The sequence below is a fragment of the Centroberyx gerrardi genome, chromosome 2 (genome assembly GCF_048128805.1).
Source record: "Centroberyx gerrardi isolate f3 chromosome 2, fCenGer3.hap1.cur.20231027, whole genome shotgun sequence".
NCBI classification, from domain to species: Eukaryota; Metazoa; Chordata; class Actinopteri; order Beryciformes; family Berycidae; genus Centroberyx; species Centroberyx gerrardi.
The window spans coordinates 21847521-21988675 of NC_135998.1; the positions used below are offsets into that span (position 1 = coordinate 21847521).

A 141155-nucleotide genomic window follows, 5' to 3' on the forward strand; every position below is an offset into this window, starting at 1 on the left:
AACTGTTGGCTGCAGAAATAGAGCATGTAAAAATATCCCACTAACAGAGCCAGCGTGTGTCTTCCTAATGACATCATTAGGTGCATATACAGTATGTGTACATGTGCATGTGTATGTGTGTATGTGTGTGTGACAATGCTTGGGAATGCATGCAATGAATGTAATGTGTGCCTGTGTGTGCATTCTCTGCAGGTTATGACGTTCAGTCAGCATCCACCCCTGATGGAGTGCTCTACATCACGGGCGCGCCGCGGTACAACCACACAGGACGGGTTGTCATCTATCGTCTGAAGGAAGATAATAACGTCAGTGTCTCGCAGATACTGAAAGGAGAACAGGTGAACCTTCTTCATTTCAGCATCCTCATAGAGACACACAGGATTAAGGAGTCTCTTTGGAGGATTCAGTATTTTATTGAATAAAAGTAGGAAATACAGCGGTCAGCAGCAGATGTGTCAAAATTGGATTGTATTTCAACATGTTTTTGAGTTGGGCTTGCACTATAATAGCTGTAGTCTTCAACTGCAAATTTTAGATTTATTTGTAATTATTATTATGGTGTTTTAGGCTTCCTAACTACTTATAAAAGTATATGAAAGGGCCAAGGTTAGAACGAGATATGTTTTAAAGAGAACATCATCCACATCTGGTCAGAAGAGATCAGAGTGTAAATGATAGCAAGAGCTGCTGGAGTTTGACATTTAGTTTGGTGTCTATTTTATATCTCTTCACTGTTTGGTCGACATTGACGGCTGATTTCTGTCTGACCCCTCTGTGCCCTGTGTAGATTGGCTCCTACTTTGGCAGCGTCCTGCAGACAGTTGACGTGGATGCGGACTCCTACACTGATCTCCTCTTGGTGGGCTCCCCTATGTACATGGGCACAGAAAGAGACGAACAGGGACAAGTCTATGTTTACAAACTCAACCAGGTACAAGCCGTTGTATATGACTGTGTGTGTGTGTGTGTGTGAGGAGTGTGAGCTGGAGTCATGTTCACACTGACATTCACACACTGAGGATTGCGAACATATGTCGTTGAGAAAGCTTATTTTGTCCTTTCCTCCTTTACCAGGACGGCCAGTTTGACCACCAGTTCACTCTCAAGCCTGTCAATCAATCCTGTTGCACTGCCCACTCCTCCAGCTGCAGCCATAAGAATGAACCATGCGGTGCCCGGTTTGGTACAGCCATTGCGGCAGTATCAGACCTGAACCTAGATGGGTTTAATGATGTGGCGATCGGTGCACCGTTTGAGAATGACCACAGGGGGGCCGTCTACATCTACCATGGAGAAGAGAGGTCACTGAAAAAGAAATTTGTACAGGTGAGGACAGATCGACTGCCTGTCAGATGAGACAGACAGGACACTCTGGAGATCCATAGTGAATTATGTAGATTCGTGTGGCCTGATGAGTTCTGTGGCGTGTCTTCAGCGTATCCCAGCAGGCGGGGATGGAGACAAGGTGAAGTTCTTTGGTCAGTCAATCCACGGCGTCATGGACCTAAACGGAGACGGAATCACTGATGTCACCATAGGAGGGCTGGGAGGGGCATCGTTGTTCTGGTGAGGCAACCCCAACACACATTCACACACACACACACACACACACACACACACACACACATACACCCCACCCTCCACCCACCCACATCCCCTTTCTTGGACATACACAAATTATACATTTCCACTTGAATCATTACTAGTAGAGTAGTGCTTGTATCCCCGAGACATCATCTCATATAGCTATGTTATCTTGTCCATCTTGCATTGTGTTAGCCCAGTTTACACAGCTGTGCATCTCCCTCTGGGCTTGTAGGCTTGAAACCAGCATCCTCCTAATGATCTCTCTGTTAAAGCCCCTGGTCTCCGCTGTTGGAGACCAGCCGACATCACAGCCCTTATCTGCCAGACTCCAACCCACAGTTTCAAGAGCTCAGCCCACACCATCATATAACTTCTCAGGCAGACTCCCACAGTTTCTGCTGGCACAGGCTCAGCTAAGCTGTGTGAAAAACTCCATTTCCCAAGTGGCTTAGTGTTTAAAAAGGATTTGGCAGCAGGCGGCTGTTCTTCCTGGACCGTGGTCTGTGGTTTGGAGAGCTGCATGTTGGATGGAGAGAGTTGAAGCCAACTTTCATGATCAAGATCCTTTCCTTGTTCCCTCCTTTGAGAAATTAGATGCACGCGTGTGCGCGCGCGTACACTCCCACAAATACACACACACAGATTGAGCTATTCACAAATAGAATTATCTTTTCTTTCTCACATACACTCATATAAGCATTCACACCTACAGGTATTGGTATGTTTGTGTTTGTTTCGTCTAACCAGGTCCAGAGATGTTGGGGAGCTTCGTGCCGTCATGACCTTTGACCCTATGAAAATCAACCTGCAGCAGTCCAACTACGAGCACAACGGACGCAAAACTGTGCGTGTGAAGACTGAGGTCTGTTTCAACTACAGCATCAAATCTGACAAGCAGGACTCCAACTCACAGGTCACAGGTAAGCTGAAGGCTGTACAAAATGTGTTATGGTTTCCTCTGTAACACACTGTATGTTGATGTCCTTCTTTCTGATGCACCCATCATTCACCTTTCCCCAACTTGCTGTCAGTTGTTGTGTGGCACTATCATAGCTTGATTGCATGTTGTCTTATCTGTTTTCTCCTGCAGAGATCCGCTATAATCTGACTCTGGATGCTCTTCGGGCCAAAGCCAGGGGTTCATTTCTTCTCTCGGATGATAAAAATGATCGTAGGATTTCCAAGCGAGTCTCCATCAGAGACAAACTATGTGTGACAGAGACCTTCGTGATGTCGGCAAGTACCCTTGTTGTTATGGCATAGACGTGGGGTCCATTAGCTTTCTATTCTGCAAGTTCATTTAAATTGCATTTGGATAATGGAATGAACCCAAAACCTAGATCTTTATCCAAAATGAAATACTATAAGAGAAGGGTGGTTTTCTGACCTTGGTTTGATCACCACCATCTCCCCAAAAATGTACACAGGACGTTTACAGCATATTCACATCAAATGGAGGCCTTATAATAATTTCCATTACATTCATTGATAAAAGTTATCTTCTGGCCTTGTTAGACGTATAGAATGGCATCTGAGGGCTGTGAGCCAGAGAGGAGGAGATAGAACAAAGTTGTGAGAAGAACTGTGCAGAGAAAAGACCTTGGCTTTAATGGGAAACAGAACTTTCTTGATCAAAGCATGCAGAGTACAACCCCGTGGTGGTCTGAGTGATAAATTATCTCTAGGCACTTAGAGAGTTGGAGGGATGGGGAGAGAGAAAGAGAGAGAGTGAAAAGAGAGCGAGAGAGGGAGAGAGAGTGAGAGAATGTTTAAGAAAGAATCTGAGAATGTGAAAAAGAGAGAGAGAGAGTGTGTGTGTGTGTGTGTGTGTGTGGGGTGGGGGGGGGGGGGGTGGGGGGGTGGGTGTGTGTGTGTGTGTGTGTGGGTGGGTGGGTGGCGTTTCAGTGGGGGCACCCTGGGACATTCCAGAGCTATGGAGACATCCACTAGTGGTCCAATAAGCAGATAAGAGACTGTCCATCACAGCTGAAACCTTGGAACATTAGAGCTCTACCACCTACTGTACACCTCAGTCCTCTCCAACAATGTGCCGTCGAGAGCCATGAGTATGCAGGTTTTCACTGAATTTCACTGATTAGTAAACCTTAAACCAGAAAGAGAGGCACTGATCAGTGAAGTCAGCTGCTGTAGTGTATGGCTGGAATGAAAACCTGCTCCATTCTGGTATGCCAGCTAATGGAGAGACTACATAGTCCAGGGTGTCTTCATGCCTAGAAGTATACATACCATACAGCAAATCAAACAGTTCATCAACACTGTAATAATTTGTCATATATATATGAATGCTATTACTGTAAGTGGTGTTTTTGCATTTCAATGATTTAAAGTGTATCTGTCCTTCCTCATCCCACTCCTGCTTTCTCTCTCATCCTCCCTCTCTTCCTCCAACTCCAATTCCTTTGCTTCTCCCTCCTCCTTCTTCTCCTCATCCTCCTTTTCTCGCTCCTCCTGTCTCTTCTCCTTGGCAGGCCAGGCTGGACTTCCGGGACCCTATCATGGTCTCTCTGGAGTTTGGCCTAGCTGAGGAGGACCAGGGCCCCGTCCTGGATGAAAACCTGCCCACCTCCATCAACATGACCGTAAGACCACTACTTACAACCTACAAGTTTCTCTCTCAATGCTTCCAACTCATTACAACTCGTGACCCCAAGAGAGTTTAGAGTAACAGACAGGAAGGGTTTGAACCTCAACTTAAACATCCTCCATCTGTTTTACCGTCCTTATAATCCAAGAGTGACAAGTGGGGTTTCCTTGTGTCAGACGGGGTCCGCTTATCGTGGGAGCATGGCTCCAAATCACCTCTGCTACACTGCATTAGCATCTGCAGCAGCTGACTGCCATCCTTCAGTGTTTCATCACAGCTACATTAGTGCTCCAACACTGCCAGTTAGCACAGTCTTCCCACACTCCCACACACATAGTTGTTCTAACAAGCGGGTTGCCAGATAATTGTTGCAATGAGCTGTGTATCCAGATAAAGAGAAAAAGATGTTCGTAGTCCAACATTGCTTTTGACAGTTTACATGAGAAGACAGCTTCAACACTTACCAGACAATACAATAAATGCCTCAGTGTGTGAAATGCACAGAAGTAGCACCCCGAGCTCAAGCCCCCGACCCCCAGCCCCTCCTCCGCCTCAACACAGGACCATATGCGATGTGTTTTTTTGCCTCGACACATGTTGGCCCTCCACACTGCACTTAAACTGATGAGGAAGCTTCGGTAGGACCTCTCCTGTTATTGTTATTGGAAGGAAGAGATGGGACATACACACACACACACACACACAGAAAGGGGAAGTCATCAAACGGAAGTTGCAGCATTTCTTTTGACATTGTGGTGCATATGATATCCTAGTCTCTCATCCATTCCCGGGAGAGTAGTCGCTGTTGATCTTGACAGCAGTCCAGGATTGAGAATGGGAACAAATAAGACTGTGACTCTCAAACACCCTGGGGGAAAAGGCAAAGCAAACTAAGGTCATTTGGATGCACCCTTTTAGTCAATAAAACAAACAAATGCACAGCACAGCTGATTTTGATTCTCATTTCTGCTCATTTCTGCAGTGAGTTATAGGTGCTTTCGAAGCTTACTGTATTGTCACTGTTGTTGCATAATGCATATATTTTAAAATTGGACTACTGTACTTCCTAAATAATGTGTGTCTCTCTTAGATCCCATTAGTGGACTGTGGGATTGATGAAAAGTGCATTGCTGACCTCTCCCTCAAAGCAAAGCCTAGTGTAAAAGAGTAAGTGAAACTACCATACAGCTTTTCTGATATAAATATTTATCTAACATTATATTTCTTCACTTGGATATATCATGTATGTCTCAAGTAGATTGTCACTGGTAGCACAATAGTTGGGCCTCACTAGACAGAGACTCTTACAGTGCATGACTGCACCCTTGTGGGGAAATGTATGAATCACACTCAAGCATGCAGTGGAAAATGCCTCCAACAATTCTTCTTCTGTTCTCCAGAATGGTGATCAAAGCAAACAAGGAGAAGATTGATGTGCACATTACCATCAGAAACAGCAAAGACAATGCATACAACACCAAGGTTACTGCAAGCTTCACACAGAACATCAACTATGTTAAAGTAGAGGTGAGATTTCTACCCACTTAATGTTCAACGCACCTCCCATGTCTGCATCATTTCAGTGCCTATACATTGCAGCAATGTGTGCCATGATGCATGTCTTATTTGCCTTGTCAGCCGGAGAAGGAGTGCAATCTCAATAACACCAAAGTAGAGTGTGCCGTTGGATATCCCTTCCTGGGAAGCAATGCCGAGGTATATACTGTATATATTAGTATATATTAGTCTCCAAATACATTACATTTACCTGTTCATGATCCAGACAACATATAACCTTTATAATGTATGATTTATTATTTTACATTTACAGCAGTCTAGTGATGTGTGTTTATCCAAATTTCACAGGAAAAATTCAAACTGAAATTTGAGGTGAATCCAAAACACATTGAGAAGGAGATTCAGATCAATGTGACAGCTACAAGGTGAGACAATGAGGTCTATTAATTGTTACATTCTCCTAATGTATGTGTACAGGATCAAGTTGGAAGCTGTGTGTTTCAGTACAAACTCACAATGATGTGTATTTTGGGATTTTGTTCCACAGTGATAGTGAGGAGCTGGACTCCACCCTGGATAACAATGTGGTGAGAATCTCCATCCCTGTGAAGTACGAGGCTGGACTCATATTCTCAGTGTGAGTAAATGTGGAAATGCTACCAAATTGCATCCTTAGAGAGGCTTTACTGTCGATCACTATTTTTAAATGTTGAGTGAAGAAGTTTTTAGCTTCATAGCATCCCATTTCCTAAGATGCCTATGCATATGAACCTATATCTGTCTGAGTCAAAAGTGAAAAATCTCATCTGATCTTTTGACATACGCATCTTCTAGGAGGCCTAAGGACGAACACATTGTAGTGAAAGAGGGCGAACAGTACCCCAGTGTGTTCAATCACACCAGTGTGATTGGAGAGGAAATCAACATTAACTACATGGTAAGATCTGCTGACAGAGATCAAATCTGCTGTATTTGCTAACAGACACGTACAGTAATCAGTTGTAATCAGTTCTCCTTCTCTATCACTCTGTGTCTCTTCGTCTCCCTTCTCTCCTCCAGGTGGAGAAGGCAGGAGAGATGGTGACTCCTCCCCTGAACCTTAGGGTGACCTATCCTCAGCTGTCTCCTATGGGAAACTACTTACTATACCTGACACAAGTCACGACCACCCCCGATGTACGCACACACAGACAACACGCACACAAAAACACATATGCACACATGCAAGTTTATGTAAGCTGAGAGGCCCTCCTTCACGTCCGTCTCTCTCCTTCTCTCCTTCTCTCCTTCTCTCTCTCTCTTTCTCTCACAGGTCAAATGTGATGCAGCTGCTCTGACCAACCCCCTTAAAATCGACCCGCAGAACGTCCATAAACCCGTTCAAAAGAAAGAATCGCTGAGTGTCTTCCTGGTGGTGAGTGATATGCACTTCCATGTTTGTTTACTCAGGAACGCTGACCTGTGTGTGGTCCTGTCTGACTGTGTGTGTGTGTGTGTGTGTGTGTGTGTGTGTGTGTGACTTGCAGGACTGTGAGAACCTCCCCTGTGCATCCTTCAACTGCTCCATCCCCGAGGCGAAGACCAGCCAGGTCAACGTCACATTCAGAGTGTGGAAACCCACCTTCATTACGGTAGGGAAGTGACACTTGTGTGCTTATTTTTACTATTTTTTATTTTTTTTGCTGCTGCTGCTGTTCCTTCTTTTCATTGCCTTTGCATGGATGGCGAGAAATGATAGATTTACAAAGGGAAGGAATGAGAGGCAAGAGAGACTGACGGATTCACAGGCAAGCAAACCTTTCAAGTTGATTTATTTTACAGGCCGAGATTTCCAGCCTGTACATGGTGGTCAATGGCACTCTGGAGTCCAAGAACACTGAGCTTTTTGTGCTGAACAACAATGACAATGTCAGAACTGTGAGTCACAAGGCTTTGGTATTGTATGCAGCTTATAATGATGTATTTAACTCTTATTTGCTTGTACTGTTTATGTGTGCGTGTGTGTGTGTAAACCTGTGTACATTTATATGTATGTGTGTGCTAATCAGGTGAAGGTCCAGGTGTCTAAGGAGTCCTTGGGAGGGATCCCTTGGTGGATCATCCTCATCAGCATCCTGATAGGACTGCTTATCCTAGCACTTGTCATCTTTGCTCTTTGGAAGGTAACCATTCCTGAGTCAGACTGCACAGTATTTTCACATTTCCAAATACCTTTTGACCATCTGTTTTTTTTTCTTGGCTTTCCTGTAATAATGGAGCTAATAGAATATCAAATACACTGTGGCTCGGGTCTGTAATACAGGACTTGAACATTCACATCCATACAGAGTAACTTTTACAGTATGTGGTTGTGTAACTGGGGTTTTCTGCTCATCCAGATGGGCTTCTTCAAGAGAAAATCCATGGAGGACAGGAAGGAGGACATGATGGACTGAGGTGTCCAGACAGCCAGCACCATGTAGCTCCGTGACCGACTTACAAACAGACAGTCGGACAGACAGTGGAAACGCCATAAGACCCACAGCCACCTCAGTGCTACGACAGTAACGACTGGGCAAACGCAACTAGCATTCGCTGTTTGATACGCAGCCCGGGGTCAAGAAGTATTTACAAATAATTCTCAACACTTGTCTTAACCTGCTTTGAGTGCCAGATTACTGGGGTTTACAACATCGGGGGAATTCAGATAGTATCAGGAGAGTTGTCAAATACAGAAAGTGCCACTAAATAGACTTTCAGATACTTTCTGGCACTCGTATGTAGTGGACTCAAACTATCTGGTTTCCCAAGCAAAACAGATGCTAAGAAATATTTGCAAATACTGTTTGACCCAGATGAGCTCCTCTGGCACAGACATCATCAACATCAGGTCAGGCCAGACAATTAGAGAAGAGGAGCAAGAGAAGGAGGAGAAGAGGAAGAACAAGTCATTTATCTGCCACCATTTTCCACGGCACACCCACAGGCTCGCCAACTCGACCAGACATCTGCTGGCAAAGTAGCACATAGCCGTTGTACAAACTCTCCTGCAACTTAAGAGGAAAAAAGTACTCAGGTTTTTCAGCATGAAGATCCAAAGTCACCTAAGCCACCTCACATACTTTCTGTCATTACAGCAGCAACATCCAAAGGTCTATCTGCTTCTGACACATACAGTATGTGAACTGTATGTGGGCTAGATCAGTTCTGTCCGATAGTTTAGGATCCTGTGTTAAAGGTTATTTGCTTGATTATTTTTATGAAACACTGTACATTTTAGCGTTTTATAGCATTTTGTTTTTGTTTGGCATTTTTTTTTTTGCCTACCTGCAATATAACATGACACATCTTTTAATTCATAAAGTTGGCTTAAGACACTGATCTGTTCACAAGTTTTATTTTGCTCAACAAAGGTGCAGCATGTATGCTTTTATTTGTTCTACCTTTTTATCTCAGTTGGTTGACTAAATCAAAAACAGAAGAATATTGGCCCTACTCTTATGTCAAATATGTCTGTAACTATCACCATGGTTACTGGGGGATACAGATAGCCGACAGACTGCACCTTTAAAATCCAAACCTTTGATTGTACTGTAAATGTAAGTAAATGCTCAAAAATGTAAAGCTTAAAAGTGTACATAGTTGTGTTTGCTATAATTCGTATAATTTAAGACAAAACTTAAGGTTTAGCATGTTATCCACAAAGTCTTTTTTGTCATCAATGGAGAGAGAACATGATTTTGCTCAGGTGATACAAGTGTCATGAATGACAACAAAATATTGACATTCGACATGTAAGAAAATTATCAGGCCTATCTCAGTGTTTCAAAACTGATGCAAATATGTAAATATTGTTATATTTTGATGAAAATTGAAAATATGATTATTCTGTACTGAAAATTTACATGAATATGAGGGTTTGTATCCACTACTTTCAGATCTGCTTTTATTCTTTGAGGTTACGTAATTGTAAAATGATTTCATTTGAGTGAAACCGATGTTCAAGCCTGACGTATGACGTATTTGTGTTTTGAAACGTCAAAGCTTTAAATTAATGAGATGTGATGTGACTGTTAACCTACTGAGGATGATTTGAATCTTTTTATTAGCAAAAAAGAGCGAACTCTTCCAGTATAGAAATGTATGCATCATCATTCACCAGCAGTTTTCTCCATTACACTCTACATGAAATTCACTGGTAGATGGTTTGTAGTGCAGATGAGCTACAACATGTGCTTCTGATACGCAGAACCTCAACACGGGTTCAAAATCACCCTATATGCGCTACACAGTACCTTATAAAGCTGTTCATTCAAAATGTTCTGCCGTGTTTTTGTTTCTATATTTTGCACAGCTACACAGTATGTTAAGACCTGCGAGATTATATTGTATATTGGGGATACTGGGTGTCTGTCTCTTTCTTGACTTCCCTTCCTCATCTACATACAGTAGAGCCGGGGGAAGGAGGCAAGAAGATGTGGCCACTTTTGAATATTTAAATCCATCTTTAAGACTCATCAGCTCTCACTCTCCACTGTTGAAATGAAGCACATGTGATGAAATGTATGTATAGAATGTGTAACTGTTAGTTATTTTAAGGGTGTACGGCTACATCAGGCTTAGATGCACCAGGGTGGAGTCACAAGTCTCTCTTTGTTCACTTGCATTGAAAGAGCTGGTCCGGGCTCATTTTCTCAGATCTCATCATTTCTCTTTTCTTCGTTGTCTTCTGGAAAAGAGTCAAGAAGAGAAGGAGGCACAAAGTGAGAGTTGTGAGATTCAGCCCAATCCTCTACACTGCTGTGAAGTAATTGTAATGCACTGGTTTGTCAGACTGTATGCGTCCTCATCAGCACAGAAATGAACTGAATCTTATGTAGAAAAAAATAAAGTCTTTTTATGAAGAAGTATTTGGTCGTGAATGTCTTCAAGCAGTAAAACAACAAAAGGCTGTATGGTTTTGTTTTGTTTAACGCAAGCAACTACAATTTCATATACACTTCTCACTCTCTCACACTCACATACGCACAAACAACATAATTACAACTCTCTTATAAAAAGAACAGCCTAATAAAGAGGTTGTGAAAACTGCAGGATAAAAGCAAATAAACCATAAAAGCTATCAGACAAAGGCTTGCTATTTACGAAAGGCTTATAAATGAACTAATGTTTACTAAGTGCAAATACTAATTAAGTGGGTTGTAGCCTATATGACAAAATAGGATATGTTACATTGGTGGTTCTGGTTCCTAAAGTGGGGTCCAGGGACACATAGAGGCCACAAATCAAAGAACTGAATAAAACAAATCCCACACTAACTAGTCCTCTTAAGGATTCTATCTATTAAATTAAACCAAAAAAGGCTATATACACTATCTACTAAACATAAATACAGAGGGGTGGCAATCACCTCTTGCCTAGTGTGCAAAAGGACTTGTGTACCTAGTCCTTTTGCACAAAACACAAAGGACAGTCTGACTACAAGGTATCAGCCTGAGAGGCACAGGTTAAACACAGGCACTGACTAACAAAGTGTACTGCAGCAAGTCGAAAGGAAAGAGAGAGAGAGAGTCACATAGGTGAACCGATGCAGCTTATATGGTTTAGAGGGAGCCAGGTGATTGGTTAGTGAGAGAGAGAGAGAGAGAGAGAGAGAGAGGGGGGGGGGGGGGGAGAGAGAGAGAGAGAGAGAGAGAAAGAAAGAGAGAGGGAGAGAAAGAGAGAGACGGAGACAGAGACAGAAAGAGAGAGGGACAAGGGAAGGGAAGACAAAACAAATCCAACAGAGTGCATGAAGACATGACACGCAACAAATTAGTTAATAAAAAAAAAAAGAAAACAGTCTTCTAGCCTTCAACTTACCAGTGTAAATAGACTATTTATCCAGTATCAAGTATCACTATGTTCACTATATTTTGTTTGTAAGAAAAGAAAGAATGCTGAGAAGAGAAGAGAAGAGATGAATGATGTCAAAAAAGGCAAATCTGCTAGGATGTGGTCAGTAGGATGTGGACAATAATAACAACAGATGAGTGTTTTGGTCTCTGGGCCAGGAAATACAAGGGTCTGTTTCCAATCTAAATCTTTTCTGCAGAAATTCACCGGCAGGATATATCCCTTTCAAGATTTTAAAATGTGTTTGACCACTTTGTGTAATCTAAATAAGCCTTTTTATTCTTATTATTCATTTATTTAAAAGGGACAATGCATATTAATCAACCTGAGGGTAAACGTGCCAGTGTTCTCTTGAATATCTACTTGGTAGTACCCATAAAGCTTATTCTTTATCAATTTATTCATGAATTTATTGTCACATTTTCTCTAATAAGATCTCCAATATTAGGTAAGCTTTCCTTCCTATTACAATAACTGTTTCTAATCAACAATACTAAGGGTTGTGAAATAGCCTTACATAGCTTTACATTACTATAATCTTGGTAAGAGTAGCTGATGTTAAGATTTTCTGGGGAAACACTGTATTTTAGAAAACATTCATTAAAGCAAAAACAATTTATCACACCATTCAGGGTTAAATATCTATTTCCTGTTAACTGCCATTACTCTATTGTTCCATAGGGTGGAGCCATGAGGAGAGAAATTGTGGGTAAATATCATCTTCCAGAAAAGTAACGTTTGTTATGTGGCAGTTTAACAGGAAGCTGAGCTTTGTTATAAACACACACAGTGTAACAAAAAGCTGAGTCCTCCAACCTTTTCAAATAATTTCCTAGGGATGTGCAGTGTTTCCCCTAGGATCTTTTCCAGCAGCAGTGTGTGCACAGGGATTTTCAGCTTGACGAGTCTGTGCACGCAAACTAGGTTCATGCTCTCAAAACAGTGACACAGCCATCCAAACAGACTCATTTTGCAAAACAGCCCAGTTCCATTTCAAAATGAAGGGCTGCTTCTTTCAGATGGGCTAGCATCTTTATAGAAACCAAATGCTGACATCAAAACTAGATACAAAATGCAAAATGCAAAAACAAACATTACATTCAAAACCATGTTGTCTTCTCAAAACTGAATTTTGCATTCAAGTCACACACACACACACACACACACACACGCACACACACACACACACACACACTGTCATATGAATATATGTTTCTAAGGTCTTTCTATGAACCAGTTGCACAGTCATGTGTTCAGTGAAAAACACTATATGAATACCTTGACTTTTCAGGCTTAAACCTTCTTCAATTTTGCTATGGTACACCTATAGGCCTTACGTATGTAGCTTCACTAGCCTGTTGTAAAAGATTATCAGAGATGGTGGATAGAAAAATATAAGTCTCTGGTAATACTTCCATGGTTGTTGCTATGGCAACAGTGCAGAGCTCCAATAGGCAGGCTGAGGCAGTGAGGAGCACTGGTTAAGGTTTTAGGTTAAACCAAAAATGCATATAAAAGTTGGAAGTAAGGCCATCAGGGCCAGGGGCTTTATCCAGAGGTAGCTGTTTAACGGCTATGGCAAGTTCTACAAGTTGGATATCTTAACTACAAAAGGCTTAAAAATTCTTCTAATTATTCTAATTTGAGAAATGTGATTGCTTATTTCTTCGAAAAACAAGTTGCAGTGATAACTTGAAAAAATATAAACTCTATGTAAAATTGGCAGATTTCAGGTGCTTTTGATTCATGATTATTGTTTTCAATATTATTTATAAAAAGAGACTTGATAGTATTGCTTTGGTACTGTTTTTTTTTTCTAGGCAAGGCAAGGCAAACTTCATTTATATAGCACATTTCATACACAAGGCAAATACAATGTGCTTCACATAAAACAGAAAAAATACAAACACATTCCACAACTATTTAAAATGACATTAAAAAAGAAAGAAAGAAAGATATTGAGCAGTCACTCTCACACTGGTGACACCTCTGGTCAGCCAGTATCAAATTAAGTTACCCCTGAGGATATTCAAAGATAATCACCACCTAAAAGACCTCCCGGAAACACCGGAGCTTCTCTGAGAGTGACTCCCTCAATCTTTCCTCTCAAAAGGAAATCAATTTAGATGAGAGCTTGTTCTAAACTATAAAAGTAGGAAGTACTCCTTTCACCCTCCTCTATCCATCTGGCTCTAGACCTAGACTGATCTAGACCTAGATCTAGATCAGTCTTCTTTTTTTCAAGAGGTCTGCATTAAATTTCCAGTAGCCCTTGTTAATGGTTTTAAAGCTCTTAGGTTTTAACAGTATACAGTAACAGCTGATTGATAGATATCCACCTAAAATTAATAGTAATCCACTCTATTATTAATAACTCATGTAAATCTAGAATTGATTTCTGGCTTGCCAAGCTTGTTTCTCGGTCACCCTCCCTGCACATGAACGCCCTCAACAGCCGACTTGGAAGTGCCGGATGTGGGAGCTTTTCACCGGCACGTGAATGCAACACACATTTGTGGATCGGAGGACCGCATCTCTGTTTGTGGACAGGAAAACACATTTGTGATCATCCTTGTTTATTTACGAGTCATGATACACACTTGTGGAACTTGTTTTGTGCATTTAACTGTTTTTGAGACAAATCTGACCACATAGAAGAGAGTGAGACTGAGAGAGGGGTGGAGGAGGAGCCATCTGGGTCCATGGTCCATTCTGGACCAACAGGTGTAGCTGTTAGTCACTAATATGGATATTGGATATTTCAAGAAGCAGGATTGCAGTTAGCCAGGTTGGAGAAGCCATTGTGTTTGGGTCAAATTTTCATCTTTACTTAGTCATAAATACTGTTTCTCTCATCTGATTATATGGCTTCATGGCATCCTCAACACTAGACATACAAACACACAAAAAATAGCGGCCATCCCCTTGTTTTGGTGGGAAATTGATGAGTGAGATTATAATAAACAGCAAATAATATCAAATCACAGTGTAGGCTAATCAGTGTATCAGTGTTGAAACAAAGTGTTGTTTTTTGTTTGTCCAGCAGATGGCAGCACACACACACACACGTGCGCACACACACACACACACACACACACATATAGTTGTAGCACTCTGTATCTATATCTATATCTATATATCTCTGTCTCTCCCTCTGTACCAGCCCTGGTGCACACAACCACAAACTGTGAACCTCTGTAATATGCCTATATGTAATACCTATGTAATCCCCCCCCTGGCATTTAGAGCTTTCTTTCTGTATGTTCCACATCTGTGTGCATTAAAACAAATAAGACAACCACAGTTTCATGAACCTGGTGCCCTCTCCACCCCAATAATAATGCTTTTCTGGCATGGAAGTTCAAAATCCACAGCACAGCCAAAGCAGACATTTCAAGTTCCTTTCACAAAGAAAAAGTGTGCATGAAGCAAACCTGAAACACATGTCAAGAAAGAGAGAGGCTTTCTCTCTCTTTCTCTGTCACACATGCATGTGTGCGCACACAAATATCTCTCCCTCCTTCCCCTACACGAACCACACCTCCCCATCAAAACGCTATTCCGATGTGTTATGGAAACTTTTTTTTCTCTCAGACAGCCACAATATGGTCCAGCACCACACAGCTTTCTCGCAGCACTGATCTCTATAAATAAAGCTTGTTTGGGGCCTTGCTCACATTTCATTCTGCAGCGACACCATGAGCAAATGATTTACTGTCTACGAGGCTCTTGATGACATTACTGATCATGGCGCTGGCGAGGGGTTGAGAGAGCAAGCAATTGAAATTGAAATTGAAGAGGAAATTGAAGAGGAAGTGTCTGAAATTGAGGACAATAGTCCAGAGCAGGAGGAATAGGGCCCTTCTGAGATGGAAATTCAAATGTTCCAGTCGAAGAATGGCAATTTATTACGGTCCTCAACGCCCTCTGAGAGGCGAGGCAGAGTACCACCCCAGAATATAATCAGGAGGGCCAACGACATATCTAGTATCATATGTTGACAGCATAAAATCTAGCTTTGAACTGCTCCTGCTGGAGCCAATTGAGAAAATGATACTTGATATGACAAACAAGTAGGGGAGAGGGGTGTTCGGTAGTTGGAAGGAGGCAGACAGAACAGACTCCCAGGCCTATATGGGCCTGCTGATGATTGAAAATGAGGCTGCCGCTAACTTGTGGAATGCAGAGTCTGGTCTAGCAATTTTCTGTGATATTATGTCACTCTAGACATTTCATATATTTTTGAGAGTTGTTCGTTTTGACAATCAGAATACAAGACCTGCACCGTGAAAGAGACAAACTCCTGTTAGAGATGTTTGGGACAAGTGGGTGGAGCGCCTGCCGCTCATCTACAATCCAGGCCCTGAAGTAACTGTGGATGAGCACCTTGTCCCTTTCAGAGGACGCTGTCCCTTCAAGCAATATGTGCCAAGTAAACCAGGGAAATATGGTATCAGATCTGTGCAGCATGTGATGCAAACACCAGCTACACTTGGAACATGCAGGTGTAGCCTACATGGGCAAACCTGTTGGTGAAGGGCCAGAAAAGAACAAAGGCACTTGTTGAGATGACAGCAGTTCTTCAAGGGCACAGTGCCACCTGTGTATGGTGCTGGTCCAGTTTTAATTTCTGCCCAGCTAGAAGCTTGTTCTGCAAGTCTGCAGCTGGGTGGTATTAGAGTAGTGTATTGGGGGAGGCTACTTGAGGACACCTTCACCCCCCCACCCCCAAATCTGCCCACTCGGTAAAACCTGAAACTGAAGACAATATACCCCCGGCAAGGTGATGGCAGACGGTTTAGATGGAAGATTGTTGTGCCAAAATTTGTATCCCGTAAAAAAATTGTTTTCATTTCTGGTTCATTCAGTGGCATGTGACCATATGAGGCAGCTATAGCCTAATTCAAAAACTATGATATTCTCCAAAAAAAAAAACCCTGAAGGGTAAGAATGATGCCAATGACATCATTCTTAACTTTCAGTCGACAAACTATGGTAAATTTTAGGCAAGATATTTGGTTGGTGGTGGGAGCATTAGACATTGTTAAGCATTTGTTACGATTTCCACATACCTTAACCTTAACATAGATACTTTGCTTATACTTAATTGTTTATAATTTTATAGCCTACTGCAACTTAAACCCGATGACAACAAAACCTTCATTTCTTCCATTATGGCCAATTGGCCGTGTTTCAGTGTAGGCCTAGCTATTTTAAAACAATCGGTTGAATCTGTGTTGTAATAAATCTATAGCCTAGTGCCCTCGATGACTGGTTGTCTTTTTAACATAGGCTAGGCCTATATATATTATTTTTTATAACATTTCTGCTATAGGACAGTACAGTGGAGACAGGAAAGTGGGGGATGACATGCGACATAGGTCCTGGGCCAGATTTGAACCCAGGACATCACAGTTAGCCTATACGCTCCTTAGACCTCTGAGCCACCAGGATGCCCGATAACCGGTCTCTTGATTGGGAAAAGCCCATATGGCTGTCGAAAATAAATAGAATGTCCTACATTAGGCTATGTGCAGTGATAAAAATGTGTAATTCTGTTAGAGGCAAATTATCCACTGATCGACAACACTTGAGGGAATATCCGAATATTTTAATAGGTATAGAAGATAGTATTATAGCATTAACAGGTCTGAAGTGTGCACTGTGTTCACTATTGAAAAATAAGCACATATGCAGTGGTTACTTTCCTTTACTTGTTAAGATTTTTTTGTATTTACATTGTGAAAGTTTTGTAGCTTGTTCTAAATTAAAACAATACTTAAAAATTTGATTTTATTTGACAAAAGGGCTTCCTTTCTTTAGGCTTCTATATTAGGCCTACATTCATTCTTGGGCTGTAAACTGAAAAGGCTATTATTTAAGGAACTAAAGAATAAACTTGTTTACTGATTAAAGCACGAACTCAAATTTACGTCAGATGTTTTTTTTTGTAGGATTCATGGCTGTGAATCTCCGACTGCCATTATCAACGTGCGATTTTCTCAGGGTATGAGACGAGAAACTTATTTTGAAGGTTATGGGGAGACAAAGCGGAAGTTAAGAGTTGCTAATCACCACTGAACAATGTCAACGAGTGATTTTCCGACTATTATTATTAGCCTACGTACAAGCAATGCAGCAAATTTGGATATGGTAGATAACTATTAATATTATTGGCCCAGTGTTGCCCGACGGCAATAATAAATATCAGGTATGCTTTTTGTTTTGTTTTTAGGCAGTGAGACGAGAGGCTTTTATTTTGAAGGTTGTGGGGACACAAAGCGGAGTTGCTAATGCTAACCGCTAAACGATGTTAACAGTGCGATTATTTACGGAATTAACTTGCGTCCTGTTAAGAACTATTGCAATTTTAGACCAACAATGTAATCTTCATCGAGTGTATAGTCCAATGACCAAGGAATAATGTATGATCGCTTGGCGAAACCTAAAAACTTCCGCTATAGCGGTCAAACAGGAAGTTATGGCCAAGACCATGGCATGGACCAATCATGGGCTTGCGGTTGGAAAAGTTTGAAAGACCAATGACGTGCAGGGGGAGCTGGAGGTGGGCGGGGTGAGTGAGGGCATGGTAAAATGACTAAAGAAACGAGGCCGGGTGATTTTATGGAGGAGCCCGCCCCCTAGTGTCCACCCTACAATATTTAAATGACACTCGGGGAGGGGAAGCAGAACAGACAAACTGTAAGCTGGGGATCCATCTTGCTCGAAAAAGAGGCGAAGGAGCACGCCTTTTAGTTTTGTCTCTCAAAAAGCTGCATCTTTCCCTGTTAACCGTGCTGGGGAGCCCGAGGAGGGGGCTGTGTCATTGTCTGTAGGATGTCCCGACATGAGGGTGAGTGTATAATAAACAGGTTCAGTGCGCCTTGGTGGCTACCTGGTTAGCTAGCTCCTTAGCTAGCCTGCTAAGTGGATATTCAAGTCAGGGGGTTGTGTGTATTGTAAATGCGCTTTTCACTGAGACCGCTGTGAATATTCAGGCTTATCCCAACCCGCCCTTCCCGGCTGTGGATGGCACTGGCATTAATTTATGTCGGGTCACTCAGATTTTAGCCAAGAAAGCTTTAACTTCAGCCAGTCTCGCAATGATAAGGCAAGATAACGGAGCTTAGCAGTTAGCCATTGCTAATCACTGCGTTACCTTACGTTAGCTAAACTAGCGAGCAAGCTAACGTGTGCTAACATCAGGAGTCGTTACTCGTCCTGCAAGTTAACGTTACTTCTGCCGGCGCTCATTACATTATTAGTTGTGTGTTGTGATATGCATGAATACATTATCATCTTTTGCATACACGTTGGGTCATGTGTCCATGAGTGCTTGTGGTTGCAACACCGCACAGTCCGTTTGGTCGCCTACTCTTGTTAGTGAATGCACTGTCATCAAGAAGACATAAAGTCTGAGGCCTCAGTCGTTGACCGTGAATCAACCACTAGCTGGTGAGCTACTAGCTAGGGAGCTAGTGTTAAGTTATGTTGACTTGCTAACCAGATGGGGGTCCGTGAAGGACTGGGAGTTTGGCCGTCTCTAGTTACCATGTAGTTATAATAGGCCAATCAGCTGGTTATCCTATTTAATCACCTCAAGAGTTGCTATGGTTTTCTTTTATGCAAACATAGGGCAACATCCGGTTAGTTGGCTTCAGGAGAACCAAAGGGAATACTTAACTTACCTGATGTTATGCTTCAGGTGGCTAGAACAGCAAGCTTATTTGCATTGTTTGTTAAATTTGCCTGAGTGAATAAACTAGTTCTTAACATGTTGGCACATTATGTCCTTCCAGCAAGACGATGTTCTTGGTGTAAGTGTGGTGAACGAGAATTTGAATAATAATTTTGAGTAGTCGGGAGATAATTAATATAGGTGGTTAAGTTTGGTTATTATAGGTAGTTAGATTAGCAGATGTATTAGTTGAGTCTACGCCTTTTAATGAACAAGGTGAAATGATGCCTTACTGTATGCTAAAACTATTTAGTGCATAAGGTCTGACCAGTCTTACCAGAGGAAATTCATCTCTGTACTTGAGGTGTAAATGTGAATCTGTCAGTGTCCCTGTTGATGTAGACCTAGTCTTACTTGACATTTCTCTCTTTAAGAGACATAGTACCATTTTACAGACAAAGCTTCACGATAAGCAGAAGTCCCAGTCTTCTACAGGTCAGTTGTTGAGTGTCTGCACCACTTGTCAGAGTGACGGGCAGTGTCAAACTGAGGTGATTACAATCCTTTTGTGGTAAGGAGTAGCACAGGTTTCGCCAATCACCTAAATGTTCAGTGAGGAAAAGCTATGAAAAAAGTTAACTCCAGGGCTATGACATGGCCTGGCATGTTTGGTCGGTGGTCAGTCTGTTGATTTAAATGGTACAAGCTGTTAGTTGCAGGTGGCCAAGGATCCGAGTGATGTGGATGGACTTAATCATTATTGATTAGATAGATAGCCCAGTTTACTTGTAATTTTATTGTTTGGTTGGAGAATAGTGTAGTTTGAGGTAGGGTTTAGGATTAAGATCTGATTTGACCTCGGGGTTTTGTGCTCAGTCTTGGCATAGCAGAGAATATGTAGTACTTAACAAGGAAGTGCTGTAAGAAGATTTTACCGTTCGGAAATCAGTTTATAAAAAATGCACTTGGACATTTTTAAATTGGGCGTGGAAATTAGATGAGAATCAGGAATTTGGCTCTACTGTATGTAGAATTGGGACCATATAGCCTAAGCTTTATTTTATTTGGAATGAGTGTGTCTTTGTTTTGACAGGTACTTGCCTATAGTCCATTTGCCAAATACATTTTTTTCCCCCTCATAGGATACATCAGTAAGACGGGAGCTGGCAGAGTATAATGATACCTGTCTCCTAGAAAATAACCATGTGTGTCTGTGCCGTAGTAGGCTAATGCTTGAGTAAGTCTTGAGTGCAAAAGCACAACAAAGAGTGGAATAGCAGAGTAATGCATATGTGTTAATGATGATTGGTAAATGGCAAAAAATATTCAGATAGAAGATAGATAAAGACTTTCGTTATGTCCTGTGCTTTGATTTGCTCCACTTTACTTTCTTTTGCTCTCTCTTACTTTGTTCGTGACTGTCCTGATTTACCTACAACTGGATTAATGCAAAATATGCTACTTGAAATGAACTTAACATTTCAAGTAGCATATTTCAAGTAGCATATTTTTGTAAACACCACTCAACTGTGCCATATTCATTAAGCTCAAACCTCTCAGCCTAGTCTTTGGCATTTCGTTTTTGAAACCTTGCTAGTGACGTTCATTGGAATGCCAGAATCCTTCACTGCTGGCACTTGTGGGTTGGTGCCACTGCAAAACACATGCTCATGTTAAGTTAGACCAGCCCAGAGGTTGAGACTGCTTTCTCACAGTTATACGGAATTCCTAACTTTATTGACAGATCCCCATGTTGACATTACGATCTCCTTGTCTTTTTGGCAGGTGTGAGCTGTGATGCATGTTTAAAAGGGAACTTTAGAGGGAGACGGTTCAAGTGTTTAATTTGCTACGACTACGACCTGTGTGCATCGTGCTACGAGAGTGGAGCCACAACAACAAGACACACCACAGAGCACCCCATGCAGTGTATATTAACCAGGGTAGACTATGGTAAGGACTTGGCTGACGGCCCAGACAGAAACCCTTGTGGCTTACTGGTCACAGACAAATTCAACATGCCAGTGTAATATGAAATGATTATGTTTTATTACTTGACTGTAGCCTACCTATAGTAATGAGCCTACCATGTGATTACAAATGGTCCATTACGACTGCAGTTTTGATTAATTTCACTGATTAAGCACAGTATTGTACTGAATGCACTATATTTATGTCAATCATCAACTTTATGTATATATTGGTTATATTGGTTGACAGAGACGATAACAGATGCTCTGTTGCTGTCCTCTCCCAGACTTGTATTATGGAGGAGACACTTTCTCAGTAGAGCAACCCCAGTCGTTCACCTGTCCCTACTGTGGCAAGATGGGTTACACAGAGACGTCCCTACAGGAGCATGTCACCTCAGAGCATGCGGAGACTTCCACAGAGGTGGTGAGTATATACAGCACACATGCAGCCACATCAACTGTGCAGCTTGGATTAAGGTCTATAAATGCAGCCCCATAGCATAGCAACACTTTTTTTTTTTGCATAGTCACCATGGCATTTAATTTCTTGGGCTTGTTTCACAGACAAGGATCAAATTTGATCTCAAACAAAATTATTGGTTTCATTTGAAGGATTTTAGAAGTAGGCTTAAACCGTTTTCTAGGAAATTCACAAATTGAGAACTGACAGGACTGGACAGTCCAAAAAGATCTAATGCACTTAAGATATGACTCGATCAGGTATAGGTTGCTGACATTCATGAACAAATGTTTCAGATCAGCCTGCTTTCACAATGTCTCTGTCACTATGTCAGGGGCGTTGTGGGTTAGGGTCGGTTTCACAGCACATTTGTACTGCTGTCGAGAGATTGTAAAGGCGGGGTTGTTTATGCAGGGAAATTGAACTTAGAAAAATAACAGTATCAATCATGCTATACATTTTCCGGTTCTGGTTCATTAGTGACAATGTAAAGGACCTATCAACAAAGTTTGTAACTTTTTTTTTTTAATGTTTTGATGCGTTTAAACTATTAGAAAATGATTGGCCTTCCAGGGTGCTATGGGGTCTAGAGAATTTAGGGGTCTAGAGGTTGGCCTTATATTCAGATATTCAAACTACACACAATATTATTGGCTGTTCATAGTGCTAAAACACTGAGTGGATAGGCAGAGGCTGCTGTCTCTTGCTCTCTCTCTCTCTCACACACACACACACACACATGCGTTGATCGCTCTGCGTGTTTTAGTTTTGGCCAACAGCCTTGGTTTGACAAGAGTGGGAATGCCATTACCAGAGCTGATCACACTATTTCTTTCCATTGTTGACTTTTTTTTTTGTGAGGACATTCTTTTGAGGCAAAGTAAAATAGCAGGCCCCTTTGTCCCTCACATATGAAATGATGTCATACTAAATGATTGTTACTCCAATCTTAAAAGGAATAGTTCACACACAAATGAAATGTGGTCATTATCTACTCAGCCTCATGTCAGTCGAAAGACTGAAGTTTTCATGTCCACACATAACACACAGCAACTTTGCTAGCGCTGCTCCATAAAGGACAAACTTAACCAGTGTTTCGACTGGCATGAGGGGGAGTAGATAATGACCAAATTTTGGTCGCTAGCTCGCTCTGTTCACCACTTTATGGGTCACATGTCCCGCAGGGAGTTAGACTGCAGACTCTCAAGCAGGAGACCAGAGTTTGATTCCCGGCAGTGACGCTTCCACAAAACTCAACGTCGCGGAGCTGTTAGACTCTTAGTCTTGTTTTCAAAAGGCAGCTACTGTTAACTCTAAAAGGCAACTGCATACTTTCCACCATATTTAAATACGTTTTCAATATAGATTTAATGTTTTCTTTACTGCATTGTCCTTTTGCTATGGATAGACCTCCTATTAAGTTGGCAAATAATCATTTAAGCTCATATGTTGGTCACTGTTATCCAAACATAGCTATTCCCCACACAGGCGCTTTATCTGGAACAACTGACTATTTCTTCAACTCTTTCACCAATAACATTTTATAAGTCAACTAATTGATTCTGGTCACTTACACACTTGCAATGACTTGATACAAAAAATTGGTTTTCAAGAATTTCACAAGGAATTTGATAACATGCTTACGGTTATAAAGCTGGCCAGTCACGTGCTACTGTGGTTCAACAAGTGATTTTCCCCATGTTAACCACCTGCCTAACTTCATTGTATTGTTGATTACAGACGACCTAGGTCAATTAGGCTTACTATTAGGCTTATTGTCTTATACAAAGCAAGGCTTTGTTTGCTTGCGAATGTTTCAACCTCTGTTGAAAAATATGCGCTTTTTATCATCCAACATATACATTTCCATGACACCTACTACCCATAAGCCTTGCCAACTCCCGACTCATCACACGATCAGAACAGCCTACACTATTACACTCGTTCCACTGTCACTCCTGTCTCTCCTCAGCGACGATTTAAAAAAATAAATAAATAAAAAAAAAATTGACACAGCAGCTAGCTCTGTGCTCCGCAACAGCCCATAGTATCCTAAAACAGTTACACTTACAAGTCTGATCCACCGTTCTTTCAAGCATTCACTCTTGGGGAATCTGTAAAATGCTGTACATTTTTTACATTCCGGCACAAAACCGGACAAAATTGTTGTCCTTTACCGAGCTACAGCTGTTATGTACACAGTCTTGTATCAATGTTTTTTGCTTGTTTTTCTCAAATTTCAAAATGGAGTTCCAATTTCGTTATCCATTACTTTTGCACTGCAAATTATCGGATTGATTGTGTGGAACCATATGGAACCAGCTATTTTGAAATCTGGGTACTACAAATGATTGGCCAAAACATATTTGGAGCCTTGATAATGTTGGGATTACTACTAGCCAGCTCTATTCCAAACAGGCTCCTTGCGCTGTTGAAAAATAGGCCAGCCTTAAGACCTGTATGCCACCGGTAATGACTTGGGCAGTCGCACAATAAAATGGTCTCGGTATTTTAAATGGAAAAATTTAATAGCTTGATCAGAGAAATAATGAGAAAGAAGTCTATCCTGCTGATATTTATAAATGGACCCCTATATTTGACAGTATAAAATGCAAACGTGCCTGAATCGGGCAACATAAAAATGCAACTACAAATGCACTGAAAAGTCTCTTGCAAAAGTCTTAAGTGTTATCCATGTAATAATAACACTTCAAAATACATTTGTATTGTAAATGTAGACTGTTGCTTCTGCACCATGGAGCAACACTCTGTAGAACTCTATTGTAGAACTATCTTGTAATGTATTTGCAGTTAACTCTTCTGGACAAATGTGAAAATGGTATTGTGAGACTCTCACTTACTCTCATTTCAGATCTGTCCAATATGTGCTGCCTTGCCAGGAGGGGACCCCAACCACGTCACAGATGACTTTACAGCTCACCTCACACTCGAACACAGAGCACCTAGAGATTTAATATCCTTTTGTGTATGCACGAGCATTAGTGCCTGCATTACCCAGACATGTTTACTTGCAATTGTTTATATGTGCAAAAAACATTGATCCTTTTGCACTTAGCTATTTGTGTATTTACCCTTAACGGTTCATGTTTATGATGAGTCCAGCAGTGTCCGGCATGTACGCAGGATGTTCCACCCTGGACGAGGACTGGGCGGTCCCAGAGCACGCCGGACAAATATGCACTTTACTAGCGGCTCCACGGGGGGACTCTCCTCCTCTTCGCAAAGCTCCACATACACCCCCAGTAACAGGGAAGCTATGGACCCCATCGCAGGTGAGGATCAGGGGTTTGCTGTTATACTCTGCACATGGTACACTTCATAGAGGTGGGTTGGAGAGTTGCATGACTTTATTGAAACCTGACTTGGCTAAGAGTCCGGTCCACTCATTGGTACTGAGGCTACCCATCCTGGGGTTGACATAAACCTTCTCAGCCACTTGAGGCACTAAATTTTCACTTGTGCTATAGATGAACTCGCATCCAAATTGGGAAAATGATTTCCATGTAAAAATAAATTGTATATCCATTGTGACAATTTTTGTAATTTAATTGGTCAACAAGACTTGTCAGCACTACATGTGTGTTGACACGTTTTTGTGAACACAGCAAGTCAAGAACAATACATGATAGAAGCTTCATACTCGCACCACAGGTAACTATAACTCCTTAATGCTTAAAGATATGGAGTTCATATCAATACCACCTATGTGTTATGTCGAGGCAATGGAGGATTGATCTCACATGTAATGCAAAATCTTTCTACTTGGTTAGCTACAAGTAATTCACTTTTTCTACAACACTTGTCTGCAATCTGACACACCGAGCAACATTGTTTCTTCATCGCCTCTCTTATTGATTCCTCTGTTCCACTTCGCTCCTCGTCTCTTGAATCTCTTTGGTTTTCTCTCACTTGTCTCCTAAGAGTTCAGCAGCTTGTCAAAGCTTGCGCTCAAAACTTTTCAACCAATCACGTCTTACCGGTGTAGTAGTGATGTCATGCCACCTACTGAAGAGCATACACTGATAACACTCAGTTGCACAGAGAGAGCATGCTTATTTCTTTGACCCATGCAGTTGTGATGTTTGTTTTCTATTTTTTTTATTTATTCATTTTACCTGTTAGTTTGGGTAAATGACGATGCCACTTGTTTTAGGTAATTCGGCTACCATTAATGTTCAACACTGCCATCCCAAATACAATTTATTTTTTTTTATTTTTTATTTTTTTATTTTTATTTTTTTTCACAAAACCAAGGTTGAATTGCATGCATTTGATCCGCCTTAAAAATACAGGCAGCATGAATGCATACAAAGTCGATGAGGCAAACGGAGCAAGATGGACACAACTTTGAATTTTGGGGAAGAGGCGTTATTTTTCAACTCTGTGAAAATCACCTGACGCAGTACAACGAAAGCCATCTGCACAAAAAGCTTAGAAAAGCTGGACTCCCCAAAGAAGACAGTTGTCATGCTGTTTAAGGCTGGTGCAAAAGGATTCAACTGCAAGCATGATGGAATAAAGGGAAAAAGAAAAGTTGGGTGCACAAAACTAAAAGGTGGACAAATTTAATACTGATAGATTTGATATTATACTTGGTCTTGGAGGCTTTTGTGTAATTTCCTGTTAAATATGTTTCCTTCATTATTGTTTGACACCAAAAATAAATAACCTGTATTGATTGGCCGGCCGATGACTGGAAATTAAATAAACGAAAGGGTGGTCTCTGACTCTCTGCACAGTACTGTATACCATACTACATCATACATATACATATTATGTGTGTGTGACTAGGTCATATACTTCATATACATTGTTTACTACACCATATACATATTACACGTCATATACTACGTCATGTACTACATCCTATACCATACTACACACAAACACACTCAGGCCTATGGGCAAATTGGGGTCTTCAAATCACTTGGCCTGCATGTCTTTGGACCTTCTGTTCTGTCAAGTGGAGTCATGTTGTCACATCAATTTTTTTTTGCTTATTTGTCAAGTCGAACAATCTAACTTGGAGTGAGGCGAACATTTCTGAACATATGGTAAAGCCGAAATGTTACAATATCTAAAGAAATGCCTCTGATCTTTCTAATATTATACAATTTGAGTGTCTGACAATAATTATATGAAAATATAGACACAGTTGTGTATATTCACTGTGCATCATGCTTATTAAAGTTACCATGTCTTGGAAAAGCTCTGAGACTAAACACCTTGAAGGGGCTTAGATTGCTTGAATGACAAACCCTGTAGACTACATTTTATTGAAGACTGAAAAGAGGACCTGAACTGGTTGCACTTGCAATGAAACACTATATGTGCAAAACTTCTTCTTCCCATGAGATTAGTTTTTCGGCTTTAATCCCTGGAAAAATGCAGACTAATGGAGTTGAATGTTCTGCTTTGCAGTCGTAGCCAACATGGATCCTATAGTTTTACATTTGGTGGCGACCCGTCTGTTCATGATGCAGTGGATATGTGTAGATCCTCGATTTCTTATTTTTCAGTGAGTCATTTTCTTGTTTTGATATTATTTGATATCAGTGCATGGGCTCCGTCTCTTCTGCATTTCGCCTTTACAGTTGGTTACTTGTATTACTGTGTTTAATGTCGTATCGTCGACGTTATAAACTTGGCCCTTTGTCTGACCTTCATTGACATTTCTTCTGGGAAGTATCTACAGTATGGTCTTTAAATCATGACTTATTTGGGAACAACTAACGATGAGGCTCATTTTTGTCTCTCCTACTGCAGAGTTGTTGTCTCAGCTGTCAGGTGTGCGGCGTGCAGCAGGGGGGCAAATAAACTCATCAGGGCCTTCAGCATCCCAGCTACAACAGCTCCAGATGCAACTGCAGTTGGAGCGCCAGCAGGCGCAGGCGGCGCGGCAGCAGCTGGAGACGGGCCGCCACGCAACGCGACGTAGCAACAACCCGGGCAACATTGGCTCCACCATCCCCCCACCCAACGCAGCATCTGCCAACACGGCCACCGTGGTTGAAAGCAATCCCTCCTCCTCGTCCCACAGCTCCCAGTTCCTACTAGCACGGTGAGTCTGGCCGGTCAGCGGAATTTCTTGATTTTTGTAAACAACACATTGCTTTTCTTTTTTTTTTAACATGGTTGCAAAATGTTGACCCAGACATGAATATAGTTGTAATGCAGTATCTTTGGGTCTGCACTGTCAATATGCTGAAGTGCATTTTGATTGTAATGATGTCTAATGTAATATTTTTTTATTAAAAGTTCAGTTGCAAAAATTGTTATTTAGTCAGGTAGATTATTGATAAAATCGTCAGATTAGTTCCTACTTAAAAGTCTGCTCAGCCCTGCGGATCTTCTCCAGAAACAATTGCATCTGTTGTTTTTTTTTCACATAATTCCATAGCAAGTCAAGCTCATATTGTCTTCCACAACATCGCAGTCTTATAATAAAAGTCATTAATCCGGCTAGTTGTATTCCTCCTTTGTGGTTCCCTTCACACTTCGTCAACAGCATGACCAAGATCTTCTGATTCGAGGAATCGCGTATCAACCAAATGCATTTGACCTAATAATTACCTTTTTCCGAAGGTTGAATGAACCCAAGATGTCGGAGGCAGAGCGGCAGCTGCTGGAAGGAGAGCGCGCCGACCGCAGCCTGTTTGTCCAGGAGCTTCTGTTGTCCACGCTGATGCACGAAGAGAGCTCCTCTTCGGACGAGGACGAGCGCCGAGACTTCGGCGACTTCGGAGCCATGGGTTGCGTGGATATCATGCCTTTAGATGTGGCATTGGAGAACCTTCAGCTTAGAGAGAGCAGCTCTACAAGGAAGGAGCCTCCACCGCCTCCTCTTTGATGTCCGAGCATCAAGCAGACTGTGTCCCCTCTGCTGCAACTGCCAGTGATGGGCAGCAAAAGGCAGTCGTCCCCCTTTTTCTTTTTTCTCACAGTTTGTTTTTTGGTGATTGTAATTTCAGGCCTGTCACCATTTTTGTTACATTGTGAACAAAAATAAATGAGAGCAAGTGGGGTTAAAGTGCAAGTGAGTGCGCAATAGCAACTGAGCGAGCGAGAGAAGAGAAATATATATAAATATATATGAAGTTGATAATCAATTCCACATAACTTTTTTGCTTTATCAGGTAAACGTTACAGGTAGCTGTGGCAGACCTTTGCTTCCTGTGACACGCAAACGGCTCTCCTTATAAATACTCCACATTCAAAACTGAAGAGGGCGTCGGCTCCTCTGATGAAGCTGCTGTGTGTATTTATGACTATTAATAAATAAAAAGTGCTTGGATGGTTTACCATAACTACTGCATGCAGTTATTTGCAGCGTGCATGATTTTTAATGACCTTGTCATTAAAATGGAAAAAAATATCCCAAAGCTTTCAACTGTTTTTAAAGGGTTATTTCAAACATGATGACAAATTTGAGTAGTTTACAAAACTGACATGCTGAAATTGAACTCTAACAATATATTTTGTTAGCTTTTTTTTTTGTTTGTTTGTTTTTTTGCTTTTTTAAATAGTAAAGACAAAACAATTGGATTTTGCAGTAGCTTCTGAAGAAATGCTGCAATGTGTCTGTCTCTCAGCTCCAGATTTGCCCTTTCTTTGTGACATTGCTGTCTGAATATATCGATCGCTGCGCTAACGGCAGCAGAACTACTAAAGAGAACTTTAACCAGTCTGTTTTCACATGGCAGATGAATACTAGGAACAGAAAAAAACTAGAGCTCGCCTCTGAATTTTTCCTAGATGTTGATGTTTTAGTGATAAGCTGTGTAAACACCTATATAGTTTCTAATTTATGAACAACTACAGAAGACCTACTCTGTCCATTGCTCCATCGCACTATTTTCTGTCATTCATTCTCTGCTTATGTATAGGCCCAGTCTCAGACCACCTGCTTTAGATAACTTTTAGGACTTTCTTTGCTGGGGAACAGGAGCTTGAGACTTTCCACATTGCAGAGATGTTTTTTAACTTTTAAAGAGAAGACATTCTTATTTTCTCCGCTAAGGATAGCACTTTCTATTTATTCGTTTATTATTTTCTGATTCTTTTGAGCCTTGATATGAATCATGCCACCTCCATGCCTATACTTTTACCCTCTATGTAAAATACAATGAGATGTATATTGAATTTGTGCGTTAACTTTCATAATGGTTCTAAGACATGGGCAGACTTTGTTTTTTTTAAATGTAAATTTAGAATACAATAAAAACAAACTGCGCACAGCTTTTGATGAAACCAAGAGCCCATCACATCTTGCACTTTGTGTTGTTTTGATTCCTCGGATGTATATTTGTGTGGGGTTGGCATGCTGACGTGTGGATCGCACACCCTGACGGTTCAAAATTGCTTTCATCATGAGTACTTCTTTAAACTTACTATTTACTGCAGGACAGCAACTGAACATAGCATTGTGCATCCTTGCATTATTAATGGCAGGTGAACACCCAGTCAGACTTGTAGCTTGTGTGTGTACCAGCCCGGGCTCAACCACGTCCCACAGACAGGACTTCACCACAGTCATGACGGAGCTGCAGCCTGCCACAAACACTGCAGTACACCAAGGTAGGCTACATACCAAGCACCTTAAAACACTTTCAATCTGTGAACTTGTGTAGGTGTGCATATGTGTCGATGGTGACACTACAACACACACAAGCACATACACCCCTACCTGCCCGCAATATCCTTCCCTAAGAACAGTCAAAGAACTGTTGGTATTGATCTGTCCAAGTGTGTGTGTGTGTGTGTGTGCATGAGGCCTTTTAGGGCAGCTGTCCTTGTCACTCCTCAGAGGTTATTGTTAGAAACAAATGGTGCCCTTGGGATACCTTTCACAGCCAGAGCTGCTGGTTCTTTTTAAAGTAGCCAACCACCATAAGCAGTGGTGAGAGACATATCAAATATCAATCGCACCATAAGAGAAGATCTTCCATTATGTGGTGTTCAGATTGCCCAACAGTCTTTGGAGGGGACGAGCTATTGGATGGACTAATAAAGGCAAACTCTCTCTAAAGACTTTCTATGGGACAATAACTATGACTGACACAAATAATATTTAGCTTACTGAATCTGTGAAGGTAACATATTGTAATTCAAAAGAAACATATAAACATATAGCCTCCTCATCCAACCTTCTTCTGGTTGGGTGCTCTGCTAAAACCTACAAACCAACTGAAATTGTAATTCGAAATTATGTGAACGGAGACATTAAGAATACAAAGCATATTGTAAGACATACCACCTTTATTAAATGCACAGTATCACAAGGAACATTTCCATTAATTGCGGATAAGCTACTCACATGATGCACAAAGCATTGAATTGATTGATAGAACTGACTGATTAAAGCAGGATTAAATCTGCCAGGAGAGTGCACACGCACACACTCTTGCGTACAGATGTGTGCACACACACACACACCTTCTCCGAGACATAACTCACACACGCAAACACATACACACTCTCTTTCTTTGTATTCACACAGTAAGTAAAACTTGTTATCTGCACAGGGATGAAAACTGTAATCCTTTTTATCATATATTTACAAAAGAATCATTGATTCCCCCCCCCCCCCTCCCCCAAAGATAGATTACATTCAAAAAAGGTCCCAACCCCTCTAGATTACATTCAAAATAATATACTATTCATGATGCAAAGTCACAGTTATTCATCTGAAAGAGGATCAAAATAGGCTACAGTCAGTCAGAGGTGAGTGGTGGTGTAGACCGGGAGGTTACCTTTGACCTCCTTGCCATCGGCCACATGTCTGCTGGGACACCTGTCAGCTAGGAGAGATCCTGACGTTTCTATCAGATCCAGAGTCTATGGTCCTCCCACGCAGACAGACAGCATCTCACACAACCTCTATGTAAACTCCCCATCACAGTGGAGAGGAAAGAGGAGAGAAGATTTTTTTTTCATAGAGAAAAACACATTGTTCAAAGAAAGTCCTCTGCAGATCAAAAGTTGCCAAAAAAGGATTGTATTCTCACTGTTATTATGAACGAGCACAAAGAAATTATACAATTTAGCACAAATAAAATTGTATTTACATATAGTATGTATTGCCAGTGGCCCATAACACATTATCTTCAATAGATGTCACACAGTTTTGACATGATACCTGTTTAAAACAGATTATACTATTAAACATAGCCTACTATTCATATAGACAAATATCAGAACTGTACAGAATGGACAGCAATTTATATACAGCAGACACGTGACTATATTGTACAGAACTGACAAGTGCTGTAATAAAAAAGAGATAAAGAAACAGACTGACATTTTCATCAAGGACATTGTGTCAAAGTAAGATTTGCCTCAGTCATGACCAACATAGCAAGGGTCAAATTCTGTTGTTGAGCAAAAAGGGCAGCACACTGGTTCGAGGCGGAGTGGTCAATTCTGAGCACGGGCGCTCAGATGTGCATTTGGGGGCCTCGTTAAATAACAGTACAAAGTGCACTTAACCTATTGTTTCAGTAATGAGCATTACTGCTCTATGCCTCCATATGGAAATACATCATGGTTATTATGAGCAGGAGTAGTTGTTGCCATTTTTGCAAAGATGAATACAGTAGTTGTAGATACTTAGCACACCACACTTGCAGAGCATAACTGCATTAATGTTTGGCCCTTATTGTATCTTTTTCATCTCAAGAAAAGAGGCCTTTTGAGGATAATTAGGAAAAAATAACTAGTAGAAAGCAATCTTAAAGCATTTTTTCAAGCATTAAGGTCCCCTGCCTTGACATATGTGCCTCACTACTGATGCTATTACTACCCAAGGTTAGCAGTAGTATCAGTCGTCACTTGCCTGATTGGGGCTTAGAGAGATGAAAGCTCCTCTGGGACACTTTATGGGCAATCAGACTCTTGATTATTTTACTTCTGTTCCTTAGCCTACAATATAGAGTTCAAGATCTACTGTATTAGATCACAGATCATCAAAAGTACAATCTTGCAATGTAAACAAATAAACAGCAACTTCAGTGCATACAAAACCAAAATGTTTAGAATAAGGGAATTCCACTAGTAAATCTCAGTATATTTAACCCAAAGTAAACAGCATCAGATACCCTGTCATTTCCCCTTAGAAATTAGGCAAAAATAAACATGACACCACAAAGTCCTTCATTTCTTCTTCTCTTGACAAATCATCAACAATCTCAGTCTCATCAACACCCACAACATTTGAAAATCTGTCTTTGAAATGTACACAAAACCACGTCATTTTACAGATATATGGGCCACCAAACAAGAAAGATTTGCTCAATGACATTGCTGGTGAATGCGCAAAAAACAGTAATTGTGACAGTATTGTGCTCATCTTTTAAGATGGGCACAGCTTAACACCACCCGGTCCTCATTCACTGTGCTTTAGATACATCAAATTAAGACTTGTGAAATGAGTAGTGCACTCCAACAACATTCAAAACACTGCTTTCTAAAGAGAGATGACCTTGAGTAGCTATAATAAAATATAATCAGATATTTACAAAAAAGATGACTGATGATGATGGTATTATTTAAAAAAAAAAAAAGAAAAAATGTGTCAAACAGAGTATATACTATGTGCCCATGTCTTTTAAAACCCAAACCTTGCTTTTACACTGAGAAGTCCATCGGTAGGCTTTAGTAGGCTATATCAGACTGAGGCGTCTATATGAAATATACTATGCTTCACGCAATTTTCTCTGTTTTTTTTTTATTATATGTATATAATATGCACATATCTATCTGAACACGCAGAAGGCTCAACAGAGTTGTGCTAATGAACGGCTCATACTTTTTGAGATGAACAGGAAAACCCCAAGAGCTCCGTGGAGTCAGTCCAAAAACTAGAGATTTAAATCTATAACTTGGTATGAAAACACAAAGTCAAGAGTCCCTGTCAACAAATAGATATTCCCTAAAATAATAAAATAGTCTGTGACACGTAAAAGCAGTAGCTTATGCCTTAACTTAATAACTTAAGTTTACCTCTCATGTCTCAACAGACTATGTTGCTCTGTACGACATTCTTCTTGAATGAGAAGACAAAGCTGTATCTATACAGTTGTGTCCACACACGGTCCATGATGGCGAGACACATAATTTTCCCTTTGTTCATCCCCAGCAAATACGGTATACAAGAGTATGATCATTTACTGCAATGAATGTAGATAGAAAACCTTTTCATAAAGCCAGACCAGTGACAAAAATAACCCGAGGTTACCTATTATTGGGTTTCATTTATTTGATGTGTTTAGCATATTTTGTAAGAGTTTAGGTGTGTTGATGGTTTGGATAGCTTCATAATCCTGTATGCATTTGGTTTCGATTGGTGAAACATGCCTCAGTAAAGTCTTCAAATGGATAAGGAAAGGAAAGGGAAAAAAAAAAAAAAACACTCAAAATTTAAGGCTTTTGTCGATGTAATGAAGACACAGACAATAGCATTTACAATAACATTTACAGCCAGGTACTGTACACAGACGCAGGCGCTCACACACTCACACGCTCACGCGCTCACACACGCGCTCCTTCATTTTCCTCTCTCCCTCTATCTCATACATGTGCAGAGATACGCACAAACACATCGCCACACACACACACACAAAGCCCCAGCTCACGCATACGCATGCTCGCGCACACACACACTCGCAAATCAGCCCAGTATGTCCAGGTAGACGGGCGAGGCCTTGGCGAGGCTCTGGAGCAGGCCGTGGATCTCCTTGATATTCAGCCTCATGTAGGGCTCTCTTTGCCAGCAGCCCAGCATCAGGTCGTACACCTCCTTGGGACAGGTGCGGGGCCGCTGCAGCACGCGCCCCTGGGTGATGCACTCGATCACCTGTGGGAGACAGGATGACAACAGGTTGTCTGCTGTTTGACTGTGATAGTAAAGCATAAATGAAAGTTGCCAGTTGTGTATATCCACTTTACAGATTTCAGAAGTGTCTCTGAGCTGTAAGAGTTTTGTTAGACCAAGCACCAGCGCTGACTGAAATAAACCAGAGTGGGACGAGAGCTCTTCTGACGCGCAGACTACATGTGGCTCTGACCTCATTGTTGGAGAGCTGGTACCAGGGCTGCTTGCCGTAGGTGAAGATCTCCCACAGCACCACGCCGAGGCTCCACACATCGCTCTCTGTGGTGAACCGCCGGTACATGATGCTCTCCGGGGGCATCCAGCGGATTGGCAGCATCGTATGACCACCCACCTGCAGAGAGAGGGAGAGAGAGAGAGAGAGAGAGAGAGAGAGAGAGAACAGTATCCATCAGTAACCAACACCACAAGGCCTGCTGGAGAGCGAGTGTGAAGGCTGCTGGATCGACGTGCCGGGAAGACAAAATATGGAAATTGCTGCATTCCTTTGTATGATGTACTGTTACTGCGCTGTCTTTATTGTGGGCCATTCCACTGCAAAAGCCTATGCCGCATTCAGTCAGGAAACTCAAGCAGGCTGCAGTCAATTGGTCCGCCCAGCAGTATATTCACTATAAACCCTCCAATCACACACCTTCGCCACGACAGGGCGGACTATTTAAATCGCGCTGGTACTCACCCAGTCTGTTGCTCACTGTGCGATCTGCTGTTTGTGATCTGTGTGTGCGGCATGCGATGAAAACTTTGCTGGTTTCGCTCACTCACCTCCACCTCCAGCTGCCACCTGCTTTGATCTGCTTTAATGTACTGTAGGAGGGATTTATGTGCTTCCTGATTGGTAGCTCATGCTCAATGCACAAAGGGAGCACATAAAAGCAGATCTATTCATCGCCAAAACCAAAGGTTGTAGGCTACAACCATGTCATCTTTTTAAAATAAACTGTTTAGTGCACTTCTGTAGGTTGTCCTGGCTGAAATCTTTTTTTTTTTTTTTTTTTGCAGGAATCCCCTTTGACTTGCAAAAGTCCAAGTAAAAACAGCTTCATAGCAGATGAGATTCAGACAGCATCATATTCTGAGCTGTGTTCATCCTCAGTATTTTCTTTTGCTTTCCATTTGATGACAATGGCTGATAAACAGTGTTGCTGAAAGGCCCTATTCATATGGCATTCTTATCTGATGCAAGCTGATGCATCTTGTAACCCTCTGTGTGTTTTGTATTATTTTCTTTTACTCCAGTCAGGAAGACTGGGCAGCAGAGGGCGCTGTGGGATCTGAGACACACAGGATGACCGAATCAAACACACTGTGTCTGTTACTCTATGTGACAAAATTGATATGTGTAGATTTTTGTTGGCTTTCTGTAGCTTCAGGTACTGCAAACATAAATGAGCATTAACTTTCACAGCAGTGTAGTCTTTTCCCTGTGTTAGAACTAAAGACCATCCATAGGTCGTACACTTTGGGACACGTTATAACACGCAAAACTCCTGTCCAGTTTTATATGGTGGGGTTCATGTAGAGTGAAGTGAAGCATTAACTCCTTGCTCAGGGAAAAAGAAAAACCGCCATGCATTTTTGCACTGTTGGCCCTTATTACCATGGAAACAGTAATTTTATGCAGATTATAGAATTTGCATTTAAATGGCATTAAAAATAGATAAAATACTTCTGGTTAAAATTGCCGTTTCTGTAGCTACACAGTTATTTCAGACCAAAACTAGAATAAAATTCTAATTACATATTTGAGACTGTGTGTGTGCATTTCCATATTTCTGTGTGTATTTCAGAAGAATGGGAGTGTCTGTGTGCATCCGTGTGTGTGTGTGTGTGTGTGTGAGAGAGAGAGAGAGAGAGAGAGAGAGAGAGAGAGTGAGAGAGAGAGAGAGAGAGAGAGAGAGAGAGACAGAGAGGGAGAAAGACACACTGGGGGAAAGACAAGGAGAAAAAAATTGAGAGGAAAACTATTGAAAATGAAAATACTTGTGACTCACTCTGTAGTAGTCTGTGCTGTAAACATCTCTGGACATGCCAAAGTCTCCTATCTTGACCAGCAGGTTCTCTCCTACCAGGCAGTTCCTGGTAGCCAAGTCTCTGTGGACAAAGTGCTGGGAGGCCAGGTAGACCATGCCAGCAGCAATCTGTTGGGCAATGTGCAGCATCTGGGACTGGGTGAGCTCCACCAGGATACTGTGCTGACCGTCCGCCATTAGCACCGCATCAGGACCGTGGGCCCTACACCCAGAAACACTCACTTAGAGCTTGCTCATTACAGTCGATTTACAGTCGATCTTTGCCATTGTACATTGGATATTTTAGAGGTTTTGGCACATGTGCTTGCTGTGTAACAAGAATTTACAAGTTTACCCTTAAAACTGGGCCAGTGCTCACAGAATCAAAAGTCAACGGGATCCTACCTGAGGAACTTGTTTAGGTCGCCGTGTTTCATATATTCAAAAACCATGATGAGGGGGTCGCTCTCTACACAAACTCCGTAGAAGGTGACGATGTGCTCGTGCTGCAGGTTGGTGAGAAGCTCCGCCTCTCTGTAGAAGTCTGCTCGGCCGCTCTCACTGGCTTCTTTCAGAGTCTGAGCAGAGGCAAGGATACAAAGACAAGGGGACGCACATGGACGCGGTGAGCGGCGTTATCTACAAGACTGTACAGTGAGTCAACAGTACTGACTAACTGAATGACAAGTGCATTGATTATTTGAGTGAGCGGCCTGCTGATCGGTACCTTGACTGCCACGAGGAGCTTCTCCTGGTCTGGTGTCAGGTTGTAGCACTCAGCTAGGAAGACCTTCCCGAAGGCCCCCTCTCCCAGCTCCCGCTTCAGCACAATGTTGTGTCTTTTGATATGTTGGACGACTGCAATGCAAAGGGAGACAAATCACTCTCAAGGACATATGTGCACCCTAATTCTAGTGTGAATATCTGTGTGTGTGTGTGTGTGTGTGTGTGATGAACATTCAGGTTCAGTCTGTCCAGTAAAGCTATCTGTAAACAGGGTGCATTTTTGAACATCATCCGTAGGCTAACTGTCCGGTTGCATTGCAGAGTAAGAGTCAGCCAAAGTCATCACTATCACAATGCAGCAGGATGCTGACAATGAATACGGCGTCCAGCAGTGGTTCCTGCATGGATTTATCAGAAAAGGTCCGGGTTACCAGACATTTGTCGAGCGAGGCGGTAACTCACACGTGTCAGATTTCAGCATGCTGCCAGAGTTACGGAAGTACTGTGGGTTCTCAATGACAGGAATCTTTGTCATCCCAATGATCACTGCGTCTGGACCCATCTCCGAGGACGACGGGGTGTTGTTGCCATTGGAGACATGATGAAGAGGGCTGGCAGAGTCATCGTCATTACTGATGACTGAGGAGGAGCCTGGGTAGCAACAGAAAAGCAGGAGGAGGAGGAAAGAGGAAGAGGAGGATGGAGAAAGTAAAAGGGGGCGGAGGATATGAGGAGGAGAGAAGAAAGGAGGAGGAGGACAAGGGAGTAGGTGTGTGAATACAAGGTGATGGAGGGAGGCAGGACAAATAAGAGCAGGGCAAATAGTGGAAAGGGCGGTGGTAGAGGAGGAGGAGGAGGAGCAAGAGGAGGGATGGAGGGAGAGAGAGAGCGATGGAAGGAGTTGTAAGTACAAATAAACATAATGACAGAAGATAGCAGAAGATCACAGGCAGGGAAGTCATCATTAATAAACATAAGATGACCTCAGCCTCAAAATAGGATTCACAAATTTCAGTATTAAATGTATTCATTATCAAATTGCAGAGGTGGGGACTCAAGTCACATGACTTGGACTCGAGGCTCAATTTGAATTGCTTGAGACTTGACTTGACTTGGGTTCTGGTGACATGGGACTCGACTTTGACTTGTACTTTGATAACTTGAGGTTTCTAAAGTCTTGACAATGACAAAAGATCTTCTCGTGTTTGTGTAAATGACTTAAATTGAAAGTGATGAGATTTGTTCCACCAGACAACTGAATTTAAATTCTGTTTTCTGAATTTGTATGGAATGATTCAATTTATTGAAGCTGAAACTGATTATAGAAATCAAACTCATGATGCTCTTACTAAGTTTTTATCCTATTAAAACCAAATTGCATTGAAAAGTCCTAGATATTTAGTTTTCTTTAAGATATTGAATTGATACTGGACTCTTGACTTGTTCTGACTTGGCTTTGTGTTCTACATTTAGACTTGGGACTTGACTTGAGACTTGTGCCTCAAGATTTGAGACTGACTTGGGACTCGAGTGAAGTTGCCTTGGCCACACCTCTGTCAAATTGAGATAGTCAAGTGGAAATCTCAATGAGCTTGGCGTCCGCTCCTATGATTTCAAAAACAAGTTTACCTTTAATGCCGAACTTGGAGTTTCTTCCATATTTCAGAATGATCACCATCAGAACGCATCCGGTCAAAGCAACACCTGCGATGCCCACCACTACATACACCTGGGCAGAAAGAACATATTTACTCTTGTTAGTAACATATCTGCCAACAATAATGTCTAGTGTCTCTTAAATGATACTGAGGGGGCAGGATCACTTACTGCAACACTGTCGTCCAATGGAGGGAGTGGTGAGTCTAAGAAAAGAAAATACATCACATTTAAAGCCAAGTGGTGATACTGTAAAGATGTAAATTCATTTTTTTGCACTCAGATAAGTTAAAAAGGCAGCTGTTTGGCTGAGAATAATTATGACTACTGAATATAATCTTTGGGACATAAGATTGATTCCCTGTGCAGGAGACAATAAAAAAGAGATTTTTGTAGTGCTGATTGCACAGCCACTGTTGGCATGTGTGTAAGTCATGTTGTGTAACACTGCGCACTGTGAAAGTTCAAACACCTACCAGTAGTGTCTGTGTGGAAGCAGCATGAAGGCACACGCCATAGGAAGAGAAACGGATGGACAACATGGAACAACGGGAACAGTCAAAATATTTACAACCTGTCACATCACAGTCTCACGTTAACTGTAACTTTATAACCATGTGATGATGTGATTCTATATCTTACACAACCATATACAGTATTATCAACATCTTAAAGTTGTCAGTCATGGCCATCGTTGCTTTTAGAAAGCTGGATTGAATATTTAAATCCATTACTTACAATAGTAGAAGGGCTCATCTGAAATAAAGAAAAGAATCTACACTTTAGTCAACTTGATAAACAACCTGAACGCCTCAGAAACTGTCCGGCTGCTTATCGAATGAACGACTGCAAGAAGAGAGCGTGCAGAGACCTGAGTGTCCGATGTTGGGCGGATCGATGAACTGGGCGGAGACCTTCTTCTCGTCCTGGCCATACTCGTTCTTGGCCACCAGCGTGTACTCGCCATTATGGATGTGTGTAGGGTTGACCAGCTGCAAGCAGCCGTGGTACTCGCTCACGGTGAACTCGTGGATTCGGGTGCGGATGTAGTCCTGTTCGTGGAGAAGCACGTCCTTATGGTACCACTGCAGCTCGGGCTTGGGGTTCCCCGTCACGCTGAAGGGGATGCACCAGTGGTGGTCCATCTCGGGGCCCAGCAGCTGCTGGATGGTGGGGGCAACTGACACAGGAGGCAACAGTACAGGAGAGGAAGAGTAATCACAGGATAATGGGAAATAAACACCAGGAAAAAAAGCCAGGCGGAAAAGCCAGGAGGAAAGCCAATAATGTTGGGCCATACTGGGAGAGGAGGTGCAGTTGGGGATGAAGAGCATGGCAGAGTAGGAAGAGAAGAGAGGAAGACTAATCGCAGAACACTCGAACACTGACATCAGGGAAATGGGGAAGAGAGGAATGAGGAGAAATGGGGCACTAAACAAGCAGAAGAGTATGGCCGGGCACTAGGAGCTTCACAAGAGGAAGAGTTATGGTGACAGGAAACATGTAGAGTCAATAAGATTTGCTGAGGGACAGTAATAATAACAAACTGGAGAACCTTGTGCTTTCATTGAACAAACAGAGAAAGACAGTGAGAAGATCATCACAGAGGACCAACAGTGGGCAAATATAACTTATAAACATGACTTATAAAGATTTAACACAGTGGTTTAAGTTTGGCAGTCAATGTTAAAAGCAGGGGTCCTTACAGAGGATATTGAGCTGAAGGGAAGCTTCGGTCTGACCGACCATGTTCTCAGCGCTGCAGACGATCACTTTGCCATTATCCTCAGGTGACAGGCCTGACAAGGTGAGGCTGCTCTCCAGATCCAAAGCATCTATCTGTAAACACACCATTATTATCTGCATTATAGCCATCATACGTACGACATCAGGCGTGTTATAAACTCTAGGGGAGAGAGGGAGGGCTGTTCCCTGAACCATCATCACCTTTATCCCATTGTAGATCACAGAATTGGGGAGAATTAACTCACTCGCTATGAAACTTCAGTGAAGCTCATCTGGTAAGTTACATTCTCTAACAAAAGCATCCAATTTTTTTTTCCCCCCATCTTTGCCGCTTGGAAAAACTCAAAGAGCAAAAAGTCAAAATGAGAAGCCCAAAGTGGTAGATATGTACCAAAGGTTCAAACGGGAAGCTGCGAGGTAGACCACCTCACCTCGTAGCTGGTACAGAGGATATCAAAGTTCCACAGGATCTCAGGGGGAGGGGAGCCGGAGGCGCTGCACACTGCTTTGACATCACTCCCCTCCATCTTGGTCACGATTGTGGGGGTGACCTCTACTTGGGGAACCTCTGCAAGACACAGGGGAACACTAAAATTAAACATCTGACAAGTCTGAGAACGCTTTACATAGATTTGTCCCCTGATTCAACAATTTCTTTCTTTCTCTCTGTCAAGCTATTTCTCTCTCTCTTTCTCTCCATCAAGCTATCTCCTCTCTGACTGTTGTGTGCAATGCCAAATACCCAATGTTGCTCACGATAACAGGGTTTCACATTACCACAGTCTGGTGGAGTGAGTTTAGCAAAGGCCTTCCTCACTCCTCTGTCATCTATGCATTTTAGCTCTTGACTCTCAATTTCATCTTGCAGCCTCAGTTTGATCCAAAAGTTCTCACACACACAGTCCAGAGGGTTACCGGACAGGAGGAGCCTGGAAAACAGACACACAGACCATAAGAAACTCATCAGCTATGCCTCCACACACACACACACACACACACACACACACAGACACAGAGAGAGAGGGAGATAAACTTCACATGGAGATGGTACTTACAAGTATGTTGTGTTTAAGTTTTGAAATGTTCTCCACGACAATGTTGATAGGTTATTGTCTCTGAGATTTCTAAAAGTTAGGAAAAAAATAAGTCAAACCGTATTAATATCATTATGCATGTGAACAGTGCACCTAAATCAAAATCAAAACAATGCTACTTTAATAAACTACTGAACAAAAGAGGGTTCTTAAAATGGCTTCTTACACATATTGAAGTCTTGTATTGTTGAAAAAGGCATCTGATGATACAGAAGTCAATCTAGTCTTTGTCACCGTTCTGTTGGAAGTGGGAATATATATAGTGTTTATTTGCATGTCAAATTCTTTGTATTGTATTCCATGTATAACAGTAAATATATGATACTCACAGATTTCTGAGATTTACGTAGTACTTCAAGCTGTTGTCATTGATGTCAAATAGTTTATATTGATTTGCAATGTATCTGTCAAAAAATATATAAGAAAAACCCCATTATGACCCAAGTTCGTACAGAAATCAAACCAAACCTTCATACAGCCATGTCATCTAATCTTGACTCTAGTGACTCTAGTTATCTTCACTTTGCAGACACAGTCATCAAACTGTTTGAATCTTACCTATGAGGAAAACAAGGGGATGAATAACAACACAATTCAATTCAGTAATGTCCACTTGCCTATCATGTTCTCTCAATGACTTCAGGTCTCCAAGACATCTGGTTCTCAACATAATACAATATACAACATAATGTAGAGTATACAGACCACCTGTATGTTGACTGACACAGATGTCTTTCACTCTTGAGGATATTGTTCCTAATACCTGTATTGACTGGATATATACAGGCTAACATCTTTGTGAAATAAAGATCAAAATGCTGTTTTATGGCCAAATACCCCAACAACTGCCATACCATGATAGAAGTTAGGAACTATTTCTTTGTAACATTACACCCGTTAGGGAGTCTGGGGCTACTTCTGTCACATGGGCAAGTTTTTATACAGGGGTACAAGTCTGAAGCTAAAAGGTTGAGGGGAAAAAAAGAACACTGATGCAAATATCTGCCCTGTTGGTAAGAGATTGCCTAGGATCAATTCACCCTGATATGGGGAACAAGTTTTTTTTTTTGTCATAAATATATGGTAAATTACAGAAAAGGTTGTATTATATCAGATATGAAGGCAGGGGTTAACTGTCATTTGACACTAAACACGGCAACTAGCATATTTAGGGCCAGCTTAAAACTCTGTGCTTATGGACAATTTCCCAAAATGTCTGGTTGGGGCAGGTTGTCACACTGAAAATGGGACATGCTCTCACATAGAGAAGCTACAAATTATACATCTGGAAATTATGTCTCTGGAACTTTTCAGATGTACTTTCTGGGGCATGATAGAACAAAGCAATCTTTTTGTCCTATTTAAACTAGCAAGTTTATCAAAGTCAGGTTAACATGTAAAACCACTGTGTATCATTTGGAATTCGGCTTCTTTAAAATTCTTACAACATTGTACAAAGTGTGACAAATCTTAGTCACAAGTTACATTAATTTAAACAATCTCTGTGTACATAAATAATCGTTGTCATATTATATTAGTGTCAACAAAATTGTCGAGAAATTTACAACGTCATTTAGAAGTGAAATAATCTCTTATTTGCAATAGGATTTTGATCTGTTAATGACTGTAGAAAGTGGATCTATAAAGATGGCCAATACTGAAAAATACACTCGTGAGTAGAAGATGTGCCAACCAGTCCCGGTCTCCGGTATGCGTTAGAAAACTCATCCAAGTCTCCCCTCCATTCTCCTTGGGTGCCAGCTCTACTAGTGCAGGGCTGTAGCAGGTATACTCCCATACAGGCCCATACACTGGCGCAGATAAGGCTATATATCTGTGGGTAGCCTAGATCGCCTCAGCTGTACACAACCGATGTGATCTTTTGTGTAATCTGGCGACAATGTGGTGATGTTGCAAAAATTGGTTTGATGTGTTAATCTGAGTTTCAGTATTTTATTAACAGGGGGCGCGTTTAAACATTTACTCAATCACTACCTTTGGACCTGTTTTGTAAAGGAAATACTCCTAATCCAAATAAGACTCAACGCGCACCCTCACCACCATTACGCATACACACACACACACCCGCACAGTTACTGGCACGCGCGAACCCCCCCCCCCCCCACCCACCCCCATCCGTTCCCCCTCCACCACCCCCCGCACACACACACACACACACACACACACACACACACACACACACAATATGATCTGACAAACCCATTCGTTATAATTATCAAAAATCACATATTTTGAGGTTTGACATTATGCGTGGAAGACAGCTCTTATTCATCTTAAATCCGCGAGGCAAAAAAAATATTAGGCCTATTATTCTTATTATTATCATTAGGATTCTTCTTCTTCTTAGTGTTATTATTATTGTCAGTTATCATCGGAGGTAGCCTAGTTTTTCAGGCATTATATCCCAATAAGTTCATAAGCTTTCTGCATGATCATTTTCGGACACTTACATCTCGGTGATGTTTTCCATGTCATCTAACGTGAGGACTGGGAAATCCTCGATCCCTGGTACAGAATCAATACAAGCAATCCTTGAGATGCTGCAAGTACAGGATGCAGGGCAAGCATCGCTAAATCTCCACAGCCCCATCAAAACCAAAAACAATCCAAGACGAGCCATGCCATATTCCCCCACGTTGGAGTCCATCGCAGGTCCAATGATATCCCACGAATCCCCCAACAGAATTTGGTCAAATTGAATTATTGTAAGATTTCCTCCGTCGTTGCCTTTATCTCGCCAAGTTAATCCTTTCAACTCCGCAGAAAAAGACTACGCCGTCGGTCAGGAATGCGCAGAGCCCACGGTTTTAATATCAAGATGCCATGGACTGGCCTTCCCGTCTCCGCAGAGCTGGTATCACACTACTGCATATCGATGCCGTGAAGCAAGGTGTCAAGTGGTCCGTCCTGGTGCTGCTGTCTCACTCGTCTATCTCGGGCACAGACTATTCGCCTCTGCCTTGTAAAACAAATATGAGGTGTTCCAGATGTTTAGTGATCAATAAGCTAGACCCCTGCGGGTGATTCTTCATATGTATGGTGATGGGGAGGAAAATAAGAGAGACTGCACAGTGGAGTAAGGATGCGTGGTGATGCTGCGTGTGTAGGGAGGCAGGCTACCTGCATCCGTCTATCGATTATCGCTGAGGACGAGCGCATCTCCCCCAGCCATCACTGGAATTGGGTTTATATGAGAGATGGTTGCGATGGTTGCCACAACGAGACACATTGCTGACAGGTTATAATGAGGAATTCGTTTGACCAATTAATATTTTGTTCATGCAACAAAAAGCCAAGCAACTGCAGTCGTGTTAGCCTATACCCAAATGGCCAATGTGGGTCACCTGCCTCATTTGTGGCGGGCATAACAACAATATCGATGTCAATTCATGTGTTGTTATTTATCTTAGTTACTCTGAATCTGAAGCCATGCGTTGGATGATAGCAGCGCTTTTTCAGCACCACCACTGTTGTACGGGTAGCCATTAGGCCTATAGTGTGACGTACGGTTGACGCACAAGACGGGATGCATCTATGAAAAATAATTACCTATACTATGTCTGCAAGCTTCAACTGGGTTTCACTCCAATCAGTGTACTATACAGGAGCTAGAGTTGGAAAAACACTTTACTATTAATTAAAAAAGTCATGTTAAATGGAATAAAAATGTCACAATAATAATAACTAAATATGGTCTATTTTATTTCTTTTTTTTTTTTTTAATCTTTCCATTATTTTCATATGTCTATTCTGTCTCAGGGAAATATTAGTAGTTATTCTGTCAGTGTTGCTAAAGACCATCTGTTTAAATTTACTTTGATTTAGGGAACTCATCCTATAACCTTGAAATTCAACAATCCATTGTAAGAATGTCTGATGGTTTTATTTATAGCACTGGGGTATTGGGGCGAACAGGCCATGGCAGCTTTTGATCCAAGTTTGTGACAGCTTAGGAAGTCTTATAAAATGCATTTGATTGAGTTGGGCTAAAGCATTTGACCAACAATATTTGGGTGCTGACTTGTGCTGCATTGTTGTTGTGTTGTTGTGTTCAGCCTCACCAATATAGGTAACAAGTTGGTCCTTGATCTTCTGACCAAATGCCAAGTCTAACTCTAAGAGTTCTTGTGCAGTAGCCACATGTTAGCTAAACATCAACACAACAACTGGTAATATGTTTCAAAATGATCAAATAAATCCTGTTTACCAGCGGATTCCTAAATTTCACTCATAATGAGGAGGCATACTCAGCTAGGGCACATGATCTATGACACAGCCTGGATGGTTAGTGTCGCTATGGTGACTTGCTTTTTACAAATAGCGCGGACAATGTCAAGTGTCGCTATGGATGCAGATGAAAATATGTACGCAGGCTTTTCTATGAGAAACATCAAGAACTGAATTATATCTGTCTCCATGGTAACCTCAGACTATAGGAGAGGGAAGAGAGCTCTTTATTTTGAAATAGATCCTTGGCTATATCTGAAGGAGCATGACAACACTGGGAGAAAAAGGGTTGTTTAAAATAGATCAAGTATGAACATCATTCAAGCTCCTGATTTCCAATAAATGGGGAGTGAGGTGGTGGCCATTACTGGCTATTGCTGGATTAGTGAGGGTTGTGCTGGGTAGGATTAATAAGTCTGATCTCATGGCCTTATTATTTTATCGCTGCAGAAACTAAAGGGGATCTGGCTGCACTGGGAGAAAAGTAGATTTGTGTGTTTGTGTCTGTGTGTGCACGTGGGTTCATGTATGTGTGTGTGTGTGTGTGTGTGTGAGCGTGTTATGCATGTGTCTGTGCATGCAGATGTGTGCACGTGTGTTTGTGTGTAGGGGTGGATGAGGCCTCGGTTAATTGCACTAACTCAAATGCAATAGAATACATAATTAAGTCAACTTTCTGCGATGAATGATGTTATTTCTTCCGAACAAGTCTTAAAAGGTCTTGATTTTTTTTTTCTGCTGTACCATGAATCCCAGCTGACATTCTCAGCTGGAGGCGTGGCTACTTCCCCGCTCTGAGGACAGCAGTAACCTGCGTTGCTGGCGGTGGGTTTGCCTTCACTGATGCCTTTGCAGCCTGTTACAGACTTACAGACTTCACCACCTGGTTGCAGCATCTCTCATCCCTCTTTTGGGCAGCAGCTGAGGATGTACTCCAGTGTCCCTCTCTTGAGGCACATGATACTGGCTCAGCCTTGCCCCAGCAGAGGAGGTACGACCAGGAGGACACTGTAGGCTGAATTACAAATTTTCTCACAGTCCATTTTCTGCTCCCATCTTGTCCATGTTTGCTGCTGCATCTCCGTCATCCAGCTGAAATGCAACTCATCCACCTCTGCTCCCACGTTCTTCCTGAACCAGTTGGTGGCAGACTTGTCTTGAGCCTTGCATGCGGTGATGCAGCCCCAGATGATCTACATCCTGTACTATCCACTTTCTCATTACCTAGACTGTGGCGCTTCTCTTGCATGGGTGACCGCATTCGTCTTAGGCAGGCACAACATAAACACTCCTGCACAGTGGCCCGGCACACGGGTTCTGCATGTTCTTTCGCCCATACAAAGCAATACCGCTCAGGCTGTGTGGTGAGTGAGCCACCTGTGAGGGCAGTGGCATCCTCCCAAAGCCCTCAACAGTAGACAGCAGGACTTCATAGACTGAGTAAGATGGTAAATCCAGGCCTTGAACTTGCCTGGAAGCACTAGAGCACTAATTTGTCCAATACTGCCAGCCACAATTCTAGCTCCCGACTGGTTTCCTAGATAGACGCAGTTAAAACTCTTGCACAGGTTTCTCTGTGATGGATGGAATCAGAGTGCCTCCTTGAGGGAATATGGCCACATGAAATCAGCTTAAATTATTTTTTCTCTTTTTGTGTTGCTTTGTTCTAACCAGGTTTGCTTGAGCCATAACCAAAGACTACAATAATGCTATGTCTCAGTGCCATTAATGTATGCTGGACTGCTTCTTTGGTGATCCATTTCTGCCCATTTGCTAAAGAAGCCAATGTTTTTCCTTATGGCTGTATATTTGGCTTGTTCCACTGCTTAATTTGCATTTTTTAATTCCTCCATCAGAATATTGGTAATTAAAGGATCCCCTTCCCCTACAGTGATATACTGCAAAGATAGTGTGGGACACAGCGTGGAGCTATTTCCTAACATACCAACTAATCATTCTCTCTAATCTTTCTACCTTTGTTGTGGGTCTCATACTCTGTCTGTGGCCACATTAACCATTTAGCCGGCCTGGAAACACTGACCTCTCGGCACACACTAAACGTCTTACCATGTCCTGTAGAAACTTCAAGAAACTTTAGTCAGACTTTTTCCCCTAAACAATAGAGATGCATCTTGATTTGAATGGTTTTACCTTCATCCTAGCCTATTTTAGATAATAATTTGTTCTAACCAGGTGGTTGTTGTAGTTATAGCTGTCATCTCATTCATATGGGGAGGTAAATCGCTCCCTGCCACCTTTCCCCACCTGTTTCTGTTCAAAACAGTTTGTACAATGATGCTGAATTCACTATAGGCAAATATCATTGATGATAGCTGCTTCAACAATTTGGATTCATCGTCCCATAGCAAGCCAATGTGGATTTTCTAGATGTACAGGCAAGCATGCACACGTGTGTGCGTGGCACATACACCTACACACACACATACACACACACACACACACACACACACACACACACACACACACACACCCCTAAAGCTACTCTGATCTCCATAAATGTTGCCATGATATGTAAATATATTGCAGTTTATCTATTTTGATAAAGTCAAACAAACAAAAAAACTCAAAATGTTTTACTAGTAAATTACCAAGTTTTTACTAGCTTCTTACTAGAATAGCCCTCACGGTTCACACAATATGTTTCACAGAAACATAGTCGGTGACTTAAATTAAAGGGCCCACAAATTAAATGGAGTTGTAATTTAGGAGCACTGGTGCGACCACAAAAAACTGTCTTGGTGTGGCGTAAGTGCCAGCAGTGGTTATCTGCCCTGCTTTAACCAATATGTGCAATAGTAGGAAAACTGCACTTGTAAATGCATTGTATTACTTTGGGATTGCTGACATTTTGCAAACGAAGTAGGGACTTTAACATTTGATGACTAAAAACAATTTAGAAACAAAAACAGGGGAGGCAGAAGAGCCTAGTGGTTAGTGAGGTCCTCCCCCATCCACAGCGGCCTGGATTCAATCCCCAGTGGCGATACCTGCCCAAGTATCCTTGAGACTTAGTTTATTAGTTTAAGAGACTTAAAGGATAATACTGGTGTTTTTTTTTTTTTTTAAGTTTGTGCCAATTATCTAGGTTGCCTCTTTGTTGTGTGCAGTACTCAATTAGGCTATGTGTTTGTTCATTATTCCTGGTGGTGTCAGCAGCTAATGTCAAGCTAGGTTTGACACTGTGAAGTAGTGTTTTTTAAAAACAATGAAAAAAAACGTGAAAAAATCTAATTACAAATAGCATGCATTGCAAAATAATAGGGGGAAATGTAAACTAGACGTAGACAGTAGTGAATGGGCCATAGCTCTAAATGACACTGGTATTCTCCTTTAAGCGCTACCTGCTCCATGAGCGCCACAGCCTGGCTGACCATGTGCCAGACCAGAGGGTGAAAAGAGAATTTTGCTCTTAGGAACTGGATGAATAAAATGAAACAGTCCATTTACACAGTAAAAAACACTTTCCACTCAAACCACTCTCTGGTTAACAAAGCTTCCTGCAATTGTTTAATGGGGTAATAGTGACAGCTACTAGGTTGACTCGGCCCTCAGGTGCCTTCAGAAAGTATTCAATCCCCTTGCCTTTTTCCGTATTTTGTGGTGTTGCAGCTGGAATGAAATCTGGATTAAAGTGAGACTTTTTGTCAACTATCTACACAAAATAGTCCCTACTGACAAAGTGAAAGCAGTTTTTAGAAAGATTTACAAATTTATTGAAAATGAAATACAGAAATTTCTCATTTAAATAAGTACGTAAGAGTCAAACTTTTTGGAAGCAGCTTTGGCAGTGATTCAAATCTTGGAAATGTTTGTATCAGCTTGGCACATCTGGATTTTGGGATTGTGGGACACTGCATCCCAGTGTTGATTTGGCTGTATATGTTTGGGGTCACTGATGTTTCAGAACATAAATTGGCACCCAACTGGAAAACAGCCAATCAGGAAAGGGGGAGGACTTAAATGACATCACCAATCAATAGGATACTCCCGAGTCCAATGAGCCATCACTCCTGTCAATGCAATTTTTCTATCAATAGATATAGACAATTAAAAAAATAGCAAATTAGGAAAAGGGCAGGGGCATACATTACATCTAATCAACGAAAAGCTCTGTCCAACAGCAATCACTTATGCCAATGCAACTGTAGGATCAAATGATTAAACATCTTAATGGGACTTGGGGATCAGTAGATATAGATGATGAAAAGCAGCATAAATTTGTTCAAATTTCTAGGACGATGAAAAACAGCCAATTTGGAAAGAGGGAGGGACTTAAATTACATCACTAATTGACAGGGAACTTTCTCTTGAGTCCGATGAGGTATCACACAGGTCAATGCCAGTTGGGGATCAACAAATTGTTATTTTTTTATGAACATTTTTTGACGAACGGACAGACCAACCCATGCTACCCTATTATGTGTGGCACTCCCACTGTGGTTATGCCCCACCAACAGAATAGACAGCTTTACAATTATGTACTTAGTCTACCTAAATGTGGCTCGGTGGGCTAATGCGGATCTATTTGGGGTCCTTAATATGAAATGGTTAGGGGACCCTGTTACAGAAGCACGTACTGTGAACCCCAAACGTCTCAATGAAATGCAAAATAAATCGTCACTGCTGGCTGGCTCTCTGCTCTTTTGGGAAGTGCTGATTGTAGTCCAGAGGCGATCTATCCAATAGCAGCCACAGTCTCGGTGCGTCCTCTCCAATCAGGGAAGGCGGACGGACGTTCTATATGGGTGAGTTAGATTAGTTGTTCTGTGTCCGCACACGGATACACTGACTCCATTCGGCGGTTTTGATTGGCTTTTATTGCCCCGACCGCCCGTGCTTACGTAAAACGGCATTAGAAACAATCTACCGGGGCGGTAAATCAAACTCACCCACTAGCTTCACTCCATGCTTCAAACGTGCTAACGTCTCTGGGCGAAGAAATCGTAGTGGACGGCACTGAACGCGGTTTTGCTGCAGGTTTGTTTTTGCAAGTATCGTCTTAGGTAGTTAGGAATATATCGTGGCATCATTGAGCCTGTACCTTCAGCTGTGTGCTGTATGAAACAGACTTCACCGCTGACAGACACGGAGTAACTGAATCGCCCAGCTCTAACGTTACATCGTCGCAACGTGTACACAGTAGACACGCCTCGTGAAGCAACCAAAAAGAATAGAGCGACTGGCTAGCTTAGCATATTAGGTAGCATAGCTAAATCATGTCAACTTAGTCAAACCTGCAAGCTAACCTCAGTTTACTGGCAGCCGAATCAGGTGACAAACAAGTTTCCCTTTTACGTGTGAGAACTGCATTGTGTTTATCGCACGGATCGGTCATTTTCCCCTGCATACACCATGTCCTCCGGTTGTTATTTTGGGTTTAGCAGAAGCTAAGTGAGTGGAGCTAGTGTGGAAAAGGCTCGATATGCAGTGCGTGATGAGCTGCATAACCACCATGGAGTTTTCCTACGAATAGCCTATTCTGGATCAAACTCATGCAAATGTGATTTTATATTTTGGGGAACGTTATCCAAGTATGCGGGGACTGTGGGTGTTGCTGAACAACTAGTTGGGTGCAGCTAATTTCGTAAGCAACGTAGGCATTGACAGCATCCCACACTACGGTAGCCAGGCCTCTTATGATTGATGCTTGCAGGGGAGCAGACATTTTTTGGAGTGAACTACAGTGGACAGTGCATGTAGGCTAGATACACTAAGGAGGCATGAGGCTCGAGTTACATCATTCCCTCTCAGGTTCTTAGATTAATACATCTGAGACAAAATTACCACTTGAAAATAACATGCTGTTAAAGTATTCTACTTATGATTTTATTGATTTTACTTCATAAGCCACACTTGTCAGTCAGCAGATATAATTCATCTGATGTGTCCTCACTTGTATGTGGCCATCCTGATTCATATTATTGCCTCTGCTTTTAGCAGATCCAGGGAGAGGAGCCTGTTTGCATTCCACCGCTGGTGCAAGACAATGGAGGCGGAAATCGAGCAGCAGGAAGAAGAGACCACATTCAGCAATACTGACACTAATGGTAAGATTATGCACAGCCTGTTTTGAGAAAGACACATAGTTATCATCAGTCTTCTTGAGAAGGGTGTGCCAACCAGTCAGGATCATAAAGGGACCTGCAAGAACTCCCAGAAAATTAACTAAGCCTATCTAATGTTGTCATGTGCAGCCTGAGCTACAGTATGTGGATATACTGGCTCATTAGTTCACTCTGGAAAAAAAGATCAAGAAATTTCTGGCTGGCACCACATGACATGTGGGCATGTCAGATGGTTGTGGGTTTCTCCTGTCCAAGACACCGCTGTTCTGGGGCCCCTGAGCAGATCTGCCCATGTTTTAATCCAGGAAGGGTACATGGTAGGGGCTGGACATCTGCCAGGATACAGTTGGCTCCTGAATAAAACTCATTCTGAGGGTGGAGCATACTGTAAACCTAACACTCACCCCCTCACATTTAGTTATCAGCCCTTCAGTGGCTATAGCTAGTATTATGATACCTTTCAGAGAGCCCCATTGGTTGCTTTTGCCCCTTCCATGCATTCTCTTCCAAACACTCTGGAGGAATCGACAAAAATTTTAAATCGGGTCTCCATTCCCAGTGAGGGCAGATACTAAGACTAGCAATTTTTTCACTTTTAAGATAAGATAAGATAAGATATACTTTTATTCTCCCAGTGGGGGAAATGTGTCTTGGACTCTGTATCACTTAATAAAAACATCAGTTCCATACATACAACATCGTTCACATCAGACAATTGTACGTACATACAGACATTGTCATCCAGAAAAAAACAATAACTTGTGTGTTAACTTACAACTTAACATACATATTCCTACATAACCAATAAAAAGAATGCAAAACAACCGATTGCACAACCCCATCGTATCATAACGTGCAATTAAGTTGTGCCTACCTCAGTTAAGTTTTTGAATAGTAGTGTATGTGTGTGTGTGTGTATATGTATATATATATATATATATATATATATATATATATATATATATATATATAGTTTCATCTAGTCATTTAAAAAAAATATTGCCTGTTGATGGTTCCTAATATAAGCGTCATGCCATCTTTGTCAAACTATCCTGTTATTTTTAGACTTTATCCAAATCCTTGCTCCCTCAGGTAAACGGCCAGCTGAGGACATGGATGAGGAGCAGGCCTTCAAACGTTCACGCAACACAGACGAGATGGTGGAGCTGCGTGTGCTGCTCCAGAGCAAAGTAAAGCGCCAGGCACACAGCGGGCCGCAGCAGCCTCCCATTCTGTCGTTTCTTTTCCATACATCCAAGTTATCTTATTTCTAAGGAAACCCCTCTGTTTCTCCACAGAATGCAGGTGCCGTCATTGGAAAGGGTGGCAAGAACATAAAAGCCCTACGCACAGATGTGAGTAAACTGATAAAGTGCTGCTGGTACTTCTGCAGCTGAGGAAAGAAATTGAGTTGGGTAATGCCCCCTCTGTTGCAGAATCCTCATAGGTCTTAAGGGACCCAACAGCTGCTCTATATGCTCATATTCCTGAGGGATAAAACTAAAACTCTAAAACTAATTTGTAATGAATTACCTAATACCTCAATTTGAACGCCCCCCTGCCCCGTTCATTGGATTCCCACGGAAACTGTCCCAGATTTGTTGCCAGTAATTGTGTTTTATTGTTTGACATCAGGAATTGACACTCGCCACAGCCACAGATCATTTCTCCATAATGACGTATCTATAGGTTGGCTCACGTGGACAGACATGGTTTAGATTCCTGTGGACAGAAATAGGGATGAAAGGAGGGGAGGGCTTGTTGGCCAGATCCTGGGGATTCTTTTGAGTCATGTCCTTTCGTGGTTTTCTAGTTGATTCCAGCACCCTTCATAGCGTTGAAGCTATGGCCTTGCAGATGTGACAACCAACCCCTCAGCCTCAAGCCTGAGCGTACCTATAGTCTGTTAAGCTTTGCACTGATGCGAATCTCTGTAGTGCTGCAGGCTGTTAAACGCTTGTCTTTGACCAGTTCAGACGTCCTGCTCTTATGCTCTCAACACAGTTTCAAGTCTCATTTTTTTTTCTTTTGGGACAAAGTATAGTGTTGGAGAATAGCGTGTATTCAATTAAAAATGTATTCCTTCTCCCCCTCTTCCCTTCTCCTTTACTTTTGTTATTTTTGGCCACCTTCCTCCGTTGCCCATGTACTGGATCGACATGCCCCTCCTGCGTTGCCCACCTTGACGTTGGCCCAACCTCCGCCCGCCCCTGAACGCCCGCCCACCTGACACTCCCGGTTGGCCCCGCCCATAAACCGTGCCCCTCCTTAAACGGGCACCTAACTTGACATCTTGTGATTGAATGCCCCTGCCCAATGCCAACCTCCTCCACCACAACCACCACAACCACCACCACCACCACCACCTCGGCCCATGCAGTACAATGCCAGTGTATCAGTCCCAGACAGCAGTGGCCCAGAGCGGTATGTCCCACCAGTTATTGCCTCACTGCCTGATTAGAACAGTGAAACACATGTCTTTGATAACCTGCCTTCTGTTTAATTTTAACATTTTTATATACATGATAGTATACTACCCCCGAACCCTCTCCCCCACTTCTAAGAGACGTGTATTGTTCCTTTTGATTTTTCTGTCTTCTTTACCCCACGTCCATTTTAAGCATCTCCATTAATTTAGTCTTTTTGTCATTCCAGTATAAGTCAAGTCGATTATCCCATACAGAGAATCATACAAAACCCACTACCAAGTATTTTTTTCCCCCGTATGGGTAGGAACACAGCTGTTGGATGTTGTCTTTCCTTGCTGTGATATTTAATTTTATCATGAAACTTGTGGAAAGCAGACATCTTTTTTTCTCGCTCTGTCCTTTGTGGCCCACCTGGCCCCCTACCTCCGACCCCCCCCACCCCCACCCCCACCCCAACCCCAATCCCCCCTCCCCACCCCACTGTTTTCAGCATCACTGTCCATGATCTCTGAAAGAGCACTGGCTCACGTCTGGAGGCTCCGCCCCCACTCTGTCACTCATTACTGTCGTCTCTTTATTTCATTGTGCTGCATCTCTTCTGTTAAATTTCTCTCAGGCCACATCAGATCAGAGCTGCCTGCCAAACCTCTCATAACCCCCCACCCCTGCTCCTGTCCTGCGCCACAGAGTAGTTGGTTACCACTCGCATCCCCCCCCCCCCCCCCCCCTCCCGTCCTCAACCCTCTGCTCTTTTACTCTTTTCTACTGCCCACCTCCCCTCCTTTTCACCCCCTGCCCCAAGCCCTCCCCCTCCCCCCCCCCCACCCCTCCTCCCCACCCCTTGTCACGAAGAGAAGGTGTGCTGGTGGCGCAATTGTCATGGCAAGTTATTGTTTCAGTTTGTTTCGTTCCTTTTCCCCAACTTGCTGGTGGTGGGATGGTTATAGAAGATCTCTCTCTCTCTCACACCCCCTCCCCCCCGCCTCCCCCAACTCTGTGTGGCCAGTCCCACGTTAATTTGAGCCCTTCTAAAGCTGCCCATTCTCCTCAGGCTTCTCTTTCTTTGTTGAAAATCAGATTAGAGTGAGTGCATGTCAGCTGCTCATTTTATCAGTCTAGTGTTGGGGAAAAGTCAAAGATGTGCGTAGTATGCAGCAGTCTAATTTTTCCTTGGTTTTTATTTTGAAACCTTTTCGTAAGTCTTTCTGTAACTGTTGGCTGGACTGCTTCTCACTGATCTTATATCAAGTTTTGTTCTGTGTTCTACTTTTTGTCCTCCTCCTTGTTATGCCTGACTTCCTTTTGGCCACAATGATTCCTGACAGGATCCTGAGTGTGAATGCCAACATTGACACTATTGGAGAGATTCTGCTGAAGATCATCCCTACTCTAGAGGAGGTAAGGCACCTTGTTAGTTAAATTTATGTTTACATGAACAGGGTTCAATCCAGCATCCAGTAATTCTGGAGGAGATCAATGACTTCTCAGAGGGTGTCAAGAGAAAACAATTATCCAAAGACTGCTTTACACACAGCAATGGACATGTCGGCTATTGAAATGTGTTACCTGTTGAAATTAATGAAATGAAATTTGAATTTGCAGCTCAGTTCAAAAGCACATGCTGGTTTGGCGTAAGTCACTGTTGAAGAGTTTTGGAGAATCTTTTTTTTTGTTTTGTTTTTTTTACCCAGGAGGGGTATTCTTGGAAAAAAAGAAGGCAGAGTTGGCCTGCCAGACAAAAGAGCTGAACAAAAATGAACACCCTGCTTCAGAACGTCCCATAAAGGTTCAAGGATGTTTAGGTCTGTTGATTAGGGAGGCAATGGAAGGCATTTGGCTTCATCCTGCGGTTTGTGAAACCACTCTTGAATTTGTTTAGCAGTGTGTATTGTGACATTGTCATCTTTGAATATGGGAGCATCATAAGGGAACAGAGTTACACCTGGTTCTGTAAAATGGCCTCATTCCTCCTTGGCCGTTATATGACCATGCAGAGCAATCAGCAGACCTAATGACTCCCATGAGATGGAGCATACCATTACAGATCCACCACCATATTTAACAGTTGGCAGACGTTCTGGGTTGAAGGAATGCTTCAATTTAAACTCATCTCAGATAAAGGGGAAAAAGCGAAAGATGACTCGTCGGAAAAAGTTACTTTTTTCCGTAGCTCAGGGCTCCTGCTTTTATGCTCCTTAGACCAGGTTATGCGTCTTACTGCTTTGACCTTGGTTACAAACAGTTACCGAATGGCAGCTGCGCCATAAATACCAGCTTTGTGAAGCTCATGATGTACAGCTTTTGTCAAACAAGTCACAGAGGTGGTGATTCAATCCTGTGGCAATTTTTGAGGCTGTAGTTTTGTGTTGTTTAGCAACTATTCTGTTAAGTCTCTGTCCTGTCGGTGAGCTTCGACTTGGCGACCACTCTTCCTCTTTGCTGATGCAGTTTGACATATGATATCGTGATTTTGTGATTGTCGTGATTTGTCGTGTTCTTGCCAACTTATAGGGCTGCCCTGATTGCCGTTTTACAGGCTTCGTTGGGATTTCTGAACGAACACTCGTTGTCAATAATAGGCCTACTTCTTCAAAATAATATTTAAAAAAAAAAAGTTTCTTAACTAGGCATTGCAACTGAATCCTCAAAGCCAGAAGCGCAGGTTAATTATTGCAGTTCAAAGTGCATCCAGTGAGTGGAGACTTTGTATCGATAATGTTGCAGGTGACAGACGACCCACATGAATGAATGTGCTGCCGCAGCACTCGTTTACAATCCTCTTTATTTTGATGTTGATTGAAAAGTTGAAATGACTGGTCCTGATTGATCAGTGGTCTAAGGCACACGCCATGTGGACGAGATGTCCTGGGTTAGAATCCAGCCCGGGACCTTTGTCTCGTTCCATCCCCTTTCTCTCCCAATCTTTCCTGTCTAACTCTATTTTGAACTATCAAATAAAGGTAAAAATGCCCCTCCCCCCAAAAATCTAAAAAGTATTTTTGAAACACTGCAATGAAAATGCAGCTTAGTTTTGAAACAATCATTTATTGACCAAACGCCTGTAGGCCTAGCCTAATGCCTAGCAGATTTTTCTTCACCAATACTTACAGATTTCAGATGTTTGATCAAACTTAATGTGCCCCCATGGTCCGCCATGGGGGCACTGAATTCAGAATTGTCGAATAGTTTGGGCCAGCCCTAATAATTTAGCAATTTTATGACTGATGCACCTGCAATCGGGGCATCAACTATTTGGCATCTTTGGAACATTGTTAATTGCCTCATGCTGCTTTGACAACTCATAAAAGTGTTGATTGTCAGACATTGTTTAAAGCTGGCACATACTGCTGATTTGCGTTCAACTTAATATGACTCGCCTCACCTTTGTAGTGATTTAGTTACTTTATGATTAAAGTCCTTTTTATGTGGTGTTTCTGTTATTTTGTCCACCCCCTGTATATTTTAGGGGTCGTTGGTGAAGTGCGGTGGCCTAGATAATCTCTGTATGAACATCCTCAACTGCAAACACAAACTTAACCCTGTGCGTGTAGTTGTTTATAATAGTGAAGGGAAGAGTTAAAGGCTCTATTGACCTGACTGATCTCCATCTTTCTTTTTCTTTAGTACCAGCATTACAATGGGATTGATTTTGACTGTGAGCTGCGCCTGCTGATCCATCAGAGCTTGGCAGGGGGCATCATCGGGGTGAAAGGTGCCAAGATAAAGGAGCTGAGAGAGGTAAGACGGGGTCCAGATTAGCAGGTGCCTCACCATGATGCTCTGGACTGTCAGTTGGCCTGTAGATGAATGATTAGGACAGTAATCCTTACAAGTATTTTGTGAATGTGAATTTTATAGAATAGAATAGAATTTTATAAATATGGTGTGAAACATTACAATATAGATTTTGTTTTTCTCAGATTGGACACATGGTACATTTTCCCACTATTGTTACTCTGTGCATCACTAGATCCTAAATATTCCATAATTGGGTCTGCATTTCACAATATTTTAGTTTTATTTTTGTACTGACCTTTTTAAAAAGAGGGTTTACATTACATACTGTGGAATTGAAAATTGTCGTTTCCCCTATTCTGGCAATGTATTCCTGTCTCTGTGCACTAGAACACCCAGACCACCATCAAGTTATTTCAGGAGTGCTGTCCCCACTCCACCGACAGAGTCGTCTTGGTGGGAGGCAAGCCAGAGCGTGTCATTGAGTGCATAAAAGTTATCCTGGAGCTGGTGTCAGAGGTAAGATTACAGCACTGAGATCTGTTGAAAGCCTTCACATACTTCAGACAGCGATCTGTTTTGTGTCTTGCAGATGTGATGATAGTTATGGCACTTGGATGTTAAGAGGATTAACATTTTGATGTGTCATTTGGCTCGGGTCAACAGTCTTTCACAGTCTCAGTTGAAAATTTTCTTTTTAAATCTGCAGGCCCCAATCAAAGGTCGTGCCCAGCCCTACGACCCTAATTTCTATGATGAGACGTACGACTACGGCGGCTTCACTATGATGTTTGAGGAGCGAGGCAGGCGGCCCATCGGTGGCTTCCCCATGCGTGGGCGCGGAGGCTTTGAGCGGATGCCTCCTGGCCGCGGCAGCAGACCCATGCCTCCCTCCAGGAGGGACTACGATGACATGAGTCCCCGTCGTGGTCCTCCGCCCCCCCCGCTGAGCCGAGGGGGGCGAGGGGGCAGTCGAGCACGTAACCTGCCTCTTCCCCCGCCGCCACCACCGAGAGGAGGGTGAGGGAGCGCTCACTTATTTATATGCGTGGTTCTCTTAGGCATAACATCTTTTGTGTTTTCCACATATTTCTGTCCCATGTTTACAGTAGCAGGTACATTGTATTTTTTTTTTCAACATTGTTTTCCCTGTCTGCCATTGTTTGCAGGGGAGACAGGTTCTCGCATGGCAGCTATCACGGCAGCATGGATGACAGACCAAAGTGAGTACAGAGTTTTACCAGTAGGATTGTAATTTGGTCTCTTTAAAAAGCAGAATGATAGATGCCAGTGAAACATTGCTCAGTAGCAATGTTGAAGCCCTGATTCAGAGTCTGGTCACTGGTCATCTGTTGAGTCCGCTTGTCCTTTCACACTCATCTCTCCAAATGGCAGCCTAACAGCACTGACATGCTTGAAGGGCAGATAGTGTTATTGAGGCTTCCTTTGCCAGGTCGCCATTGTAAATAAGAATTTGTTCTTAATGACTTGCCTGGTTAAATAAAGGTTAAATAAAAAAAAAAAACTTTGAGTAGGCAAACTAACTTAATGCATATTTTCTTCTGTCTACAGCGACAGACGAGGCCGACCAGGAGACCGTTACGATAGCATGGTGAGTGCCATCTGTATGTACAGGTGCTGCCATAATGCCAGGCAGCATGTTTGTAGCTGCTTAGTTGTGAGTTGTAGCTGTTTTGTTTGTGAATTGTGTGTATGTTTCAAAAGAAGTGATTGGAATTGTTTTTCTAGTGTAGTAGAAACACAGTGGCTTGGACACTGTGGCGCTTTTCACCGGGTATGCACACTGGCCTAGGCCTGTTGTTGCCTGGCAACAGTTGTCTCCTTGGTTACCATAGAGCAGCTGAGTACGTAGTCCAGAGATGCACCGGGCTAGCAAATGAACTTAAGTTGAAACCAAAGCAATTCCTGCACAGGTTCCTTTCAGGTCTTACCTGCAAGCAAATTGTTTCAATGAGGAACCAAGCAAAGAATACATTTGTGTAAATAAAAAATAACAGTAGTCAAATTCCTGATATTTAAAGGGTGATGAAGCAGAGAGAAAATGCCTATCTCCACCCACTCACCAAATTGAAAAATACAAAGTTGTGGGTGGCGATAGGATTGTGTGTGTGTGTGTGTGTGTGTGTGTGTGTGTGTGAGAGTGAGACGGTGTGGAGTCATGCCCCCTTATGCACTTGAGCTCATGCATGGCAGGAGAGGGGGAGCTAGGTTTGGTAACTTGATGACAGATGAATGTGGAATACCTACTAACACATCATTTCAAGAATATTTTTACTACTGCTAGTTGGTGTCAAAAAAACAAGATTTGCACATGAGATCCAGGAAGACAACATTATGTGATGTATTGTCAAGATTACAACAAAGATGGATGTATTGCATCATAAAATTGCCCTGAATATTGAGTAACAGCTGAAAAAAGTGAGTTTAGGTTTCATCCCCCTGTAAGGGCAAGCGTTCTGTGTTTGAGAAAGCCAGAAATGTCAGAAATACTTTCACTTCTAACCATGGACCTAACCATAACCAGTTCATAACTGCTTACACACTCACAGGTTTTCTTTTAGGTCAAGCTAATAGCAAATTTCCATATAACAGTGAGTTTACATCCACACCAATACTCTGATTACTGGAAGTAATTGGCTTAATGCAATATTTTGATTACATTTACATTGTTTGAAGTAACGTGATTTCTCTAATAAGCCAGTGTAAATGGGTTCATGTAATCGATTTGCTGTTGCTGTTTGCTTTGTAAATAAATCATCGGTGTTGCCTTGGTGAAATTAGGACTATTAACCATGATTATAGGAAAAAAAATCTCAGACCAACTGGTTTTCAGTCTTTTTGTTTGGAAAAATCTCAAACATAAAAATCTCAATCACTCAGAGTCAGCCACTTGTGACTACTTGCGAAATGGTTTAATAACCTATTTCTTAAGATGTCTCATCAGTCAATAATCCTCTTCGCAACCTTTCATCTTAACATTCGAAGTCAGGCTAAATACCAAAATCATCTTTTGCATTACTTATCTTCCATTAATTATGAATTTGCATTTGTGACTCTCAGAAACTTGGTTTCAGGAAAAATGTTCAACTCCCTAAAACAAAAATGATAAATGTCAGGTTTTGGTGTCTGTCTGGACTGTGAATCCAGTATGTATTTTGTCAATGTTTGCTTATCCCTCTCTGAAGAATAATCATACTAATGGCTTTCTCTCAGATATCATGAATGGGAAGCTAGCCTTCATTAATGAGGTTTGATCCATCTCCTGAGAGGGGGGTCATGGATATAATTGCCAGGATGAGAAATTCAGCAGCAGGTCATGATGAAATCAGTTGATGAAGGTGTGTCCTCCAATTATCAAGCCACTGACGTATATACTCTCAAAATCATTGGAAACTGAGGACATTCAAAGGGATCTTAAAGTTTTTTCCCTTTTTAAAGTAAAGTGGTCCCCTATTAAGTCAGGTGATCCAAGATCATTTAATATCCATCACCCTGTCTCTGTCTTTACTTGTTTTTAGATTCTAGAAAAGTTGGTGTTCAAATAAAGTGACAAAGAACTCAGCAAAAGTCGTGCAGAATTGCTTGGGCCTCCACGTTTCCCATCAATCTCATCTTCTTGTTCTTGGCTTAGGCTATAGTGGGCATGTGATCACCAAAATTAGACAATTGGAGAGTGGGAAAAATTTTTACCTGGTCTGGAGAATCAGGTTTTTTATTTGTTGACATGCTGATGGCACGGTCAGAATTTGGCTTAACAGCATGAATCCATGGATCCATCCTGCCTGGTGTCCATTGTCCAGGCTGGTGGTTCTGGTGTGGGGAATGTCTTCTTGGCACACATTGGGGCCCTTATTACCAGTACTAAACATTGTTGCTGACCATGTGCATCCCTTCATGGCCAATCTACCCCTTGTCAAACGGATACTTCCAGCAGGATAATGCATCATTTTCACAAAGTGCGCATCGTCCCAGGATGGTTACAGTAACATGACAATGAATTTATTTTACTACCCAGTTCCCAGATCTCAAACCAGTAGTGCAGTTTTGGGATGAGGTGGAATAGGATGTTTGCAACATGAATATGAAAACTGAAAAATACCTAGTACTACTAGTACCTTGTTGAATCTACACCTCAAAGAATTCAGGCTGTTCTGAAGGCAAACGGGTAACCAATACTAAATACTGAGAATATGTTTCATCACTGTGCAGATAACAAAAAAAAATTCTAATTGCATATTGTCAATATTGTGACATTACAAAAATGATTAGTTGTTGTGCTCAATGCATATTTTTACATCTGATCTTTTGTTTTCTTTTGTCATGGGTCCTGAAATGCAGAGTGGAGGAGGATATGGTGAGTGTTAATATTTAACTAATTTCTGCATGGATCTACAGTAAATATGTGTGTTTCCCAGAGCATTTGGGGGCAGAGTAACTTCTATGTCCAGGTGACTCTGGCCGTATTCTTCTCACCTGAGCATTGTCACGCTATCTCTTGTCAATCTCACTGTGGTGTGTCTTTATTCTTCACTTTCTTGTTTCCTCTCCAATGTGTTCAAAGACAACAATTCCTCCTGGGACCACTTTCAGTCCGGTGAGTGTGGATGGGTCATTATTGTCCCAGTGTCTCTTTCTTTAACTCAGTGTTTGTTTCATGTTGTTTTGTGAATTACATTCTTTTGTAAAAGGCAAATTCATGTTAAATGTGCCCCTTCTACCCCTCTCTCTCGTTCTCCTTCTCCTAGGTGGCAGAGGCTCTTACAGTGATATAGGAGGCCCGGTCATCACAACACAAGTCACCATCCCTAAAGATGTTAGTAAGACATCTATTTACACTCAAAATACATGACTTGAGCAGCAAAAGAGGGACAGAGAAAACAGATTTTTTACTTACTTTACTTACTAAATCCATTTGCCCCTCTGGCTGTTTTGCAGCTGGCTGGCTCCATCATCGGTAAGGGCGGCCAAAGGATCAAGCAGATCCGCCATGAGTCCGGGGCATCCATCAAGATCGACGAGCCACTAGAGGGCTCTGAGGACCGCATCATCACCATCACAGGAACACAGGACCAGATCCAGAACGCCCAGTACCTGCTGCAGAACAGGCATGTGCTCCCGTGATTTTACAAAAGCTGCTAATATTCATATTGGCGTAGTTTTCTCTTCTCTGCTGGCCTATTTGCACATCCAACACTAAGTGAAGTGGATACACACACACACACACACACACACACACACACACACACACACACACTTACATTTCCTAGTTGCTGAGTTGGAAAACGGTTCATGCAGAGAGTAGAACTCGCACAGTGTCTATTCTGGGCATTTTGTAACTTCGAAAGAATCATATGACACTGTTGGGAGTTCAAGGCTCCTTTTTTCTGATCTACTTTATTAAACACAATGATCAGAACAAGAGATCAGATATTGGAGATAAACTGAAGATATTGTTTTTACCCATTTCTTGGTAACAGAAACCAGTATTCTGTAATAGACTAACCTTTAAGGATGGTAGATTCCTATATTCTTCTATCTGAGTAACTATTTTTAACTTTATGTACATGTGTGTTGTGTTATTTGAATATGTCTCTTGTGTAACTTAATAGATGATTGCAAAATAATTTTCTGTGTAAGAAAACCTTGAAGCATTATTTCTATTGGCTAACTTACATGGCCACACCTATGGGTGTAGCCAAGAAGCTAAACACAAGAGAACACCTGAACCCGACTGATACTTTCTGTGAGCCTGACTCAGAGTCGGCGACAGCTTGAAGCATCGCTGTGTCCTGATAGAAAATAAATAATATATTTGGGAGCAATAGACAGCGCAAGTTCTGCTCTCTACATGAACTACTGGCACATCCAGCCAAAGCCTCAGAATTAATTTTTTACTTGGTAGCACTGGTGCTCCCAACCACAGGAAAATAGGAACATCAGCAAAAATTTAGGAGCAGCCACTAAAATGTATTGGCAGGGAAGGAAGCAAACTTTTCTGCCAGTAAAAGTGGGCTGGTGCACTAACCATCCAGGCACTTTAACTGTTTTACCAGCAAACTGGCTTTTTAAAATGGGACCTTCATATGAGGGTTTGGCCTAAGTCACTGATAGAGTAGACAAACCTACCAGCCACAGACAAACTTTTTTTTAATTTATTTTTTAATTTGTTTATTTGACAGGGACAATGCTCAATAAATATATTGTGCCAGATATAGCTGTAAGCTAATTTCCTTACTTTACCATTGTGTGGCTGGTGTTAATTTCCCATGCTGGCTGTAGGCCCAGCTCTTACATGATTTCATGTTATGCTTCATTCATAGTGCTAAATTGTTTAATCTCCATTATAATGGTGTAAGTTACCTAGTCTGTATGGACTACCCGAGTCCATACAGACAACATTCCATGACCCGCATGGAATGTTAAACAATCTCCACTTCCTATGTGAAATCTCTGCAGTTGTAAAGTAATCTAATGCATTCATAAGTGCTGTTGTGGCTGCAAGATAAGCTATATGTAAACTACAAGGCATAATGAAATGTGCATCAAAAATGCATAAAATCAACTTGACTTTTAGAAAACCTAGTAAAGCAATAGTTTCATTTTGTGATAAAATTTGCACTTACACTTAAGAATTGATGGTCTTGAAATTTAGCAAATCTTCCAAAGCTGACCAATTAGACCAAAACACACTTTAATTTTTTTATTGTTTTTGTTTTTATTGTTGTTTTGTTGTTGTATTTATTGTTGAATTCTACCTTGACAGCTGCTATCTGCTATAGGTAGTGAAAAGATGGCTTACAAAGGCAGTTTGATTTAAAATAAATAACAAAAAATAAATAAACACGGGCCTCCACGTTTCGTACCAGTCCCTTCATCTTGTTCAAGATCCAGTACTAATTCACAGCCCCAGACCAGATCATGGTCCATCGATATGTGAGAACAGTCCCAGCTTTGCCTCATTAGATCCCCACTTTCATTCTAAACCCAAGTCTCCTAACGTTTTCCTCTTTCTCGTGTTGTTTCAGTGTGAAGCAGTACTCCGGTCGGTTCTTCTAGAGAGGGAAGAAGAGTGAAGCCATGCTGCCATAACCGATTGCTCCTTCTATTCAGAGCCTACATTCCTCTGCTTTGAGTAGATGCCCCCGCCCCCCCAAACTACCACACAAACCATCATGATATATTACATATTTTATTTAGAGGAGTTTTAAAAAAGAAAAAGAATCTTAAGCTGTCAAACAAGGAGTCGATAACCTTTTTTTCTGTGCTGGTGTTCTTTTTATTATTTTTTTTTTTTTTCTGATTCTTGTACTGTAATTGAAGTAAACTCATCTGTGTGATAACTTTCGGTCTTGTGAGCCGCCCCCGACCCCCATCTCCCCCCCCTTTCAGTACAGCATGCAGAATGTAATCTTGTTTTGTAAGGAACATTATATTATTTTTAGTTTTTCTCAAAATGCTTTAGCACATTCTCCAAAACGAAGATGCATGGTCTCAAAACGGTAAAAATAAAAAGCCATTTAAGTGAACTTTAATTTTGCATAACATCCCAGTTCCACTGTAACATGAACTGCTTTTTTGAAAGCATGGGCTTTAGTTTGGAGAAATGTGCCAGTGTGATGTAGGAAAAACTAAGAATTTTTTTTAAGAATTTGTGTTTTTCATTGAAAGACAAGGAGCTGTATAAAAACGTTTATATGTGTGTGTATATATATACATATATATACAGTAATTTCAAGAGTGCTAAGATTGGCCCAGATTTATTCTAACTTGTTGGAAGGACACGGGCCAAAAGAGGTTTGGTAGTATTTTTTTTTTCTCTGTGTGTTTCTGATTTCCTTTCTGCCGCTCATCGGGACGGACTTGCTGTAATGCATCCTTAATAATTGATCTGTCGGATCCATTTATTCTTGCATAAGTGTTTTTAATTTTGTTCAGTCAGTTTGTAAGCATTTTTAACATTTTCAGTGGGATCTCTTTAAGATGCTGTTTGATGTGAGGGGCGTACAGCTTTGTGAGTCCATGAGTGGTATGTCCTGTCTGGTCATATCTATATCTCTATCTCTGATGTCTGTAGTACCTGCTGCAAGTGTTGAGTAAATAAAGTCTGTGCCACATTTCACTCGGCGTGTGCTGCACTTTATTAGAGGAAAAATATGAGGAATATTTTCTCTATTATGCCCATAGGAATATATTATGTTTTCCTTGGACTTAAGCAAACGCTTGGAAGACATCTTGCTGCACCAGTGTGTTAAGTGTAATGCATCTATATTATATTCTTCTTGTGTGTTTATGTTGCACATACTCAATTCAAATTACAGGCTAAAATCTCTCTTTTCCTGGTTTTCCTTTAACTATATTGCTACCCGAGCGACAATGTTCTCACATGTATCCGTCGTTTCTGTTTACCACCGGAAATTTGTTGCCATGTAATGTAATACTGGACGGACAAGCCCACATGAGCCTTTCCCATCAGAGCACTGCCCTCCGTCACATGGTCTGTTTTCACCCCGGACAGACAGACAGGCGGGCAGGGAGCGGGACAGGGTGTTGTTCACAGACGGGACAACGCAAACTGGACGCCGTGAGGGCGAACATTGAGCCGGGAAACACCTACAGCAGAAAGACGAAATAAGTGTCATGTGAAGCTTTTCATTCCCTCGGAGAATGACTTTTGCCTTTTTTTTTTTATTGTTTTGTAGTGCTATGAAGTAAAACTCCGCCATATTCAGCCCACCACGCCCGGAACTCAGCCACCAGGGTAAAGACTCGCTGCTTACAGTCTTACTTGTTGCACAAAGTTTATTTCAGGGAAGAACAAGGTAATACCTGTTGAGGATATAGACTTTAGCTCCTTCATTTGCGTTTGCCAAACCTTATTCCCAACATAATTATTGCTTGGCGTTACGTGCACATGTAGAAATGCGATTCTGGGGATAAATCAAAAATGCAGACCGGCCGATAGACAGGCCTATTTGTTTCTGATGTTTCCAACAGCGTGTATGTCTCTGCTTGGTAACACAGGCCCACCACCAAGTGTTCTCCTCTCCAGGACCAGGAGTCATGACTCTGGGCTCCGTGGGGGCCTGCTGCCTCAGCGAGGAGGCCAAGGAGGCTCGCAGGATCAACGATGAGATTGAGAGGCAGCTGCGCCGGGACAAGAAGGACTCCCGACGAGAATTCAAGCTCCTCTTGCTTGGTAAAAGGGAGAAAAACACTCTTGTATAAACTTTTTAATAGAAAAAAAAAACATATTCAGCCACAATAATGTATTCATAATGTTGTCATTCAAGGCCATGTAAGTAGCTTTCTTCGTTTATAATTTGGGAAAGTGAATAATTCATTTTCAGTTCAGTTGGATGTGAAGGCAATGGACATATAACTAAACCAATTAGACTATATTGTTTCTCAACCAAAAGAACTATTGTACTCCTATAATACATTTCATAAGGATACTAATATTAAGCTACAGGAAAAAAAATATATTTACTTGGTCAAACTATACCACAGAAAATCCTATAGTAATATCTAGGGGATAAAAAAAGTACCATAAACCATATGGTCACTATTGAGTTCCACTGACACACTCTAGTCCCTAGAGGCTATATTATTGGAATGTCAGGGAAAATGGGCACATATGGAGTTTCTGGGAAGCATCAACAATGCTACGACCAAAACAGCTTGAGTTCTTGCCTTGGGACACGGCTATTTTTCAGAAATGATTGACTCATGCTAAATGGATCACCACCCTGTTAGGTTCAAAAGTCAGATATCTAGTTTCGGTGACCACCAAGCAACCTAGACACACTTTAAACGAAAAACTAAAATGGATAGTGCACAAATCCTTTAAAACTGCCTTAGAACATACTCAAATGGCGTAGTTTTATTTTCACTTATCACACTTTCACTCTGTATACACAGGTAGCTTACTGTCGCCAATGAATGTTGTAATGTCATCAGTCCAGGTTTTGCAGGAAAGATGCAGGCAGCCGCTGGTGAGAGACAGATGATGACAAAAATATGTAAAAACAAAACCTGAACGAAAGAAAAGCAGTCTGAGAAATTTGAGACCCATGACCAAGACTAAGAAAAAACCTTGACAAATTAAGTCCAAAATTGGACAAGACTGAGACTACATGTTTTTAGTTTTGACACCAAAGTACTACACACACACACACACACACACACACACAGGTACAGTATACATTAAACGTGTGTGTCTGTCACGCGCCAGGGACTGGTGAGAGTGGGAAGAGCACTTTCATCAAGCAGATGAGGATCATCCACGGCTCCGGCTACACCGAGGAGGACAAGAGAGGCTTCACCAGGCTCGTCTACCAGAACATCTTCACAGCCATGCAGGCCATGATCCACGCCATGAACACGCTGCAGATCCCCTACAAGTTTGAACACAACAAGGTAACAGATTACCACACACCGACACACGCTCTGTGCACGAGGCTTACTGTCTCTGACGCTAAACGAAGCCTGTGCTGTGCATTTAGGGTGAAGTCCTTGTGTTAATTTGCACCAGTGTTTAGTTTTGCGTTGCCGCTGCCAGAGAGTTATGTCATGTCTTCTTAATGAGCGGTGTGTGCAGGCAGCCTTGTGAAAAGTATACATGATGTTACACTGTCGGCAAGTAAAGAAGGGAACTCCTGAGCCAAACACAAGTAAGAGACAGAAAGAGGAATAGAGAGAGGGGGGGGAGAGAGAATAACTTATTAATCATCCAGAAATCTATCCCCTTCATACCAACAGCAGGAGCATATTAATCAGACAAATGCACTGGCTCACACAAATGTGCTGACGCCGACTGAAATTCCAGGTAGGGCCGAGACTGAGGCGAACACAGTGGTTTGTGACAACGGGGAGACGCAGCTGATGGGAGGGGAAACGTCCCACTGGGGCCGTCATGGGCTCGGACCCTTCGGCAGCAGTGGACAAGGCTGACTCAGCATGTTGCTTACACCACCAAAAGCTGTGATTAGGCATAGATGAAGAAAAGCTCGAGTCAGAAGTGAAGGTGCAGCCCAGTGACAGCTCACAGGATATCAGCAGAATGGTCACTGAGGGGAAATTAGCAGTGAAACACAGGGTCTGGAGGGCAGAGAGGTCAGGCAGCGAAAAAAAAGAAAAGAAAAGATTAGTGAGTAGAAAGCTAGAAGTGAATTGGCAAAGGGCTACTGAAAAGAGGGAATTGAAATCGTTTGACTCTAATTTGAAAATAGGCCTAAAGTAACATGTGACAATAAATAAGATAAAATGGGGGATCTTATATTTGTGACAACAGAGCAGAGAGGTTTGGAGAAAAATGAGAGAAGGCAGCCTCAGAACCAAAGAAGTCCAGGTAACAGCAAGAAATTGGATGAATTTGTGCAGAAAGGGAAGGCAGCTCAAAAAGATGAGGAGGAAGGTATCAGCGTACTACAAGTAAACCTGAAGAGTTGTTCGCGCTGAGGAGGGCAGAGAATCTTAGGCAGAAAAGAAAAAAGGAAAAAGTGAGCTGGCACAGCATTTTACAGGGACCCCCTTTCAATTTGTCCCGTCATTTCACCGAAGAGAAGAGCGGGAGTACGAAAGCAGCAAAGCAGGTAGGGAAAGGCATCAGCAGGAATACTGAGCTTCCCACGGTGTTTAGAGCACACAAACATGATTTGGCACCAAATTCAGTCAGCCAAACAACAGAAGACAGATCTCCATTTTGTGTTTTCAGACTTGGATCTGGCTCAGTACCATGCAACTGTCTGTGGGTAGCTCAGTTTCTTAAGAGTACCAAATCTCATAATAAACTGGTTAAAGCCCATTTGCAAGATATACAAATTAGCTCCACAACATTGTAATTTACCACTGAATGGCAGCGCCTGGGAATCGGTATCATGGCAAGGTGACAGTCTCCCCTCTAGCATTGATTATGGTGATGGAGGTAATCATTAGGACATCACAGAGGGCTGCAGAAGGGAAAAAACGGCAGTGCCAGGTTCACCCTGTGCCCATTAGGGCATGTATGAACTAAACGACAACTATGTCTACAACAGGACCTTGTACCAAAAGGCTGCAGGCTAAGTTCATTGATGCAAAATTAGTCTTTCCAAAGGACGATACATGTGGCAGTATAAACAAGTCTTGAAGTCCCAGGCAGCAGCAATTGAGTAAATAGACTTACTCAACGTAATTACTCTCAAATTATTTCTTTACCATGTTAAGAGAGAAATAGAATAAATTTATTTGGCGAAGTATTATAAATGTTGAGGAATTTGTCTTGGTGACATTTGTATAGGTGGTGGACATATGGTGACATAAGTATGTACTGGCACACATAGTACAATGACAACAGGAGCTAACATTTAGTGCTGCAGGACATACAATAGACAAAGTGGACTAAACATCACTCTGCATGCATACAAAAAAGCGTTGTGTCACTAATGAGCATTTGTGTAGGATGGTGTGCAGCAGTATACAGTGTACAATATGAAGCTGAACTAGTCAGGAAATATGTATTATGGAACAGGCACAATTTAGGGCAGTTAGGGATTGGGAATTCCAAGCAAACATAATCCAGCAATTTATAGTCCCACCAGTGATCATCAGAACCAGACTTTACGACTTTACCTGGTATTGTGTTTGAAGACTCAGAGGTCTGTTTACTTTGTAGAGCTCACTGTGCCATGGGAAGGCATATGAAAGGAAAACGCCTAGATACATTTAATTAAGAGCTGAGGCTGAACAGCACGGCTGGAAAGCAGCGGTACTCTCTGTGGAAGTTGATTGCTGCTGATTGTAGCCACATCCACCACCAGTTTACAGGGGGAGATGGAGAGTTGTGGTCTGAGATTACAGCGGGCCAGCTCTTTTCCTGAAGCAGCTGAGACGAGCAGCCGATGGCTCTGGCTGAGGAGAAGAGACACCAGTTGGGGTCTTAATGATGAAATCTGTGTGATGACTAAGTCAGCAGTTATACATCATATGACAGCATAGTTATTGTAGCAGAAGTGGGTTGTCATACACCATCCTCAGCTCCTAGTGTACTTGTTTTACACTGTTAAGCGTACTTATTAGCTGCGACCAGCAGCTGGTATAAGTCACTCTGTCAGTCGTTCTGTTGGTCCCAAAACTTCAGAAAACCCCACTGTGCTTTTGTATTTGTATTTGTATTTTGTATTTGGTTTCACAGAGCCAAATAGGTTGCAGTTTATCATGAAGTGCGTGCTTGTTGCTGATACAGTTTGTTTTCTGAACAGTCCTTGAGCTGGCCCTTTCAAGCCAGTGTGTCAGCTGTCCTTTTAGCCTACGATTGTCGGTACAAATCGGTTTCTGAATTGCTGAGCAGGCTGTTTCAAGCCAGAGAGTCAGCCATTGTTGTTGAGATTGATGCTGAGGTCAGAAATTTTTGGATGTGATGTTGTGCATTAGGTGTAAGCCTAAGTGTTGGTGCAGTGCAAGGGTAGTATAGGTGTAGTGTAGATGAGTGTGGGTGTTATCAGTGTTGAAAGCAGGTGTGGAGGGAGGTGGTGCTGTGGCGGTTCTGGCCCGAACCTGCTGTAACCCAACTAAACACATGTGATGGGAGGTGCCCACTTGGGACGGCCAATACCCCCTGTCCCTTTCCTCTAACGTCCAAGCTAGGTTTCAACTATTGGTGCTCACCCTAGATAACACAGGGAATATTAACACCAGATCCCATGAATGTCATTCATAGTCTGTGACAGTGCTGCATGGATTTTTACATGAATTTTAAAGTAAGAATGTGAATCATAGTCTTTGGGCACGTCTCTGATCTCTGTGCGTCTTCCTCCTATTGCTCAGGCCCGTGCCAGTACTGTCAACGAGGTCGACGTGGAGAAAGTCACAACGTTAACCAACCCATATGTGGATGCCATCAAGAGTCTGTGGAACGACCCGGGGATTCAGGAATGTTACAATCGGAAGAGGGAATACCAGCTGTCAGACTCGGCCAAATAGTGAGTGTAAACAGAGACTAATAACTCATCAGACTTTGCCAAATAGTTTCCACTGTATCGAATGCCAGTTGCCTGTTTCGTCCAATCATGAGGATCAGGTGAGGATACAGCGTTTATTCCATTTGAGATTGTTGACACTGGAGTATAATAACACTAGCAAAGAAACATTATTTAAATTCTGTCCACGGCATTAATTATACTGAAGCGGCTAAAATGGAAACATCTGTGACTTTGATATTTCGCAATAAAGGTCTCTCTGTCCCTCCCCAGGTTCTACATTCATCCTTAATCTTGCTAGTGTTGTTCTTCATCTTGTTTCTTCTTCCTGTTTATAGCTATCTGAATGCCTTGGACCGCATTGCCGATGCTTCTTATGTGCCAACCCAGCAGGATGTCCTGAGGGTCAGGGTTCCCACAACAGGTATTATAGAGTACCCCTTTGACCTCCAGAATGTGGTCTTCAGGTGAGCTCATTCAGACACCTGTACTGTCCCATCTTAAACACTGATCACAATATGTGTGTAGCGGGCTAGGGGTTTGATTGAAGCTGAGGCCTTATACAGTGAAAAAGCACTTAAGAGTAGCTGAGCGGACTGTAACGCCTGTGAGAAGCCAAACCATTCGTCACAACTGCATTGTTTTCAACTGTATAGCACTCGTCTGTCTTATGTCTTCGTTATCCTCTTGACTGCCTTCTAACTGAGATAAATGTTTTTTGTAAATGTGTATGGCAGATTTTCTCTCTCTCTCTCTCTCTCTCTTCATAGATCTCAGTCTATGTGTCTAGGAAGTAGGGTGTCCGTGGGTCTGAAAACATCTTAAAAGAAATGATTGAAATTGAGGTCTTAAAAAGTATTAAAATAGTTTAAATCCAGTTATTGGAGGTTTTATTTTCTTGACCATGTAATAACAGGTTTCTTTGCGCTGCATGTCCGCTCTTAGATTAATCCAGAACAGGGTTAGTAGTACAGTGTGCATCATATCTGCTTTACTTAACACAATTGGACTTCATGTCCCTTAACGATTAATTTCCTGGTGTCCTTCTTCTTATTCTGGCCATTTATAGTTTCATTAGCTACGTGCAACCAGAAATAGGCCGGTTTTGCCAGCTTTGTTTCTTTATTGAGGTTTTTAAATTGGTCGTAAATTCAATTTCAGGTAGCAATAAAAACACTGCCTGGCAAGCACAAGAGATTAAAAAACGTAAAGCTCCAAAAACAAACTTGCTTGATGGCAAATATCGACAAGTGTTCATTGCATTTTAGTTGTCATGACAGTGTAATAAAAGTGTTAAATGTTTTCAACACTTACCACACATATGCAATGTAAGATAGCAATAATACAGACAATACAACTCTCTGTGGATGGGTAACATAATGATTTTCCTCACTAAAACGGTCCTGAATCTCTGGTTCCAGGATGGTGGATGTGGGCGGTCAGCGCTCAGAGCGGAGGAAGTGGATCCACTGCTTTGAGAAGGTCACCTCCATCATGTTCCTGGTGGCCCTCAGCGAGTACGACCAGGTCCTTGTGGAGTCTGTCAACGAGGTGAGATCGGGGCTGCTGTCCACAAAATATTTAATTTACAACCGTTGCCGCCCTTTCAACGGATTCAGTCCAGAATCATCTATTTTCCCCAGTGAATCGCCGCAGTTCCTCTGTGCACAGCAGACTGTGTTTGGGGAAGATGGGGGTTCAGTGAGGGATAATCAAATAGTCATTTGGAGGGACACAATGGGACATTGTTCCAGTGCTGCTCCTGTTGAATACGTCCAAACCTGTTATGTGGAGATGATGACCTAGATTTCTATAGAGCCCAGCACTAAGCCTGGATTCTCTCTCTCTCTCTCTCTCTGTCTGCCTCTTTTCGTGCTCCGTATGCCTCTCTCTACCCCTCTCTCTATCTATCTATGGGCTGATCTCTACTCGCATTGATAGGCTTGAACTTGACCCTGTTTTGTGGCAGTGTGTGTTGCTCATCTGCAGGGGGAGCTCTTTAGTCGCTGTATTCAGCAGTGTACACCTCTCTGTGAAGGTTGTTCACTTGATGAGATTGCAGCCCACTGGATTTGCATATACACACAATCACTGCTGAACTGCTGCTGTGTGTGATTTCATATTCCTACTCACACTGAGACTTTTGTGGTATGTGTTTCTTCCAAGAATCGAATGGAGGAAAGCAAAGCCTTGTTCCGGACAATAATAACCTACAAGTGGTTCAAAGACTCCTCAGTCATCTTGTTCCTGAACAAGATCGACTTACTGGAGGAGAAAATCATGTTTTCACATTTGGTCGACTACTTCCCTGAATATGATGGTGAGAGAGAACTTTTCTACTTGGACTACACAATCTTAGCAAAATAAACGCTTTGCAAATGATCAAAATGCAACTAAGTGCACGGTTATTTATATATATTTGTAATACAATTTGATAAGACTGTTCAAATTGATTAGATTTGCTCTGTGTCCCTGATGTTCTTGTTTCATAACACAACACTAGCCTTGAAGGAGATGAGGCTTTATACAGCGAGTGAACATACAGCGACTTTAATTTGCTCCTCTGCCCTCTGTCTTCTTCCTCCAGGTCCCCAGCGGGATGTCAAGGCAGGAAGAGAATTCATCCTGAAGATGTTCGTGGATCTGAATCCAGACACGGAAAAAATCATCTACTCCCACTTCACCTGTGCCACAGACACGGAGAACATTCGATTTGTCTTCCACGCTGTCAAAGACTACATCTTGCAGCTCAACCTGAAGGAGTACAACCTGGTGTAAAACTGTGGAGGAGCCACCGTAATGCATTCTACTTTATCCAGCTGGCTGTCAGGAGAGCCAGGGGGTAATCCTGCAGGACTCCAGCATGCCTCACACTGCTGTAGAACACTATAATCCACAACGGGAAATTGAGAAACGGCAGAGCCTGTCGCCAAACGACTGCACTTCGGATGTATTTCAAATTTTCTTTTTAGGCTGTTTGAAAATGGATGTCTTCGGCTATAATGAAGAAGTGTATCCTAATAACTAAAATTGTGCCTTGTCGAGGAGAGTCAATTACAGTATGCACTGTGACTGTTATGGAGCTCTTTGTGAACAATTTAGAGCAGTAACACAGTGTAAACAAACACTAGAGGGAAAAAGTATTTTAATGGCATCACATGTCTCTGAGGACTATCAATACACTAGGCCTCTCATAAAGGGAACCTGTGGAAGTTAATGTAGATAACTGCTATGCAGCACCTCACATCACTAACCTAAGTTGGTCATAGTTTATTTTTTTATGTTTAAAACAAGGGTTTAAAATGCGTATTTAAATGATTAGTTTGTATCTTGAGTTGATGGGGAAAGAGTCATAATTATCACTTAGGACACGTTCACTCGCATACAGATATTGATTTGCACATTGTACACTTTCGTTGTTGTTTTTTTTACCATTGGTATTCATGTTGCTATGTTAGTGTGTATCTCCCTCAGTCGGATGCTGATCAGTCACACAACCACATTCCAAATTTTACTTGACTTTGTACACTTCGCATTTGTCTGAGATGGCATTGTCCAGTGTTAAACCATTGTTTGTGAGCACAGCATAAATTATATAATTTTATGTAATTTAACATACAGTTCAATCTAAGGGAATGTTAATGTCACTTTCCTAGATTCTGCTTTTTTTTAATCATCACTTTTTCCTCAAGTCTTTATCTTCTTGGCTGTAAAAAATATTGCATATATTCAATTCAGGGACAATTTTTTTGATTGGATTATTAAGTCATTTTCTCGTCTAAAAATCATGTGTGAAAATGGCTGTAAATGTTGCCCCATTATATACCTCCTTGCACTTTTTAAATGTCAAATGGTACAGTAATTTCCTATGCTTTTTTTTCTTCCTATGCATCAAGGTCCTGTAAAATGAGTGTTGAAAGGCTAACTGTTGTGTCTAATGACTTCTGAGGCATTAAATTCTCGCACTCTAGATCCAGATTCCTGTTAAATATCTGTTCAAGAGTAAAATGAATGAATAGAGGCTAATCAGGATGTTCTCGGCACTAATGGTTACATGACCTTTGTCTTGTTTGTAAAAGTAATTACAGTCTAATTTTGATGTTTGAGTTATATTTCACATTTGTCGTTGTAATATGTTCATACAATCATCTAATGTTTTTTTTTTTTTTAGCATGATTGAATGAATAAATCATCATTTATTCATTGGTTGCTCAGGTTTTCATTATTTGTGTATCTGTACAAATCAGCTCCTCTCTGACATACTGGAACCTTTTTTTTTTTTGCCAATCAAGTATTTGTTGAGTGTTTTCTTGGCTGTTCCACCAGCTCATCTGGAATGGTTAGTACTGAAACCCTGTGATATATCCATCTGGCTGCAGCCAGCATGACTACAGGCGGCACTTAGACCATATTGTCAGTGTTGCACACGGGGATACATAGTGGAAAGTAACCTATATTGCAGAGAAAGAGAGAGAGAATGTAATGTGGTACTATAGTGATCTGTGTACAATAAAGGAATGGCATTTATTTCATATAGGCCTGCCTCTTGATCCTTAATCCTCTGCTTTGTGACTGACAAACATGTTGCAACAATTTACATATTAGTAGGTCATTTAAAATTCATGCCCATTAAAACAGATGGTGTTGATTTGTCTATTGAAGGTGGCTATATTTTTATATCTCCCTGCATGCTCTGTACCTCACGCTAGGAAAAGAGTTTCAAATTCAGTAGCCCATGGGAGTATGGACCTGTAAGCAGATACACAGGCCTGCGATTCAGATCCCCGTAAACTTGCATTGCCTCTCACTAACAGCCTGTCTGCCCGCCTCCCCTGCACAGAAGGAATGTGAAATGCACCTGAACTGGCTCCTATATGAGGAAGAATGACTGCTGAAAGTTGCCAACCCACCTGTTCCGGGACAGGAGTTTCCCTGCAAGGTCCGACAGAAATCATTATCCATCCATTTCACCAGCCTCTCCCAGCCGCGCCGTCGTTTTACTGAAAAAGTAGCCTGTAAAACTTGCGTGACGATGGGGGAATGCTGCATGTCCGCCGAGGAAGTGGAGAAACACAGAATACACTTGGAAATAGAGAGACAACTTCGTCGCGATAAAAGAGAATCACATCGAGAGTTGAAGTTGCTGCTTTTAGGTGAGTGTGCCTATCGACGCGGGAAATGCCCGTCTAGCTTTGATAATGATTAACTTCAACATGTTGACTGGGACTCTTAAAAAGTGACACTTAAACCCTCCAATTAAAACTGGAGATTTAAAAAAATTCCTTTACACCGACAAATTGAGGAACAAAGTAACTCAAATTCTTAAGCATTTCATTATGTTACCGTCATGTGAGTGTGGTCCTGTAAGCAGATTCAACACGGGTTACATTTTGACACCTTGATTTATCATGCCAGTGAAATCAGTGCGCTGATTGAACAAGAGGGCCAGCTGCATGTGTCTGGGTTAAATGCAAAAACACTAAAGCCATTATTAGCTTAGCTGATACCTTTAAAGGTAGAAAAATAAACAGTTAGCCCAACAGAACCAGGAAAAGATTTGCCTGTATTTAAAAACCAAATAAATTGTAGAAGGTGTAGCCCCTTACAACCATTTCCTGGTTGTCCTTCCTGACGTTTTTCAGGGGTAAAATAGTTAGCCTACAAGTCACCCATGTATTAGTCAAATATACCTGTTTAACCAGCTGCTTGATAGCCTGCAGCCTTCAGTTTACTTCCCCCAATTCAATCCATATTAGGCTACTGTATAATGTTCCTACATAGGACTACAACATATCAGGTAGACAGACTGGATGTTGTTCTCTTCTGTTTAGGTTTGGTCATGAAAGGTTCTGGTAAGGTTGTATGTGAGATATTGTATTTCTGATTTCATTGTCATGGTCATGGCCACCTGTATGCAGGCTGTGTGCAGCTTTGCTTGGTTACGCCTCCTGTCTATACACACTGGACATCAGAGTGTCCAGTGATAATGCTGACCTACAAGCCGGATGGGGTGCTGTTCAATCTAAGGGTCATAGGTCAGCACACTGCCTGAGGGTTTTTGTTGTTTTATTGTTCATCCATCCATCCATACATACTGTACATACATACCTACATACATATACATACATACATAAAACAAAGGATGGGTAAGCTAACAGAGCAGATCAGAGAAAATAAAACAGAACAAAGAACAAAAAACAAAAATAGAACATTTCACAGTGCCAGAGTGTCATGCTGTGCAATGCGACATTTTGACAACTGTGATGGGTAGCTACCAGTCCCATTAAATTTTGATAGCCTCACATGTGGCTTGTTTTTCCCCAGTGTGCTATCCAAACAGCCCATTTGACCACTTACTATAAAAGGTTGATTGTTGGTTATGCTGGAAACAACACATTAGACATGCAGGACTTTGCTTAAAGGTCAACACTACTTTAAACTTCAACTTGAGTTAGCAGCCTGTTTTGAGAACAATATCCTCCAGTAAAGGTCAGTCTAATGGTTAACATTTTTAGGCATTTAGCTGACACTCTTATCCAGAGTAACATACAACCAGCGAGCAGGTGGGAGTTCGGTGTTTTGCTCATGGACACTTCGGCAGCGCACATGGTTGTTCATTGAAACGTTGACTTGCAGGGATCAAACCTGCGACCTTTCCGTTACGGGACAGGCTCTGTAAGCATTTGGTCACCCTGCTGTACCTTAACAAGGCAAAGTATGCAACGCATGTTTGTAATTTGCATAAACACGTGGAAAAATACATAGTTAAATTCATAACATCCATGCATGAGCCTGTATATGTGTTTCGGGTGTGCATTATATTATAACTGAGTATTTACATATGCATTATTTCATAATTCACCTGAGTGTGTGTTTTAAAGAGACACATGCATGGTTGTAGACTTGGATACACGTAAACAAAACGCAACCCCCCTACACACAAACATCCTTGGCTTGTTAAAAACACTTTTAAACAGTGAAACATTTGCTTGTGAATATATTCTTGCTCTCGTAAGACTGCAGCCTTTTTTGTTGTGCTGAAAGCCTGTTTAGCTGCAACTGATTGATGTTCAGATGATTTTTTTTGTGCGTGTCACAGATGTCCTATTTCTGGCATTGCTTTGATCTCATTCCATTTTTCATCCCTCGTTCTCATTCATCTCATTTGCCCAGGGACTGGTGAAAGTGGGAAGAGCACTTTCATCAAACAGATGAGGATCATCCATGGTTCTGGATACAGTGAAGCTGACAGGAAAGGTTTCACTCGGCTGGTGTTTCAGAACATCGTCACGGCCATCCAGGCGCTGATCCACGCCATGAAGGCTCTGCACATCGACTACATAGATGACAAGAACATTGTGAGACACTGTACACACCATAAAAAAAACAATATTCATGTCATCATGTGGCATTTTGGTAAAGTTTGCATCATATCAATGTGTCATGAGTAGGTTATAAATGCGCAATCACTGTTACCACCTCTGAGATTTTTTGTTGATGTCCAAAAACCGTCGAGCTTCGGAGGGAATTGCATTGCAGCTCTAATATCCTCTAAGGTCTATTTATAAGTCAGAGAACGATTGAAAGATGGTCTTAGGAATCGCCCCCTGTGGATGTTTTGTGTGTCAGAGCCATTCAGACAAGCTGAACCGAGTGGAGGCAGACCAGGCGTCTATTTTGGAAAGCTGGCAGGTGGAGGCCATTAGGAGAGTGTGGAATGACCACGGTGTCCAAAGGTGCTACGACCGCAGGAGGGAATTCCAGTTGTCTGACTCAGCCAAATAGTGAGACTCTCGTACATCTCATATGAAAGAATTTACACAAAGCCAAGGCTTCTCTTACAAACCAAAGCCTTTGTGCTACTGATTTTGCACTCAGTAACTCAGCTGCCAAATTCAGTACTGATATTTTTACTCGTACTGATACTGATAGTTTTATCAGCATGAGTACGCACTCATACTGATAAAACTTTGATATAAATGTGCATTAAACAAGTGCAAATTTCGACAAACGTTCATATGTAGAGTGATATGTGTCAGGAGTCCAGTTTAATAACTGGATGCTTTGTTCTTTACGTTTCAGTTACCTGAATGACTTGGACAGAATCACAGCCCCATTTTACATCCCCACCCTGCAGGACATCTTGAGGGTCAGGATCCCCACCACGGGCATCATAGAGTACCCCTTTGACCTCACGAAAGTTGTCTTCAGGTAGGGCGCTGTGCCTCGCTACTTACAATACCAGGACATTTGAGGAATCTAGAGAAAATGGAAAAGAGCGATGGATTTTATGAATATAAACAACATATGGAGAACAACAGAAATTGTATCTCAAATAAGCAAGGAAACATTATTTCTTCATGTAGTAAACCTTATGAACCGTAATGACAGTATATGATGTTGGTGTATTGCTTCTGGTCGTTTTGTGCAGGATGGTGGATGTGGGCGGTCAACGTTCAGAGCGGAGGAAGTGGATCCACTGTTTTGAGAAGGTCACGTCCATCATCTTCCTGGTGGCCCTCAGCGAGTACGACCAGGTCCTTTATGAGTGTGAAAATGATGTAAGGCCAAAATTCCGTTTTCTTGTCCCTTAGATACAGTTGTTATCAATATTTATCCCTCAAGTTACTCTCAAACTTTAAAGACAACAGATATCTCCATACATTCAATCTTGACCGATGAGTTTAGACAATTTTGTTGTCTAAGATGGATTCTCCTCTCTCCCTCTGCAGAATCGCCTGGAAGAGAGCAAAGCCTTGTTCAGGACCATCGTCGCGTACCCTTGGTTCCAGGAGTCCTCCATCATCCTCTTCCTCAACAAAACAGACCTGCTAGAGGAGAAAATCACACATTCCCATTTGGCAGACTACTTCCCAGCCTTCACTGGTAAAACATACTGTCTCTTTATGCTCTGCGTGTGTTAGCACAGCATCCCTCATTTCTCCCAGTTTCTGATTTCAGACTGCTTTCGCTCCTGCAGGGCCTCGGAGAGATGCTGAAGCTGCAAAAGCGTTCATCTTAGAAATGTACAAGGAGCAGCATGTCGGGCGTCATAAAGCCCTGTACAAGCACTTCACCTGCGCCACCGACACAGAGAACATCCGAGTCGTCTTCAAAGCCGTCAAAGACACACTCTTTAGGGAGAACCTGGAAAAATTTAACCTGGAATAAGTGAGGTGTAAGACAAAGTGATGGTTTCACTTTTAAGAGTCAATCAAAGAAAGGCAATCATAGACAGCAGTGTCAGGTGAGATATCTCAGTGCATACCATACGTACCATTTTTTGCAACAATCATGCAACATTACATCCGAAATGCTAAATAAGCATGTTTCCCACTGCCACTGGAGAGAGACAGACAACCAAAATCTAAATTACTTGCTGCACTGAGTTCCTCCTTGTATCAGTACATCGTATCAAACTGGTTTGACAAACTCCGCTGTAGCAAGAATGCAGCACACCCCGCATTACATGGGACGAGGAAGTTAAAGCAGCACCATAGTTGCTCCTTAGTTTATGATTATGTGAATATAAGTTTTATACTGTGTGTGTCATAACAACCATGTACCATATTAAACAATTTACAGTTTTTCTTTTTTCATGAACTCTGATTAGCTTTAAAATATAAATAAATCAACAACTTTACAATACTCAAGTTTGTGTGTCTGAGATTTTGTGAGTTTATACATCTTGTTCTGTAAACAAACTGTCATATTGTTGAATGTTGCCTTAATCCATATCTTCATCATCACCTTGTGTCATTTTGACACAAAAAATAAAATAACATAAAACTGAGGCTCAAGTGCTAATGAAAAGGGCTAACGTTTTTATGACCCATCTCAAGATATATGACTGCGGCTGCATGGCACTGATTAACTAAAGGAGGTCTCTGCTGTGCTGGAGGCTCAGGCGTGGTCCGGCTGATTGGCATGCTGTGGCAACAACCTTTGTACCAAACAATGGTCAACAATGTGCAAGTCTGACAGGCTGGTCTCTATCTTCCTGTCCAACTGGTGGGGCTGAGATCACAGCAGTGGTAAGTGACTACCAAAACAAACATACAATAAGCTTACACCTGTGGAGAGAACAATGCCCGTTTCCGCACAGAAGGAAAGACTGTCTAGGTATTCTTGGTTTTATCTGGTTTGCAGCTATAGCTTGTTTGTTTAAGGGCTGAAAGGTTCAGTATGGTTCAGTGCTAATGCAAAACACACAGACACATTCTGAAAGTATTCTATGAGCAGAAATGGGAAGCATCAGATTTCTTTTTTGTATCAATCACTATTTTTCCACCAGCATCTGTGCATATTATCAGCACATGAAGCTGACAATGTTCCCTTTTCTGTTTGTTATTGCTCATTTTGCCCTAAGGGCTAATAAAAACCTGTGAATAGCAGCACAGCCAGGCTCACAAATCTACTCTCAGCCATTAATAACAGTCCCACGCTTCTCCTGGGTAGTAATAACACAATGGCACACACACACACACACACACACACACACACACACACACACACACACACACACACACACACACACACACAGAGTTTATCCCCTCTAGTCTGGATAATAATGACACACAAACACACACACACACATATATCCTCATTCAGTTGCATTGCCTAAGGGAGCTGCTGTGCAGAGCTGTTATAGCAGGTGATCGCCCTTATTTGGTAATAGCCCAGATCATGTGACCACAAAATGGTGGAAGCTGTGAGCTGTTTGTAAGCTGAGCATCTCTACCGAGAGGCTGGGAGCTAGAGACAGGCAGGGAAGTTGGAAGTACATCCATGCTCTGAGACACAGGAGGACTGAGATTCCCGTGCCCCAGCAGTGGTGAGTAGATGGCTTTAATTCCGTGGAAATAAAGAGGAGAGGGAGAGATATATGTTTTTTCCCCCCACAGCCGGGAGACAGGAAGCGAGAGCGAGGGAGGGGCTGCTGTCATCAGCACTGTGGTCCTGTGCTGCGCTGTGGAAGTGGATTTGAAGCAGCTCAGCATCCTCCATGGAGGATGCACATAACAGCTGATGCTGATCTTGTTATTCTACAATGTATGAGTGTGTGTCAGTGCATGCATCTGTACGTGTGTGGGTGTGTGTCTGTGTACATATGCGTTTCTGTGAATCATCAGCATGACATTCATCTCCGCTGTACCAGAATCAACCATTCAGCAGTTTTCTGTTGCAGTTGCTAATGCAATCAGATTTTCCTTGTTCCAGTCACACTCTGGAGAAAGGGAACAGGGATCTTTATTTTTCCTGTGAGCAAGCACACGTGACTCCCAGTGAATTTGCATCTTTGCCCAATCCGTGCTCAGGCGAGCGTGTAGCCATTTGATTTGCATCAGCAGTAGAAAGAGGCAGCGAGGAGGGGAATGGGCTTCTGGTGATGTAACAAGCCTTCTTTCTCTTTTCCGTCTTGCTTAGCCCTCCCCCTCCTCCACTTAGGATGGAAGGATTATTCACAGAAGAAGAAGGGAGATCAGATGACCCTTAACCTCAAAACCCTTCCCCTGTCTCTCCCCCATCCCTCCCCCTCCTGTCTCCCCCTACCACCCTGCCACTCTTGTCTCACATCTGTTGGTGTGTTGGTGTGTGTGTGTGTGTGTGTGTTTCTTGGACGATATGGATGAAATCAATATCAGGACAATCATAAGGATTTTTTAAATATCGATATATATATATATATCACGATATGGCTTATGTATGCAAAATCACGTAAAATAACCAAATTGATGCTCATCGCATTAAACTGAATGGCATTGTTAAGTGTGATGTCAAACAAATTTTCAAAAATATTCCTTAAAATATTTCATACCTTATTTTGTCAGAGGTTTTAAATAAAATGTGTGGTAACACTCTATTTGAATATGGCTGACATAACACTGTCATAACTATGTCATGACAACTGACATGAACATGAATTAGACGTTATGAATGTTTACAACTGTTGTCGTTAAGTGTCATTTGGTTGATAATGTCACTTTCAATGCAGAGACATCTAGAACAGTGTCAACTTTGCATTGAAAGTGACATTATCAACCGAATGACACTTAATGACAACAGTCGTAAACATTCATAACGTCTAATTCATGTTCATGTCAGTTGTCATGACATAGTTATGAGTGACAGTGTTATGTCAGCCTTATCCCCCCCCCCTCCCTTCAAATAAAGTGTTACCAAAATGTGCCTGTTATCATCAATTTAGACATCAGAATTGTGCATCACGATATCATGGCGCTTGCGAGCAGAGGAGATTAAAAACAGTGAAGTCCTCATGATCAAAACCATAATGTTTCTGTTTTGGCCAGCAGCATGGCCGCACAGTTGTGTGTGGATGTTAGTGGATCATGGAGGGTGTTATGATGGACACAATGTGGAGTGTAGGCACAGCCAGGATATGGATCACAGACATGCTGTAGCATCATGTGTGGGAAAGCTCAAACGGGAAAATAATCTGGTTACATTGATTGGCCAACAAAAGGTTTTATGTTAATAGCACCAGTGTTTAATGAGTAATACTCTCTATCAGCCAGACTATCTTACATTAGTATTTTATCCATTTTTCATGTAAAGCAACAGAAGAAATAAAGAACACAGTATCGTTGGACAGTTTTGTGGAATTTTAATTTAAACTGACAATACCTAGACTTGACATTTACCACTTGCGGAAAAGACCTTTCTCCGTTCAACAACTGGCCGACCTCTCTATAAAATCATTGGATCCGGAAGGACAGCAGTGGATGGATTACTGTGCTCTCCAGTTTTGTTATTGTGTGCTAAGAGTCCTTGTTTGTGTCTCTCTCTTCTGGCAGGTCCCCCTGGGTACTGAGGGGATGGACCTGGCGTCTGAGAGTAAGATGAACTCTGAGGGGGGCGAAGGCAGACCAGGTGAGCAGAGTCAACCGTGGCTCTGATTCAGAGCGCACAAATGGCTATTTATTGTTCAAGAGTCTCTAAGAAAATGTTCAGATATCTAAAAAAGACTATACTGATCCAAATAAATAACTTTTTTACGCTGGATTTTTCATTTTCCATCAATGGTCATTAAAATTGAATGTACTATTCCTGTAGCCCCTCCCACCTCTCTACCCCTGCAAGGAGGCCCCACCCAAAGAAAAAAGCTATCCGCCCCTCGTATCAGCCTGTCATTGGACCAGAGCGAGGATGACCTCGGGGAGACGCCTGATGACCTCGACATTAACGTTGACGACCTCGATACTCCGGATGAGGGAGATTACCTCGACTACACGGACCATGAGATGGACTGGGAAGGTGGGTCAATCTGGAAACAAACCCATAAACTCTCTTTTTCACTATCAGGATTTCTTTTTTTTATCACACAGAGAAACATCTTAAAAGCTGGTTTTATTGAGTATTTTCCTCTGAGAGGAAAGCATCAGTGCTGATTTCGGTCTCCTGCAAGATGCAATAACAATATATTGCATTTTTTGCCTTTTTTTTTTTTGTTCAAACCAGACCCCCCAGCAGCCAATAGGAGCGGGTCAAAGGAGCCTTGTGAACCAATCCCGACATGTAGCGCTGAGGAGGAGCGGCAGGATGGCAAGCTGTGGAGGACAGTCGTCATCGGGGAGCAGGAGCACCGCATCAACATGAAGAGCATCGAGCCCTACCAGAGAGTCATCTCCCATGGAGGTGACTACTAACATAACATACACCTCTTGGGGGGATGCTTCTGTCCAAAGCAACTCACCATAAGGGAGTAAATTCACATTATGGGTGGGCAGAGTGGAAATCAAACCCCTAACCCTAGCATTGTTAGCACCATGTTCTACCTGCTGAGCTCTGTACTACAGGCTGAAGAGAAACACTGTAACTCTCTCATGGAAATGTAGACATCTGTCACTGAACTGTCAACGGGATCAAGATCTCTGTCATTTAGATAAAAGACATTCTTTCTGAGTGACACCACATCTGAATGTTTTGATGAATAAAAGGAAATTGCATTAATCTGAAAAGCAGTAAGAGGAAAGAGGAGGGAGAGACAGAAGTAGAGCAGACTGGCAGACAAGTAGAACAGAAAGAGGCAGAAAATACTAGAGAGCAGTCAAATTCTGAGAACTATGTTAACGAAGGCTAAGCTCTCACCAACAGTGTTACAAGGTCAAGTTGACTTATTGCATTTATGTCTTTATGTCATCAAGGCTACTATGGCAACGGAGTTAACGCCATCATAGTGTTTGCCGCCTGTTTCCTGCCAGACAGTAACAGAGAGGACTACCATGAAGTAATGGAGAACCTCTTCCTGTGAGTGAGATGCCACACTCACTGATACACACTCTCAACCAGTCAGTCACTTTTTCACTCTGTCACTCACACACTAGCCCACTCACTCATATTCAGTCACTTACTCACCCAACTTCTTTATGAATGGAAGAGGCCCAGTATTGCCGATCTATTGTTCTTACAGTATTCATTTGTTTTTGCTGACACATCTTGGGTCCAAAAGCGTGCTGACATGACGCCTTCCTCCTTGGGTTTATAAAAAACAAATAGAAAGACAAGTCAGTCAAAACATTGATTTCATTCTCAAATGTATCTTAGCAAGTCTAAGATACTGCCTGATTTCTTAAATGAGGCAGTATCTTATCTCTCCTCCCGACGCATACGGTTGTGAAAAGATTATCTTGATTTGGAAAATTGATTTCTTAAATCAACCGTAGCCCTTCTGCGCAAACAGAGCTGGAAAGATCTAGAAATGTAGTAGTAGTTTAGTCTGCTGGCTGAGATACATCATGCTGATGTTTCTACAGCTGTGTTGGCACAGTTGCACATCATGCTTGGACAGTCTGGTTGGGATCCAACAGGCTATTCTGTGAAAGATATTGAGAGAGCTGGCACATCCAAGAGTTTTGGATACAAATGAAAGGAGGTATAGCGTAGTATCTGCAGCTTATAATGCCAGATGGGTTGAGGTCTGGTTCCTTGAGAGGAGGAGTAACTGTCTGGGTGGTGAACAGTATGCAGCTGGATGTGGGGGGGGTGGGGGGGGTGATGGTGTGAGAGCGGGATTGGGTCAGGAGGGTAGGAGGGTGAGACAAGAGTCAGTGGAGTTAGGAGAGCTGGTGAGGAAACGGGGGGAAGGGCTATAGATGGTACTTGGGAGAAAGCAGATTCAGAGTTGTCAACCTGCTTTTCAAAGTAGGGGACAAAACTCCCTGCGGAAACAGAATGAGGAGGAGTAGGTGGGGGGTGGGGGAGAGAAATGAGAATGGCTTCTGGGTGTTAGAAGCAGAGTATTGGATTTTAGAATGGTAGAGGGATGATTTAGCTGCTGAGATGGATGCAGAGAGGCAGAATAGGAGAAATTCACAGCAGGAGAGGTGATCCAAGAAGCCAGATTTGTGCCTCCTCCTCCCAGCTGACGTCAGAGAGGAGAGAATATTCTGAAGCGGCACATGTTTTTCAAATTCAGGGGATCATCCGTCCCTTATTTCCTCATATTTTTGACATTCAAACTTAAATCAAATGGATTCTGTATATCTGGCGCTTAAATTTCACAGTGTTGGTATATTTTCATAGTCTTAATTTTGGTAACACTGCTTTTTTGTATTTTGAACACATTCATATTTTGCTAAATTAATTTCATGACTGAGGATGCAATAATTAAATAGTAACAGTGTTTTTTGAGATGGCTCGTTGCTTTCCAGTTTGATGTATAATGAAATTTATACATTTTAGTTATTAGTTCATATTTGTCTTTTGGCCAATTATTATTATAAGAAGAAGAACTGCGACACAAGTTCTCCAAGTGGGTCTATACACTGGTTAATAGTGTTACATGGTTCGTTATTTGTAATTTGTGGTACTTAGTTTTGAAATCCGTTACCTGACAAAGCCAAATACCCTTTAAAGTTATAGAAAATAGAAACATTTTTTTTTTCATATAATTATTCAAATTTTGGTCGATAAGAATGTGGAGAGTAGATACAGTCAGATGTACAATTGTTGGGTAAAAGACAATTTGCTCACTCAATCACACTCATTTATTTTATTCTAGATTAATTCTCGTTTGTCATGAAATTAACAATCAAGGTCACAAAGCTATAAATTGTTTCACTTCTTTACAAAAGTGAGTATAATTGTGTGTGTGTGTGTGTGTGTGTGTGTGTGTGTGCACGCACCTGTGTCTGTCTTCAGCTATGTGATCAGCACACTGGAGCTGATGGTAGCAGAAGACTACATGATCGTCTATCTGAATGGAGCCACGCCCCACAGGAGAATGCCGGGCCTCGGTTGGCTAAAGAAATGCTATCAGATGATTGACAGAAGGTCGGTGCTGTTAAACCTACGCAGTTAGAATTATTTGATTAGCGACTGATGGCATTGAATTTACAGTACGACTCTAAAAACTGCTGTAGCTTTGAAAGTGTTCCAAATAGACTTTGTTTACAACAAACTCACCCTTACGACATGCTGAGCTACAGTGTGGACATAAATATAACATGGCCTATTATGTTGTATTATGTATTCAGGCTCAGGAAGAATTTGAAATCCTTCATTATCCTCCATCCATCGTGGTTTATCAGGACCATTCTAGCCATTACCAGGCCCTTCATCAGGTAACAATCACTGCTTCCTGTTTACACATGCTCATTAGCAAAGTTGTGTTTGAATAAATCACTTCTTCATGTGTGTTTAAAAGCAGAGAGTAGAGCTCCATTGCCAAATAATGGCCAAGTAGTGTACAGAACAGCAGGTACGCTACTGTGCTTGTGCTTCTCTGATATTAAGCAGGTTACTTTCGGTGTGTGTGTGTGTGTGTTGCTTTGTGTGTCTTGTCACAGCACCAAGTTCAGCAGTAAGATAAAGTATGTGAACAGCTTGGACGAGCTGCAAGAACTCATCCCCATGGAATACATCAATATCCCAGAGTGCATCATTAGGTGAGCCACATCTTCCTCGCCATTCCACCCCCTCTGAGCCCCAAACACTACCTCCACCCCCCCACCACCACCACCACCACCACCACCACCAAGCAAGCGTTGTCTTTTAAATGACTTTATATTTATCTTGTCATTTCTACTCTCACCCTCAGACTTGACGAGGAACTGAAGGAAGCGGCGGAGAGCTCCAAGTAAGCATCGACTCTTCCAGCTTCTCATTACTTCCCTCTGTGGAGGCGGTGGCTCCTGCCTCAGCTTCATCCTTGGCCGGAGCGCTCATTTATCAGATGGCTCACTTTTAGATCACAGGGACTCTTCTGTTGGACGGGGACCAATTGGATTCGGCTGTGGTCATAATTGCAGGAGGAAGACAGAAAAAAGTTGCTAAAGATGCTAAACGCATCATTTATCATTAATAGAAATGAACCACTCATTATTGCAAAGTGATAGTCTGGTGATGTATTACACTATGATAATGAGTGTAGGGTTGAATATGCAGAATTTTAACAAGTAACACTCTATTGTATGCTGCACGATATGCTCTGGCTGACAAAACTGCATACTGAATCATAAGCTGTATGTGGTCCACACATTCACAACATACCAGTGCATCACTACACCTCAGAACAATACATTCTTCCCTAACACTTTCCACTTTCTTTTCCCTTTAAGAATGAATAGTTTTCTGCTGGGACCGGAGCCAGCAGCGAGCAGAACAGAGTAAGTCCTCTAAGACACTTGTTGACGTTCACACATGGAAGAGAAATGGCCTTGTCTCAGTCGCCTGTCACCCGAATATAAACACACCCGTCTTTAATGTCTCTGTTTTGTTCTCTTCCCAGCAGACCAGACCAAGCCGGTGCCAGCAGCTCTTAAACCCAGAAGTCCTACAGCAACAGAGATGGATGGGTCGCCTCAATGTTCAATTTTGTTCCAGAATTCATTATTGTGTTGTAAGGGTAACGCTGGAAAGCAGAGGCGAAGGCATGTTAAGTAAGTGTGTGTGTGTCAATGTTTGTCACTTAGACACTGGAGTTTAATATGAAAACACAACTTAGTACCTGTTAACACTCAAGAGTTAGATCTCATACTTAATGACTGCTGCAGCATCTGCTGCGTATGCTACCTTACAACCGCAGATCATGTAGATGAAACTACAGTGACGCTTGACAACGCCTAGTGTACCATCCTTGTTCACAATAGGGTAGGAGACGCACTCACACACCTGACAGTGCACTGCGCAAAACCATCCTTAGAATCGAAGTTATAGTGTTGTAATTGTATGCATGAGAAGCAGTGAAGCAATAATATCACCCTTTATAGGTTACAGAGTCTCAGTATCTCAGATGAAGAGACCGCTGGTGTGTCAGCAAGCTACAATGAAAGCACAAGGTGTAGCCGGTAAAAAAACACAAAAACACAAAGACAAAAAAACAACCTTGTGCCATAGATGATGACCAACTGTTGCATTTCAGCAATCCAGTGTTTCTTCTTACTTGTTTTAAAACTGGAAACGATATTCCACCAAGTCCCCGCAAAGTAGATATTTTCACTTTAACGAGTCAATCTGAAAGGAAGGAGGAACAAGTGAAATGTGACATCAAGCTGTCAGTGCTTTTAGATGCATGTGAACGCGTTGTGTGTGTGTGTGTGTGAGAGAGTGTGCGAGTGTGTGTGTGTGTATGCGTGTGTGTCCTTTCAGTCTGTGTTCCTGTCAGATACGTAAACTGTTTAGGAATCTCATCTCTTCAGCTTCTCCTGGATCACCAGGGAATGACCTCAGAGGAAAATAAAGATGGGGAGGGTCTCTGTAAAGCACAATATCTTCTGAACATCTGTGCATTTGTGCGTGTCCGCGCGCATGTGCGTGTGTGTTTGTTGTGTGTTTGTGCGTCAGTGCATGTCCCCTCATAGATAATTGATGGTCCTCAAACCCACGAGTCTACTACAGTGTTTAGAGGAGGTGCAAAGGAATTATGGATCACTGTCTTGTAAATCAATAAAAAAAAAAACGATTGAACTCTGAACATTGTTGTGCCATTTTCAATCATGTCCTATTTGTTAGTTGCTTTCAAGAAGGAATTGAATTGCTTTGCAGGTAAATGATAATCAGCCAGTTTCCATCTTGTGAAGTCATGAATTACTCACTTCTCCAGTGCAATGTTATGAGACTTTATTTGAACTGAACAGCAACACATTTTCAAAATTTAAATTCAACGACAGCAAACACATGGAAATGTACTATAGAAAAGCAAAAGCAGTAACATGATTAAATCAAATTGAAAGTGCTACTTCAACACCACAACAATTGCAAAGATGAATAACATGATTGGTCAAATAGACAAAACAAGTAAATGCCCATGAAGAATACGTTGCATATGTGGGAAGTCATAAAACATACAGCAAAAAAACCTAGAAAATAAATTGTAATTATGTAAAAACGAGCGTTCCTTAAGAATGCAGAACAAACTGGAATCCTTCTGTAACATATTTAGTTTTGTGAATGGATCACAGTTGTGAAATGCAGCTCATTATAAATAGCTTCTCATGTCTCATTTGGTTCAGCTCAAATTCAGTGGAGGATAAATGAGGCTGTCCCTGAGGGCAGGAGAGATAAACAGCGCAGAGAAAGGAACGAGAGCGAGAGAGAGAGAGAGAGAGAGAGAGAGAGAGAGAGAGCAAGAGGAGGAATCCAGGAAAAGAAGGAGAAATCTTTCTTAAAGGGATTGTCACGCTTCACCGGAACGTGTAGCTCTCATCATCGTACTCCAGCTCGTCCTCGTTGTCCTCTCCCAGCTGTCCATAGCGGAACTTCCTGTACACGGTGCCATCCTGGCCCATGTACACGATGTCCTCATCTTCATCGTCATCGTCATCGTCCTTACTCCCTGAGCGGCGGTCGCTGATGTCAACTAGCTGCGCCTCCTGGAAGTGGCCGCCGGATGAACTGGCGCGGCCGCCGTAAGAGGTAGAGGAGGCAGAGGTGTAGCCGCCGTGTCTGCTGCCGGCTCCGTAGCCGCCGCCGCCGCCGCCGGAGCCCAGCTTCTCATAGCCGCGGGGGGCAATGTCCGGGGCGGGGCTCTTGGAGCGGGAGTGCTTGATGAGGAAGATGACAGCCCCGAGTCCCAGCACCAACAGGATGGAGGTGGTGATGAAGAGTGCCAGGTTGCCGCCGGCCTCCTCTTCCTCCTCGTTCCTGAAAGCAAAGTTGGTGCTGAGGACGCACTCCCCTAGGGAAAGAGATGAGGTTTAGAGACAGATGTGGCAGTCACTCCACATGCACAGATATGACTTTTTATCTGATTGGGGACCTTCGTGACGATGCATTATTCAACACAGAGAAGTGTAATCTGCACTTCATTCCTCTGTGCGGTCAGAAAGGATAATAAAAGTAAAGGGAATGCCACTGTTGTGCTTGATCAGTCTTTATCAGCTCTAGAAAGAAATGTAGCCACAACATTGAGGACTGAACCTCCAATGCCCATCGTTTGCTTCATTACTTTACCTCGATCTCTAGACATTGTTTAACAGGTCTGCAGCCTACCTCGGGTCTCAGTGCAATTACAGCAGTCCTGTTGCTGCGTTGAGGCCTCCTCCTCCTCCTCCTCCTCCTCTGAGCCCTGGTGGTGGCAGCATAGCAGACAGCGCCCTCCAGCTTCCAAGATGGCCTGAGCAGGACACATGGTGCAGTTGGCCGGGCCGGGCCCCCTGCACTCCAGACAGGAGCTGTCACAGTCCTCACAGCCGTGGCCTGAACCCTGATGAAGGAGACCAGGACAGATTGACAGTGAAATGGAAAAGCTGCATATAGGGCTGCCATACACTGTCTCTACTATCACTATGCATTTTTTTTTTTACTAAATTATCCTTATTGATTCTTAGTTTTTGTATGGAATATTTGTAAAAGGAACATTTCTAAAAGAACAGTGTGAGAGTTTCTTCTAAATAGTTAACATTTGTGAAATGAAAATGTAGAGCAGTGCTACTGGGTGCTGTTACCTTAAGCACGGGATACTGCCCCATGTTGCACATAGACTCACACATGCCATCTGAGAGCAGGTATCCCATGTGGCATGAGTCACAGGCCTGGGATTGTTTTCCTGCAGAGACATGACACCATACCTTTGGATTAGTTAATTAGCTGAATTGTTCACTTCATGGTATGTATCTGTTTGGGACTATATGTAGCATACTGGGTCAGTACACATCACTATTTGGAAAGTTAACTAAACCACATCTACATCTGCAGTCCCTGTGATAGAACAGCGGAATCAATATCCAATCACTTGCGAGTTGTTTGAGAGAGAGTGTCCATGTGAGTGTGTGTTCATGTTCAATGCTGCAGAGGGGACACTGTGTGTGTACCTGTGCATGTTTTGCAGCTGGGATGGCAGGGCTCGCAGGTCCTATGCACCGTGTCGTGGTGGTGGCCCTGCGGGCAGGTGGCGAGGCAACGGCCTTCTTTCCGCAAGTAGAGGAGGCCCAGAGTGCAGCTCAGACAGCTGTCCTCCCTGCCCCCGATACACTCACCGCAGCTCGGGTCACACCTCTCACACATCCTCGAGGCCACGTTTCCATAGTAACTACCAGGTAGACAGGGAAAAAAGTTGTGCTAGATTAGATTACATTAGATAAGAGCTTTACTTGTCGTGAAGGAGGAAATTCACTTCCACAGACAGTCAGAAACAGATACATGCATACGAGACCATTTATACTCGGACTCTTGACTTGACACAGACCAACACACCATGACAGAGGGAGTGCAGCCATAACAAGAAAACGTTTCACATAGTTTCTATGGAGAGTGCATGTGAGTGTGACACAGAATTTATAAATGATAAAGTTGATGTGCTATTATTTCGTGGTCTGCTATGTGCTGTAAGAGTATGCGTTGCTTGTGTGCGTGCGCGTACGTGCACGTGTCTGCATGTGTGCGTGTGTGTATTCTTGCGCGAAAGTTTGAAAGTATGGAGGGCGACACGTCACAGGAATAAATAGCCTTTGTGACAATCTGTATCCCTTATGTGGTCTCTCTGGGGTATTTAACTGCACATCAATTTAACGGCACATTAATTTAACTCTCTCAATCACTGCAGCGCAAATAAAATCAAGTCTAATTAGCATTTTACAGGGCACATGAAGGGCTATTTAAATCTCAAGCCAAATTAGCTTGTATCTCCACACTGAACCCCTGTCCATCTAACTAATGCAATGAAAAGACTCGGTGTCCATAATGTGAGCATGTGAGCAGGTACTTTTACGAAAGCGCAGCAACTCTTTTATTGAGGACAACATTATCTGAAAGCACATAATATGATGGATGATCAGCACAGCTGGATGGGGAGTAGGCTGAATTACCTGTGCTGGCAAGTCTCCACACACTCTTTGCCCTCTCTAAATAGGTGGGCTTTGCAGGTGAGACACTCGTGGCTGTGTTTTCCCATGCAGGACAGACAGGCAGGGTGGCAAGATTCACATTTCTGCCCTGTCTCATCCTGATAGTAGCCTGTAGGGCATTCATCCGTACAGGTGCCATCTGTACCAACAAACACAGATGATCATGAAGCTACAAAAACAGTCACACATGCACACACATTATGCTCATGTGGCAAACCCGACACAAAAAGCTTTCCAACACTCTTGGACTTCGGAGAATTCAGAAGCCCTATAAAGAGTCATCTCAACTCACTGAGCAGGAGATGTTTCTGGTTGCAGCTCAGGCAGTGGGTTTTGCCGGGACCTGAGCACTGGTGGCAGTATTTGTGACAGAGATGGCATTCCTCGTCCTGGTCTGCATAGTGGTGAGGTGAGCACTTGTTGGCCGGCGGCCCACAGTGGCCGTGGCCATCTAGCTTCTGACCCTCTCTGCAGCTGGTGCAGGAGCCAGCGTGGGGCCCATAGCAGGTCAGGCAAGATACATCGCAGTCTGGAAATACATGTTAAAATGATTCAGTCCCACTTCCAGTGACAGAAATGTGCTTTGTGCTATAAGAATAATGGAATCAAAAGATATTATCATACATACAGTGCAGCACATATGGAGATACTAATATTTTTAGCCAGATTAAATATTGAAAAACAAACTATATTAGGTCCAAGATTCTCATTCTTATCTTCTTAGCTATTGTGTGGTTGTAATTGTACCAATACAGAATACCTGGTAGTTTCTACACAGTTGATCAAGCAATACTGATCTCTCCATTTAATACTGTGGTTCTCTGGACGTGGAAAGGCAGAGATGAATTTATAAAAGTAAGTCTCTTCCAGGTTGAACTGTGTTGTGCTGCTGTAAAAACTAATTAGGCACCTCTACATTCCCCCGTCTCAGGGTCCCTATAGGTGTGGGAGGGGCAGTCTGCCAGACATGCCCCGTTGTGCAGAGTGGCCTCCGGGTCCGAGCAGGCATCACAGTCGTTGTCGTCCGGCCCATCGCACAACGCGCAGTCAAGGTGACAGCGCCAACACACCCTTTGCTCTTTGTCCTCAAAGAACGTCTCAGGACAGTCTAGCACACAGAGGTCCTCATGGAGAAAGTGGTACTCCTCACAGCCTGCACAGAGAACAGCCTTGAGTGGAAGAATGATTTAGCACAACAAAGTGAAACTACATCAAATACAGTAACATAGAAAGGGATGCAAGAGAAAGACAGGAGATGAACAGAAAAGCCCTCTCTGGATGGCACAGGTTTCACTTGGGGACATCACAGAAATGAGAAGGCAGTAATTTTAGATCCAAATGACTTTAATCTCACAAGAAGTGATCACAGATTTGACTTGTGATAGGTCTGTATGTAATGACAAGCACGCTCACACCTGTTGATTGTACCTGACTATTGACTATTGAAGTAAAACTGAAATGGTTATACTTTAAAATCTAAATAACTTCTACTGTTAATTTTGACATACTGTGTGTCTACAGCACTTTAAATTCCTAGCAAGCACTGGAATGACACTCAAATTAGATGAGGTAGCACACCAGATTGAAATGAAATCACCCAATGCGATCAGCCCAAATGGCATTATTTTTGGGGCATTTTTGCCTTTACTTGATAGTTGACAGTAGAGATAGACAGGAAAGTTTGGGAGAGAGAGAGGGGTATGAGCCTGAGCCCCCAGGACGCTTATCTTTCTTTATCTGGATATTTTTTTAAATAAAGAACAATAGGTATAGGGTTTTGACTGGAATCTGTTACAGAGCTAGAAAACCACTGACACAGTCATTCTAGACAGGATGAATATTGTGGATTTGGTGGATATGCTCAGGAAAAAAACAATAAGTACGAGAACTCCCCGGTAATATCACTGACATCCAGACAGCACTAAAAACTGAGAAGAGCAGAGGCTGGTTGAGACTGACTGAGCTAGGAGAGCTGGATTTGTCCTTCACATCTATTCCTTGCATTATGTTTCAGTACCTGTGCACTGTCCAAGTGGGGTGCACTCCTGACAGGCTGAGGGGCAGCGTCGGCACTCCCCGTCCCAGACCGTGTGCGCTGGAGGACAGGCCTCCACACACTCGTGCTTGTGTAGGAGGAGAGGTTCCTCACAGCTTAGGCAATGAGTAGCATTCCTCCCGCAGGACGCACAGCCTGCCGCACAGCTACGACACACCTGGCCCACAGGATAACCCCTGTGGAGGCAAAACAGAGACATTAACAGACACACACATGCACATACACACACTAGCCAATGCTCTGGCCTATGCATGTGTAAACAGACATACTCTGCATGGATAAAAAAGCAGAACCCTCCCACAGGTACATGCATCCTCTCCAAATACATCATGTTAAGTCTAAATTAAACATTAATTTGTTAAGACATCTGACACCATCCAATTTCCAAACTAGGAATGATCAATTTCCAGCTATAGTTGGAGCATAATACATGTTACATCATGTAAAAAGCAAGTTAATACATTTAAATTCAAATTAAAACAATTAAACAGTGATGGGATTAAGCCCTGACCTGACACACTGTTGGACACATTGTCCGTCCTGCAGGAATAAGGGAGCTTTACGAGTGGTCAGACAGCGGGTGCAGCGCTGAGCGTCCACACACTGCACACAGCCCTGCGGGCATGCCTCACACACGCCGCTCAGCCGGCTGGCAAAGAAGCCCGTCGGACACTTTGACACACACGTCTGCTGTGTGGTCAGGAACCGCCCTGGAGGAGACAGAGTAAACAATATAGCTGCAAGCAGCGCTTAGCGGGGTCCAAGCACCCATAAGTAGTTTGTATCATCAGAAGTTTGCTTAAGCATGGTAGCACCGCCCAAGAGCTCATTTCTCTCAAATTTTGCACACTGTTACAAGGTTCTCAGATGGACATACATGTTGATTTTGAAATTGATCAGCCATTGTAGACAAATAGAAACTAAAATTTGATTGGCTGACACGGATCATGTTTATTTGCTTGCGTTAGCCATAAACATTATGGACTGAAAAATGTTGAAATGTGAAGACTTTGTGCTGTAGGCCAACATCTGCCTTGGTCAGCATAGGAATGAATGGATGGATGTGAATTATACAAGCAATGATCACTGGGGGCGCTAGACTTCCTAAGGATGTGGTAAAACCTGTAGTATAATAGCCAGTACGTGTGTGTTTTTTCACTGATCGTAATGAAATTTAATGAAATGTTGACAATGTGTGAACATTTTCAAGATGATAGGCCAAAGTTTGACTGAACCAGCATCATCTGTATGCCATGTGTCAATTTGTTCCATATTTACACTGCTGTCATTCGGCTATCTTTTGACCGATCAACAAAAATGTCTTACAGTAGTTGGGGCCATGTATAAAGAACATAATTACCAAATCTCAAATCAATTGGATTTATGATTCACAAGATTTTTGGAAAAGTTAGAGTGGAGTGACGACATCGAAAGTATTAAGTTGCAATGTATGACATTTTCGGCATGAGCACAGAAATCATTTCATGCAACTTGGAGATGTCTATGACAAACTGATGATCCATGAGGGCCATTTGAATATGACAAAAGGAGGAAAAAAACACAAGTACAAAGACTACTTGTCTAACTACTGACCAAGCTTGAGGATGATCGGACATTTCATTGATGAGTTAGAGCTACTTGTGGTGACTTAATGGGTTGGACAACAAATTGGAGTCTAACAAGACACTATCTCTGTATGAGAGAAAGAAGGCAGCACTGAAAACAGCATGTGTGCTTAGTCAACTTTCCCTGGAGAAATAAAGGTTAAAAAAAAAACTACAGAGCACACACAAACATATGTGTTTGCATATACGCAGTCATGCAAATACACACTGTGCTTATCTCTCAGTCTCTCTCTTTCTCTCTCTCTCACAGACACGCAAGTGGTCTCACCAAGAAAATATTCGGAAACTGCTGTTCCAGGCAAAGAAGACAAAGCAACAATCTGGACTAACAGACTGACAGAGTGGCAGACAGACCTCTGATACACGTGTTACACTGGTTCTTCTCCTCTCCAGAACAGGACTCACAGGAGGGGTGGCATTCATCACACTCCCCATCATCTGGAGGAGGAAAACATGACACCAGGAATAACCATGACACAGCCGCAGTGAAATGAAAGGGGCCTCTCACTACAGCACATCATATACACAAAACAGAGGTTCAACATCAGCCAGATATGGACTTTGATTGCTGCGCCTTTCCCTCCTTCTTCCCTCCCTCTTCCTACCTTCCCTCCCTCTGCTGCACCTTCAGTTTTCTCTTCTCACTAAAGCATGAACTATAGGTCATATAAGGCAGTGTTGCTGCAAGTTCAATAAACACAACTAATATTATTACTGATAACCAGCTATTTCCAGTGTGAAGCGATTGGCAATGATGCAAGAGCCCAATTGGATCCTGCAACATTGTTTGGCTACCATTTCCAAAGGCTGTGTGGCTATAAATCTAACATTTTATAGTTGTCGAGATGCAAAGTTTAACAATAGCCTCACTTCTGTGTGTCCATTTTAAACCTTGGTGTTAACTGCTTTCTCAGTGTTATCCTCGTTAATTCAGATGTCTTGCCTCCCACTAATTACCATATGTTGTTTTAAGTTGTTTCCAACTAATCCTTCCATCTCCTGTGAGGAAAGGGAAGAAACTAAATGTTCAGCACATATAATCAATTATTTCAAAGTCTATATCTGGCTGATGTTGAATAGTCTCCCTCTGTTTTGAGCACCGAAGTTGGTACAGGGTTCAGGGGAGGTGGCACACAGACCAATTACCCTTGAAGATTTCTTTTCTGCCCCTGCGAAAGTACCCAAATCCCTTATTCATTATAGCCAGACAGTCGGATTAGCGGAATACAGAAGTATTAGTCTCACCACTGAGAAAGGTCTTAATAGGGCAGACCTCACGGTTAGACACACACTCTCCGTTCTCCAGCCTCCACCCCTCCTCACACGACACGCAGTCGCCATCCTCCGGGCCGTTACACGTCACACAGTCTAAGTGGCACTCCTCGCAGTCGTGGGTGTCTTCATCGCCATAGAAACCGTCGGGGCACATTGTAACACACCTTCCCTCTATAACAAAAAGAGGAGATTCCTTACTCTCTCCTCCTTCCTTACACACAGATTGCTTACACACATCTGCACACACACACCACATGTGCAGACACACACAAAGCAACCAATGATGCTTCATGGCTTCATGTCACGGTCAAGTGGGACAGTTTCACCTGATAAGAAGAGGTCGGTCTCACACCAGTAGCACTCATGTTCATCACAGCTCACACAGTTGTCATCACATGGAACGCAGGCCATCTCCTCTTCCACACTGTACGTCTTAGCCGGGCAGTTCTTGTAGCAGCCATCCTGAAAACTGATAACAAAGGCAAACAGTCAATACCTGCAGTGTTCCCTCACTCAAAAAAAAAAAACCCAAAACATCCTACTCTCACAGCAACAGTGGCCCATTCACTCTAATATGGCAGTGAACTGAAAGGCAGAGTGAGTGCAGAAAGGCAAGATCACACATGGGGAGAGGGAGGGCACACAGCCTTACTTGTAAAAGCCCTCAGTGCAGGACAGGCAATGCCTAGGGTTATCTGTTGGAAACAGACAACAAACTCAGCTCCTCTTTGAGACAACACTACCGCCAGCAGCCCTTGAACATGAGGGGCAACACACTCGGACAGGAGTTCGATCTAGGCGGGGCTCATTTAGGGAAAAACCTTATTGTGTTTACTGAGTTGTGACTTACACAAGACACACTTCTTACAGCCTTCCTCGCAGGCCATGCAGTCATCATAATCTGGATCTTCCACTTCGCCTGAGAGACAAAGAGGAAGAGAGAGAGAGAGAGAGAGAGAGAGAGAGTGTAGGAGAGAGATACAGCGAGAGAAACAATGAGAACAAAAGGGGGAGAAAGAGGGGAGGGTGGGGTGGACAGGTGTGAGACAATGCTTTCCAAGGTCACCTCTGATATTGTGGCACTGTGTAAGAAAATGGGCACATGAAAACTAGCCCATGAATAAAGGCGTGACCTTGCCCACCTTCTCCACACTCCAGCTTAGCACACACGCCATCAGAGAGGTAGTAGGAGGAGTTACACTTGAGGCAGTGGACCAAGCTGGTGCAGAGGCTGCATTGGTCAGAGCAAGGCTCACAGCTCCTCTCCTTGGTGTGGTAGAGGGCCTCGGGACAGGCATCGACACACTGGCCTTTATACAGGTAACGCTCCATCCTAAACTTATCTGGGGAAGAAAGAGCATTTAAAGGAATGCATTCATCGAAAAACTCGATTTACTCTTTACCTCTCTTTTACCTAATCAGCCTCTCTGTATCTCTTCTCTCTCTCTTTCTCTCTCTCTCACACATACACAATGTGATTTACTTATTTCTTCCTCACCAGTGTCACAGCTGGTACAGTTGGCAGCCCCTGCATCTACACAGGTGGCACAGGTGTGGTCGCACAGGTGGCACTGTCCACCTGATTGGTACTTCCCCTTGGCACACTCCACCATGCAGCGACCCTCATCTAGAGCCCTGGAGCAGACGACAACATCAAAAACAACATTACTTTTTGAACTGCAACACCACTAAATCAACAGTTATTAAATTTGTCAGTGTAAATGAGCTGACCTTATCTGTCAGATAGAAATGGGTCACAGGGAGAAGAAGAGAGGGAGGGGAGGGCAGGTTACGGCAGCTATATGGAACCCTTTCACACTCTATACCGCAGTGGGACGCCATATTTTTTACTCAGAGAAACACTGGGACTCTGCATGTCCCCTCTGACCCCGGTTCTGTAATGCCAAGCCCAACTCACCGTGAAGAAGCACAGCTGATGCAGTCCTCACTGTGCGGCCCTGTGCACTTCAGACACGTTGCATCACACGCGCGGCACTTCCCATTACTGTCCTGGTACTCTCCTGATAGACACATACCAAAAGAACAGCGCTGGCTCAGAACTCAATCCCCATCTGAGGCATAGAGGTAGACTTTAAAATGAGATGCCAATGAATGGATGGCAGATATAGATAGATTGATTCTGAATGAAGGGTGACAGAATAATACATATCTGATTACAAATGAATAGATATAAAATGTCCATATAACAGCCCTGCTACTCTCATGAAACATTATTCACTATTGTTAATGTATGATATTGAATGAGCTGAAAGAAATCATTTGACGGGTTTCATTCCTAAATCGATATATATGCTGGAAAAAATCTGCTACCTGGAATTCATCAGGCAATATTTGAAAAATATAAATGATTCTGTCCTCAAAAAATCAACTATTTTATAAGCAAATGCCTTCATATAACTGCTAACTTCAGTACTAGCCCATAATGTGCTTATGGTCCATGCCAGCAATCAATATGGGAGAGTGGGTGTCATTTTTTTAAATGGTGGATATCTCATTTTGGAACAAAACTCTTTTCTATTTTCTGCCATTAAAGCAGCCAGTTAGAAAAATAAGCAAAAACATAATTTATCCAGGTTGCATTATATTTATAGAGGCCTAGACTGCACCAGTGAGTTAACATGTAATAGAGAAAGAATTTGGATGACTGACCGTCTCCACACACAGTGCTAACCACACACACTCCCTCCTGGAGACTGTGGCCACTGGAACAGCTGCTGCAGTTTCCCCTACTCTGCCCCACACAGGTGAGACAGCTGGCGTCACACCTGAGGAGGAAAGCACAGAGACTGAACGAATGCACACACACACACACACACACACACACACACACACACACATACAAAGACTACACTCGTACATAGGCACACAACAACACAGAGAGTACAAACAAACACACACACACACAGAAGCCAACCACCAGAATAAGGCCTGCCATCAGCAGATAAACAAACCACCCACACCTGAACACACACCAGTGAGCTCACCTCCTACATATCCTGTGCCCATCAGCTATCTCTGGGTTTGGCTCCGTGGCATAGAACCCAGCACTGCAGGAGGACACACACCTCCACTCCTCCATCAAGTAGCCTTCTGCACAATGGTTACATGCCTCCATACCTGCACCTGATGCCACATAATAAGGAAACATACCCATTTTTTTTGTAGATGTAGGACTGGGTGATAAGCATAAGGATTTTTTTTCAATATTGATATTATCATGATATTGTTTACATATGCAAAATCACATGTTAAATAGACAAATTGACGTTCATCGCATTGAACTGCATGGTAATATTAAGTGTGATGTTAACAAAACTCTGAAATTTTCAAATAATATTCCTTAAATTGTTTCACACCTCATTTTGTCTGAGTTTTTAAATAAAATTTACTTATCATCAATTTAGACAGCAGAATTGTGTGTCACGATATCACAATATCATCATTTTATCACTTTATGATTCCACTGCAAGACGATAAATGATAATATTGAATTATTGCCCGGCCCTATGTAGATGGAGACATTTTGCAATGCTGCATGACACAAAAGAGTGCTACAACACAACAACAATCTCTGGTCAATGACATTTTAACACTAGGCAGGACGTTTCGGTACAGTTCAGGACCACTGACCCCTGACCCTTGACCTCTGACCTCACCTGCACAGGTAGCGCAGGCCTTATGGCAGGGTTTGCAGGTACTCTCCTGCTCGTCGTGGTAGAATCCTGGCGCACAGCTCCGCTGGCACCGATTCCCCTGCAGACTGAAGAGGGCGGAGAGAGCATGTGGCACCGTGACACACACAGCCAATCATGTGACACCATGAAGATGACTAATTTCCATTAGACTGCAGGCTCAGTTTTCCAACCCACAGCACACCATCACACGCACTTGGTGAACTGACTCAGTGAACATTGTATTCCGGAAACTTCCAACTCAACATTATGATGAATTCTGTCTCTTTTCTGTGATGGCATTGCAGAGTGGGAATCGATACAAAATTCTCTTTGTTAATAAAGTATTCTACTATTACTGTGATATGAATGCAGAGTTCAAATGACTGGAGCTTTTCCTAATTGTTATGAATGTGCAGAGGGAGAGTATGCAGAGGGGGAATCAGTACTCTCAGTGGCTGGAAGGGAAGGAGCAGTGTTTACCGAGCAGTTAATTCAAGCATCATCAGAGAATTTGTTTCACCTTGTGCCTGGTTTGCATTCTGTGCAGATGCTGTAGGAGGTGCACTTCAAGCAGTTTTCGCTGCACTTTCTGCACGTATTCGCATCTGTGGGGAAATCAAACAATACACACGGCATACACATCAGAGCGATTAATCAATCTCACTCACGCACACTTCAACTGCAGTTACATAAACAGACTATTCATTAGCAGGCCGATATTCAGCTGTCTTCAAACAGCCTCTCTGTAAGCATAGGCACGGATCCTTGAAGATTCACCTGAGAAAAGCACTTCTGAATCTAATTAATTAAGTGTGATCACAAACAATTTTGACAAAACAAACTTGTCGGAGAATGAGGTAATGTAGAAATGCATAAAGGCCAGAAATCTAACCATAGTCGAGGTAGTAGTTATCCCCGCAGCTAGCTGTGCAGGTATTGGTCTCCTCGGTCAGGTGACGACCAGGTTGACAGGAGGTGCACTGGTCGCTTCGACTACCAGTGCAGCTCTCACAGGAGGAATAGCACCTCTTACAGCGCCGGCGGTCACCCCAGAAGCCCGCTGGACAATCTGATACACACATCCTATTGGATAGAGAGAGACCAAAAAATATACGTGATAAGAGGTTAGCCTCTGTCTTGAGAGATAGTGGAGGAAATGAGGATCTGGGTCCACATTAATCAACTATCTTTGAGTGGTGATGTGAAACCTGTATGCCTCCATAATGAAGTGCATGGACTTCTTGTCTTATATTCTTCAAGCATGCAAGCCCTATGGAATCTTTATGAAGCATGTTTTGGCATGGAAAGGTGTTTAAACATGTGGACTAACTGATTCTTTTTAATTGCACATTTGTATGTGCCATGGGCTCTGTCGCTACAGTATTAACATCTAGAGTGTCCTCTAGATGTATTAAGAGTACTCTGCACTGTGTGTGATCACTCTAACCTTGTGTTGTTCTTGAACTTGAGAAAAAAATTTAAACACGTGACACACTGCTGGGGGCCGGGCCCCTCACAACCATCGTCACTGCATTCTGGGTCGCAGGGTCCTGCAAGGGCAAACACACTCAAAGTCAACACATCATCATGGCAACAACAAGGAAGCGATGCAGACTCCCTATTCGATTCCCCATTCAGATGGAAAAACACCTAAACAGACTGAACTCTACAAAGGAGTGCAGTTAGTAGCTGTGGGTGGGGTCTCAACTGGAACAAGGACCAGTTTAGAGTGGGTGACTCACCACTGTATTCTTCAGTGAGGTCACTATCCATCGGCATCTCAGCTGATCGGGCTTGCTCGCGATGCATGGGATACGGCTGCTCTGACGTGCCATAAACCACCAGGGACCACTCCTTCAGCGTCCCTATAAAATAACAGAGAAATAGAAAGAGAGCAACAGGAGAGGCTCGTCTCAGGAGGCCTGTACTGTATTTTAGCTGCTGTTCTAGTTGAGGTTTGATGTATTTTTCATAATACTGAGATGATACAAAGAGAAACAGCAGACCTAGTTCAGTGCCGTTTCTCTTCTGAGAGGGAGTATCCTGGATTTCCAAACTCCATTCCCCCGCTGCTGCCTCTCCCCAGCAGTGGGTTGTCATAAACTCCCAGTTCTTAAATCCCTCAGTGGAGTGGTCTAGAGGCCTGAACAAAAACAGCGGCTTTAATCATGACTACACTTGTTTTTTTGCAAGAACTACATATTATATATAGTCCTGAAAAAAAAAAGGCTTATCATGCTCATTCAATTGTTTTATATCACATTGCTCAACAAAAATGAAAGAATTGGGTCGATCTTGCCCAAGCTAGCTAATTTGTGGTATATTTTTAGCATGGCAGAGTTCGCCCCAAGTTAGCCAATGTTTGCCACTAGTGGCAAATTGACAGGAATGAAAAGACTGCCAGAAGCTTGCCCAGATACCAGTTCCCATGAATTAGCATATGAATATTTGTTTCTGCAAACTTGAGCACCATTGTTGCAAATTACCAGCTGTGTTTGCCAGAATCTACAATTTTTTTCTAATGGGGCGGGGTGCACAACAGATGAATTTATCACTGCTAGTTTATCAAGAGCAAGGAAGGGGTCCCCCGAAGAATTAATGGTTGCAGATTAGGTGGAAACTATGTTGTGAAGCTTTAATTTAAGGGAGTGTAGCAATGCCTATTTAGTTGAGTGTCCACACCTTATTTCCAAGAGGGTGCAGCGTTCTCTGTTACCTGTTAGCTAGCAGCTGAGACATGGTGCCTGAAGGTGATGTGAGCGTGATGGAAAGGTCGCCACGACGACTGTGAATGATGGTAACACGGACAATGACATGCTCCACATAAACAACATGCTGCAGGGGTTTACCAGAGCAGCCTGTGCTCTCATACACAGACCTCAGCACAGAGCCTGGACGAATAGGTCTGTCATAGGATGCAGAGAGAGAAAAAACAAAACGAGAGAGACACAGTGAGTGGCAAGAAAAGAGTCAGATAAAAAGAAGCACAAAAAAGAGTTACAGAAAAAGGAGCAATAAAAAAATTACACCCATTCGAGTGGGTGAGCATGAGTGTGAGAGAAAGCCACATGAGAGAGTAAGACAGAAATAGAGTAGGTGTGATAAAAGGAGAGGAATCAAGGGAAATCCTAATTCAAAGAGGAGATTTCTTCACAACTGTCAGGTGGCTGGCAGTACGGTTAGCGCAATACCTGCTCAGCTGGATGGGAGCCTCCTCCTCACACACACGCTGGGGAGGGACTTGTCTCCACTGCTCAGCCTCCTTCACCATGCTCTCCGCATCCAGAAGGCCAAAGCCATACAGGTGGCTCACTGACAGACAGACAGAATAACCAACAGACACCACCCAGCCCACCCCACCCAACCCCAAAAACAAACACACACGCATACAAATACACACACACACACACACACCATAAATACATTAGCTAGGACATAAAAGTCACTGTAGCTTATAAAATACTTCACAGACTCCTGGGACTTCGTGGGCGTTTATCACCGTTGTGCTCAGAATATCTCATTAGTTTGTACGCTTGCTGTTTTATAGCTTTCCTAAAAAGTGCTGAGAGAACATTTACCAAAATATGCTTTTATAGTCTATCTTATCTTAGCTCATCTTGACTATCATAAGGTTTGATCAGATTAAATCCAAAGGTTATCCTTATGTTGTTCTTTAAACTATTGGTAATTGTAAATATTGAAAGAAAAAACCTGTCATTTGTATAAAAGTAGCATCAATGCAAAAGCAATACCCTTGTATCCAGCCCCATTTAAGTGCCAGTCAGGAGCGTTAAGATGACGTGCTTGTGACGTTCGGACAATAATATGCTGCACATCCCTCCAAGTAAGCAAGGGGCTGAGGAAGGTTCAAACAGACAAAAACAAACTGACTGATCATACCTATTGATTGCAATTGTGTCTATGTATGAATTTTGTGTGTGGGAGAGCTGGTTACTTTGCATCCAAAGTGAGAGCGATGACCCCTGCAGCCATGGGGGACGAGACTGAGGTCCCTGAATGATCCTTGTTGCAGCCCTGCCTTAGAGCCAAGGTAACCTGTCAATGGAAGGACAGCAGATCTTCTTTTTATCTTTTCAATGTTTAATTGTATTGTTATGCTAATATTATAGTCTTGGGCTATATCTGCTCAGCTGAATGGCCTTAATGGAGTCACCAGCAAAACACTTACACTTATTCACACTATTTATTAGTGCACTTGCTTCAGCAAGAACACTTTCTTCTATACTATTATTCTTCTGCCCAGTTTTTTGGACTTCAACTGCTACTAGTAACTAACTACTACTAGTAACCGACTAGCAACACCCCAGCAACCAGTACTCACCTAGCAACCAGTGGTAATCACCTCGGAAACACTTAGAAACACCCTAGCAACCTCCATTAATCATCTATCAACCATCCAGTAACACCCTAGCAGCTGCTAGTAATCACCTAGTGACCACCTAGTAACACCCTAGCAACCACTACTAATCACCTAGCAACCACCTAGTCACACCCTAGAAACCACTGGTAATCACATATCAATCACTAGCAACCACTTAGTAACACCCTGGCAACCACAAGGAATCACCTAGCAACACCCTGCAACCACCTAATAACAATCTAGCAACCACTAGTAATCACCTACCAACTATCTAGTGAAACCCTTGCAACCACTGGTAAACACCTAGTAACTACCTAATAATCAGTATTAAACACCCGCCTGTTAACACCCTAGCCACCACTGGTAATCACCACACAACCACTACTACTAGTAACACCCTCGTAACCACTAGTAATCACTCAAGCATCCACCAATCCACCAAATGAGTGGTGTATGTCTAATAGTGCTGGATTTAAACCCGTAGTGGATGCATACGCAAATCATGATTTTTTTGTTCCCATGATAATGAGGCAAGGCTTAATTCAATGATATGTTAAAATATCGGATACTCAAAATTACTGCAGCAGAAAATAAGATCTTTTGAAAGGTTTGTTTGGCTATTTGGATTGGCTGCTATCATTACTGCAAGACATTATTGCCAGTAAGTCAGACAATAAAAGTAGGGGGTATTCCGTCCAAGAGTATCTCTCTTCCAGCTTTAAGAAGCTGAAATAATTTGGCCATACTGTCTATGGTGGCATGCAATATCTCCTGCTTCTTCAGTTTTCTTTCTGTTTTTTCTCTCCTTTGTATAGGCTACTCATTTAAATCATTTTCATGCAATCGATATTCAGCTCATGTGGCCAGCTTGAAAAGCACAATGGCAATGTGCTTTCTGTTTGAAGATAGGTTCAGTCAGACTCGTCAAAATCAGCTCACAAAATGCTGTTTGACAGTTTGTTTTAGCCAACACTAATTAGTTAGAACTGTCTAGAACTGTTGCTCACTAGAGTTAGCATGAGTTTGGCTCACAACTGGGTGGAAGATCTACTCACGCAGAAAGTGTTGTGAGAAAGTTTGGCTCTCGCCTTGCCGTCTGCAAACTATTGTACAGACAGTAGCAACAAGCTGTTCCAGAATAATTATCATAACACACGACACATGAAATGATCAGGAGAAGCAGGAGCAGAGAGTGTTGCAGTGAATCTCAACATCATTTTGTCTGATAAGTCAATGGACCCTTGCCAATTGTTGAGTGACATTAAATCTAACATTGACCTGCCATGCCTTAATGGATTAGTCTTAAAGAGTGTGCTTGCAATTGGTAATTGAGTGGGGCTCTTCAGGTAAGCAGTGATTTAGATAAAGTTTGTAGTGAATAAGATGGAAATTCAGCACTATTATCTTGCACAACTGATGACAATGTGCACAATTTGTCCATACAAAGCAATCTTAGTAAATCAAGGCCTTTGTATATCTTATGGTACCAGTGCTATACTGTAGATTTCTAATGTTACTCTCACAGCATCTGTATCCACCAGCCTTTACTCACCATCCTGGAGCTCTCTATCCCTCCACCACTGTAAGCTGTTGCCAGGGTGGAGGAGCACTGCTCCAGGTAATCTGGCTTGCTTCCACCCTGGGTGCTGCTGCTGATAGAGATAGTGTAGATACTGTTGGTGTAACCATCACAGGAGCAATGGTCGCCTCTGCGCCCTCCATTCCCAGACGCCCAGACAAAAACAGAGCCCCTCCCATGCCTGCCCTGAGATTAATAAGGGGAAGCAGACAGGAGGGATTCATTTATTAATGATATTTACATATTGATAAGGAGATAAAGATAAGCCCTTGAAGTAAATATACAGCCGCAGGTGAGAGACACAATCAGAAACAAACATTAAACACACATATACTCACACATACTCATGCACACACACACTCACAGACACTCACACACACGCACGCATGCACGCACGCACGCACACACACACACACACACACACACACACACACACACACACACACACACACAATCTCTCATACTTTCAATCCCTCACGCATACATACACAAACACACACAGCAAGGAAGCCCTTCATTCTTTCATTCTCTTTCTTTCTTTCTTTCTTTCTTTCTTTCCTTCTTTCTTACATGCACACAAATTCTTCCACTTTTCCTCTCTCACTCTTTCCCTCACTGTTTGAATGCCATTCTGTAAAGCCAGACAAGCCAGAGGCCCAGGACCCTCCAAAGTGGTCCCATCATCCTCTGGCCCCCAGCTCGCTAAGTAGATATCTATATGCTGCGGTCTGAAGCTCAGCGATTGGGCCTCCACCATGTCTGTCACATCTCCATCCAGCATACGGATGCCTACAGATACAGGGGGAGACGGAAATATAATAACCTTAGTATCCATCATTTACGTTACACATCTCTGACCTCCAGGAGCCCTTCAGCCTGAAAGCTTCAAGCCGTCACACGGACTCACCGCCTATCCTGGCATGGAAAGAGACTCCGACTGTGCACTGAGAGTTATTTGCAGCTGCAGCAACCATCCCTGCACATTCAGTCCCATGGCTTCCAAGAAAGGAGGAGAAGAACAGAGCATGAGGTTAGATGCATATGCATGAGGAGAAGACAGGATATTTGCGTTACATCAAACCAGTGAGAAGACAGAATTCAGGCTGGTGTGTATGCATATTCATATATGCATGCAATTACCGAAAATGGAAAGGAAAAGCATGCATTAATTAAAGTTACAATATAAAATGATGACAGGAAAAGGGATACTGCGAAACAGGTGCGAAGAGCAATCAGTGTTCTAGGAATAAGAAGTACTGACTAGTTAGCATTATTGGAATCATATGGAGAAGGATCTTGGTCTTTTCCATTCACATCATAGCTGGCAAGAGGGTCCTGAAACAGATGGATAGTCAGTAAGAGCACATAAAGAAAATGCCAGTGGCCATCTATTTCTATTTCATCAGACAAATCGCAGAGAGCATTATTCACCAGTCAACTAGACAGTAAAGTGGATGAGACATTTAATGTCCATTCCAATTCTCTTAGCCGACCTTTCCAAACCTCTGGCCCAAAAGCTCTGCCTGCAATATCTGTCTCCACTACGCACTCTTACTCTGAGAGCTCTGCCAAATTGCTTATGATTAATGTCCCCTTCCCGAGGAGAGCGTCCCATCCCAGGGCACTTACATAATTTGGCTTGAGATCCGGATGCTCTCTCTCAATGCCATCATCTAGGACAGACACCACCACACCCTTCCCAGTATACCCTCTCCTCCAGGCCGCCTCGATGTTCATGTGAGACTGGCAGCCTTTGGAGTCATCACTGCAGTGCTGTGGAGCAAATAGTGGAACATCTATTTACCCCTTGGGAATAAAGAATAAATCAGGCTCTATTTTGGGCTCTGTCTGTCTGGGTTTATGTTTCCGTGTTTTTGACTTGAATTTAGCAAAGAAAAAAAAATCTGACTCACAATGTACCACAGGCTGTTCCACTGTGGGTCATTGAAGTACAGCGTCTGGGTGTGGTTGGACTGAAGATGGGTGGTGGGAGTGTGTTTGGTCTTGATGTCAATGGAGTAGATGTGACTGGCTCTGGAGTTCCTCTTGGCTCTTCTCAGGACCACCTGCTGCTGGAGCCACTCCACCTCAAGAGCAACACACAGGGTATTTATATAGATGTACAGGCATTTGTATGGTGTGTTGGGCAGATACATGTTGGCTGATTTAAAGCACCATACCAGTGTTTTTTCATGTTTTAGCCCATTTACTACACTGCACACATGCCATACATTACTACCGACCATTTTTCAAAGCATACCATACTTTTCTAGATTGTTAACTCGATTTCCCTATTTTTTTTTAAATTCAACCGTTCAGGTGATAAACCTACCTTCAAATTCTCTGTTGCTCCGACTAACATTTGTGCCGCGTTTAGAAGTCATAGATGTTTGAAATTAGTTTGTAAAACAATCCTTTCTTCAGGGACTATTTTCTGGCAGACTTGTACATTCTGTTGTGTGGGTTTCTGAGTGCGACAGAGAGGAATGGTCCATTCATGTGCTATCAATAAATCAGAAAAACAAATTTCATTCTTGGTGCTTAGCCAGACTATCATAACTTTTTTAAGGCAAGAAGAAGCCAAATCCACATCATCCTTATCATCGTTTGTCTTCTGGGTTTGATTTTCCGACCAAACAGCACATGAATGCAATGCTGTTTGGCAGCCGACTTTGAAGTCCTGGATGTTGCAGCTTCCCACCAGCATGTGAACGCACCAGAAGACGTGTAGACTTTTCAAATCAATGTGGGCATTAAACTAAATTACCACGGAACGATAAAGTAACTTTGACAAAAAATAAACCCAGGCAGGATGTTCACTGTGATGGATTACCTATCTCAAGCAAGTCTATGCAAGTTGATTTTCGTACTGAAGTGAATGGAAATGAATGGCCGCCTGGGTAGTTTGGAAAAACACTTTCAGACATCTAAACAAGTATGGAATGTTTTGGAAAATGGTCGGTAGTAATGTCAAGTATACGTGAATTGTATTAAATGGGCTAAAACATGCAAAAACACCGGTATGGTCCTTTAAATGCAACCGCTGCATAAAGGGCATTGTGTTGCACTATGAAAATGAAGTCTTGGCATCTGTGCGTTTGTGGGTGTGTTCATGTGTAGAGTCAGGGGGTACATGGGTGTGTTTGGGTGTGTGGGAGGGGTCAATGCATGTATGTGCGTGTGCTTATGTGTTTGTATTTGGGGGAAGTGGGGGGTTGTACTAGCTGTCATGCAGCTGATTAATAATCTAGGAGAGTCTTCCAATACACCTCCAGTTGTATCCCGTTACCGTACCTTGGTCTCCTTGGCGATGCGGACAGTAACCTCTTTGTTGGACACAGTGGACCGTTTCACCGTCTCGCTGTGGCGAAAACTATAACAGTTCTTCAGGTCTCCAATCTGACAAAAACAAATGTCAAATCCTATAAAATTCCTTTGTTTTCAGGTGAAGGTGTGCTGCTCATGCCACTGTGTCACTGTACTAAATAGCTGTTAAATTATGAAGCTAGCGTTGGTATCTTTCATTAAGGAGGCTACCTTACACCAGTGATAGTTTTTCAGGCAAGGGCAACCTGAGCCACAAGACTCCAGTCAGACTTCTGGTGCTCTGTGCGTGTGTGTGTGTGTGTGCGTGCGTGCACATATGTGTGTGTGTGTGTGTTCACCCTGGTTTACCATAATGCCATGACGTTAGCAAGACCTCAGCAAGATTATTTATAACATTTAAGAGAAGCACTAACTACTGTAGTTCATGGTCAATAAAAAAAGTCATAGGTTGACGGTTTGCAGTGGATGATGATTATGACATTATGGTCACATCACAATTTATTCCCAGATGGTTTTGTTTAAAGTTGCTCTTTTTGATTTTTGACCTCAGCACTACAGCAAATTAGCCTTTTCAAATGCAAAGGGTCTTTTTGGCCTGTATCAGTCTCAATGAAACCCGGACCCAAGACCCCTCAGTTTACAGCACCTATCCTAACAAGGCAGTACGTGAGTTGAATTTTATAGGCCTTGGCTCTACAAATCACTAGCTCTTAATTTTATTTTATTGATTTTACTGATCGTTTTTATTCTGACCCTTGACACTTTTTCCACTTCTGTAGGTCTATTAACTAGCCTTGTCTGATTGATTTATGTATTTATTGCTGTCATTGGTAATGGGTATATGCATATATGTGTACACATAAATTCTTGGCAACATTGACTGAAATTACAATGAACTATTGAATCTTGAATCTACAAGGTCAACTACTTGGCTAATATTATATCGGGCTGGGGGGAGCAAATGAAGGCGAGAGGTGAGGGAACAGATGAGATATTTGGCCGGGACAGCCTTGAGTCATTCTCTCACGCTGACTAACGTCCGGACAGGCTTGTAATGTAGATGGCGAGCTGCTGACTTGTGATATAAAAAGTGCTGCAGGAGGCCACAGAAGAAGGGACTTTCCATAATATCAGTGTTGGGGAGTAGTTTCACTACATGTTATTAAACTATAGTTCAACTACATTTTGCAGTAGCTTAGTGGTAACTCAAATTTGGATTTGCTTCGTTTTAATGTTCTTACTTTTTGTAATTTTGAGACAGTTAACAACTGTAACTACCAACTATTTTGGGCTATTAAATATTAGCAAGTTAGATGTGACTAGACCCTTTTACTTATTTATTTTGCCTACAACAGAAAGTTAATATTCCTTCCTCTTTTTTCTGCTACCCACCCACAACCCAAATACAGTATGATTGTTTGGTTTGGGTTTAGTGGCAGACTGTCTCTGGCAGACAGATGTCTGAGTGAAACTGTAGCAGAGATGGACTTTACTCACAGAAGAGAGTTAACATTCCTTGCCCTTCTTCATGAGACGAATTTAGATAGGCTTATTTGGTTTCTGGTAGGCAGCTGGCAGACTGGGCTTTATAAACACAGTGAACATCCCTTGCACTTTAATTGAAAATAAAATACAATGTGTTACCATCCTAACAAGTGTCGGTTTTTTGGAGCCTATTATATGACATTGCAGATGTAGATATTTTTTTTACTACTACCACTAACTTTAGTTAAAAATTCACTGAATGTATAAAATATTAGGGAGACTTAATCTTTTCATTAAGTAGCCTACACTGATGAGGTGACTCCAGGTAAAAGGCATTATCCCTTATTTATTTTCTTCTTAAATCTATCCCAATCGCAAAGGAGGAGATGCAGACAAAGAGAAGCAGACGAGTAACAGAAGGAGTTTTAAGCTTTGAGACAACTGAGATGTGGATTGAGCAAAAGGGGCTGCAACTCAATATCAGGAAGATCTCCCTAATATTTAGTGTATTCACTGTATATTTCTCTTGAGGGCGGTTTTGCTGTAGCTCGGCTTCTTAAGATGTGAAGTTGTAAAACTACACTTTCAGACTAGCTTCCCCCACACTACATGAAATATAGACGGTGAAAGAGACTGGGAGCTGATAACAATTTGACAGAAAATGAGATCAGGAGTGCAAATGCTTAGTGGGTGCTAGTCTGTCCCTGAAGGTTTGTCTGGGGCTTCTTTACTGTGTATCATCACACTCACCTGGCCCATGTTTGTAAATCCATATTTCTCTGCTATCCTGTTTGCAGACTCGTGGTCCCCGGTTATTTTCACCGCCCAGTCGTTGGTGTATATCGTTGCATGACAAAACTGGAAGAGAGTTCCCATCCACAGCGCGAAAAAGCACAACATTACTGCCGAGTTGGATACGTTCCCTCTCGTGTTGAATCTACCCGGGTGTTTCATATGTTTTTCCTGGAGTCTGTTCTTCTTTTTGAGTTATTTCTCATAGCGGGGAATAGTCCAGTCTTACAAAGATTTGGGTTGTAAGTAAAGGCGTTTTGTGCTCTGCAGAAACGGCATTTGCCGGGTGCAGCGGTCAAGACTCACCTGGGAACGGGTGGCTATCAAATTACTACTTCAACATGGGTCCCAGGGCTCAGCTATAGTATCCTTTACGACCTGTTGTGTTGCAGCCAATAATTTCCTTTTATTTGTGGTGGCTGAAGCAATAATCTAAAGTAGACTACGTGTTGCAATTGACACCAGTTGTGCCAATATGGTATTCCTTTTTCTAAACATAATTCTTTTTTAAATGGTATGCAAACATCACGCTAAATATGCAATATCCCAAGACTCCCTGAAGAATATTATAGTAATGGACCTACTATAGGAGATTAAAAAAAAAAAACATATCAACAAAAAGGTCACTTTATATCCACTACCCTACCACAGACACACAATAAATTCCTATAGGCCTATTATAGGAATATTATAGTCATCTTTATTAGGCTTCCATTAATTAGGCCAACTATGCATCTCTCAACCTGACAACATGAGAAGCTAACATATGGCAAATGCTCACAGAGATATTGATGCAGCCTGTATTGACAAAGAAGGAAGAGAAGGATGACGAGGACCTGGCGAGGCACTAGCCAGATGGTTACCAAAGTGTGTGACGCGCGCGGCCTGCAGGCAGACAGTGTATCCGCCCTTACTGAAAAGAAGTCACCCTATAATAAAATTTAGAAGGATGCTATGCAAATATCACAGCAAAACTATTAGTCTCCCCAGGAATATTAGAGTGAGTGAAAAAACTCTAGGAGTCTAGGAGAGTGAGAGAGATCCTTGAGCAGGTATCCTCTCCCTAATTGCGTGACTTGTTGGCAACAGTGCCCGTGTCTGGCAGCAATTAACGATAGCAACCAATCAGAACAGCCGCTATGACCACTGCCAAAGACTTCGGAATTTACGCCAACTTTCAAAAGATCTTATTTGCGCTAAAAAAAAAAATTGGGGGAGCTCATTTTACCAGGTAGCCTAACTGGGTGCTATATCTAATTAAACAGCATCATTCACTATTATGTATGCGTTTAGGCACATGCAAGAACGGCACAGGCGTTTAGTAGTGCTATCAAGTAGACGCTGTCCGCCTAATAGGCCTAGGAAAAGTCTGCAGTTTTGTAGGCTGTAAAGTTAGCATTTCCGCCAATTGGTATGTAGTCCAAATGCAAGAAATGCCAAAAATAAAGTCTGTGCTACACAGAGGCTTACTACATATACTTTGCTTTGTGTCATGAAATAAAATAGGCTACATCAACTAACACCCATGTGAAGTTTTGCATTGTCATTCAAGTTGAGTCTTTGCCCCAGGTCTTCTTCAAGGATCTCTCTGTATTTGGCTCCATTCATGGTTCCCTCAACCCTGTCCAGTCTCCCAGTCCCTGGCGCTGAGAAGCATCCCTATAACATGATGCTCCCACCACCATGCTTCACCATAGGATGGTATTAGTCTGGTGATGAGTGGTAAATTTTTGTCTCATCAGAACAGAGAATCTTCTTCCTCGCACTCTCAGAGTCCTTTAAGTGCTGTTTGGCAAACTTCATGCGGGCTTTCATATGCCTTTTACTCAGGAGTGGCTTCCATCTAGCCACTCTACCATAAAGACATGACTGATGGAGTGCTGCAGAGATGGCTGTCCTCAGTAGTCGATTTGTACACAAATTTCAAGGGGGATGGTGGGGTCTTAAGGAGACAAACAATTTGATAGTAGCGAAGACAGCATGGAGGGTAGGGGACTAGCTGTTTACCCTTTTGTTTATATTGTAACAGCACAAAGGTAATTCTATATTCAAAAGACATGCAAGTTAGGGATGTTAGGTATCAGACACTCCTGCCAATGCCCTTAACCAAGGCACTGTTCTCAGAATTGGAGCTGGTCCCTAGGCGCTGCACTGTGGCTGCCCATTGCTTTTAAGTAGTTAGGATGGGTCAAATACAGAGGACAAATTTCCCCACAGGGATCAATAAAGTGTAACTTAACATAACTTAATACTCATGGCACTTTTATCTTATCCAAACTTTACATTTATAGTTATCAAACCTCTAATCATGCTCGCTTTGTCATCCTCTCCTGCTCCAGTGTGGAAAAAGTGAAGGTGTCTGAATACTTTCCGAAACCACTGTTTTTAAATTGTAGTAGCAATATGACTACAGATGTGGACCAACTTGGAATATTGATATCATTGGCGCTTTACAAATTAAGATCATTTTTTGTAAAGGAACTGCAGGTAAATAGTAGTCAATTGCTGCATATTTGACTGGGCTAAACTGATACACAGTATTTCAACATCCACTTACACACTGATATTGGTTATGTCAACCCATATCTGTATCCTCTTGTATTGGTGGCCATCACTGATTATAACAAACTGTAATAACAATTTATTTGGATGGTTATCCAGAGAGATCTTATTGTGTGTTACGTTGTGTAAAGAAATCAAATTCATCTAGGTACCATACTTCTAATAATACATCTCTAATTTTGCCTTTATTTGGTATCACATACCATCCTGACAGCTCCTGAGGAGTGATTCTCATTCACCAAACACCTCCCTAGTGCCATGGATGTGACTAGGATTGCATAACATCTGGGCCAGAGGCAGTGATAGGGCATCCTATCCTGTGAGAATTTTTTTCAGTTTAGTGCATCTGGTGCAATCTGGACTACATCACCTTGAAATTTTGTGGGGAAAAAGCAAAAAAGTGAAATGAATAAAATTACTTTTATGAAAAGGTCATGCTGTTTCAAGTGGAATCAAAGATGCTCTTTAGAATATCATAGATTGATGATCTTTAGCATAGAGTCTACAGTCAAATGAACATACTGATATTTGTCTTTATACTGATATTTGTATTTATTTGATATTTTAAGTGACAGTCCGACAAACTTTGAAGATGGACGCTATCCGCCTCAGCGGTTCCCCAACACCTTTTTAGCGTCTTATGTCCTTGTCAAGAGTCAAACCGCTGCTGCAACAAAAGCCGCACTCCAATCCTCTCAGTGCAGTGACAGAGGCTCTGTCAGAGCAACAATGTCAGAGGAAGTAGATGGATGCTAAGCACGGATTGGTGGATTGCTATGTCAATCATTATTTCACAAACAGTCAATTATCCAGATTATTCCATTGGTCAATTTCTACTCAATAAACAGTTCTCTCTCTACCTCCCTCTCTCCGATGCCTGTATTGACAACCACTATGGGATACACTGACAGCTACTTTTTGTTTTGTTTTGTCCTTGCATATGGCATGGATTACCAGAGGAGAAATTGGTTGAAAAGAATGTTCAAATCACAGGGTTGTGTTGAACATTTCAGCTCACAGTGTAAGTTCTTACCTCTCCACTCTCATCTCTTGTTTGGGTTCTCTTTAAGCCTTTGTCTCTCTCTGTCTGTATTAACAAGAAGACTATGTGAAAATGAAGGACGCTCCATTTTTGCCATACACGGTACATGGAAATGACTGAAATGCTGTTTTGCTGCAACATTGCAACACTATAACCTCAACTGTCATGTGTTGTCTAGCAGTATGTAGCCTAAGAGGCAAGTAAACAACCTGATCACTGAAAAATATAAAACGAACACGACAAATTACTTGTTGGTGGCACGTAAAGTGTTAAAATTACGTATTCCCAGCACAAAACGGTTGCACGAAGGAGACACGACTATAAACAGGAAGTAGTGTCACATTGAAATAATACGTGTCCACAGATTCGATGTCCACAAATCGCCCTTTCAGAGTTCATGTTCACATATTTGTGAGATCATGTTGCAAGTAAACGACTAAGGCTATATTACAGTAAGCTATGTAAGCCAATTTAGCAACTTACATTCACCAATTAAAAGACATGAGGTTTTCTTCAAATGTGATCCATCCGAAAGGAGAAACTGCAGGAGATCAAATTAAATGTAACAAGCTAGCTCTGGAAACTGAGAAAGTTATCTTAAATCATTCATGCTCCTCAAATTTGGCCAACATAATATTTTAATCTTGGACATGTTAAATGTGGAAATGCTAGCTGGCTAGGTCAAAAGTAGAAGCACAAATTAACTTCTCATCGGTGAGCTTAGTTTTGTTAACGTTACATTAGCTAGCCAACACAAACAACAAACAAAAACCTTTAATGAGTGCTAGACTGGTGGCAAGGCTATTGCAATTCCTATGTCTGTGTCCGCTAGTCACCTATGCACCTACGTGCCTGCCTCTGTCTTTTCTCTAGGGTTGACTACCACATGAGCCTAGCGAACAGTTGATGTAACCGTCTGTTAACCCTGGATTAACCCTTTGTGGAGCAGAGCTGATTAAACGAGTGGCAAGGAGGTAATCAAAAAAGTTCCTAACCACGCCCATGATTTAGCATAGCTTTTCCCAAAACTATTGCTTATGGGGCTAAAAGCTCTGGTGCTTTAGCCACTAGCCAGGCCTCTGCTGCAGGGAGAGAGCAGCACAGACACACCACCATTTTGGCTTATCCACTATTAAACACAGAAGAAACTGGAAACTGAACTCTAATAGCAATGATGAGCTCAGAAACTGCAAATATGCACTGTACCAATTCTTCGAGAACTTTTTGATAGCAAATTCAGTACTCTAATTCTTTGAGAATTTGCCCTGCAAAATTGAGACTTGAGCTGTGAATAATACATTATTCTGTGAATAATGACATTATTCACAATACATTTTGTATTTTGCACCAAATCCAAAACAGAGATGTGATGGTGATTAGCCTACATGGGCCCTGCAGTGATTCCTGGACTATGGCACATATGCCGCTGCTGTTGTCATTATTCCATACTGATCCTCCTGGAAACATCATTATTTGCTGCTTTTCCTACACTGGTGGTTCTTCCATTTGGCTCATCACTTTGTCAACAGTGTCTACAGTTGAAAAACAACATTGACATTAGCAGATAAGGATAGCAGCGCAAAAGTGTGTAACTATTTTTTTGTGAAATGTACCTAAAATCTATCTCATTGTATCTCAGCTATCTCAATGTAAATTGTAAGTCCAAAAGTCTAGTTCAGTTCTCTATGGGCCAAGTACACACTGCAGTCACTGCTCAGTGGAGTGCTTCATTCTGTTCAAGTTCACGCAGAGTTCGCTTATGGATGAGAGTGACAACCGCATTCTACAACTGCACACACTGCCAGAAAGATTCAGGTATTGACTCCCGAATTTGAGTGCGGATTCGGTTGGTCTGTGTGATATGTACTAGAACCGGACTGGACAGCTGGTTAAGTGAGGGAAGGTGCAACACTTGTTACATTATGTAACATTATCATTGTTCATGTGAAAAGCAGCAAAGTAGCAAGCAAATTTCGGGAGATCAGGTTCTTATAAATGTACACATTTACTTATATTGTTGTTGTGTATTTTTACATACCTTAGTACTGTCGTCCATCACATGCCTCCATTTCTTTCTTCTGGTCATCACCGATGGTGACAGTGAGATGCATTGTGCTTAAAAATAATTAGTAATTATAAAAATAATAATCATTGCTGCCTGAGGAAGAGGGTTTACTTGAAATGCATTGCATCAGTGGACTGCATACAAAAGCCTTTTGACACCACATCTTTAATGGCAGCTCATCAATCATTGGACTTAATTGCTGAGGTGTTGCCACTTCCTGAATGGAGAGAAGGTGTTTGTCAGGTGGGACCTGTGGATTGTCACACAGAAAAGTCAAGTCACATAAATACGTTTCACCCTCAATCTCAGTAGCATCCTTTCCCTTGCTGGCCGTGAAACTGGCAATTTTCTCATGCATATTGTACAATCTGTGCAATACTTTTCCTTGGCTTAGCCAGCATACCTCTGTGAAATGGTACATCTTTAAATTCAAATAGGTCTCATGGCAAGTGAGACACACTGGCTTTTCTTTGCATTCAGCACAGAAGTATCAGCTTTCCCTTTTTAGCTATTTATCTAGTTTGCTTGCTAGGTACCAGTGAGCACACTTAGGCTGTGTTTGATGGTATTTTGGAGGAGTGAGGGCTGTGTCTGTTTAGCACGTATCATGCAACACTGCACTCTGTGTGGCAACTGGGTCAGAATGAATTGTCAACCTACATTCATACGCAGGCCTGATCAAACTTTGAGTTTGACTCACTGAGGCTTAGTGGATTAGTTTTAAGAGCAAATGCCCAGTGTACCTGGTGATAAAGTCGGGCTATTTGGGTGCACAGTACTATTTACTTGGGGATATGAACTTTATTTGCATATATTTCTTAGTGAAGTTGTCAATTGCAAAAATGAACGAGGAGATTAATGAAATGATTCCCTGATTTACAAAAGAAGAAAACACTAATTTCTTAATGGATTGCAGGCTAAAAAGCAGGTCTTAATCTCTCATCCTAGCTTACTATTGCATGATCCATGTGCTACAACATTGTACTGGAGAGATACCAGTGGCTGAAGACAAGGTGTTAGGGAGGAGGAGGATAAAGAGAACAATATATGATAAATAGGGCAACATGTCCAAGAATGGAAATTTCAGTAGAAATTTTGTGCATTATGTAAGTAGAAACATTGCCTATTGTAACTTATTCTAGAGTCCTGCTGTATTTTTTTTTAATTAAATGTGACAGATGTTACCTCAATACATGAAACCAGGCACATCCCATCTACTTTCATCATTTTAACAAATATCATTACATAAGTCATGATGAATAAACCTTGTAATTATTGTTCAGATGAAAATAGTCCTCAGTTAAACAGAATAAAACAAAACATCTGTAGACCTCACAAAAAGCACCAGATAGCACCAAAATTATGCATGACAGGTATTGATAGATTGAGCACAGAATCAGCTGCCAGTTCATATTTTCACCCAGTAAAGGTTGCCCTTCCTCTTCATGGATCTGGCCCATTGTATAGTTTACAATATGTTATGGTACTTACAATGTGTTTACTTTGACTGAATGGCTCCCAACATATAGGAGCTGCTTCTATAATATCCATTGACATTGTTCATGAGGCACAGTAACTCCAATTAATGCTACAGCACTAGTGATATAATTATGTCACTAGAGACCTATTATGAGTATGACTGTTACATGAGGTTCATAATAATGTGATGCATATTGCATGATGTTAGAGGAGCCCCTACTAATTAACTGGAATTATAGGTATCAATCTCTCTTTTTCACTGAACCTCTGTCAGCAGCTGATTTGATGCTGTGGGAAATAAAGTCAGCTCAACATTTGATCACTTCTGAGATAAGGCAGCGTAATGCATATATATATTATATATGCATTATGTATTATATATATATTATATATTATAAAATAACCACCAAAACTAATATAGACCCAAGAAAAATATATGTAAATTTCCATTGGTATAAATATCAAATCTTTAAATGGATTTACATCCCAGCTGGCCAGGTGGACTCAGCCCAATTGTGGCTATAGGGTTTGGCACACTCCATGTTGACTCCATCTGACTCGGGTGATGTCACCAAGGCCAAATCTGGGCCGGACCCAGTACAATTGGTTGTGGCAGGAGAATTTGTAGCCACAGTTGGGCGGGCTGTGGCATGATATATCTGGCCCAGCAGTATGTTTCATGACTCAGGCTAGAACTGGCATTTATCTGGCAAGTGATGGTGTTAATAAAATCGTCAGCTTACGCACAGCAACACAGTAACACTTGCTGGACAACACAAGAGGTGTTGGCTTATCTAGTTAAATTACTAATTAAACTATATCTACACATTTACAACCAAACAAGTCACATAGACCTATGGACTTACAGTTCCAAAGCGATGGTGTTTTCACATGATTGTCCATGTCACAGTCTGCGTTTAATGCAGGCTTTTCAAACTTGGATGTTTTTACCTATGTGTATTTGCCTCTCTGATGGCACTGTGTCTATTGATTTCTGTAACCGTTTTCAAGTCGAAGCAGTAGTTGCATCACCTGCTGGCCTCGGGCTTCTACTCTGAGTCTGTGTGTTGCTTAGTAAGTTGTAGGCTACCCTTCCAAACTCTGAGCATTTCACTGCAATCTACAACTCCGCTAGTCTATGTCAGTTTCGTTGGCTGATAGGCTATATCGACTTTTTTTAAGGATGATCAAAAAAGTATTGAGAGGGGGGAAAACCTCTACAATTCTGGTCATGTCGAGCAGTGCAGCACAGTCAGTGTCAATTTAGCAACTCCCAATTTAACTCTGGGAACCTGCTCAGTGTGCTGCTTGGATGTTGAGAGAGAGAGAGAGAGAGAGAGAGAGAGAGAGAGAGAGAGAGAGAGAGAGTCCCGCCACCCAGCCACCCAAGTGTTTAGCTTGCTGTTAGCAAAATTACTGCTTCAACTTGAAAACAATTACAGAAATCAATGAACTCAGTGCCATTAGATAGAGAAATATACACGTATAGGTAAAAACATCTGTGTTAAATGCAGACTGTGTCCATATTTTATAACTTCATATTTGGGCAAGGCTGACGTCAGACTTATGAGGGCTATTTCATAATTAAATTTGTTTTGGAGTTGGTAATGCTAAAACCAATTTCATCACATGAGCTAAAGGCTAATAAGGGAACCCACCACTCCTGTCGCACAGACAGGAGAAAAAATGGATAAGACTAACTTGCATATTATGCACATTCCAGATGCCATTCCATGGCAGTTAGCTAACGCTGCCATAAAATGCAACATGACTCGTAGTTTAACCACACTCCGTCAAATCAGCAATGTTAATGCTATTTCGCCTGGACTAGGTCAAAGCGGGCTTATTTTTGTAGAGCATGCTGCACGCAAAGTGTGCGCTTTGGTGAACTTGATGCCTACGTGATTTGGCCATTACAAGCAATAGGCCCTTTTCACATTGTCATGGTAACAGCTTCCATGTTGAGAAACTGGTGCAGAACAACTTCCTGCGGCAACTTTCTTTTTGCAACTTAACAATCCAACAAAGACAACAAAAATAACAACACTGTAATGTTTACTAGCAATAGATACATAATCTAATAACATTATGCAAATTAGGGGATGACTGACATGGATCATACACAAGTGTGATGTAAAATGTAAGGCACCCTTGAGCAAAATGGTGTGAAAATAGAGTTGTGTTCCTCCAAATTTCTGGTTTTCACACAGCAGTTTTTTTTTTTTTTAAACTAAACAGTTTTAACAGTTTTAATGTAGGCTAAGAAAATGAATGAAAATCTTATCTAAATTATTAAAAATATTTTTTGCACTGACTATTTTGAATCAACATTCAAAGTGCTGCCATTTGGCCCAGCATGCATATTCAAGATTGAGTTTCTGGAGAGTTCAACAAGTTTCATAGTGATAGTTTCAACCCAACTTGAGTTATAAGTCATTATGCAACTATCATGTCATAGGCCATGCCCACGTTGTCCAATCACAAGCAAACTTCCTAATATTGCTATAACTTGGTCCTAGCCTTTGGTCCACCCACTACGCAGGGAAAGTTGAAACATCACATCTGTCAAAAAATCACTTTGTGGTATCACTCGTTAGCATTGAGAATAGCACTTTTCAATGAAAACATGAAGAAGCATCCAGTCGTAGTGAAAGAGGCGTAGTATTTAGCTCAATCAGGCTCCATGTCAGGAATGTGCAGATAGAACTTCATATTTACACTCTGGTCAGTTAATAATAAAACTGAGTTTTTTACAGAAATCACAGCAAACGGGAAAGACGTATGTCCTCCAGTTAAAAGCATTGATCTGGTAAGAATTTTAACGTTACCTGTGTCAATGTAAAGTGGAATAGTTTGTCTGTCTTAAGCCTGTTTGTACAACATTGCTGTATCAAGGCGTCTTTGGATGAGTAGCAAATTTGGTACTGATGGGTCAAAAAATTAAAAAGCCTTACAGAAAAAAATTGCAAAAAATCGAATATGGCAGACTTTGGAGGTCCTTGCGGCAAATTTGTAGAGCAAGGATAGATGTGTATCAAGTGTGTATTAAGTTTTGTGTCAATAGGACTTACAGTAGGAGTTATGGCCTTTCAAAGTTTTAAAATTGTGTGGCGTCAGTGGCTCAGTGGTCAGGTGCATACCATGTAACCGTGACGTCCGGTTCGAATCCAGCCTGGGACCTTTGTCACATGTCATCCCCCTCTCTCTCACCCAAGCTTAAAAAAAACAAACAAATAAAGGTAAAAAAAAAAAAAAAAAAAGGCCTTTAATTATAGTGCCCCTATCAGGCCAACTGGGTTCATATTTATTGGGAAGCATTTGCACACCATTATCTACCATTCTGCCAAATTTCGTGTCTCCATCATGTACCATCTCACAGTGATTTGAGAAACAAATGAAGAAGAGGAAGAAGAAACCAGCACAAAAACGAAAGGGTTTCAGCCCTATGGCCTTGAACCGCTAAAACTGTTTCAGTTTCTCACAAAATGTCAGAATATTTGGTGTTTAAAGGCACATTCAATGTCCACTATGTCCTTTGAATTGTAAATTATAAAGGACAGGTTCATGATGCAATATGCACACAGTCTTTATCGTCTACTCAACTATGGAGTAGAAAACAAACGGGTTGAAAGCTGAAAAAACAAAGAAAAAGCACCTCTCGGCAAAGCCGTCACAGGACTTTGAAGTTATCTAACATGTCCTCAGAGAGACTGACTTTGATGTTCAAAAAATTCCTCTCAAACAGTGACAAATTCCCCTGAAAATAATTGTCAAACTGTGTTTCTGAGCACCTTGACTGCCCTGCGGGTAGCACAGGCATGAACCCTCACATTATTTTATTTTGTTCAAATGTTCTTACCATTTTATAAACTGTCATTGTACACTGTTGCAGTTGTCATGCGTTTTGCCGCATTCCCAGGATATGATGACTGAAGTTCACATTTTGAAGATCTGAATATTCTAGTCCTCAGTTTGGATTTTAGAATTTTGTGGATATGTAATTCTAACCACTTGTAAACAGAGTCAGATCTGCTGCTTGTTTACTGTGCGCTTGAGTACGCCAGCGCTTTCTAGGTGCTGGGGTGGAGCGGTGGGATGGGGGGTAATGCATGATAGCAGTGAGTGAAACTACGTTGACTTTAAAAACTCCACCTGTTACCGCCAAAGTGCTGTGGCAGCACAGTGTTGCTGGAACTAAGAGAACTGCTGAACAAAATATTTAATTCATGCGTTGACTCAGCCACTACAGAAAAATCACCGAGCTGCTTCGCGGTATGTGGATGTACAGCGCACCAGCCTCGAGTTGACGATTGCTGGTTGATGCTTGTTTGACTTGTACCGTACTGCCTGGTGTATGAGCGCACACTGTATTTCACTTAGGCTCGTGGGGCTCTGCCTGGTCTGAACGGTGCATACTTATATCTAGTCTTCAACAGTACAATATTGGAGCCTTTTGACGAATTCAACACACCTGTACAGTTAACTACTATATAACTAATCATGTCAGGGAACTCAATTAAATTGCTTTTCACGTTGTGTTATGAATATCTAAGCAAATTCCCCTCCTGAGCTGGAGAACAGTGTCGCAGCCAGGATGTATTTACATTGCCTGATTATTGCCATGGCCTTTTTTGTGCATCGGCGACAGCGGTGGCAGGGGAGAATTTAGCTCATATTTTATGTAAACCAATCTGTGGCTGAGTTGACTCAGAAACCCGGCAGGTCGTCTTGAAATTGGTACTTTTTAATTCATTATTTACCATTTCCCAGTGACACAGACACTGGCACTGACACAGACACTGCAGCAGCGCTACACATGTAGATGTGACTGGGATGTGTGCGACGGCTTTGCCTTTGAAATCTCACTGACTGTTTGCCAAGACAGCTAAGCCAGAAGATGTGCCCAGGCATTGTATTAGTCTCCAGTTCCAGGGAAGTTAACTAACTTTATTGTCTGTATGTGTGTAGTTTGTGTGTGTGTGTGTGTGTGAGTGTGAGCGCGCGTGGGTGCCTTTTTACTCCGAATTCCCAGGTCCACATTCAATCCATATTTTTCTCTAATTTGGTCACTAATGAGGCTCCTATCTCTGCTCAAAGAAAAAAATTCTTTCAAGTATCATTGCAAAGTTGGGGTTTGTTTATCAGTGTCATTATTAAGTCATTGAGGAAAGACACAGCTAATCTTGCATCATTTATTGCATTAGTCTTCAAATAATAATTTGCGCTGCTGGTTTTCTGGGCTGGTGTCTCTACACACACTACAGCACCGGGCTCGTCTCCAGCACCTCTGACTTCTCTGTGTGATTGACTGTAAAATGACCTCTTTTGTTGTAATGTGGTAAAGTGAAGCATAATATCTCTATAGCAGCATAAGCTCAATGAGTCATGCAGTATTAGCTGTGCTGTTTCCTCTCAGCATGCAGGGGCAGTTGTAGTTGTTTTCACATGCCCATTATGCATGCTTGTTGATGCCTCAAGACATAGTTATTTTTTCTCGTTCATTTTCAGCGGAGCCTGTTAGTGATGTTGCATTGAATTGCGTGAGCCAACTTTGACCCTTGATGTTTCTTTGAAGAAGCTTGAAAATAGGCTTGGTCTCCCTCTGTATCCCTCCATGTTCCCGAGCCACTCTCCAGCCCTGTAATGACCGGTCTGGACCAGAGCCTGTCTACCTGGTGTGTCTTACTGTGACACACAGGCAGCCTGCGTTCCTCTCCATGTAAAGCTTTTCTCTCTTTTGTGTGTGCCAGCATTCTTGAATAGTGCTGCAGCGCTGCTGACAAAATAGTTACCTACCTCACCCGAGAATCCCCCCCCCCCATCCCCACACACACACGCACACACTTTCTCTTTACGGATTCAAAGCCAGTCTTCTCTGGCTCCTTTGTTCCTCACTCCAGGCTGGGCTCAGATCCTCTCTGCTCTCTGTAAGCCCGCTCCGCTCTGTCATCAGGATTACAGGCTGTGCTGTAGCAGATTAATGACTGACAACTCTACACTCCTCTCAGCGTAGCACTGCACACACAGAGCTAGGAGGGAATATGTGCCCGGTTGTGTGGGAGAGGAACAACTGCGGGGGAGATAATGCATTGTATTGGTCTGAGAACAATATGTTAGCTGTGATTGTGTGTGTGAAGTGTAAATGTGTGGCTCCATTTGTGAGTCTGTGTGTGCTCACACAAATGTGTCTGCGACAGTGTTTGCGTGTACATGTGTGCTTGTTTTGAAGCTGTGGTACTTGCACAGCAAAGGCTTTCCAACTTGTACACATCACTGGAGCACAGCAGGATGCAGAGTTTAGCTGGAGAACATGGGGCCTCTGCTGAACTGAATTAGACAGGTTGATGCAAGGTGTGTGTGTGTGTGTGTGTGTGTGTCCATGTGTACATATGCGTGCTTGTATACCCATATCTTGAGCGCCCAACAAGAAAACTTGGCAGTTAAAGCCCCCCTAAATGTTCAGCCAAGTACACTGTGAATCGACACTCAGGGGCATGTTGCTGAAACCTGTTCAAAGTGCACACCCTGGAACATTTGGGAGTGTGGGCTTCTGCCTTATGAGGCTGCCTGAAACATCAGTTCTCTGCAACGGCTCCAATAACTGTTCCAAACAAAGGCGAAACAGATTCTGCTTCCTTCTGCTTTGTTTGTGGCAAGTGGAAACTGGCACTAGTTGTACAAATGCAAACAAGCAGGCAAACAAACTGAGAGCTAACACTTTCCAAACTTTAGAACAAATTAGGCCAGAATCTCATACAACCTCAGATCCTCATAGAAGCAGCTTATGTGTGTCATGAATTACTAAGTAGTAATATTTGGGGCTTCTCACAGCCATCAAACAGCTGAGGCTTAATTTCCTGAGACTTGCCCTGGAGTGTCCAGGAAAGTGGGCTGTCTGAGCCGCCATCTGAGGACTATGATGCACTGCTTCCCTTCCTTGCATTGGGTTGCGTTATCTTAGAAACACACAACATGTTTGGTCTGTATTGCTAGAGGTCAACAGGCATTTGAGTATTACTGTTCCTGCTTGGCTAAGTCCTAACCCAATTAAAGCCTACAGTCACATTTCATACAAGTAACTGATCATTCACTTTTAATCATGGCTCTTCTATCTTTCAAAATTGTTGAACCCAGAATGACAACACACCAACCAGTTGTGGTAAAATACTTTTATAGAGCAGTAATCCATATCTGAAATATAGCATCCAAGCAGAATAGCTCTGATGTGTACAGAACTCTACTCGCTCATGTTCTCCATTTTTATACGCTTTTTGTGTGAATGTCTCAGCTCCTTTGTTTATGTGTGTGTGTTTCTGTGTGTGTACTGTAATGTGCATGTCGACGCATGTGTAGCATTTTTATCATCAATTATATTAAAAGTTTTTAAATACAGGTCATAATAATTGTTTTTTAAATGTCTCTGGATATAAAAGCTGGTGTTCTGACCCTCATTAGTCCATAAGTGAAGATGAATCCTGCCGCTGCGCTTCTGTCTCTCTAACTCTCTTTCCCTCTCACTCCCCATCCGCTCGTTGTTCGTTTCATCTTTTATATCTATGCTGTTTCCTCTCTGCAGCCTCTCGTACTGTGCCCCTTGCCCCGTTCCAGCCGGTATATATTCTCTTTATCTCTTCTAATTGCTTTCTAACTGTGAGTCATATTGTGGACTAAACTTCTGCTTTTATTCGGCTTCAGCACTTTTACCTCCCTGCACCAGTATCAAACCTGTAAGTGCTGAAGAGGCATTTTAAGAGCTGTAACAACACGTGTGCCCCAGTCAAACCATCCTCATCAAGTCCAACAGCAATGGCTATATTCATAACGTTTGGATCCTAGGCGTCTGTCACCTCCCACAGTTTCATGCTTGCTCGCCAATCCTCCACTTCTTTTCACACCTTTGATTCAGATCTCCACAGCTAGTCAATTGTTGTTGTTTTTTGTTTTGTTTTTGTTCTAGGGAGGATATGCAGTGCATTACAGTACAGTATCAAAATGTCTCTCCGCTCCGTCCTCTCTCCTCCAGCACTCAGAGGAACCAGAAGCATTTCTTCCTGTTCTTCTTGGCGGTGGCAGGCGGTCGCACCGGCTGAGGGGAGTCTTCGCGGTGAGGTGTGGCGGGCGGGGGAGTGGCGGTCTGCGGCGAGCCCTCCGGAGGGTCGCCCACCTTCCATGTGCGTACCACCTGCCCCTCCTGCAGACGGAAGTCATGCTCCACACTAGAGAGAGAGACAGAGAGAGAGAGACAGAGATAGAGAGGGTAAGACTCAGTAGTGGTCTATTTGGACAAGTGTGAAAAGCATCAAGGAGAAGCATGAAAGACGCCCACAACTGCCACACAGTAGTGAAGCTGTTGACAAAGTGAATTAAATGCTTCAATGCTGCGTTACAGAGAAATGTTGCAGCAGCAGGAGGGATCCCAGGACTGCAGCTGACACACAGCGAAGGAAACGTCAGCGAGGTGCATTGTCAGTCACGTGACATTATAGCTCCAGGGCCTCACTAGTGAAACGAGATGTGAACTCTGATGCACCCCTGCGACTCAGGTAAGCATTAATAGATGAATACATCTTCAATAAAGAAATACCCTATAAGGACAATATTTACTTGCTGAATTACTTTTGTCAGCAGTTGCATGTTGGGTATGCTTCCCCCCCCCCCCCCCCCCCCTGTGAACTGTTTCTTTTTTTTCCTCTCTATTTTTTTTGTTTTACTTTGCTGCTATTCTTGCTTATTATGCAGTGGCCTAGTTAGGTGGTGTTTCTCATCACAGCACAGATGCTGGAAATAAAGAGGACTCCCTTGGTTGAGGATAGGAGGAGAGAAGTGCTGCATAGGGAGTAAAGGAGGAGTGAACTCAGCAGCAGGGCCCGGAGTTTTCAGGCAAGAACAATGAGATGTGTGAAGAGAAAGAGGGAGCCTCGCGTTCACATCCATCTGGCTTCCATACTCCCACTCCCTCAGTCACTCACTCTGTCCAGCCACTTCAGTCTGCATGCCTGCCTCTCGCTGTTATTCTAATGCACAAAAAAGCAAATGGAAAACATCAAACTCCAGACAGGAGCAGCGAAAGCAACTGATATGGACAGAGTAAACAGTAAAAAGTGAGTGGGTACAAAAAGCAGTGGAGAGGATTTCTTCCCTCCGCAATATTTACAGCAGGTAGGGAAAAAAGCCACTTCAACTAAACCTCTTTGTGGCAGCTGGGACTGCTTCACAGCTTGAAACAAACCTCCACAGCTGCGTAAACAGAGGTGCTAGTCGGTAGGAAAGTAAGTGATGGAGTCTGTCTCTGCCATTCTAGCACTCTGAGATGAATAGAGTAAATAAAGTACTCCATTCCCTCATCTTCACAGCCTCCTCGTTCGTGCCACCATCCAGCGCAGCTCCCTACAGATATCCCCAGCGAGACTCTTGTCTTGTGCCTGCTCTGTTCCCTCTTTGTGAAAATGAATAGCCCCAGTCTATAGCGCTGCGTGATCAAGGCACATAGGCGCTGTAGGGAGCTGTCCACCCTCAACCCTAATTATCTGCACACTGAGCCCACAAACTGTGGCAGGCGGGAATCTGTGAACCTAACACAGCTCTTCCCACTGCTCCTCTCCTATCTCTGCTCACCTCTCCTCTCCTTTTGGCTAGCCCGTATCCCTCCCCATGTCCTCCCTGTGAGCAAATTAGATCTGCTGCACAGAAGACGCAGGGCATATTTCAGTCATGGAGTGTCAGCGCTGTGGTTGAGATGCAAATGATTTTGTATAGAGAGAGAAACAGAGGTGTGGGAGAGAACCGTCACGTTAGCGTGATGTCCTGACTCCGCAGCTTACTGGGAGAGCTTTGGAGAGGTGGCAGTGCAGTGCAGCAGAGTCTGGCAAGTTATCACTTAGCTTTATAGTGTTCTTAAAGTTGTAAAAATATGTTTTTGACACTCATCCCTGTGAAGATGAGGAGCAGGAGGAATTTACTCTAGTGGCTCTGATTCTAATCCAAATCATATGGCCTAATGCTAACTTTTAATATATTTTAATGTTAAGTGTTCCTACCCTAAAATTGTCTAATTGTCTGGTACACCTATGTCTTGGTGGTAGGCCGAATCTGCCTTACTTAGACGTACCTCAGAGACTCAGTGGGAGGATCAAATGGAAATGTTAAAATTGCTGCTGTAAATGCTTGTGCCAGTATGCCATCCATTCCCACTGTGTGACCTTACTTTGCAAACTTTATTCCATCCTTAGAGATTTACTTTTCAAATCTCTCTTTTTTTTTAACCATTCCTCCACAGCAGGTTACATGCTGAAACAATTCAGGTGTGGGTTTGGGAGGGAGTGACCTTGCCCAAGAGCACTGCCCCGGTGCATCCCATGAGAGGATTGAATCAGCGAATTTTTAGTCACCACGCCACTTGTCCTGAATTCAAGGTTATTCACGACTGCTGCCTGAAACAATTAGAGAAAATATCAGCAATAACAATAGGAATATTTTCTTGGGTTATCTCTGCCATGGCAATGGGATTCTCCTATGACTCTAACAGTTTTTACAGCAGTCAGATGAATTATCTTAATAGTCTGGTTTGCTGTTCAGGACAGTCAAAGAAAAGAGTGCGCTACTTGCACTTTATTGCACACACACTGCAAATGAGAATGCACAGAACACTCGTAACATATTGGATATAGTCTAATGCGGCAAACAGAAAAAGATTTCTGTTCTAAGTATTATGGCTGAGCAGGGCTATATCTGTTTTTCATCCTCTCATCTATTGGAGATTCATACACCAGTACGAGCAGCAGGAGATGATCATTTCTCCCCCGTCTCTCCTCCTCTGTACTTTTGCTGAGTGGTGGAGGAGAGACCTTCAGTAGAAATACAGCAGTGCAAAGGCAATCAGCTCAAAACATCTTTACCATTTTCTCTAAGGATCCTCGGCTGAATATGCTTGAAGAAAGAACATTTTGTTTCAGCAGGAATTATATGAGCAGTCAATCTTTGTAGACAGCAGCGTTGTGCCTGTGCTACCTTGCTCAGGTTCTCCACAATGAAGTGGCACACTCATTCACACACAGATGCATGAGTATCCCAACGCAAATTAACACGGATGCATGCGCGCACACACACACACACATATACACACACTCACAAATAAACATTGACATCTTCCTATTAATACTTAGGAGAACAGAACAGGATGTACCCCAAAGTATTACATGCTCCTCGGCCTATTTAGATTCTGAGACAGTCCCATCAGCTCCTTGACTGTCAGAGAGTGTCCCAAACTGTGGTCTGGCTTTGAAGATCCTTCTTTGATACCTGCAAACACATTCAGATTGCACTGATTTCGAGGTGTGCTGTAAACAGACTTGTGTGCTGTGAAAAGAGTGCCACAGAGTCCACTCCAGCATTGTTTAGATCTAATGTAAAACATCTGGTTCTCCCACAACATAGTAATTTATCCAGCTGGGAGTGATTTTGTGTCAGCTCACCCGTTTCATTAAACTCTGCAGCAGTATGTTACCGAACGCTTTTGCACAGAGAGTATGAAAAATAAAGTACTGACTCATGCACCGCTTCAGTTTTGTTTGTGTTTGCATGCTTGCCTGTGTGTTACCAAGTACTGTATGTGTGAACCAATCTGCATTCTGTTAATGAGCTGCAGGTGTAGCCGTAGTGCCAGTCTCACTTTTTGCTGCTCTCGGGGCTGGCAGAGAGTAACATAATTCAGAATGCCTTAAAATGCATGAAGGGGAGAAGAGGCGCTTGATAGAAGGAGTGCACAACATTGATCAGGACTCCTTGAGAAGTCAGTCAAGTCAGTCAGGTGAAGTCGGTGACAGGCAGCAAACTGCAGCTCGCAGGATAACAGTATCTTCCTCCTTTGATCGTCACTTGCACATAGGAATACCGTACTGCAAGTGCAGCAGAGTTGTGGAGGCCTTCGCGCCCACAGAAAACACCCACAGAAAAGATGAAATTGGTAGTAGAGCAATTACATCACCGAAGTGAAATCACAAGACATGGCAAAGCAGTTTCTCAGACTAAACAGTGACTGGGGATGAACTGGGAAAGTCTAGAGAGGAAGAAGCCTCACTGGAAAGAATTGGGTAATATCGGGGTATCTAAAATAATAACTATTATTAGAGCAACCCATGATATACTGCCATCACCCAAAGGCCTCAGCCAGTGACTAGGTGAAAACCTTGCATGTCCTCTTTGTAAGACAGACAATACTCAGATATGTCCTTCCAGGATGCAAGTTAGCCTTTTTCAAGGTCAGTTATTTGGCTGCATAACCAAGTACTGTAGAGCTTGGCAGCAATTGGGAGTGAACACAGGGAAACCAATTCTTTACCCATTAGGAAAAAATCCTAAGCATCAAATTGCTTTGTAAATGAAGAACAAGTCATGCAAGATTTATCACTGAGTAAGCACAAGTTAGGACAGCTAGAGACTGAGAAATACAAGCAGATGTGGGCCACAGTCCCATCAGAGACAGACAGCACCAGTGTCGGACTTGACCTGGTATTTCGGTCCAACTCTTAGTGCTTTTACTTTGTAGAGCTCACTGTACCACGGGAAGATGCAGCACAAAAGGCGTATGAAAGGGAAAGTTTACATACTCTGAACTTGCAGTCAAGGCTGAATAGCTAGGCTTGCAGGATACGCTGTGTGGAAGGAAGTTGCCATATAGCCACAGCTTCATTACTAGGTAACTGTGCATTCACGCTGCTATCACCCACACTGCCTCTGCCAGTGGCTGATTTGAGCAACCTGATTGGTGTCTGTAGGGATGTATGGCAACACTAATAATACGTCATTAATACGCCAACTTTTCTGTGCCGACAAACAAGGAAAAACGATGACCATCGTCAACATCAGCCAATATTTCTCTGGTCTTAGATGAGTAAATGAATGAATGAATGAATGAATGAATGCATGAATTAACAAATAAACTTCCGGTGACCGGTTTCTTAAGTTGCTGTTGGCTGCTAGTGACTGTGGCTCAAAAGAAAGTACACAACATGGAGCCCAATAAATGGAATTCTGTCCCATCTCTGAGACGGGATAATTGTCCACAGCTCTTACTGTAATCCTTTTAGTCTGTTTGCCAGTACAGTGTTGTTTCTGAACTGCTGAGCAGGACATTCTGAGCCAGCATGGTCAACTGTCCCTTTAGTTTAAGGTTAATATACAATGTGGGTTCTGAGCTGCTGAGCAAGCCGTTTCACTCCAGAAGGATCAGCTGTTCATTTGGTATATTGCTTTGTCTGAACTGCTGAGCAGGCTGTTTCAAGCCAGTCTAAGTGTAAGCCTAAGTGTGAATGTGGTCTCAGTGTAGTGTAGTACAGGTGAGTGTAGGCCTGATTAGAGCTGAGCCCTGGTTTAGAGGAAAGTAGCTCTGGCAGACCAAATTTTTTTTTTCAGCCTTCTGGGGCTGTTGTGGGACAAATTTAGTGCAACATGTGGTGGGGCGTGCCCACCCTCTGTCCCAACATTCAAGCCAGGTTTCTTCCTAAGCACCCACTCTCGTTTAATAGCACAATGGATATGTATCTGATTCTAAGCATTGGTAAATATGAGATTGCAGCACTGCCCCTTCCTTATTGGAGAATTTTTGTAATTCAAAATGTGTTGTCAGTCCATAGTAGCAAATGTTCTAATAACCAGTCACTTCACTGATTGAAGTGCCTAATCATTTCTACAGTATGTGCAATCAACAATAATGCAGGATATTCACATGATGAAGGAATTGTATGACTGTTTGCTCTACAGCTGCCTGAGTCTCTCACTGTGCAAGTCAGATAAAGTGGATTAAAAGGCAAGATAGCATGCTGGCCGGCTGGATGCAGAACCCGTTTGTCCTCAGCCTAACAGCACCACTGAGGTATTGAGTGATAGCTGCTGGAGCGGAAGGGTCTGATGGATGAGTGGCTATAGAGGAGATCTCAGGGAGAGAGGTGTGACAGCAGAGTGGCAGTTTGCCACCTGAAAAAAAAGTAACTAGCAGTTCGGATCTATCCATCTTTATTATTGTCTCACCTGTTCACCCAAACGTATCCACACACGCTACTGTATTAAGGCTTTCTTCAGCATTTTCTTTTTTGGGGAGGGGTATGGGGGGGTGGGGAGGGGTATGGGGGGGGGTGGGGAGGGGTATGGGGTGGGGTGGGGTGGGGGTGGGGGCGTTGTTTATTTTAATTCACCTCTGTAACATTAAGACAATCCCTGGGGATGATGTACATAGAGCTAGGGAGAGCTATTTATTTACATAAGTGGGCATTTTTTTGGATAACTAATGAGGTCAGAAACATATGACATGCATATTTAACAGAATAATACTGTTTTGCTTGTTTGTTTTCCTGAAGAAGGGACAGGATGAAATAGCAGTGCCAAATTTAACGGTGCAGTCTGTGGGGTGCATGTTCAGGTTAGCAGAGCCACAGATCACAACACAGAACACTAAAATGAAATGACACCATTTCTGCTGGGGCAGTATTTTCAAAATAGTATTGGGAGGAATGCCAGGAGATAATCCTTTTCCTAATGCAGCCAGTTGTGTATACTACACAAAGGGTTTATAGATTATTAATAGTGAGTTGGCACTGTGAAAGAATAGAGGTAGTTAATGAATCAGTAATGAAACGTTCATAGGCTTTGGGGATAGTGTGATTATCCCATAGATCTGTATGCATACCTACACAACAAATGCAATGTAAACAAATAGAGTGTAATTGTATTCATTTCTTGTAGCACATAAATACTAATAGAGACGAGTAGTAAGTCCCACAAAAACATTTGTCATGTTAGCGTTCGACGTAACCAATTAATATCCCGTTCATCTGCTTATCTGCTGATGATCTCTCATAAATACATTAGTGCAGCGCTAAAGCAGAGGGAAGATTGAGGGTTGGTGCTAGTGTAAGAGCTTTAGGGGTCTAATTTAGCTGTGGGTGTGATACCAGTGTGATTAGTATTTATATGACACATCATCCACATTAGGCAGTGCTTCCCTGTTCCGCATGCCACTCTTGATCTTCCTCTCTCTTCCCTGTTTCAAAGACATGGCATAACGGTGATGGGTACCATCTGGCGCTCGCTATTGGCATGAGTTAGAATCTGTGATTATTGCCAAACAGCATGAACAAGGGTTCTCTCTCTCCTTCTCTTGGTCTCTCCCTCTCTCTCTCTCTCTCTCTCTCTCTCTCTCTCTCTCTCTCTTCCTCTGTCTCACACCCAGCCCTATATCTGTCGTTCTTTCACACAAACAAACTCACATGAGTGCATACACGTTTGTAAGGACACATAACAATTTTACAATTTCACATCTCAGAGGAATAATGTGAAAAGAAATCCCTGGATGGATCTTCGGTTTGCATGTCGTGACACATGACGCATTTTCTGCATGCGTGTGTCTCTGAGGAAGTGTGTATGTGTGAAAGAGAGAGAGAGAATATAGGGTACAAATGATGTTCTTTATCTCTATCTTGTGTTTTCTTGCTGTGAAAACCTCGTGTTCATGCTGGCTGCATATTTCCCCCTGTTTTGCTTCATGTGAATGAGAGTGATGCCTACAGTGTATTTTCCTCGCCTCCCCTGTGGGAGGCCTGTTGCTCCCCGGCTCGGCCCTGAAGTAAAGATGGATTACTGCAGAGGAACTGCCTGCCCTGCCCTTTACACACTTCACACACACCACTTCTCCATTATCAGCTTCATCCGTGGGGGCAGTGGCGCGCATGTGCACACACGTACGCACGCACACACACGCACACACACACACTCATACACACACACACACACACACACACAGGTCTCAAAGCCCTGACAGGGTTGTTAGCGAAAGGTCAGAGTGAAGAATCTGACAAATCTTTCTTCAGAAAAACCAAAAGCTCACATATCCAGTTATACTGAAAGTAGACCAGCCCTCATTTTTCTCTGTTATTGCCCCCCCCCCCCCCCCCCTCTCTCTCTCTCTCTCTTTATATATATATATATATATATGTATATATATATATATATATATATGTATATATATATATTTTTTTTTGGTTCAAAATACAAGTGCATGTTCTGATAAATTCCCTATTAGAAATGGCCAAGCTGGCCATTTGGGTTAATTTGCATGCTATAAGACTAATTGGTAACCTGGATGGTTTTTGGTTATTTGATGTCTAGGGGGTGTGTGCTGTGTAGTGTGCAGGGTTAGGTTAGGGTTATTATTATTATTTTTAATTCTGTGTGTTAGTTTGTTGTTTTCTTTATTGGGTAAAGACACTGTGATGTTTTGAATGTATTGTTTTTTTCAGGTATGCGTCTTGATTTGTACCTAATGGAGGAATTTTAAATAAACGTGCTTTATACACACACACACACACACGTGCGCGCGCACACACACACACACAGGTTCCTGTCACTGCACTCTGTTCTTTCTTTCCTCTGTTCTTTGCTTTGTTATCCCTCCAGATACAGATGCACCTTCCTTCTCTTCCCTTCTCTATATCTCTATCTTTTGTCAGGAATTCATTTAATATTCTATTCAGTCAGGTCTTTTCACTCCCTGTTATGATCATGGCAGGGAATTGTCAATGTTTAATGAATGACTGTGGGCTGGGTACAGGTTGAGGAAGATTCGCGTGACCATGAACATGTTAAGTTCATCTATACTTTGCGCACACGTCACTGCGTGTTTCTGAAGCGCTCAGCTCAATGTGCAGATTTATTTTGGACAAGTTGCTGTTCATTTGCATACTGTATGTGTAATGCAGATGCTGCTTTGAATAAACTGTACACAGAAACACTTCATGTTCTAGTTGATTTGGTTGTGGAAGGGAAGAAGCAAAGCCGTGAGAAGCTGCCTAGGCAATCTTTCCTGCTCACCTCCTCTCTGACGCCCTCCTCACCCCTCCTTCCCGCTCCTCTTCTATCCATCCCAGAGCTCTGAGTTTGCACCACTTCTCCTCATCCCTCTTTAGGTGTGAAATGTATTTATATTCTAAGCGCAGAAAGACGGAGGGGGGAAAGCGGAGGAACTGACACAAGCAATCTACTGGAATAGGCAGCCATCTCTGATGTCTGTAAAATACCATATTTTTCTGGATAAATCCATGACAATGTGAAGCTGTCAGCCGCAATGGGCGAGTGTTGGGACCATGTGGAGGGTATTTGAATTTGGCTGCTATGCCCTTCCGAGCCACGTAAGAGGGTGAATCGAAGCCAATGAGAGCCCACGTGAGCCCAAACTGAGGACTGGCACTCTGGAGACCAGAAACTAGGCAGAGGCACATTATAGAGGCCAGGAGTAGTGTGAATGAAGGCTCCACGCACCGCAGCCCACAGCTCTTAACACACCCTTGAGTGACAGCAAAGACACCATACTTTGTTCTTACCAGATTCTGCACTTTGCAGCACTCCCTCTCCCCTCTCTGTATCCCATTTGGAGTGAATATTCCCTTGTTCCCCCGTCTTAACCCTTCACGGCTTGCCTTGGAAGAACTTGCTGAATGAGGAAAATGTAACGGACGATGCATTCTCCCCATGCTGTGTAGAATGTTTTAATGCAGTCAATGCATTCTCTGTGAAATTCATCAGACTGCATTATACTGGCTTTTTAACCATGCGGGACATGTTGGCCCACTCTGTCACGGGGAGGTATCGGACCAACCTGTCTGGCAGCCATCCCTCACCCAGACCAGGCCTACGGAGATGGCTCCTGGTCCCCTTTAACACTATTATTACTTTTTTAAATCTTTTAAAGGCGCTGTGATTAATATTTAATGCGGATGAATATTTCACTGCACACCAGAGTTAGGCATTTGTAAAAAAAAAAAAAAAAAAAAAAAAAAAAAAGAGAGAAGTACAGAGAGTGAATGATCGAGTGATAGAGAGTTAGACGGGGAGAGAAAGAAAGGTGGAGATATTGAGATGCAGGGAGAGTCGTTCCAATTTCCTTTCCCCTTAACCTGCAGCTGGTTTCTCCCACGCCTCTCCCCAGTCCTCCTCCTTTCTCCCCACGTCTCCCATGCTCCACCAGCTCTCACTCTCTGGTGCATCGGCAGTCAAAGGACAGGGTGGAAGGATCCAGTCCTGTCACACGATGTTGTGTCAGTGGAGTTGTGCGTCAGAAAGCGCTGATTCATGATGGGTGTGTGGAGAGAATGGGGAGTGATGAGTTGCTACTGTAGGCGCTGTCACAAAATGTTCGTCTCAAGACCTCCCAATGGATCATTACAGGTCTATCCTTCCTCCAACAAGTCTTACAGGCTCAGTAGAGGAATCCTCCACCCTGCCGCCGCCATGGCCTGCATTACTCGGCTTCTCAGACACACACACACACACACACACACACATCACAGCATTTCAATGATGTGAAGGGGCATTCGACACTGGCAAATGAGAGTTCAAAGATTCAGCCCAGACACTAAAACAGAGGGATGGATGGAGGATAGTAATGTGAAATGAGGCCGCAGTATAGATATCAAACAGCATGAATGGCATTCCCACAGATAACAGCCAGCTAGCTGGAAAGAGAGGAAAAATGCTTCCTCAGCAACCCTTCTCTCAATTATCTGCTGTTCAGTGAAGGCAATATGAAGGATTGTCTTACAAAAACACAAGCATCTCATTGTCTAACTCAAAATGTATGGACCAGCGAGTGGTTTTGGCTGCAAATCCACATCGCATTAATCCGTCCGAGACCAGTGGCCCATCTAGATCCTCCAGCAAAGTGCGCGATCAAACAATCGGCAGAACAGCAGCCGAGATAAAGCACCTTGAGTACAGATCTGATTAGGCTGCCGTTTCCGAACGCTGCACAGGGATTAAGCGCAACACTTCCTTGTTAGAGCTCCTGCTTTGTTCCATGCAGCACATTCGCCATTAGCAAAATGCGTAATGGGGGAAAATCTCAGATTCATAACTGTACTCCCTAATTAACACTCCTGCGTGGCTACACAATCGGATTCACATATTAATATGCAGTTAATGTGCCACTGGTGCTGGATAAATAACATCAGATACACGCATTTTTCTTTCAGTAATACGAGACCCCTAAAAAGCAAAACAAATGAAGCACTTATTTATGAGTCTTGGTTGGGTACAAAATGTTCAAAATGTTACATTCTGTAGCCACTAGTATCTACATTTGCATGCTTAAAGTTTCATTAGCATTTTTATATAAGCTTTGCCCTAAAAGA

The 141155-nt window shown here is 42.4% G+C and overlaps 8 protein-coding genes and 1 long non-coding RNA gene across 20 annotated transcripts in view; 6 read left to right on the plus strand and 3 right to left on the minus strand.

The window, feature by feature from the left end:
• The window catches only part of itga1 (integrin, alpha 1), a 45655-nt gene extending 35059 nt beyond the window's left edge, over positions 1-10596 (plus strand). The window contains exons 12-30 of the mRNA XM_071895006.2: positions 193-338; positions 788-931; positions 1075-1326; positions 1436-1566; positions 2335-2507; positions 2678-2823; positions 4077-4187; positions 5283-5359; positions 5593-5719; positions 5831-5908; positions 6059-6135; positions 6258-6347; positions 6545-6647; positions 6770-6886; positions 7023-7124; positions 7237-7341; positions 7532-7627; positions 7759-7872; positions 8089-10596. Of these exons, the coding sequence (XP_071751107.2) occupies positions 193-338; positions 788-931; positions 1075-1326; positions 1436-1566; positions 2335-2507; positions 2678-2823; positions 4077-4187; positions 5283-5359; positions 5593-5719; positions 5831-5908; positions 6059-6135; positions 6258-6347; positions 6545-6647; positions 6770-6886; positions 7023-7124; positions 7237-7341; positions 7532-7627; positions 7759-7872; positions 8089-8145 (2246 nt within the window). The 3' untranslated portion in view covers positions 8146-10596. The remainder of the gene's footprint in view (positions 1-192; positions 339-787; positions 932-1074; positions 1327-1435; positions 1567-2334; positions 2508-2677; positions 2824-4076; positions 4188-5282; positions 5360-5592; positions 5720-5830; positions 5909-6058; positions 6136-6257; positions 6348-6544; positions 6648-6769; positions 6887-7022; positions 7125-7236; positions 7342-7531; positions 7628-7758; positions 7873-8088) is intronic.
• Positions 10597-18275: 7679 nt separating this feature from the next.
• On the plus strand, positions 18276-29015 carry kcmf1 (potassium channel modulatory factor 1). Of its 2 annotated transcripts, XM_071895007.2 has the most exons (7): positions 18276-18437; positions 21048-21215; positions 21520-21659; positions 24568-24669; positions 24808-24988; positions 27483-27777; positions 28302-29015. In XM_071895007.2, the coding sequence occupies exons 1-7, from the start codon at positions 18422-18424 to the stop codon at positions 28564-28566; spliced, it is 1167 nt and encodes a 388-aa protein (XP_071751108.1). In that variant the 5' UTR covers positions 18276-18421; the 3' UTR covers positions 28567-29015. The 2 variants fall into 2 exon arrangements, with proteins under 2 accessions (XP_071751108.1, XP_071751109.1); XM_071895008.2 differs by lacking the exon at positions 21048-21215.
• Positions 29016-34383: 5368 nt separating this feature from the next.
• On the minus strand, positions 34384-44507 carry ntrk2b (neurotrophic tyrosine kinase, receptor, type 2b). Of its 3 annotated transcripts, XM_071894965.2 has the most exons (18): positions 44311-44507; positions 42169-42243; positions 42006-42077; positions 41801-41869; positions 41523-41674; positions 41177-41313; positions 40706-40838; positions 39871-40179; positions 39738-39755; positions 39476-39484; positions 39171-39205; positions 38973-39072; positions 37806-37994; positions 37345-37475; positions 37023-37195; positions 36600-36840; positions 34781-34939; positions 34384-34569 (listed from the first exon to the last, which is right to left on the minus strand). In XM_071894965.2, exons 1-18 carry the CDS (start codon positions 44505-44507, stop codon positions 34384-34386), a joined length of 2385 nt encoding a protein of 794 aa, XP_071751066.1. The 3 variants fall into 3 exon arrangements, with proteins under 3 accessions (XP_071751066.1, XP_071751064.1, XP_071751065.1); XM_071894963.2 differs by lacking the exons at positions 39476-39484; positions 39738-39755 and adding an exon at positions 39644-39667; XM_071894964.2 differs by lacking the exon at positions 39476-39484.
• A 6485-nt stretch (positions 44508-50992) lies between these two features.
• hnrpkl (heterogeneous nuclear ribonucleoprotein K, like) lies at positions 50993-66477 on the plus strand. Of its 6 annotated transcripts, none has more exons than XM_071894925.2 (16): positions 50993-51085; positions 52046-52155; positions 53266-53363; positions 53472-53528; positions 54554-54597; positions 55928-56000; positions 58227-58340; positions 58728-58856; positions 59047-59357; positions 59507-59560; positions 59910-59949; positions 62697-62712; positions 62920-62952; positions 63104-63171; positions 63294-63463; positions 65384-66477. In XM_071894925.2, the coding sequence occupies exons 2-16, from the start codon at positions 52095-52097 to the stop codon at positions 65412-65414; spliced, it is 1299 nt and encodes a 432-aa protein (XP_071751026.2). In that variant the 5' UTR covers positions 50993-51085; positions 52046-52094; the 3' UTR covers positions 65415-66477. The 6 variants fall into 6 exon arrangements, with proteins under 6 accessions (XP_071751026.2, XP_078144752.1, XP_078144747.1 ...); XM_078288626.1 differs by having other exon boundaries at positions 51025-51085; positions 52049-52155; XM_078288621.1 differs by lacking the exon at positions 50993-51085 and adding an exon at positions 51137-51379.
• A 910-nt stretch (positions 66478-67387) lies between these two features.
• LOC139908275 (guanine nucleotide-binding protein G(q) subunit alpha-like) lies at positions 67388-76847 on the plus strand. The gene is made up of 7 exons (XM_071894903.2): positions 67388-67554; positions 68590-68774; positions 72162-72316; positions 72652-72780; positions 73735-73864; positions 74480-74633; positions 74901-76847. The coding sequence occupies exons 1-7, from the start codon at positions 67419-67421 to the stop codon at positions 75089-75091; spliced, it is 1080 nt and encodes a 359-aa protein (XP_071751004.1). The 5' UTR covers positions 67388-67418; the 3' UTR covers positions 75092-76847.
• Positions 76848-77183: 336 nt separating this feature from the next.
• LOC139908276 (guanine nucleotide-binding protein subunit alpha-14-like) lies at positions 77184-81959 on the plus strand. The gene is made up of 7 exons (XM_071894904.2): positions 77184-77466; positions 79487-79671; positions 79943-80097; positions 80396-80524; positions 80745-80874; positions 81046-81199; positions 81294-81959. The coding sequence occupies exons 1-7, from the start codon at positions 77346-77348 to the stop codon at positions 81482-81484; spliced, it is 1065 nt and encodes a 354-aa protein (XP_071751005.1). The 5' UTR covers positions 77184-77345; the 3' UTR covers positions 81485-81959.
• On the minus strand, positions 78365-81103 carry LOC144541907 (uncharacterized). 3 transcript variants are annotated; one of them, XR_013506885.1, is made up of 4 exons: positions 80977-81103; positions 80703-80853; positions 80400-80572; positions 78365-79649 (listed from the first exon to the last, which is right to left on the minus strand). It is a non-coding gene; the product is annotated as an uncharacterized LOC144541907 (long non-coding RNA). The 3 variants fall into 3 exon arrangements; XR_013506883.1 differs by having other exon boundaries at positions 80694-80853; XR_013506884.1 differs by having other exon boundaries at positions 80685-80853.
• A 3190-nt stretch (positions 81960-85149) lies between the features above and the next one.
• prune2 (prune homolog 2 with BCH domain) lies at positions 85150-91247 on the plus strand. Of its 2 annotated transcripts, none has more exons than XM_071895023.2 (10): positions 85150-85204; positions 85388-85588; positions 85793-85969; positions 86479-86581; positions 88475-88606; positions 88810-88896; positions 89122-89220; positions 89373-89411; positions 89893-89940; positions 90063-91247. In XM_071895023.2, exons 1-10 carry the CDS (start codon positions 85150-85152, stop codon positions 90094-90096), a joined length of 975 nt encoding a protein of 324 aa, XP_071751124.1. In that variant the 3' UTR covers positions 90097-91247. The 2 variants fall into 2 exon arrangements, with proteins under 2 accessions (XP_071751124.1, XP_071751125.1); XM_071895024.2 differs by having other exon boundaries at positions 90066-91247.
• A 417-nt stretch (positions 91248-91664) lies between these two features.
• On the minus strand, positions 91665-114940 carry pcsk5a (proprotein convertase subtilisin/kexin type 5a). The gene is made up of 37 exons (XM_071894955.2): positions 114791-114940; positions 112523-112627; positions 111142-111315; positions 110858-111001; positions 110490-110563; positions 110136-110224; positions 109845-110017; positions 109202-109414; positions 107224-107324; positions 107021-107124; positions 106460-106580; positions 105985-106173; positions 105275-105411; positions 105011-105133; positions 104716-104818; positions 104161-104351; positions 103789-103873; positions 103251-103354; positions 102579-102717; positions 102244-102359; positions 101492-101594; positions 101072-101208; positions 100716-100916; positions 100424-100492; positions 100226-100268; positions 99900-100042; positions 99544-99744; positions 98653-98736; positions 97185-97383; positions 96635-96849; positions 95528-95770; positions 94910-95146; positions 94579-94756; positions 93586-93803; positions 93220-93320; positions 92765-92978; positions 91665-92450 (listed from the first exon to the last, which is right to left on the minus strand). The coding sequence occupies exons 1-37, from the start codon at positions 114938-114940 to the stop codon at positions 91957-91959; spliced, it is 5715 nt and encodes a 1904-aa protein (XP_071751056.2). The 3' UTR covers positions 91665-91956.
• Between the last annotated feature and the right edge of the window lie 26215 nt (positions 114941-141155).

Bases quoted from the DNA above. Each gene is read 5' to 3' on its own strand.
- LOC139908276 (XM_071894904.2), top strand. From the start codon at position 77,346: ATGGGGGAATGCTGCATGTCCGCCGAGGAAGTGGAGAAACACAGAATA. The intron at 77,467-79,486 runs GTGAGTGTGCCT...TCATTTGCCCAG, and splicing joins GTTGAAGTTGCTGCTTTTAG to GGACTGGTGAAAGTGGGAAG. The intron at 79,672-79,942 runs GTGAGACACTGT...TTTGTGTGTCAG, and splicing joins ACATAGATGACAAGAACATT to AGCCATTCAGACAAGCTGAA.
- hnrpkl (XM_071894925.2), top strand. From the start codon at position 52,095: ATGGAGGCGGAAATCGAGCAGCAGGAAGAAGAGACCACATTCAGCAAT. The intron at 53,529-54,553 runs GTGAGTAAACTG...CGGCCCATGCAG, and splicing joins TAAAAGCCCTACGCACAGAT to TACAATGCCAGTGTATCAGT. The intron at 59,561-59,909 runs GTGAGTACAGAG...TTCTGTCTACAG, and splicing joins AGCATGGATGACAGACCAAA to CGACAGACGAGGCCGACCAG.
- kcmf1 (XM_071895007.2), top strand. The intron at 24,989-27,482 runs GTGAGGATCAGG...CTCCTACTGCAG, and splicing joins AGCTATGGACCCCATCGCAG to AGTTGTTGTCTCAGCTGTCA. The intron at 27,778-28,301 runs GTGAGTCTGGCC...CTTTTTCCGAAG, and splicing joins TCCCAGTTCCTACTAGCACG to GTTGAATGAACCCAAGATGT.
- ntrk2b (XM_071894965.2), bottom strand. From the start codon at position 44,507: ATGGACTCCAACGTGGGGGAATATGGCATGGCTCGTCTTGGATTGTTT. The intron at 36,841-37,022 runs GTAGGATCCCGT...TTCTGGGTGTAG, and splicing joins GACCTAAACAAGTTCCTCAG to GGCCCACGGTCCTGATGCGG. The intron at 34,940-36,599 runs GTGAGTCACAAG...CTCTCTCTGCAG, and splicing joins ACAGCACAGACTACTACAGA to GTGGGTGGTCATACGATGCT.
- LOC139908275 (XM_071894903.2), top strand. From the start codon at position 67,419: ATGACTCTGGGCTCCGTGGGGGCCTGCTGCCTCAGCGAGGAGGCCAAG. The intron at 68,775-72,161 runs GTAACAGATTAC...CCTATTGCTCAG, and splicing joins ACAAGTTTGAACACAACAAG to GCCCGTGCCAGTACTGTCAA. The intron at 72,781-73,734 runs GTGAGCTCATTC...CTCTGGTTCCAG, and splicing joins CTCCAGAATGTGGTCTTCAG to GATGGTGGATGTGGGCGGTC.
- prune2 (XM_071895023.2), top strand. From the start codon at position 85,150: ATGGACCTGGCGTCTGAGAGTAAGATGAACTCTGAGGGGGGCGAAGGC. The intron at 86,582-88,474 runs GTGAGTGAGATG...GTCTGTCTTCAG, and splicing joins GTAATGGAGAACCTCTTCCT to CTATGTGATCAGCACACTGG. The intron at 88,897-89,121 runs GTAACAATCACT...GTCTTGTCACAG, and splicing joins ATTACCAGGCCCTTCATCAG to CACCAAGTTCAGCAGTAAGA.
- pcsk5a (XM_071894955.2), bottom strand. From the start codon at position 114,940: ATGTTGTGCTTTTTCGCGCTGTGGATGGGAACTCTCTTCCAGTTTTGT. The intron at 103,874-104,160 runs GTTAGATTTCTG...ATTTCCCCACAG, and splicing joins TAACTACTACCTCGACTATG to ATGCGAATACGTGCAGAAAG. The intron at 101,209-101,491 runs GTGAGTTGGGCT...CGTCTGCTCCAG, and splicing joins ATCAGCTGTGCTTCTTCACG to GGCTCTAGATGAGGGTCGCT.